Source organism: Pelodiscus sinensis, chromosome 18 (assembly GCF_052426305.1).
Source record: "Pelodiscus sinensis isolate ZL-2025 chromosome 18, ASM5242630v1, whole genome shotgun sequence".
NCBI lineage: Eukaryota > Metazoa > Chordata > Testudines > Trionychidae > Pelodiscus > Pelodiscus sinensis.
Window position 1 is genome coordinate 35,527,442 of NC_143069.1, and position 120,059 is coordinate 35,647,500.

The following is a 120,059-nucleotide window of genomic DNA, read 5'->3' on the forward strand; positions in this document are numbered from 1 at the left end:
GCGGGGGGGGGCCAAGGTCCCAGACTGGGGGGGGGTGCCGGGGTCCCAGGCGGGGGGGGGGGTGCCCAGGGTCCCAGACTCGGGGGGGGCTGCTCAGGGTCCCAGGCGGGGGGGGGGGTGCCCAGGGTCCCAGGCGGGAGTCAATGCCAGACACTAGGGGTCGCTATTTTGCAACCCTTCCCCCTTCAGCATCCTTCCTGCCCCCCCCCCCCGCGCCGGTGCCTGGGGGGGGCCCTGCCCTCGCTGTCCGGGGGGGGCCTCGGGGCGGAGCGAGGGGGAAGCCTCCGCCGGCTCCTTTCGCCGCTGCCGCTGTCACCTGCTCCGCCCCCCCGGGCCGGCCCGCCCCATCGATGCAGCGTGTGAAGCCAGGCGGGCACCGGAGCCTGCAGCCCCCCCGCCCCGCGCTGCAGCATGGCCTGGTGAGGAGCCGCCTCTCGGGGTCGGCGGGGGGGCTCCGGGCGCCCCCCCCGCGGGATGGGGCTGCGGGGACGGGCCGAGATGCGGGGCGGGGGGATGGGCTGGTCACTGCGGAGCCGCCCGGGAGGGGGAGACGCTGCAGGAGAGCGCGGGGGGGGGGGGGGGGCACAAATCCCTTGCTGCCCGGATCGGCAGGTCGCATCGAAACCCCCCCCCCGCGATCCCCAGCTCCCAAGCCGGCCCCCCCCCCGCCCCCTCCCCCCCCCCCCCCGCGATTCCCAGCTCCCCAAGCCGGCCCCCCCCCCGCGATTCCCAGCTCCCAAGCCGCCCCCCCCGCGATTCCCAGCCCCCAAGCCGGCCCCCCCCGCGATTCCCAGCTCCCAAGCCGCCCCCCCCCCGCGATTCCCAGCTCCCCAAGCCGGCCCCCCCCCCGCGATCCCCAGCTCCCCAAGCCGGCCCCCCCCGCGATCCCCAGCTCCCAAGCCGCCCCTCCCCCGCGATCCCCAGCTCCCCAAGCCGGCCCCCCCCCCCCGCGATTCCCAGCTCCCCAAGCCGGCCCCCCCCCCCGCGATTCCCAGCTCCCCAAGCCGGCCCCCCCCGCGATTCCCAGCTCCCCAAGCCGGCCCCCCCCCCGCGATTCCCAGCTCCCCAAGCCGGCCCCCCCCCCGCGATTCCCAGCTCCCCAAGCCGGCCCCCCCCCCGCGATTCCCAGCTCCCCAAGCCGGCCCCCCCCCCGCGATTCCCAGCTCCCCAAGCCGGCCCCCCCCATGATTCCCAGCCCCCCAAGCCGGCCCCCCCCCCGCGATCCCCAGCTCCCAAGCCGGCCCCCCCGGCGAGGTCCTTCACGCACCCTCCCGCAGCGCCCAGAACTGCGAACCAGCCCTCGGCGTGTCAGGGGCCAAAGATCCGGGGGGGTGCAGAGAAAGGGGGGAGCAGTCCCGCTCGCTGCAGCACAAAAGCCCCTGCAGTGTGGGGGGCTGGATTCAGGCTGACACCCCAGGGCAAGCGGAGAGCGGGCAGAGGGCAGGAGTCCTGCCGGGAAAGACCCAGGAGGCGCAGAGCAAGGAAGGCAGCGAGGGGGGCCTGGGGGACGTGGGGCACATGAATGGCTGGAGAGGGTGGGTGGATGGAGATACAGGGCGATTCCATGGGTGGGTGGGAGCGCAGGCGGGGGAGCGATGGAGGTGACGGGTGGGCCGATGGGGGGATCAGGGTATATGGGGCAGATGGAGGGCTGGAGATATAGGGGCGATTCCATGGGTGGGTGGGAGCGCAGGCGGGGGAGCGATGGAGGTGACGGGTGGGCCGATGGGGGGATCAGGGTATATGGGGCAGATGGAGGGCTGGAGATATAGGGGCGATTCCATGGGCGGATGGGAGCGCAGGCGGGGGAGCGATGGAGGTGACGGGTGGGCCGATGGGGGGATCAGGGTATATGGGCAGATGGAGGGCTGGAGATATAGGGGCGATTCCATGGGTGGGTGGGAGCGCAGGCGGGGGAGCGATGGAGGTGACGGGTGGGCGGATGGACGGATCAGGGTATATGGGGCAGATGGAGGGCTGGAGATATAGGGGCGATTCCATGGGCGGATGGGAGCGCAGGCGGGGGAGCGATGGAGGTGACGGGTGGGCGGATGGAGGGATCAGGGTATATGGGGCAGATGGAGGGCTGGAGATATAGGGGCGATTCCATGGGCGGATGGGAGCGCAGGCGGGGGAGCGATGGAGGTGACGGGTGGGCGGATGGAGGGATCAGGGTATATGGGGCAGATGGAGGGCTGGAGATATAGGGGCGATTCCATGGGCGGATGGGAGCGCAGGCGGGGGAGCGATGGAGGTGACGGGTGGGCCGATGGGGGGATCAGGGTATATGGGGCAGATGGAGGGCTGGAGATATAGGGGCGATTCCATGGGCGGATGGGAGCGCAGGCGGGGGAGCGATGGAGGTGACGGGTGGGCGGATGGAGGGATCAGGGTATATGGGGCAGATGGAGGGCTGGAGATATAGGGGCGATTCCATGGGCGGATGGGAGCGCAGGCGGGGGAGCGATGGAGGTGACGGGTGGGCGGATGGAGGGATCAGGGTATATGGGGCAGATGGAGGGCTGGAGATATAGGGGCGATTCCATGGGCGGATGGGAGCGCAGGCGGGGGAGCGATGGAGGTGACGGGTGGGCCGATGGGGGGACAGATGGATGTTTGGAGGTGTACACTAGTGCAGGGGCTGTATGATTGGACAGATGGATAGTGTGTGGGGTTGCTGGGGAGAATGGATGGATGGGTGTATGGATGGAAGTATGGTCGTGCACGGGTGGATGGCTGGAGAGTGGATATTTGAATGGATGGAGCTACGAGGGGTCGATGGGTGGACGGATGGAAGTAAAAGGGGTGGATGGGTGAAGGTACAAGGGTGGATGGGTGAAGGTATGGGGGGTGGATGGGTGAAGGTACAAGGGTGGATGGTTGGATGGATGGAGGTACAGGGGTATGTGTGGGTGGAGGTACAGGGGGTGGCTGTGTGGATGGATGGAGGTACAGGGGTGTGTGTGGGTGGAGGTACAGGGGGTGGCTGTGTGGATGGATGGAGGTACAGGGGGTGGATGGGTGAAGGTATGGGGGGGTGGATGGGTGAAGGTACAAGGGTGGATGGTTGGATGGATGGAGGTAGAGGGGTGTGTGTGGGTGGAGGTACAGGGGGTGGCTGTGTGGATGGATGGAGGTACAGGGGGTGGATGGGTGAAGGTACAAGGGTGGATGGTTGGATGGATAGAGGTACAGGGGTGTGTGTGGGTGCAGGTACAGGGGGTGGCTGTGTGGATGGATGGAGGTACAGGGGTGTGTGTGGGTGGAGGTACAGGGGGTGGCTGTGTGGATGGATGGAGGTACAGGTGGTGGATGGATTGATGGATGGATGGATGCACGGAGGAAAGGGTGTGGATGGGGTGGATGGGTGGAGGTACAGCGGTGGGTGGGTGATGGATGGAGGTCTAGGGGGGTGCATGGTTGGATGGATGGAGGTACAGGGGGTGGATGGGTGAAGATATGGGGGTGGATGGATGGAGGTATAGCGGGTGGATTGGGGTTGGATGGAGATACAAGGGGTGGATGGGTGGATGGACAGAGGCACAGTGGGTGGCTGTGTGGATGGATGGAGGTACAGGGGGCGGATCTGTGGAAGTACGGGTGTGGATGGGTGGATGGATGGTGATGTAGGGGGTGGATGGTTGATGGGTGGAGGTTTGGGGGGTGAGTGGGTGGTTGGATAGAGGTACAGGGGGTGGATGGAGGTACGGGGTGGATGGGTGATGGATGGAGGTACGGGGGTGGATGGGTGGATGGATGGAGGTACGGGGTGGATGGGTGATGGATGTGGGTACGGGGTTAGATGGGTGGATGGATGCAGGTACGGGGGTGGATGGGTGATGGATGTGGGTACGGGGGGTAGATGGGTGGATGGATGGGGGTACAGGGGGTAGATGGGTGGATGGATGGAGGTACGGGGGTGGATGGGTGATGGATGGAGGTACGGGGTGGATGGGTGATGGATGCGGGTACAGGGGGTAGATGGGTGGATGGATGGAGGTACGGGGGTGGATGGGTGGATGGATGGAGGTACGGGGTGGATGGGTGATGGATGGGGGTACGGGGGTGGATGGGTGGATGGATGGAGGTAGGGGGTGGATGGGTGATGGATGTGGGTACGGGGGGTAGATGGGTGGATGGATGGAGGTACGGGGTGGATGGGTGATGGATGGGGGTACGGGGGGTAGATGGGTGGATGGATGGAGGTACGGGGGTGGATGGGTGGATGGATGGAGGTACGGGGTGGATGGGTGATGGATGGAGGTACGGGGGTGGATGGGTGGATGGATGGAGGTACGGGGGTGGATGGGTGATGGATGGAGGTACGGGGTGGATGGGTGATGGATGGGGGTACGGGGGTGGATGGGTGGATGGATGGAGGTACGTGATGGATGGGGGTACGGGGGGTAGATGGGTGGATGGATGGAGGTACGGGGGTGGATGGGTGATGGATGTATGTATGGGTGTTGATGTGTCGATGGGTGGAGGTACGGGGGTGGATGGGTGATGGATGGGGGCATGGGGGTAGATGGGTGGATGGATGGAGGTACTGGGATGAATGGCTGGAGGAATGGAGGGTGGATGGATGGCGGTATGGGGGTTCAATGGGTGATGGGTGGAGGTACCGGGGGTGGATGGATGAAGGCACGGGGGATGGATGGAGGTATGGGTGGATCGGTGGATGGATTAGGGTATGGAGGGATGGATGTAGGTCGTTGGGTGGATGGGCGGTGGTGGTGGGGTTGGGTGGGTGGGTGGATGGATGGAGGTACGGGGGTTGGAAGGATGGATGGATGCAGGTATGAGTGTGGATGGGTGATGGATGGAGGTACAGGGGGTGGATGAATGGAGGTAGATGGGTAGATGTATGGAGGTATGGGGTGAATGGGTGGATGGATGGAGGTACGGGAGTGGATGGATGGAGGTACGGGGGTTCAGCGGGTAATGGGTGGAGGTACTGCTGGGTGGTTGTGTGGATGGATGGAGGTACAGGGGGTGGATGGGTGGATGTATGGAGGTATGGGGTGAATGGATGGAGGAACGGGGGAGGATGGAAGTACGGGGGTGAATGAGTGGATGGATGGAGGTACGGGAGTGGATGGATGGAGGTACGGGGGTGGATGGATGGAGTTACGGGAGTGGATGGATGGAGGTACGGGAGTGGATGGATGGAGGTATGGGAGTGGATGGATGGAGGTACGGGAGTGGATGGATGGAGGTATGGGAGTGGATGGATGGAGGTATGGGAGTGGATGGATGGAGGTACGGGAGTGGATGGATGGAGGTACGGGAGTGGATGGATGGAGTTACGGGAGTGGATGGATGGAGGAACGGGGGAGGATGGAGGTACGGGGGTGAATGAGTGGATGGATGGAGTTACGGGGGTGGATGGATGGAGGTATGGGAGTGGATGGATGGAGGTACGGGAGTGGATGGATGGAGGTATGGGAGTGGATGGATGGAGTTACGGGAGTGGATGGATGGAGGTATGGGGTGAATGGATGGAGGAACGGGGGAGGATGGAGGTACGGGGGTGAATGAGTGGATGGATGGAGTTACGGGAGTGGATGGATGGAGGTATGGGAGTGGATGGATGGAGGTACGGGAGTGGATGGATGGAGGTATGGGAGTGGATGGATGGAGGTACGGGGGTAGATGGGTGGATGCATGGATGCACGGAGGGAATGAGGTGGATGGATGGGTGGAGGTACGGGGGTGGATGGGTGGATGCATGGATGCACGGAGGGAATGGGGTGGATGGATGGGTGGAGGTACGGGGGTGGATGGGTGGACTGGTGGAGGTATGGCTATGAATGGGTGTTGGGTAGAAGTATGGGGCTAGATGGGTCAATGGGTGGAGGCACAGGGGGTGGATGGATGAAGGCACGGGGGGACGGACAGGGAGGTGGATGGATGGTAGTGTAGGGTTTGGATCAGTGCATGGATGGAGGTACGGGGGGATGGATAGATGGATGGATGCATGGAGGAAAGGGCGTTGATGGATGGAGGTTCGGGGTGGATGGGTGAATGGGGGTACAGGGGTTGGATGGGTGGATGGGTGGAGGTACAGGGAGTGGGTGGATGGATGGATTCCAGTATGGGTGTGAATGGGTTAATGGATGGAGGTGTGGGGGTGGATAGGTGCATGAAGATAGAAGGGGTGGATGGATAAAGGTTCGGAGGGTGGATGGGTGGGTCGACGGATCGAGGTACGGGGGTGGATGGATGGACGGATGGGGTACTTGGGTAGATGGGTGCATGGATGGGGATAGGGGGGTGGATGGACGGATGGAGGTACGGGCGGAGGGAAGGATGGGCGGAGGGATGGACGGATCGACAGAGGGACGGACGGAAGGATGGAGGGACAAGTGGAGGGACAGTTGGACGGAGGGAGAGAGGAATGGAGGGAGGGACGGATGGATGGAGGGAGGGATGTACGGATGGACTGAGGGACAGGCGGAGTGACGGACAGACGGGCGGAGGGACGGAGGGAGGGATGGACAAACGGGTGGAGGAACGGGGCAGAGGGATGGACAGATGGGCAGAGGGACGGGAGGAGGGACGGGCGGAGGGACGGGAAGACGGGCAGACGGGCGGGAGGACGGGCAGACGGCCAGGGGGATGGGCAGACGGGTGGAGGGATGGGCGGAGGGACGGGAAGACGGGCAGACGGGCGGAGGGACGGGAAGACGGGCAGACGGGCGGAGGGACGGGAAGACGGGCAGACGGGCGGAGGGACGGGCAGACGGGCGGAGAGACGGGCAGACGGGCGGAGGGATGGGCGGAGGGACGGGCAGATGGGTGGGGGGACGGGCAGACGGGCGGAGGGATGGGCGGAGGGATGGGCAGACGGGCGGAGGGATGGGCGGAGGGACGGGCAGATGGGTGGAGGGACGGGCAGACGGGCGGAGGGATGGGCGGAGGGATGGGCAGACGGGCGGAGGGATGGACGGAGGGACGGGCAGATGGGCGGAGGGATGGGCAGACGGGCGGAGGGATGGGCGGAGGGACGGGAAGACGGGCAGGGGACGGGAAGACGGGCGGAGGGATGGGGGGAGGGACGGGAAGACGGGCGGAGGGATGGGCAGACGGGCGGAGGGATGGGCGGAGGGACGGGAAGACGGGCGGAGGGACGGGCGGAGGGACGGGAAGACGGCGAGGGGACGGGAAGACGGGCAGACGGGCGGAGGGATGGGGGGAGGGACGGGAAGACGAGCGGGGGGACGGGCAGACGGGCGGAGGGACGGGCGGAGGGACGGGCGGAGGGACGGGCAGACGGGCGGAGGGATGGGCGGAGGGACGGGAAGACGGGCGGAGGGACGGGCAGACGGGCGGAGGGATGGGGGGAGGGACGGGAAGACGGGCGGAGGGATGGGCAGACGGGCGGAGGGATGGGGGGAGGGACGGGAAGACGGGCGGAGGGATGGGCGGAGGGACGGGAAGACGGGCGGAGGGACGGGCGGAGGGACGGGGAGACAGGTGGAGGGACGGGCGGAGGGAAGGGAAGACGGGCGGAGGGACGGGCGGAGGGACGGGAAGACGGGCGGGCGGAGGGACGGGCGGAGGGACGGGAAGACGGGCGGAGGGATGGGCGGAGGGACGGGAAGACGGGCGGAGGGACGGGAAGACGGGCGGAGGGACGGGCGGAGGGACGGGCAGACGGGCGGAGGGACGGGCGGAGGGACGGGAAGAAGGGCGGAGGGACGGGCGGAGGGACAGGAAGACGGGCGGAGGGACGGGCGGAGGGACGGGAAGATGGGTGGGGGGATGCCGGAGGCACAAGTGAACTGTCAGTGGAGTGTTTTGTGGTCGATTCAGGCGCAGGGGGGGCAGTGGGGCGCAGGGTGGGTGGGTGTCAGGTGCCGGGGGGGCAAAGGGGGCAGGGAAGGGGGGAGTCGGGCGCTGGGGGGGGGACAATGGCGGGCGCAGACGGATACGGGAAGGGAGTGTCGGGAGAGTGAGTGCGTAGGGCCACAGGGAAGGGGGGAGTCGGGCGCTGGGGGGCAGAGGGGGCAGGGAAGGGGGGTGTCGGGCGCTGGGGGGGCAGAGGGGGCAGGGAAGGGGGGAGTCGGGCGCTGGGGGGCAGAGGGGGCAGGGAAGGGGGGTGTCGGGCGCTGGGGGGCAGAGGGGGCAGGGAAGGGGGGAGTCGGGCGCTGGGGGGCAGAGGGGGCAGGGAAGGGGGGAGTCGGGCGCTGGGGGGCAGAGGGGGCAGGGAAGGGGGGTGTCGGGCGCTGGGGGGCAGAGGGGGCAGGGAAGGGGGGAGTCGGGCGCTGGGGGGCAGAGGGGGCAGGGAAGGGGGGTGTCGGGCACTGCGGAAGCAGAGGGGGCAGGGAAGGGGGGAGTCGGGCGCTGGGGGGGCAGAGGGGGCAGGGAAGGGGGGAGTCGGGCGCTGGGGGGGCAGAGGGGGCAGGGAAGGGGGGAGTCGGGCGCTGGGAGGCAGAGGGGGCAGGGAAGGGGGGAGTCGGGCGCTGGGGGGCAGAGGGGGCAGGGAAGGGGGGAGTCGGGCGCTGGGAGGCAGAGGGGGCAGGGAAGGGGGGAGTCGGGCGCTGGGGGGGCAGAGGGGGCAGGGAAGGGGGGAGTCGGGCGCTGGGGGGCAGAGGGGGCAGGGAAGTGGGTGTCGGGCGCTGGGGGGGCAGAGGGGGCAGGGAAGGGGGGAGTCGGGTGCTGGGAGGCAGAGGGGGCAGGGAAGGGGGGAGTCGGGCGCTGGGGGGCAGAGGGGGCAGGGAAGGGGGGAGTCGGGCGCTGGGGGGGACGAAGGGGGGCGCAGACGGATACGGGAAGGGAGTGTCAGGGGAGTGAGTGCGTAGGGCCGCAGGGAAGGGGGGTGTCAGGCGCTGGGGGGCAGAGAGAGCAGGGAAGGGGGGAGTCGGGCGCTGGGGGGCAGAGAGAGCAGGGAAGGGGGGAGTCGGGCGCTGGGGGGGGACGAAGGGGGGCGCAGACGGACACGGGAATGGAGTGTCGGAGGAGTGAGTGCGTAGGGCCGCAAGGAAAGGGGGTTGTCGGGCGCTGGGGAGCAGAGGGGGCAGGGAAGGGGGGAGTCGGGCGCTGGGGGGCAGAGGGGGCAGAGAAGGGGGAGTCGGGCGCTGGGGGGCAGAGGGGGCAGGGAAGGGGGGTGTCGGGCACTGCGGAAGCAGAGGGGGCAGGGAAGGGGGGAGTCGGGCGCTGGGGGGGCAGAGGGGGCAGGGAAGGGGGAGTCGGGCGCTGGGGGGGCAGAGGGGGCAGGGAAGGGGGAGTCGGGCGCTGGGAGGCAGAGGGGGCAGGGAAGGGGGGAGTCGGGCGCTGGGGGGCAGAGGGGGCAGGGAAGGGGGGAGTCGGGCGCTGGGAGGCAGAGGGGGCAGGGAAGGGGGGAGTCGGGCGCTGGGGGGGCAGAGGGGGCAGGGAAGGGGGGAGTCGGGCGCTGGGGGGCAGCGGGGGCAGGGAAGGGGGGTGTCGGGCACTGGGGGGGCAGAGGGGGGCAGGGAAGGGGGGAGTTGGGCGCTGGGGGGGCAGAGGGGGCAGGGAAGGGGAAGTCGGGCGCTGGGGGGCAGAGGGGGCAGGGAAGTGGGTGTCGGGCGCTGGGGGGGCAGAGGGGGGCAGGGAAGGGGGGAGTCGGGCGCTGGGGGGCAGAGGGGGCAGGGAAGTGGGTGTCGGGCGCTGGGGGGGCAGAGGGGGCAGGGAAGGGGGGAGTCGGGTGCTGGGAGGCAGAGGGGGCAGGGAAGCGGGGAGTCGGGCGCTGGGGGGCAGAGGGGGCAGGGAAGGGGGGAGTCGGGCGCTGGGGGGACGAAGGGGGGCGCAGACGGATACGGGAAGGGAGTGTCAGGGGAGTGAGTGCGTAGGGCCGCAGGGAAGGGGGGTGTCAGGCGCTGGGGGGCAGAGAGAGCAGGGAAGGGGGGAGTCGGGCGCTGGGGGGCAGAGAGAGCAGGGAAGGGGGGAGTCGGGCGCTGGGGGGGGACGAAGGGGGGCGCAGACGGACACGGGAATGGAGTGTCGGAGGAGTGAGTGCGTAGGGCCGCAAGGAAAGGGGGTTGTCGGGCGCTGGGGAGCAGAGGGGGCAGGGAAGGGGGGAGTCGGGCGCTGGGGGGCAGAGGGGGCAGAGAAGGGGGGAGTCGGGCGCTGTGGGGGGAGGAAGGCGGGCGCAGACGGATACGGGAAGGGAGTGTCAGGGGAGTGAGTGCGTAGGGCCGCAGGGAAGGGGGGTATCGGGCGCTGGGGGGCAGAGGGGGCAGGGAAGGGGGGAGTCGGGCACTGGGGGGCAGAGGGAGCAGAGAAGGGGGTTGTCGGGCACTGGGGGGCAGAGGGGGCAGGGAAGGGGGGAGTCGGGCGCTGGGGGGCAGAGGGGGCAGAGAAGGGGGGTGTCGGGCGCTGGGGGGGGACGAAGGCGGGCGCAGAGGGATAAGGTAAGGGAGTGTCGGGGGAGTGAGTGCGTAGGGCCGCAGGGAAGGGGGGTGTCGGGCGCTGGGGTGCAGAGGGGGCAGGGAAGGGGGTGTCGGGCGCTGGGGGGGCAGAGGGGGCAGGGAAGGGGGGAGTCGGGCGCTGGGGGGGCAGCAGGGCACAGGAAAGGGGGGTGTCGGGCGCTGGGGGGGCAGAGGGGGCAGGGAAGGGGGGAGTCGGGCGCTGGGGGGCAGCGGGGCACAGGAAAGGGGGGTGTCGGGTGCTGGGGGGCAGAGGAGGCAGGGAAGGGGGAGTCGGGCGCTGGGGGGGCAGAGGGGGCAGGGAAGGGGGGTGTCGGGCGCTGGGGGGCAGAGGGGGCAGGGAAGGGTGGAGTCGGGCGCTGGGGGGCAGAGGGGGCAGGGAAGGGGGTGTCGGGCGCTGGGGGGGCAGAGGGGGCAGGGAAGGGGGGAGTCGGGCGCTGGGGGGCAGAGGGGGCAGGGAAGGGGGTGTCGGGCGCTGGGGGGCAGAGGGGGCAGGGAAGGGGGAGTCGGGCGCTGGGGGGCAGAGGGGGCAGGGAAGGGGGGAGTCGGGCGCTGGGGGGCAGAGGGGGCAGGGAAGGGGGGAGTCGGGCGCTGGGGGGCAGAGGGGGCAGGGAAGGGGGGTGTCGGGCGCTGGGGGGGCAGAGGGGGCAGGGAAGGGGGGAGTCGGGCGCTGGGGGGCAGAGGGGGCAGGGAAGGGGGGAGTCGGGCGCTGGGGGGCAGAGGGGGCAGGGAAGGGGGGAGTCGGGCGCTGGGGGGCAGAGGGGGCAGGGAAGGGGGGTGTCGGGCACTGCGGAAGCAGAGGGGGCAGGGAAGGGGGGAGTCGGGCGCTGGGGGGCAGAGGGGGCAGGGAAGGGGGAGTCGGGCGCTGGGGGGCAGAGGGGGCAGGGAAGGGGGGAGTCGGGCGCTGGGAGGCAGAGGGGGCAGGGAAGGGGGAGTCGGGCGCTGGGGGGCAGAGGGGGCAGGGAAGGGGGGAGTCGGGCGCTGGGGGGCAGAGGGGGCAGGGAAGGGGGGAGTTGGGCGCTGGGGGGGCAGAGGGGGCAGGGAAGGGGGGAGTCGGGCGCTGGGGGGGCAGAGGGGGCAGGGAAGGGGGGAGTCGGGCGCTGGGGGGCAGCGGGGGCAGGGAAGGGGGGTGTCGGGCACTGGGGGGGCAGAGGGGGGCAGGGAAGGGGGGAGTTGGGCGCTGGGGGGGCAGAGGGGGCAGGGAAGGGGAAGTCGGGCGCTGGGGGGCAGAGGGGGCAGGGAAGTGGGTGTCGGGCGCTGGGGGGGCAGAGGGGGGCAGGGAAGGGGGAGTCGGGCGCTGGGGGGCAGAGGGGGCAGGGAAGTGGGTGTCGGGCGCTGGGGGGGCAGAGGGGGCAGGGAGGGGGGAGTCGGGTGCTGGGAGGCAGAGGGGGCAGGGAAGGGGGAGTCGGGCGCTGGGGGGCAGAGGGGGCAGGGAAGGGGGGAGTCGGGCGCTGGGGGGACGAAGGGGGGCGCAGACGGATACGGGAAGGGAGTGTCAGGGGAGTGAGTGCGTAGGGCCGCAGGGAAGGGGGGTGTCAGGCGCTGGGGGGCAGAGAGAGCAGGGAAGGGGGGAGTCGGGCGCTGGGGGGCAGAGAGAGCAGGGAAGGGGGAGTCGGGCGCTGGGGGGGGACGAAGGGGGGCGCAGACGGACACGGGAATGGAGTGTCGGAGGAGTGAGTGCGTAGGGCCGCAAGGAAGGGGGGTGTCGGGCACTGGGGGGGCGAGGGGGGCAGGAAGGGGGGAGTTGGGCGCTGGGGGGGCAGAGGGGGCAGGGAAGGGGAAGTCGGGCGCTGGGGGGCAGAGGGGGCAGGGGAAGTGGGTGTCGGCGCTGGGGGGGCAGAGGGGGGCAGGGAAGGGGGGAGTCGGGCGCTGGGGGGCAGAGGGGGCAGGGAAGTGGGTGTCGGGCGCTGGGGGGCAGAGGGGGCAGGGAAGGGGGGAGTCGGGTGCTGGGAGGCAGAGGGGGCAGGGAAGGGGGGAGTCGGGCGCTGGGGGGCAGAGGGGGCAGGGAAGGGGGAGTCGGGCGCTGGGGGGACGAAGGGGGGCGCAGACGGATACGGGAAGGGAGTGTCAGGGGAGTGAGTGCGTAGGGCCGCAGGGAAGGGGGGTGTCAGGCGCTGGGGGGCAGAGAGAGCAGGGAAGGGGGGAGTCGGGCGCTGGGGGGCAGAGAGAGCAGGGAAGGGGGGAGTCGGGCGCTGGGGGGGGACGAAGGGGGGCGCAGACGGACACGGGAATGGAGTGTCGGAGGAGTGAGTGCGTAGGGCCGCAAGGAAAGGGGGTTGTCGGGCGCTGGGGAGCAGAGGGGGCAGGGAAGGGGGAGTCGGGCGCTGGGGGGCAGAGGGGGCAGAGAAGGGGGGAGTCGGGCGCTGTGGGGGGAGGAAGGCGGGCGCAGACGGATACGGGAAGGGAGTGTCAGGGGAGTGAGTGCGTAGGGCCGCAGGGAAGGGGGGTATCGGGCGCTGGGGGGCAGAGGGGGCAGGGAAGGGGGGAGTCGGGCACTGGGGGGCAGAGGGAGCAGAGAAGGGGGTTGTCGGGCACTGGGGGGCAGAGGGGGCAGGGAAGGGGGGAGTCGGGCGCTGGGGGGCAGAGGGGGCAGAGAAGGGGGGTGTCGGGCGCTGGGGGGGACGAAGGCGGGCGCAGAGGATAAGGTAAGGGAGTGTCGGGGGAGTGAGTGCGTAGGGCCGCAGGGAAGGGGGTGTCGGGCGCTGGGGTGCAGAGGGGGCAGGGAAGGGGGGAGTCGGGCGCTGGGGGGCAGAGGGGGCAGGGAAGGGGGGAGTCGGGCGCTGGGGGGGACGAAGGGGGGCGCAGACTGATACGGGAAGGGAGTGTCGGGGGAGTGAGTGCGTAGGGGTGCAGGGAAGGGGGGTGTCGAGCGCTGGGGGGCAGAGGGGGCAGGGAAGGGGGAGTCGGGCGCTGGGGGGGGAGGAAGGCGGGCGCAGACGGATACGGGAAGGGAGTGTCGGGGGAGTGAGTGCGTAGGGCCGCAGGGAAGGGGGGTGTCGGGCGCTGGGGGGCAGAGGGGGCAGGGAAGGGGGGAGTCAGGCACTGGGGGGGGGAGGAAGGCGGGCGCAGACGGATACGGGAAGGGAGTGTCGGGGGAGTGAGTGCGTAGGGCCGCAGGGAAGGGGGGTGTCGGGCGCTGGGGGGCAGAGGGGGCAGGGAAGGGGGGAGTCGGGCGCTGGGGGGCAGAGGGGGCAGGGAAGGAGGGAGTCGGGCACTGGGGGGGGACGAAGGGGGCGCAGACGGATACGGGAAGGGAGTGTCGGGGGAGTGAGTGCCTAGGGCCGCAGGGAAGGGGGAGTCGGGCACTGGGGGGCAGAGGGGGCAGGGAAGGGGGGAGTCGGGCGCTGGGGGGGGACGAAGGCGGGCGCAGACGGATACGGGAAGGGAGTGTCGGGGGAGTGAGTGCGTAGGGCCGCAGGGAAGGGGGGTGTCGGGCGCTGGGGGGCAGAGGGGGCAGGGAAGCGGGGAGTCGGGCGCTGGGGGGCAGAGGGGGCAGGGAAGGAGGGAGTCGGGCACTGGGGGGGACGAAGGCGGGCGCAGATGGATACGGGAAGGGAGTGTTGGGGGAGTGAGTGCGTAGGGCCGCAGGGAAGGGGGGTGTCGGGCGCTGGGGGGCAGAGGGGGCAGGGAAGGGGGGAGTCGGGCGCTGGGGGGCAGAGGGGGCAGGGAAGTGGGGAGTCAGCGCTGGGGGGGGACGAAGGCGGGCGCAGACGGATACGGGAAGGGAGTGTCGGGGGAGTGAGTGCGTAGGGACGCAGGGAAGGGGGGTGTCAGGCGCTGGGGGGCAGAGGGGGCAGGGAAGGGGGGAGTCGGGCGCTGGGGGGCAGAGGGGGCAGGGAAGGGGGGAGTCGGGGCGCTGGGGGGGGACGAAGGCGGGCGCAGACGGATACGGGAAGGGAGTGTCGGGGGAGTGAGTGCGTAGGGCCGCAGGGAAGGGGGGTGTCGGGCGCTGGGGGGCAGAGGGGGCAGGGAAGGGGGGAGTCGGGCGCTGTGGGGCAGAGGGGGCAGGGAAGGGGGGAGTCGGGCGCTGGGGGGGACGAAGGCGGGCGCAGACAGATACGGGAAGGGAGTGTCGGGGGAGTGAGTGCGTAGGGCCGCAGGGAAGGGGGTTGTCGGGCGCTGGGGGGCAGAGGGGGCAGGGAAGGGGGGAGTCGGGCGCTGGGGGGCAGAGGGGGCAGGGAAGGGGTTGTCGAGCGCTGGAGGGTAGCGGGGGCAGGGAAGGGGGAGTCGGGCGCTGGGGGTGGGGGAAGGCGGGCGCAGATGGATACGGGAAGGGAGTGTCGGGGGAGTGAGTGCGTAGGGCCGCAGGGAAGGGGGTGTCGGGCGCTGGGGGGCAGAGGGGGCAGGGAAGGGGGAGTCGGGCGCTGGGGGTGGGGGAAGGCGGGCGCAGATGGATACGGAAAGGGAGTGTCGGGGGAGTGAGTGCGTAGGGCCGCAGGGAAGGGGGGGTGTCGGGCGCTGGGGGGCAGAGGGGGCAGGGAAGGGGGAGTCGGGCGCTGGGGGTGGGGGAAGGCGGGCGCAGATGGATACGGGAAGGGAGTGTCGGGGGAGTGAGTGCGTAGGGCCGCAGGGAAGGGGGTGTCGGGCGCTGGGGGGCAGAGAGAGCAGGGAAGGGGGGAGTCGGGCGCTGGGGGGGGACGAAGGGGGGCGCAGACGGATACGGGAATGGAGTGTCGGGGGAGTGAGTGCGTAGGGCTGCAGGGAAGGGGGGTGTCGGGGGCTGGGGGGCAGAGGGGGCAGGGAAGGGGGGAGTCGGGCGCTGGGGTGCAGAGAGAGCAGGGAAGGGGGCGTCGGGCGCTGGGGGGGGAGGAAGGCGGGCGCAGACGGATACGGGAAGGGAGTGTCAGGGGAGTGAGTGCGTAGGGCCGCAGGGAAGGGGGGTGTCGGGCGCTGGGGGACAGAGGGGGCAGGGAAGGGGGGAGTCGGGCGCTGGGGGGCAGAGGGGGCAGGGAAGGGGGAGTCGGGCGCTGGGGGTGGGGGAAGGCGGGCGCAGATGGATACGGGAAGGGAGTGTCGGGGGAGTGAGTGCGTAGGGCCGCAGGGAAGGGGGTTGTCGGGCGCTGGGGGGCAGAGGGGGCAGGGAAGGGGGAGTCGGGCGCTGGGGGTGGGGGAAGGCGGGCGCAGATGGATACGGGAAGGGAGTGTCGGGGGAGTGAGTGCGTAGGGCCGCAGGGAAGGGGGGTGTCGGGCGCTGGGGGGCAGAGGGGGCAGGGAAGGGGGGAGTCGGGCGCTGGGGGGCAGAGGGGGCAGGGAAGGGGGTTGTCGGGCGCTGGGGCGTAGCGGGGGCAGGGAAGGGGGAGTCGGGCGCTGGGGGTGGGGGAAGGCGGGCGCAGATGGATATGGGAAGGGAGTGTCGGGGGAGTGAGTGCGTAGGGCCGCAGGGAAGGGGGGTGTCGGGCGCTGGGGGGCAGAGGGGGCAGGGAAGGGGGGAGTCGGGCGCTGGGGGGCAGAGGGGGCAGGGAAGGGGGTTGTCGGGCGCTGGGGGGTAGCGGGGGCAGGGAAGGGGTGTGTCGGGCGCTGGGGGTGGGGGAAGGCGGGCTCAGATGGATATGGGAAGGGAGTGTCGGGGGAGTGAGTGCGTAGGGCCGCAGGGAAGGGGGTTGTCGGGCGCTGGGCGGCAGAGGGGGCAGGGAAGGGGGAGTCGGGCGCTGGGGGTGGGGGAAGGCGGGCGCAGATGGATACGGGAAGGGAGTGTCGGGGGAGTGAGTGCGTAGGGCCGCAGGGAAGGGGGGTGTCGGGCGCTGGGGGGCAGAGGGGGCAGGGAAGGGGGTTGTCGGGCGCTGGGGGGTAGCGGGGGGAGGGAAGGGGGAGTTGGGCGCTGGGGGTGGGGGAAGGCGGGCGCAGATGGATACGGGAAGGGAGTGTCGGGGGAGTGAGTGCGTAGGGCCGCAGGGAAGGGGGTTGTCGGGCGCTGGGGGGCAGAGGGGGCAGGGAAGGGGGAGTCGGGCGCTGGGGGTGGGGGAAGGCGGGCGCAGATGGATACGGGAAGGGAGTGTCGGGGGAGTGAGTGCGTAGGGCCGCAGGGAAGGGGGGTGTCGGGCGCTGGGGGGCAGAGGGGGCAGGGAAGGGGGAGTCGGGCGCTGGGGGTGGGGGAAGGCGGGCGCAGACGGATACGGGAAGGGAGTGTCGGGGGAGTGAGTGCGTAGGGCCGCAGGGAAGGGGGGTGTCGGGCGCTGGGGGGCAGAGGGGGCAGGGAAGGGGGTTGTCGGGCGCTGGGGGGTAGCGGGGGCAGGGAAGGGGGAGTCGGGCGCTGGGGGTGGGGGAAGGCGGGCTCAGATGGATATGGGAAGGGAGTGTCGGGGGAGTGAGTGCGTAGGGCCGCAGGGAAGGGGGTTGTCGGGCGCTGGGGGGCAGAGGGGGCAGGGAAGGGGGAGTCGGGCGCTGGGGGTGGGGGAAGGCGGGCGCAGATGGATACGGGAAGGGAGTGTCGGGGGAGTGAGTGCGTAGGGCCGCAGGGAAGGGGGGTGTCGGGCGCTGGGGGGCAGAGGGGGCAGGGAAGGGGGTTGTCGGGCGCTGGGGGGTAGCGGGGGCAGGGAAGGGGGAGTTGGGCGCTGGGGGTGGGGGAAGGCGGGCGCAGATGGATACGGGAAGGGAGTGTCGGGGGAGTGAGTGCGTAGGGCCGCAGGGAAGGGGGTTGTCGGGCGCTGGGGGGCAGAGGGGGCAGGGAAGGGGGAGTCGGGCGCTGGGGGTGGGGGAAGGCGGGCGCAGATGGATACGGGAAGGGAGTGTCGGGGGAGTGAGTGCGTAGGGCCGCAGGGAAGGGGGGTGTCGGGCGCTGGGGGGCAGAGGGGGCAGGGAAGGGGGAGTCGGGCGCTGGGGGTGGGGGAAGGCGGGCGCAGACGGATACGGGAAGGGAGTGTCGGGGGAGTGAGTGCGTAGGGCCGCAGGGAAGGGGGGTGTCGGGCGCTGGGGGGCAGAGGGGGCAGGGAAGGGGGTTGTCGGGCGCTGGGGGGTAGCGGGGGCAGGGAAGGGGGAGTCGGGCGCTGGGGGTGGGGGAAGGCGGGCGCAGATGGATACGGGAAGGGAGTGTCGGGGGAGTGAGTGCGTAGGGCCTCAGGGAAGGGGGTTGTCGGGCGCTGGGGGGCAGAGGGGGCAGGGAAGGGGGAGTCGGGCGCTGGGGGTGGGGGAAGGCGGGCGCAGATGGATACGGGAAGGGAGTGTCGGGGGAGTGAGTGCGTAGGGCCGCAGGGAAGGGGGGTGTCGGGCGCTGGGGGGCAGAGGGGGCAGGGAAGGGGGAGTCGGGCGCTGGGGGTGGGGGAAGGCGGGCGCAGACGGATACGGGAAGGGAGTGTCGGGGGAGTGAGTGCGTAGGGCCGCAGGGAAGGGGGGTGTCGGGCGCTGGGGGGCAGAGGGGGCAGGGAAGGGGGTTGTCGGGCGCTGGGGGGTAGCGGGGGCAGGGAAGGGGGAGTCGGGCGCTGGGGGTGGGGGAAGGCGGGCGCAGATGGATACGGGAAGGGAGTGTCGGGGGAGTGAGTGCGTAGGGCCGCAGGGAAGGGGGTTGTCGGGCGCTGGGGGGCAGAGGGGGCAGGGAAGGGGGAGTCGGGCGCTGGGGGTGGGGGAAGGCGGGCGCAGATGGATACGGGAAGGGAGTGTCGGGGGAGTGAGTGCGTAGGGCCGCAGGGAAGGGGGGTGTCGGGCGCTGGGGGGCAGAGGGGGCAGGGAAGGGGGAGTCGGGCGCTGGGGGTGGGGGAAGGCGGGCGCAGACGGATACGGGAAGGGAGTGTCGGGGGAGTGAGTGCGTAGGGCCGCAGGGAAGGGGGGTGTCGGGCGCTGGGGGGCAGAGGGCGCAGGGAAGGGGGAGTCGGGCGCTGGGGGGCAGAGGGGGCAGGGAAGGGGGTTGTCGTGCTCTGGGGCGTAGCGGGGGCAGGGAAGGGGGAGTCGGGTGCTGGGGGTGGGGGAAGGCGGGCGCAGACGGATACGGGAAGGGAGTGTCGGGGGAGTGAGTGCGTAGGGCCGCAGGGAAGGGGGTGTCGGGCGCTGGGGGGCAGAGGGGGCAGGGAAGGGGGAGTCGGGCGCTGGGGGTGGGGGAAGGCGGGCGCAGACGGATACGGGAAGGGAGTGTCGGGCGCGCGGGGCGTTCCGGGGGGGTCTCTAGGTGGGGGTCCTGGGAGCTGGCAGATGGCGGGTGCGACGCGGCCCGTGGTCTGGCAGTGACTCCCGTTCTGCCTGGCCCCCTTAGGTGCCCCCGGAGTGGCGGGGTTCCCGGCTGTGCCCAGCTGTGACCAGGGTCCCCCCAACACCGAGCAGCCCAGCCCGGTCCATGGATTGGCCCCTTGCCCACGCGGTGCCCGCCGGCCGCGGCTGCTAGGGGGGACCCGGCTCTGGAGGATGGAGACCCCGGCCCAGGGCAGGTGCTGAGCAGGTGAGTGAGGGGTGCGGGGTGTCGGCTGGGGGGAGCCCCCCCCGAGCACCATCCCAGACACCCTGCGGAGCCCCTGCGCCCCCAAGCCCTGGTCTGAGTGCCAAGCCCCCTCCCCCATCCCGCTGTTGGGGTGCCCCAGGACTCTCCCCTGCCCTCGCTCCCCTGCAGGTCCCCCCCCCGCTGCCATGGGTGAGCTGGTGAACAGCGCCGTGGACTTCTACCCCACGGGCCAGCGGCCGGGGCCCAGCCATGCGGGCGGCCTGGGCTGCACCCTGCCCGAGCTGCGGGCCCTCATGGAGCTGCGGGGGGCCGAGGCCCTGCAGAAGATCCGGGACAGCTACTCCGACGTCAGCGGGCTCTGCCGCCGCCTCAAGACCTCCCCGACCCAAGGTACCGGCCCCAGCCCCGGCTCTAACCACTGGCCCCCACTGCCCTCCCCGAGCCAGGGGGGAGCCCAGGCCCCAGCCCCCGCTCTAACCACTGGCCCCCACTGCCCTCCCTGAGCCAGGGGGGAGCCCAGGCCCCAGCCCCGGCTCTAACCACTGGCCCCCACTGCCCTCCCCGAGCCAGGGGGGAGCCCAGGCCCCAGCCCCCGCTCTAACCACTGGCCCCCACTGCCCTCCCTGAGCCAGGGGGGAGCCCAGGCCCCAGCCCCCCGCTCTAACCACTGGCCCCCACTGCCCTCCCCGAGCCAGGGGGGAGCCCAGGCCCCAGCCCCCCGCTCTAACCACTGGCCCCCACTGCCCTCCCCGAGCCAGGGGGGAGCCCAGGCCCCAGCCCCCGCTCTAACCACTGGCCCCCACTGCCCTCCCCGAGCCAGGGAGGAGCCCAGGCCCCAGCCCCCCCCGCTCTAACCACTGGCCCCCACTGCCCTCCCTGAGCCAGGGGGGAGCCCAGGCCCCAGCCCCCCGCTCTAACCACTGGCCCCCACTGCCCTCCCTGAGCCAGGGGGGAGCCCAGGCCCCAGCCCCCCGCTCTAACCACTGGCCCCCACTGCCCTCCCCGAGCCAGGGGGGAGCCCAGGCCCCAGCCCCCGCTCTAACCACTGGCCCCCACTGCCCTCCCTGAGCCAGGGGGGAGCCCAGGCCCCAGCCCCCGCTCTAACCACTGGCCCCCACTGCCCTCCCTGAGCCAGGGGGGAGCCCAGGCCCCAGCCCCCCGCTCTAACCACTGGCCCCCACTGCCCTCCCCGAGCCAGGGGGGAGCCCAGGCCCCAGCCCCCCGCTCTAACCACTGGCCCCCACTGCCCTCCCCGAGCCAGGGGGGAGCCCAGGCCCCAGCCCCCCGCTCTAACCACTGGCCCCCACTGCCCTCCCCGAGCCAGGGGGGAGCCCAGGCCCCAGCCCCCCGCTCTAACCACTGGCCCCCACTGCCCTCCCTGAGCCAGGGGGGAGCCCAGGCCCCAGCCCCCCGCTCTAACCACTGGCCCCCACTGCCCTCCCTGAGCCAGGGGGGAGCCCAGGCCCCAGCCCCCCGCTCTAACCACTGGCCCCCACTGCCCTCCCCGAGCCAGGGGGGAGCCCAGGCCCCAGCCCCCCCGCTCTAACCACTGGCCCCCACTGCCCTCCCCGAGCCAGGGGGGAGCCCAGGCCCCAGCCCCCCGCTCTAACCACTGGCCCCCACTGCCCTCCCCGAGCCAGGGGGGAGCCCAGGCCCCAGCCCCCCGCTCTAACCACTGGCCCCCACTGCCCTCCCCGAGCCAGGGGGGAGCCCAGGCCCCAGCCCCCCGCTCTAACCACTGGCCCCCACTGCCCTCCCTGAGCCAGGGGGGAGCCCAGGCCCCAGCCCCCCGCTCTAACCACTGGCCCCCACTGCCCTCCCTGAGCCAGGGGGGAGCCCAGGCCCCAGCCCCCCCGCTCTAACCACTGGCCCCCACTGCCCTCCCCGAGCCAGGGGGGAGCCCAGGCCCCAGCCCCCCGCTCTAACCACTGGCCCCCACTGCCCTCCCCAAGCCAGGGGAGAGCCCAGGCCCCAGCCCCGGCTCTAACCACTGGCCCCCACTGCCCTCCCCGAGCCAGGGAGGAGCCCAGGCCCCAGCCCCCCCGCTCTAACCACTGGCCCCCACTGCCCTCCCCAAGCCAGGGGAGAGCCCAGGCCCCAGCCCCCCCGCTCTAACCACTGGCCCCCACTGCCCTCCCCGAGCCAGGGAAGAGCCCAGGCCCCAGCCCCCCCGCTCTAACCACTGGCCCCCACTGCCCTCCCCGAGCCAGGGGGGAGCCCAGGCCCCAGCCCCCCCGCTCTAACCACTGGCCCCCACTGCCCTCCGGGAGCCAGGTGGCCAGGCCTTGTCCTCTCCCCAGGAGGTGCCTTGTGGTCCAGCCCCTCCATCCAGTGTCCTGGCTTCCCCCCCTGCCCTGGGAGGGGGGTGGGGGGGGGGCTGGGCTCTCACCCCACTAAGGAGGCTCCTTCAAGGCTCTGCCGGGGGGCTGCGCCGGCTTCCCCTTCACTTGCCCTTGAGGCTGCGGCCGGAGCCTCTGCTGGCGGGGCAGGGACCCCCGGACCGTCCCGGACAGAGCCCAGGGCCCTCGCCTGTGTCCCAGCACAGCCCCACAGCACAGCCCCACAGCACAGCCCCACAGCATGGCTCCAGAGCAGAGCCCCAGAGCACCCCACAGCACAGCCCCACAGCACCCCACAGCACAGCCCCACAGCACAGCCCCAGAGCACCCCACAGCACAGCCCCACAGCACAGCCCCACAGCATGGCTCCAGAGCAGAGCCCCACAGCACCCCACAGCACAGCCCCACAGCACAGCCCCAGAGCACCCCACAGCACAGCCCCACAGCACAGCCCCAGAGCACCCCACAGCACAGCCCCACAGCACGGCCCCACAGCACCCCACAGCACAGCCCCACAGCACAGCCCCAGAGCACCCCACAGCACAGCCCCACAGCACGGCCCCACAGCACAGCCCCACAGCACAGCCCCACAGCACCCCACAGCACAGCCCCACAGCACAGCCCCAGAGCACCCCACAGCACGGCCCCACAGCACAGCCCCAGAGCACCCCACAGCACAGCAGCACAGCCCCACAGCACCCCACAGCACAGCCCCACAGCACAGCCCCAGAGCACCCCACAGCACAGCCCCACAGCACAGCCCCACAGCATGGCTCCAGAGCAGAGCCCCAGAGCACCCCACAGCACAGCCCCACAGCACAGCCCCAGAGCACCCCACAGCACAGCCCCACAGCACAGCCCCACAGCACAGCCCCACAGCACAGCCCCACAGCACCCCACAGCACAGCCCCACAGCACGGCCCCACAGCACAGCCCCAGAGCACCCCACAGCACAGCCCCACAGCACAGCCCCAGAGCACCCCACAGCACAGCCCCACAGCACGGCCCCACAGCACAGCCCCACAGCACAGCCCCAGAGCACCCCACAGCACAGCCCCACAGCACCCCACAGCACAGCCCCACAGCACAGCCCCAGAGCACCCCACAGCACAGCCCCACAGCACAGCCCCACAGCATGGCTCCAGAGCAGAGCCCCAGAGCACCCCACAGCACAGCCCCACAGCACAGCCCCAGAGCACCCCACAGCACGGCCCCACAGCACAGCCCCAGAGCACCCCACAGCACGGCCCCACAGCACAGCCCCAGAGCACCCCACAGCACAGCCCCACAGCACAGCCCCAGAGCACAGCCCCCACAGCACAGCCCCACAGCACAGCCCCACAGCACAGCCCCACAGCACGGCCCCAGATCACAGCCCCCACAGCACAGCCCCACAGCACAGCCCCCACAGCACAGCCCCACAGCACCCCACAGCACGGCCCCAGAGCACAGCCCCTGCCCATGGCTCCCCGCCCGGACTGCCCCTGCACCGGGACATTCCCCAAGAGACCCAGGGGGCTCCCTCCCCGGCTCAGGGGCCAGGGCTGCCGGGAGCACTGGGGGCTGGGGGCTGGGGGTTGGTGGAGGCCAGGGGTTCTGGGGGCCGGGGGCTGCTGGGGGCTGGTCTGAATATTGGGGGCTGGGGGCTGCCGGAGGCTGCTGGGGGTGGGGGCTACCGGGGGCTGGGGGCTGCCAGGGGCTGGGGGTGGGGGTTGCCGGGGACTGGGGGCTGTCGGGGGCCGGGAGCTGGGGGTGGGGGCTGCCGGGGACTGGGGGCTGCCTGGGGCTGGGGGTGGGGGTTGCTGGGTGCTGCCTGGGGCTGGGGCTGGGGGCTGCCTGGGGCTGGAGGCTGCCTGGGGCTGGGGGTGGGGGCTGCCGGGGGCTGGGGGTGGGGGTTGCCGGGGGTACCAGGGGCTGGGGGCTGCCGGGGGCCGGGGGTGGGGGCTGCCGGGGGCTGGGGGCTGCCTGGGGCTGGGGCTGGGGGCTGCCGGGGGCTGGGGGTGGGGGTTGCCGCGGGCTGGGGGCTGCCTGGGGCTGGGGGCTGCCGGGGGCTGGGGCTGGGGGCTGCCTGGGGCTGGGGGTGGGGGTTGCCGGGGGCTGGGGGTGGGGGCTGCCGGGGGCCGGGGGCTGCTTGGGGCTGGGGGCTGCCTGGGGCTGGGGGTGGGGGCTGCCGGGGGCTGGGGGCTGCCGGGGGCCAGGGGCTGCCTGGGGCTGGGGGTGGGGGCTGCCGGGGGCTGGGGGCTGCCTGGGGCTGGGGGTGGGGGCTGCCGGGGGCTGGGGGCTGCCGGGGGCTGCCTGGGGCTGGGGGCTGCCGGGGGCTGGGGGCAGCTGGGGGCTGCCGGGGGCTGGGGGCTGCCTGGGGCTGCCGGGGGCCAGGGGCTGCCTGGGGCTGGGGGTGGGGGCTGCCTGGGGCCGGGGGCTGCCTGGGGCTGGGGGTGGGGGCTGCCGGGGGCTGGGGGCTGCCGGGGGCTGGGGGCTGCCGGGGGCTGGGGCTGGGGGCTGCCGGGGGCCGGGGGCTGCCTGGGGCCGGGGGCTGCCTGGGGCTGGGGCTGGGGGCTGCCGGGGGCTGGGGGCTGCCTGGGGCTGGGGGTGGGGGCTGCCGGGGGCTGGGGGCTGCCTGGGGCTGGGGGCTGCCGGGGGCTGGGGGCTGCTGGGGGCTGGGGCTGGGGGCTGCCTGGGGCTGGGGGTGGGGGCTGCCTGGGGCCGGGGGCTGCCTGGGGCTGGGGGTGGGGGCTGCCTGGGGCCGGGGGCTGCCTGGGGCTGGGGGTGGGGGCTGCCTGGGGCCGGGGGCTGCCTGGGGCTGGGGTGGGGGCTGCCGGGGGCTGGGGGCTGCCTGGGGCCGGGGGCTGCCTGGGGCCGGGGGCTGCCGGGGGCCGGGGGCTGCCTGGGGCCGGGGGCTGCCTGGGGCTGGGGGTGGGGGCTGCCGGGGGCTGGGGGCTGCCTGGGGCTGGGGGCTGCCTGGGGCCGGGGGCTGCCTGGGGCTGGGGGTGGGGGCTGCCGGGGGCTGGGGGCTGCCTGGGGCTGGGGGCTGCCTGGGGCCGGGGGCTGCCTGGGGCTGGGGGTGGGGGCTGCCGGGGGCCGGGGGCTGCCTGGGGCTGGGGGCTGCCTGGGGCCGGGGGCTGCCTGGGGCTGGGGGTGGGGGCTGCCTGGGGCCGGGGGCTGCCTGGGGCTGGGGGTGGGGGCTGCCGGGGGCTGGGGGCTGCCTGGGGCTGGGGGCTGCCTGGGGCTGGGGGTGGGGGCTGCCGGGGGCTGGGGGCTGCCTGGGGCTGGGGTGGGGGCTGCCGGGGGCTGGGGGCTGCCTGGGGCTGGGGTGGGGGCTGCCTGGGGCCGGGGGCTGCCTGGGGCTGGGGGTGGGGGCTGCCGGGGGCTGGGGGCTGCCTGGGGCTGGGGGCTGCCAGGGGCTGGGGGCTGCCTGGGGCTGGGGGTGGGGGCTGCCGGGGGCTGGGGGCTGCCTGGGGCCGGGGGCTGCCTGGGGCCGGGGGCTGCCTGGGGCTGGGGGTGGGGGCTGCCGGGGGCTGGGGGCTGCCTGGGGCTGGGTGTGGGGGCTGCCGGGGGCTGGGGGCTGCCTGGGGCTGGGGTGGGGGCTGCCGGGGGCCAGGGGCTGCCGGGGGCTGGGGGCTGCCTGGGGCCGGGGGCTGCCTGGGGCTGGGGTGGGGGCTGCCGGGGGCCGGGGGCTGCCGGGGGCTGGGGGCTGCCTGGGGCTGGGTGTGGGGGCTGCCGGGGGCTGGGGGCTGCCTGGGGCTGGGGTGGGGGCTGCCGGGGGCCAGGGGCCGCCGGGGGCTGGCTCGGGCCGTGATGCCGGTGCCCTGCCCTGCAGGGGGCCCGCGGTGCCCAGCACCACTCGTGCGTTTCCCTGCCTGGTGCCCGGCGGCCGGCGCCGGATCCGACCCCCTGGGCCATCCAAGGCCCCGGGCAGCCCTGGCCCCGCTTCCCAGCTCTCACCTGCCAGCTGGTGAAATATTAACACGTCGAAGTGCGGGGGGGGGGGGGGGGGGGAAGCAGCGGCCCAGGGACGGTGGCAAATTCTCCGCTCAGCTGGCCCAGCCCTGGGGCCTCTTGTGGGAAGCCATTCGCCCAGGCCCTGCTCTGACCACTAGGCCCCGCTCCCCTTCCCAAACTGGGGCGCGAGCTGTGACGTCGTGGGGGGGGCAGTCGCTGGTTGCTGTGACCCCCACTGCCCTATGCTGGTCGACAGAGACTCGGGGGGCTGAGGGACCCAGTGAGGGGCGGCCCAGTCCCCTGACACCTGGGCTAGGGGTGGGGCTGCCTGGGGCCTGGTTCCTGGGGGCTGCTCTTGGGGGCAGCGCGTAGGGAGCAGACCAAATCCAGACGGGGGTTCGGGGGCCTGGGAGCCCCCCCAGGGGACTAAGGCTCCGCCCTGGCCCCTGGCCCCTGCTCTGGGAGCCAACAGCCCTTCCGGCTGCGGGGGGAATCCCTCCCCCCCACCCCGAGGCTCCTCCTCCAGCTGCCCCAAAACGAACTCCTGCCCCAGCCCCAGGCAGCCCCCAGGCCTCCCGCCCCCACGTTGTCCTGCTCTCTGGGCCCCCGAACTGAGACTGAACCTGCATCCCCCACGAGTCGTGCCTGGCCCCCCCCACGCAGCGAGCGCGGCAGGGCCCGGGGAAACTGAGGCAGAGTCTGGAACAGCAGAATCATATAAAGCACAACAAAGAAAACAGAGTGAATACGGTCCCTGCCACATCACGCCAGACACCTAGCCCCTGCTCCAACCACTAGCCCCCGCTCCCCTCCCCGAGCCGGGGGAACCCGGCTCCTGGGCTCCCAGCCCCTGCTCCAACCACTAGCCCCCGCTCCCCTCCCCGAGCCGGGGGAACCCGGCTCCCGGGCTCCCAGCCCCTGCTCCAACCACTAGGCCCCGCTCCCCTCCCCGAGCCGGGGGAACCCGGCTCCCGGGCTCCCAGCCCCTGCTCCAACCACTAGGCCCCGCTCCCCTCCCCGAGCCGGGGGAACCCGGCTCCCGGGCTCCCAGCCCCTGCTCCAACCACTAGCCCCCGCTCCCCTCCCCGAGCCGGGGGAACCCGGCTCCTGGGCTCCCAGCCCCTGCTCCAACCACTAGCCCCCGCTCCCCTCCCCGAGCCGGGGGAACCCGGCTCCTGGGCTCCCAGCCCCTGCTCCAACCACTAGGCCCCGCTCCCCTCCCCGAGCCGGGGGAACCCGGCTCCCGGGCTCCCAGCCCCTGCTCCAACCACTAGCCCCCGCTCCCCTCCCCGAGCCGGGGGAACCCGGCTCCCGGGCTCCCAGCCCCTGCTCCAACCACTAGCCCCCGCTCCCCTCCCCGAGCCGGGGGAACCCGGCTCCTGGGCTCCCAGCCCCTGCTCCAACCACTAGCCCCCGCTCCCCTCCCCGAGCCGGGGGAACCCGGCTCCTGGGCTCCCAGCCCCTGCTCCAACCACTAGCCCCCGCTCCCCTCCCCGAGCCGGGGGAACCCGGCTCCTGGGCTCCCAGCCCCTGCTCCAACCACTAGCCCCCGCTCCCCTCCCCGAGCCGGGGGAACCCGGCTCCTGGGCTCCCAGCCCCTGCTCCAACCACTAGGCCCCGCTCCCCTCCCCGAACCGGGGGAACCCGGCTCCTGGGCTCCCAGCCCCTGCTCCAACCACTAGGCCCCGCTCCCCTCCCCGAGCCGGGGGAACCCGGCTCCTGGGCTCCCAGCCCCTGCTCCAACCACTAGCCCCTGCTCCCCTCCCCGAGCCGGGGGAACCCGGCTCCTGGGCTCCCAGCCCCTGCTCCAACCACTAGCCCCCGCTCCCCTCCCCGAGCCGGGGGAACCCGGCTCCTGGGCTCCCAGCCCCTGCTCCAACCACTAGCCCCCGCTCCCCTCCCTGAACCGGGGGAACCCGGCTCCTGGGCTCCCAGCCCCTGCTCCAACCACTAGCCCCCGCTCCCCTCCCCGAGCCGGGGAACCCGGCTCCTGGGCTCCCAGCCCCTGCTCCAACCACTAGCCCCCGCTCCCCTCCCCGAGCCGGGGGAACCCGGCTCCTGGGCTCCCAGCCCCTGCTCCAACCACTAGCCCCCGCTCCCCTCCCCAAGCCGGGGGAACCCGGCTCCTGGGCTCCCAGCCCCTGCTCCAACCACTAGCCCCCGCTCCCCTCCCTGAACCGGGGGAACCCGGCTCCTGGGCTCCCAGCCCCTGCTCCAACCACTAGGCCCCGCTCCCCTCCCCGAGCCGGGGGAACCCGGCGCCCGGGCTGTGCCGTCACCGTCCCCTGTCCCGCCCAGGCCTGGCCGAGCACCCTGGCGACCTGGAGAAGCGGCGGCAGATCTACGGGCAGAATCTCATCCCGCCCAAGCGGCCCAAGACCTTCCTGCAGCTGGTGTGGGAGGCCCTGCAGGACGTGACCCTCCTCATCCTGGAGCTCGCGGCCGTCGTGTCCCTGGGGCTGTCGTTCTACGCCCCCCCCGGCGAGCAGAGCGCAGGTCAGCGCCGGCCGGCTGGGGGCGCCCCTCCCTGCGTCCGTCCGTCTGCTGGCCCCTCCCTCCCTCCGTCCGTCCGTCCGTCTGCTGGCCCCTCCCTCCCTCCGTCCGTCCGTCCGTCTGCTGGCCCCTCCCTCCCTCCGTCCGTCCGTCCGTCTGCTGGCCCCTCCCTCCCTCCCTCCGTCCGTCTGCTGGCCCCTCCCTCCGTCCGTCCGTCTGCTGGCCCCTCCCTCCCTCCCTCCGTCCGTCTGCTGGCCCCTCCCTCCCTCCGTCCGTCCGTCCGTCTGCTGGCCCCTCCCTCCCTCCCTGCGTCCGTCCGTCCGTCTGCTGGCCCCTCCCTCCCTCCCTCCCTCCCCCCGTCCGTCTGCTGGCCCCTCCCTCCCTCCGTCCCTCCCCCCGTCCGTCTGCTGGCCCCTCCCTCCCTCCCTGCGTCCGTCCGTCTGCTGGCCCCTCCCTCCCTCCCTCCCTCCCCCCGTCCGTCTGCTGGCCCCTCCCTCCCTCCCTGCGTCCGTCCGTCTGCTGGCCCCTCCCTCCCTCCGTCCGTCCGTCCGTCTGCTGGCCCCTCCCTCCCTCCCTCCGTCCCTCCGTCCGTCTGCTGGCCCCTCCCTCCCTCCCTCCGTCCCTCCGTCTGCTGGCCCCTCCCTCCCTCCGTCCCTCCCCCCGTCCGTCTGCTGGCCCCTCCCTCCCTCCCTCCCTGCGTCCGTCCGTCTGCTGGCCCCTCCCTCCCTCCCTCCGTCCCTGCGTCCGTCTGCTGGCCCCTCCCTCCCTCCGTCCGTCCGTCCGTCTGCTGGCCCCTCCCTCCCTCCCTCCCTCCGTCCGTCCGTCTGCTGGCCCCTCCCTCCCTCCGTCCGTCCGTCCGTCTGCTGGCCCCTCCCTCCCTCCCTCCGTCCCTCCGTCCGTCTGCTGGCCCCTCCCTCCCTCCCTCCGTCCCTCCGTCCGTCTGCTGGCCCCTCCCTCCCTCCCTCCGTCCCTCCGTCCATCTGCTGGCCCCTCCCTCCCTCCGTCCGTCCGTCCGTCTGCTGGCCCCTCCCTCCGTCCGTCCGTCCGTCCGTCTGCTGGCCCCTCCCTCCCTCCCTCCCTCCGTCCGTCTGCTGGCCCCTCCCTCCGTCCGTCCGTCCCTCTGCTGGCCCCTCCCTCCCTCCGTCCGTCCGTCTGCTGGCCCCTCCCTCCCTCCGTCCGTCCGTCCGTCTGCTGGCCCCTCCCTCCCTCCCTCCGTCCGTCTGCTGGCCCCTCCCTCCCTCCGTCCGTCCGTCTGCTGGCCCCTCCCTCCCTCCCTCCCTGCGTCCGTCCGTCTGCTGGCCCCTCCCTCCCTCCCTCCGTCCGTCCGTCTGCTGGCCCCTCCCTCCCTCCCTCCCTCCGTCTGCTGGCCCCTCCCTCCCTCCGTCCGTCCCTCCGTCTGCTGGCCCCTCCCTCCGTCCATCCGTCCGTCCGTCTGCTGGCCCCTCCCTCCCTCCCTCCCTCCGTCCGTCCGTCTGCTGGCCCCTCCCTCCCTCCCTCCCTGCGTCCGTCCGTCTGCTGGCCCCTCCCTCCCTCCCTGCGTCCGTCCGTCTGCTGGCCCCTCCCTCCCTCCCTCCCTCCGTCTGCTGGCCCCTCCCTCCCTCCGTCCGTCCCTCCGTCTGCTGGCCCCTCCCTCCGTCCATCCGTCCGTCCGTCTGCTGGCCCCTCCCTCCCTCCCTGCGTCCGTCCGTCTGCTGGCCCCTCCCTCCCTCCCTCCCTCCGTCTGCTGGCCCCTCCCTCCCTCCGTCCGTCCCTCCGTCTGCTGGCCCCTCCCTCCGTCCATCCGTCCGTCCGTCTGCTGGCCCCTCCCTCCCTCCGTCCGTCCGTCTGCTGGCCCCTCCCTCCCTCCCTCCCTCTCCCCGTCCGTCTGCTGGCCCCTCCCTCCCTCCGTCCGTCCGTCCGTCCGTCTGCTGGCCCCTCCCTCCCTCCCTCCCTCCCCCCGTCCGTCTGCTGGCCCCTCCCTCCCTCCCTCCGTCCATCCGTCCGTCTGCTGGCCCCTCCCTCCCTCCGTCCGTCCGTCCGTCTGCTGGCCCCTCCCTCCCTCCCTCCGTCCATCCGTCCGTCTGCTGGCCCCTCCCTCCCTCCGTCCGTCCGTCCGTCTGCTGGCCCCTCCCTCCCTCCCTCCCTGCGTCCGTCCGTCTGCTGGCCCCTCCCTCCCTCCCTCCGTCCCTGCGTCCGTCTGCTGGCCCCTCCCTCCCTCCGTCCGTCCGTCCGTCCGTCTGCTGGCCCCTCCCTCCCTCCCTCCCTCCGTCCGTCCGTCTGCTGGCCCCTCCCTCCCTCCGTCCGTCCGTCCGTCTGCTGGCCCCTCCCTCCCTCCCTCCGTCCCTCCGTCCGTCTGCTGGCCCCTCCCTCCCTCCCTCCGTCCCTCCGTCCGTCTGCTGGCCCCTCCCTCCCTCCCTCCGTCCCTCCGTCCATCTGCTGGCCCCTCCCTCCCTCCGTCCGTCCGTCCGTCTGCTGGCCCCTCCCTCCGTCCGTCCGTCCGTCCGTCTGCTGGCCCCTCCCTCCCTCCCTCCCTCCGTCCGTCTGCTGGCCCCTCCCTCCGTCCGTCCGTCCCTCTGCTGGCCCCTCCCTCCCTCCGTCCGTCCGTCTGCTGGCCCCTCCCTCCCTCCGTCCGTCCGTCCGTCTGCTGGCCCCTCCCTCCCTCCCTCCGTCCGTCTGCTGGCCCCTCCCTCCCTCCGTCCGTCCGTCTGCTGGCCCCTCCCTCCCTCCGTCCGTCCGTCTGCTGGCCCCTCCCTCCCTCCCTCCCTGCGTCCGTCCGTCTGCTGGCCCCTCCCTCCCTCCCTCCGTCCGTCCGTCTGCTGGCCCCTCCCTCCCTCCCTCCCTCCGTCTGCTGGCCCCTCCCTCCCTCCGTCCGTCCCTCCGTCTGCTGGCCCCTCCCTCCGTCCATCCGTCCGTCCGTCTGCTGGCCCCTCCCTCCCTCCCTCCCTCCGTCCGTCCGTCTGCTGGCCCCTCCCTCCCTCCCTCCCTGCGTCCGTCCGTCTGCTGGCCCCTCCCTCCCTCCCTGCGTCCGTCCGTCTGCTGGCCCCTCCCTCCCTCCCTCCCTCCGTCTGCTGGCCCCTCCCTCCCTCCGTCCGTCCCTCCGTCTGCTGGCCCCTCCCTCCGTCCATCCGTCCGTCCGTCTGCTGGCCCCTCCCTCCCTCCGTCCGTCCGTCTGCTGGCCCCTCCCTCCCTCCCTCCCTCTCCCCGTCCGTCTGCTGGCCCCTCCCTCCCTCCCTCCGTCCATCCGTCCGTCTGCTGGCCCCTCCCTCCCTCCGTCCGTCCGTCCGTCTGCTGGCCCCTCCCTCCCTCCCTCCGTCCATCCGTCCGTCTGCTGGCCCCTCCCTCCCTCCGTCCGTCCGTCCGTCTGCTGGCCCCTCCCTCCCTCCCTCCGTCCGTCCGTCTGCTGGCCCCTCCCTCCCTCCGTCCGTCCGTCTGCTGGCCCCTCCCTCCTTCCCTCCCTCCGTCCGTCCGTCTGCTGGCCCCTCCCTCCCTCCGTCCGTCCGTCTGCTGGCCCCTCCCTCCCTCCGTCCGTCCGTCTGCTGGCCCCTCCCTCCCTCCCTCCGTCCCTCCGTCCGTCTGCTGGCCCCTCCCTCCCTCCCTCCGTCCCTCCGTCCGTCTGCTGGCCCCTCCCTCCTTCCCTCCCTCCGTCCGTCCCTCCCTCCGTCCCTCCCTCCGTCCGTCCGTCTGCTGTACCCTCCCTCCCTCCGTCCCTCCGTCCGTCTGCTGGCCCCTCCCTCCCTCCGTCCGTCCGTCTGCTGGCCCCTCCCTCCCTCCCTCCATCCCTCCGTCCGTCTGCTGGCCCCTCCCTCCCTCCCTCCGTCCCTCCGTCCGTCTGCTGGCCCCTCCCTCCTTCCCTCCCTCCGTCCATCCGTCCGTCTGCTGGCCCCTCCCTCCTTCCCTCCCTCCGTCCATCCCTCCGTCCGTCCCTCCCTCCGTCCGTCCGTCCCTCCGTCCGTCCCTCCCTCCGTCCATCCGTCTGCTGGCCCCTCCCTCCCTCCGTCCGTCCCTCCGTCTGCTGGCCCCTCCCTCCCTCCCTCCCTCCGTCCGTCCGTCTGCTGGCCCCTCCCTCCCTCCCTCCGTCCGTCCGTCTGCTGGCCCCTCCCTCCCTCCCTCCCTCCGTCCGTCTGCTGGCCCCTCCCTCCCTCCCTCCGTCCGTCCGTCTGCTGGCCCCTCCCTCCCTCCGTCCGTCAGTCTGCTGGCCCCTCCCTCCCTCTGTCCGTCCGTCTGCTGGCCCCTCCCTGCCCCTCCCTCCCTCCCTCCATCCGTCTGCTGGCCCCTCCCTCCCTCCGTCCGTCCGTCCGTCTGCTGGCCCCTCCCTCCCTCCGTCCGTCCGTCTGCTGGCCCCTCCCTCCGTCCGTCCGTCCGTCTGCTGGCCCCTCCCTCCGTCCGTCCGTCCGTCTGCTGGCCCCTCCCTCCGTCCGTCCGTCCCTGCCCCTCCCTCCCTCCGTCCCTCCCTGTCCCTCCCTCCCTCCGTCCGTCCGTCCGCTGGCCTCTTTGTCCGTTTGTCCATCTGCTGGCCCTACCGTCCGTCCATCCGTCCACTGTTCTCTCCATCTGTCTGTCCATCGACTGGCCCACCCATCCTCTGACCCACCTGTCCACCCTTGGACTCGTCCGTCCATCCATCCATCTGGCCGCTGATCTGTCTGTCCCAGCGCTCGCCCGTCTGCCCGCCCCGGGGAGGACACCTGGAGCCGGCATCCTGCCCCCTGCCGGGCGAGCCCGCTGGCAGCAGGAGGGGAGCGGGACCATCTGTAGCTGTGGGGGGCCCCCGCTGTGACGGGTCCCTCTCCTGCCCCCCCAGCCTGCGGGAACCTGGTGGCGGGGGCGGAGGACGAGGGCGAGTCGGAGGCCGGCTGGATCGAGGGGGCGGCCATCCTGCTGTCCGTCGTCTGCGTGGTGCTGGTCACGGCCTTCAACGACTGGAGCAAGGAGAAGCAGTTCCGAGGCCTGCAGAGCCGCATCGAGCAGGAGCAGAAATTCACCGTCATCCGCAGTGGGCAGCAAGTCCAGATCCCTGTGTCCGAGCTGGTGGTGGGAGACATCGCACAGATCAAATATGGTGAGACCAGCCCCGATGCCGGGGCAGAGGGGCTCTCAGGGGGTCAGATAATCCGGGGCAGCCCTAACGCCGGGGTAGAGGGGCTCGCAGGGGGTCAGATAATCCGGGGCAGCCCTGACGCCGGGGCAGAGGGGCTCTCAGGGGGTCAGATAATCCGGGGCAGCCCCGACGCCAGGGCAGAGGGGCTCGCAGGGAGTCAGATAATCTGGGGCAGCCCTGACGCCAGGGCAGAGGGGCTCGCAGGGGGTCAGATAATCCGGGGCAGCCCTGACGCCAGGGTAGAGGGGCTCGCAGAGGGTCAGATAATCTGAGGCAGCCCTGACGCCAGGGCAGAGGGGCTCGCAGAGGGTCAGATAATCTGAGGCAGCCCTGACGCCAGGGCAGAGGGGCTCGCAGAGGGTCAGATAATCTGAGGCAGCCCTGACGCCAGGGCAGAGGGGCTCACAGAGGGTCAGATAATCCGGGGCAGCCCTGACGCGAGGGTAGACGGGCTCGCAGACGGTCAGATAATCCGGGGCAGCCCTGACGCCAGGGTAGACGGGCTCACAGATGGTCAGATAATCCAGGGCAGCCCTGACGCCAGGACAGAGGGTCTTGCAGAGGGTCAGATAATCCGGGACAGCTCTGATGCCAGGACAGAGGGTCTTGCAGAGGGTCAGATAATCCGGGACAGCTCTGATGCCAGGGTAGAGGGGCTCGCAGATGGTCAGATAATCTGGGGCAGCTCTGACACCGGGGCAGAGGGGCTCGCAGAGGGTCAGATAATCTGGGACAGCCCTGACGCCAGGGCAGAGGGGCTTGCAGAGGGTCAGATAATCCGGGGCAGCCCTGACGCCAGGACAGAGGGGCTCGCAGAGGGTCAGATAATCCGGGACAGCACTGATGCCGGGGTAGAGGGGCTCGCAGAGGGTCAGAGAATCTGGGGCAGCCCTGATGCCAGGGTAGAGGGGCTCATGGTAGGGGGAGGGTGATCCAGGGCAGTCCCAATGCTGGGGCAGAGGGGTTCTTGGGACTGATCTGGGCTGTGGTAGGTGGACAGGTGGGTCTCGTCCCAGGTGCCCTGATGCCGGGGCGGATGGGCATGTTGAAGTGATCTGAGGCACTAGGGATATGCAGGTCTAATAAGCGGTGGGAGCCTGATGCTGGGGCTGTGAGGGGGAGAGGGAGATCCAGGGAGGCCTGATACCAGGGTAGAGGGGCACACGGGTCTCATGTGAGCCACTTAATCCCCCCGTCAGGTGACCTGCTCCCTGCTGATGGGGTTCTGATCCAGGGGAACGACCTGAAGATTGATGAGAGCTCCCTGACCGGGGAGTCGGACCACGTGCGGAAGTCGGTGGAGAAAGACCCCATGCTGCTCTCAGGTGGGGGGCGCTGCCCTGGGGAGCAGAGCTGGGGACAGGGCCCAGCGGGGCTGGTCTCGCCTGGCAGGCCCTGCCAGCTGCTGGTGGGTGTGGTGGGGGCTCCCCAAGGACCTGCAGCGCCGGGAAGGGAGCCCGTGACCAGGCCCCCGGAGCCTCCCCCTGACGCTCTCTCTGCTCCCCCAGGCACCCACGTCATGGAGGGCTCGGGGAGGATGGTCGTCACGGCCGTGGGCGTGAACTCCCAGACCGGGATTATCTTCACCTTGCTGGGGGCCGGCGGGGAGGAAGAGGAGAAGGAGAAGAAGGGTGAGGGGCCTTGCCCTCGGCGCCCCCGGCCCTGCCCCCAGCCGGCAGAGCAGGGGGTCCATTGGCTCCCAGAGGTGGGGTGATCCCAGGGTTCGGGGCAGGGTGGTTTCAGGTCCATCGCCTCAGCCCCAGCAGCCTCAGTCTGTCTCCCTCGTGGGTCCAGCCCCAGGCTGCCCCCCCCACTCGTCTGCCGGTTCTCCCTGACTTAGGCAGCCCCCCGCTGGGCAGAGGCCAGTAGGGGTCACCCACAGCGACCAGCAAGGGGCTGGGCACCGGGTACAGAGCAGACAGCCCCCCCCCACGCCATGCTCCCCCCTTCCCGCTCGCCTCCTGACACACTGGGGGCTCGGTGCCAGGGTCTCCCCCGCCCCACGCCGGCCCAGTGCGTTCAGTGCTGGCTCCCGGGCAGACCCCCTCCCCGGCGGGACCCTGGCCCCCAGCTCCGTGGCACGACTCCTCATCCCTCCCAGGTGCCACGTCCAGCCACAGACCCCCCACGAGTCACCCAACAGTCCTCTGCTCAGAAAGGCCCCGCGGTGCCCTGCTCCTGGCGTTTGTTCTCCAACGGTGCAGCCCCAGCGTGGTGGCTCATTCCCTGTCCCACGCCACGTGGGACAGACCCATTCTCCATGTGGACAGGCATGGACCACGGACTCTCCGGAGCCAGGAGGCACCTCCCGAGCCGGCGTCTCCTGCGACTTCCCTGCAGGGCGCCGATGCGCCGCGGGCTGGGACACAGGAGAATGGCCCCGCCTCCATGGCCCCAGCCAGCTCAGGAGCCTAGGCCGCCGCCGGGCGGCGCCTCGCTGCCGTGGCCTCCCTGTCTCAGGGCTCCAGGGGCCACGACCGTGCCAAGTGACGCGCTGCCAGCTGGCCCTGGCGTCCCTGGGGCACCGCTCAGCTCCCGTGGCCACGCGCCCCTGTCCTAGGGGTCCCGTCAGTCTCTCTCCCCACGTGGGGGACCCCCGGGCATCTCCCCCTTCCATAGTGCGCGGCGCCGGGACCAGGGGTGCAAGGCTGGAGCTGCAGAGAGCAGGAGCCACGGATATCGCATGTCACAAGCAGAGATGGACGGACGCACGGACGCACGGATAACATAAGAACATAAGAACATAAGAACGGCCGTGCTGGGTCAGACCAAAGGTCCATCTAGCCCAGTATCCTGTCTACCGACAGTGGCCAGCACCAGGTGCCCCAGAGAGGGTGGACCGAAGACAATGATCAAGCGATTTGTCTCCTGCCATCCCTCTCCAGCCTCTGACAAACAGAGGCCAGGGACACCATTTTATCCCCTGGCTAATAGCCTTTTATGGACCTAACCTCCATGAAATTATCTAGCTTCTCTTCAAACTCTATTATAGTCCTAGCCTTCACAGCCTCCTCCGGCAAGGAGTTCCACAGGTTGACTACACGCTGTGTGAAGAAGAACTTCCTTTTATTCGTTTTAAACCTGCTCCCCATTAATTTCATTTGGTGTCCTCTAGTTCTTCTATTATGGGAACTAATAAATAACTTTTCTTTATCAGCCCTCTCCACACCACTCAGGATTTTATAGACCTCGATGCACAGGGCACAACCCCTCACTTTTCTGCAGTGCTGGAGGGACCCCGCCCTGTGGCCAGAGGGGAACCCCCAACGCCGGGTCCCCACGGGTGGGCTGCCGGCTCCGGTGTCTGTCCGGGCTCAAAGGTCCCATCTCTGTCGTCCCTTCTGTTGTAGGGAAGCCACAGGACGGGGCGATGGAGAATATTCAGAACAAAGGTAACGGGCCGGGGGGGAAGGCGGCTGGGGAGGGGCAGGACTTGAACGGTGATGTGTTTGGAGTCTAGTGGTTAGAGAAGAGCGGGCGTGGGGGGCAGGGCGTCCGGGCTCTCCCCGGCTCGGGGGGGCAGCAGGGCCTGGTTGTCGGAGCCGGGGCTGGCGCCCGGGCGCTGGGCTCTCCCCGGCTCGGGGAGGGCAGCGGGGCCTGGTGGTTGGAGCCGGGGCTGGCGCCCGGGCGCTGGGCTCTCCCCGGCTCGGGGAGGGCAGCGGGGCCTGGTGGTCGGAGCCGGGGCTGGCGCTCGGGCGCTGGGCTCTCCTCGGCTTGGGAAGGGCAGCGGGGCCTGGTGGTCGGAGCTGGCGCTGGCGCCCGGGCGCTGGGCTCCCCCCGGCTCGGGGAGGGCAGCGAGGCCTGGTGGTCGGAGCCGGCGCTGGCGCCCGGGCGCTGGGCTCCCCCCGGCTCGGGGAGGGCAGCGAGGCCTGGTGGTCGGAGCAGGGGCTGGCGCCCGGGCGCTGGGCTCTCCTCGGCTAGGGGGGGCAGCGGGGCCTGGTGGTCGGAGCCGGGGCTGGCGCCCGGGCGCTGGGCTCCCCCCGGCTCGGGGAGGGCAGCGAGGCCTGGTGGTCAGAGCCGGCGCTGGCGCCCGGGCGCTGGGCTCCCCCCGGCTCGGGGAGGGCAGCGGGGCCTGGTGGTCGGAGCAGGGGCTGGCGCCCGGGCGCTGGGCTCTCCTCGGCTAGGGGGGGCAGCGGGGCCTGGTGGTCGGAGCAGGGGCTGGCGCCCGGGCGCTGGGCTCTCCTCGGCTCGGGGGGGCAGCGGGGCCTGGTGGTCGGAGCCGGGGCTGGCGCCCGGGCGCTGGGCTCCCCCCGGCTCGGGAAGGGCAGCGGGGCCTGGTGGTCGGAGCCGGGGCTGGCGCCCGGGCGCTGGGCTCCCCCCGGCTCGGGGAGGGCAGCGAGGCCTGGTGGTCGGAGCAGGGGCTGGCGCCCGGGCGCTGGGCTCTCCTCGGCTAGGGGGGGCAGCGGGGCCTGGTGGTCGGAGCCGGGGCTGGCGCCCGGGCGCTGGGCTCTCCTCGGCTCGGGGGGGCAGCGGGGCCTGGTGGTCGGAGCCGGGGCTGGCGCCCGGGCGCTGGGCTCCCCCCGGCTCGGGAAGGGCAGCGGGGCCTGGTGGTCGGAGCCGGCGCTGGCGCCCGGGCGCTGGGCTCCCCCCGGCTCGGGAAGGGCAGCGGGGCCTGGTGGTCGGAGCCGGGGCTGGCGCCCGGGCGCTGGGCTCCCCCCGGCTCGGGAAGGGGGTGTCTTGTGGCTAGAGCGAGACCTGGCTGATCGCCCTCCTGTCCCGCTGTGGGTCGTTGACCTGCTGCCTCCCCTCTCCGTGCAGCCAAGAAGCAGGCCGGGGCGGCGGCCATGGAGATGCAGCCGCTGAAGAGCGCGGAGGGCGGGGAGCCGGAGGAGCGGGACCGGAAGAGAGCCAGCGCGCCCAAGAAGGAGAAGTCTGTGCTGCAGGGGAAGCTCACCAAGCTGGCCGTGCAGATCGGGAAAGCAGGTCTCGACGCCTCCCTGGGCGCTCCAGGGGCGCCAGCTCCCGGCTGTGCCCAGGCCCGGGGCTGGCCGGACCGTCCCCCACTAACCTCTCCCCCGCAGGCCTGGTGATGTCGGCCATCACCGTGATCATCCTGGTGCTCTACTTCGTCATCCAGACCTTCGTGCTGGACGGGCGGGCCTGGCGGGCCGAGTGCGCCCCCGTCTACGTGCAGTACTTCGTCAAGTTCTTCATCATCGGCGTCACCGTGCTGGTGGTGGCCGTGCCCGAGGGGCTGCCGCTGGCTGTCACCATCTCCCTGGCCTACTCCGTCAAGGTGAGGGGCCGCGGGGGAGGGGAGCCCTCGCCCGACGAGGGGGGCCCGGGGCGGAGCCGCCCTCTGGGAGCAGCGCCCACGGGAGGGGCCACGCTCAGCAGAGAGCTGCTCGGAGCCGGCCACGCAGCAGGCGGGGGGCGCGTTTCAATGGGGCAGCAGGCGGCAGAGACCCCTGCTGCGCCCCCACCTCCGAGCAGTCTCTGGGCCTGGGCACGGGCGAGACGTGACTGGAGGGGCTGGTGCGGAGACCGCGACCACGGAGCCGTTCGTGGCGGGCTCCATGCCACGGGGGCGCCAAGGGAGGAACGGCTCCACCCAGCGCGCAGAGCAAGCGGGGGCCACGGCGCTGAGCCAGGCTGAGCAGGCGGGGTCCCTGGCTCCGTGCTCCAGCAGCTGGGACCGCTGGCTGCGGGCCGGCAGAGCTCCTGCGCTCTGGGGGGGGGCTGCAGGGGGTCGCCCTGGGCCTGCCCCGAGCCCCTGTGGGCAGCCCGGAAGGCGGGGAGAGCACCCCCTAGTGGGCAGGGCGCGCAGCACCCCGAGGCTCCGGCCAGGGCAGTCGACAGAGCCTGACGGGGTCCCTCCCCGGCGCCCAGAAAATGATGAAGGACAATAACCTGGTGCGGCACCTGGACGCCTGCGAGACGATGGGCAACGCCACGGCCATCTGCTCCGACAAGACCGGCACCCTCACCACCAACCGCATGACGGTCGTGCAGGCCTACGTGGGCGACGCCCACTACCGCGAGCCGCCCGCGCCCGCCCGCCTGGCGCCCCGCACCCTGGACCTGCTGGTGCAGGCCATCGCGCTGAACAGCGCCTACACCACCAAGCTGCTAGTGAGCGGGGGGCGGGACCCCCGTCGGGCGGGACCCCCGGGAGGGACCCCCGGGACTGATCCCCGCCCCCCGGGAGGGATCCCCGGGACTGATCCCCGCCCCCCGGGAGGGACCCCCGGGACTGATCCCCCCCCCCCGGGAGGGACCCCTGGGACTGACCCCTGCGCCGGCCCCGCCCCCGGGACTGACCCCCCGCGCCGGCCCTCGCCCCGCCGGGACTGACCCCCTGCGCCGGATTACCGTCAGTATCTGACCCCCCACGCCAGGACCCCCGCCCCGCTTGTGTGTGACGCCCTGCGCCTAGACCCCTGCACCCACCCCTGCCTGTGTCTGAACCCCTGTGACGGGCCGGGCCGGGTCTGGCACCGCTGAGGGCGTCCGCCCAGGGCGAATTGCTCAAACTCGCGCTCCTTCCGGCCCCTGACTGGAGGCCCTTCCCAAATGGGCCACACGCCAGTCACGCCGAGCGCTTCAGCTGCTGACACTCCGGCTCTATCCGAGCCCCAGTCAGACCCGGGCCCAGCACACGGGTGAGGGGTTCTAGACCCCAATCTCGCCTACCCGAACAGGTTCCTCCGGTCCATGTTCATAACGCCACATACAGACGTCCTGCCGTTACATGAGTAGCACACACAGAGGCCATGTTCATAACGCCACATACGGACGTCCTGCCGTTACATGGGTAGCACACACAGAGGCCATGTTCATAACGCCACATACAAATGTCCTGCCGTTACATGAGTAGCACACACAGAGGCCATGTTCATAACGCCACATACAGACGTCCTGCCGTTACATGGGTAGCACACACAGAGGCCATGTTCATGACGCCACATACAGACGTCCTGCCATTACATGGGTAGCACACACAGAGGCCATGTTCATAACGCCACATACAGACGTCCTGCCGTTACATGGGTAGCACACACAGAGCCCATGTTCATGACGCCACATACAGACGTCCTGCCGTTACATGGGTAGCACACACAGAGGCCATGTTCATAACGCCACATACAGACGTCCTGCCGTTACATGGGTAGCACACACAGAGGCCATGTTCATAACGCCACATACGGACGTCCTGCCGTTACATGAGTAGCACACACAGAGGCCATGTTCATAACGCCACATACGGACGTCCTGCCGTTACATGAGTAGCACACACAGAGGCCATGTTCATAACGCCACATACAGACGTCCTGCCGTTACATGGGTAGCACACACAGAGCCCATGTTCATAACGCCACATACAGACGTCCTGCCGTTACATGGGTAGCACACACAGAGGCCATGTTCATAACGCCACATACAGACGTCCTGCCGTTACATGGGTAGCACACACAGAGGCCATGTTCATAACGCCACATACAGACGTCCTGCCGTTACATGGGTAGCACACACAGAGGCCATGTTCATAACGCCACATACGGACGTCCTGCCGTTACATGAGTAGCACACACAGAGGCCATGTTCATAACGCCACATACGGACGTCCTGCCGTTACATGGGTAGCACACACAGAGGCCATGTTCATAACGCCACATACGGACGTCCTGCAGTTACATGGGTAGCGCACACAGAGGCCATGTTCATAACGCCACATACGGACGTCCTGCCGTTACATGGGTAGCACACACAGAGGCCATGTTCATAACGCCACATACAGACGTCCTGCCGTTACATGGGTAGCACACACAGAGCCCATGTTCATAACGCCACATACGGACGTCCTGCCGTTACATGAGTAGCACACACAGAGGCCATGTTCATAACGCCACATATGGACGTCCTGCCGTTACATGAGTAGCACACACAGAGGCCATGTTCATAACGCCACATACGGACGTCCTGCCGTTACATGGGTAGCGCACACAGAGGCCATGTTCATAACGCCACATACGGACGTCCTGCCGTTACATGGGTAGCACACACAGAGGCCATGTTCATAACGCCACATACAGACGTCCTGCCGTTACATGAGTAGCACACACAGAGGCCATGTTCATAACGCCACATACAGACGTCCTGCCGTTACATGGGTAGCACACACAGAGGCCATGTTCATAACGCCACATACAGACGTCCTGCCGTTACATGAGTAGCACCCACACAGAGGCCATGTTCATAACACCACATACAGACGTCCTGCCGTTACATGAGTAGCACGCACAGAGGTCATGTTCATAACGCCACATACAGACGTCCTGCCGTTACATGGGTAGCGCACACAGAGGCCATGTTCATAACGCCACATACAGACGTCCTGCCGTTACATGAGTAGCACACACAGAGGCCATTTTCATAACGCCACATACAGACGTCCTGCCATTACATGGGTAGCACACACAGAGGCCATGTTCATAACGCCACATACAGACGTCCTGCCTTTACATGGGTAGCACACACAGAGTCCATGTTCATAACGCCACATACAGACGTCCTGCCGTTACATGGGTAGCACACACAGAGTCCATGTTCATAACGCCACATACAGACGTCCTGCCGTTACATGAGTAGCACACACAGAGTCCATGTTCATAACGCCACATACAGACGTCCTGCCGTTACATGAGTAGCACACACAGAGGCCATGTTCATAACGCTACATACAGACGTCCTGCCTTTACATGGGTAGCACACACAGAGTCCATGTTCATAACGCTACATACAGACGTCCTGCCGTTACATGGGTAGCACACACAGAGTCCATGTTCATAACGCTACATACAGACGTCCTGCCTTTACATGGGTAGCACACACGGAGGCCATGTTCATAACGCTACATACAGACGTCCTGCCGTTACATGGGTAGCACACACGGAGGCCATGTTCATAACGCCACATACAGACGTCCTGCCGTTACATGGGTAGCACACACGGAGGCCATGTTCATAACGCCACATACAGACGTCCTGCCGTTACATGGGTAGCACACACAGAGGCCATGTTCATAACGCCACATACAGACGTTGGTGGGGTCTGGGTGGGGGGCAGAGGGGGCCTGGGGCGAGGCCCAAGGGGGTAGAGGCGGCCTGGGCAGGGCCTGGCTGGGGGGCCAGGCGGGGCTGGGGGGCCAGGCGGGGCTGGCTGCGCTGACGCAGGTTTCCTGCAGCCTCCGGAGAAGGAAGGGGGCTTCCCACGGCAGGTGGGTAACAAGACGGAGTGTGCCCTGCTGGGCTTCGTGCGGGCCCTGCAGCGCGACTACCAGGCCGTGCGGGACCGGCTGCCCGAGGACCAGCTGCACAAGGTCTACACCTTCAACTCGGTGCGCAAGTCCATGAGCACCGTCACCCGCCTGCCCCAGGGCGGCTTCCGCCTCTTCAGCAAGGGCGCCTCCGAGATCCTGCTCAGACAGTGAGTCCCGCTGGGACAGCCCCTCGGGACCCCGGCCCGGCCCCCCGAGTCCCCGGCCCGGCCCCCCGAGACCCCGGACCGGCCCCCAGAGTCCCCGGCCCCCAGAGTCCCCGGCCCGGCCCCCCGAGACCCCAGCCCGGCTCCCAGAGTCCCCGGCCCCCAGAGTCCCCGGCCTGGCCCCCAGAGTCCCCGGCCCCCCGAGACCCCGTCCCGTCCCCCCGAGACCCCGGCCTGGCCCCCCAAGACCCCGGCCCCCCGAGTGCCCAGCCCGGCCCCCCGAGTCCCCCGAGTCCCCGGCCCCCGAGTCCCCCAAGTCCCCGGCCCCCCGAGTCCCCGGCCCAGCCCCCCGAATCGCCGGCCCCCGGCCCAGCCCCCTGAGACCCTAGCCCCCGGCCCAGCCCCCCGAGTCCCCGGACCCCGGCCCGGCCCCCCGAGTCCCCGGCCCCCCGAGTCCCCGGCCCCCAGCCCGCTCAGAGCTCTGGCCACCCTCCCGAGTCCACGGTCCCAACCCGGCCCACCCAGAACCCTCAACCCCCGGCCTGGCCCCCCCGAGTCCCCAGCCCCCCGAGTCCCCAGCCCCCCGAGTCCCTGTCCTGCTGGGCGTGGTACCGGCGGCAGCCACTGGGGTACCACAGCCCCATAGAGAGCAGCCCGGTCCCCCCACTGCGTCACAGCAGGCCTCTCCCGTTCCAGTTGCTCCGACATCCTGGGCAGCAGCGGGGAGCCGCGCAGCTTCCGCCCGCGGGACCGGGACGAGATGGTGCGCAAGGTGATCGAGCCCATGGCGTGCGAGGGGCTGCGCACCATCTGCCTGGCCTTCCGGGACTTCGCAGCCGGCCCGGAGCCCGACTGGGACGACGAGGCCGCCGTGGTGAGGGACCTGACCTGCATCGCCGTGGTCGGCATCGAGGACCCTGTCCGGCCCGAGGTACGGCAGGCCGGCCTCTCCCGGCGCGGGGGGGCGCGAGGGCGTCAGGACTCCTGGGTCCCATCCCTGCCCCCCCGCAGGTGCCAGAGGCGATCCGCAAATGCCAGCGGGCCGGGATCACCGTCCGCATGGTGACAGGCGACAATATCAACACGGCCCGCGCCATCGCCACCAAGTGCGGCATCCTGCAGCCCGGCGAGGACTTCCTGTGCCTGGAGGGGAAGGAGTTCAACCGGCGCATCCGCAACGAGAAGGGCGAGGTAGGTACCCTGCCGCCGGCCCCGGGGAGCGCCCCTGCCTCCGCCGGCCCTGGGGAGCGACCCTGCCTCCGCCGGCCCCGGGGAGCGACCCTGCCTCCTCCGCCGGCCCCGGGGAGCGACCCTGCCTCCGCCGGCCCCGGGGAACGACCCTGCCTCCGCCGCCAGCCCCGGGGAACGACCCTGCCTCCGCCGCCGGCCCCGGGGAACGACCCTACCTCCACCGCCAGCCCCGGGGAGCGACCCTACCTCCACCGCCAGCCCCGGGGAGCGACCCTACCTCCACCGCCAGCCCCGGGGAACGACCCTGCCTCCACCGCCAGCCCCGGGGAACGACCCTGCCTCCGCCGGCCCCGGGGAACGACCCTGCCTCCACCGCCAGCCCCGGGGAACGACCCTGCCTCCACCGCCGGCCCCGGGGAACGACCCTGCCTCCACCGCCGGCCCCGGGGAACGACCCTGCCTCCGCCGCCGGCCCCGGGGAGCGACCCTACCTCCACCGCCGGCCCCAGGGAACGACCCTACCTCCACCGCCGGCCCCGGGGAACGACCCTGCCTCCACCGCCGGCCCCGGGGAGCGACCCTACCTCCACCGCCGGCCCCGGGGAACGACCCTGCCTCCACCCCCGGCCCCGGGGAACGACCCTGCCTCCACCGCCAGCCCCGGGGAACGACCCTGCCTCCACCGCCGGCCCCGGGGAACGACCCTGCCTCCGCCGCCGGCCCCGGGGAGCGACCCTACCTCCACCGCCGGCCCCGGGGAACGACCCTACCTCCACCGCCAGCCCCGGGGAACGACCCTGCCTCCACCGCCGGCCCCGGGGAGCGACCCTGCCTCCACCGCCGGCCCCGGGAGCGACCCTGCCTCCACCGCCGGCCCCGGGGAACGACCCTGCCTCCACCGCCAGCCCCGGGGAGCGACCCTACCTCCACCGCCAGCCCCGGGGAACGACCCTGCCTCCACCGCCAGCCCCGGGGAACGACCCTGCCTCCGCCGGCCCCGGGGAACGACCCTGCCTCCACCGCCAGCCCCGGGGAACGACCCTGCCTCCACCGCCGGCCCCGGGGAACGACCCTGCCTCCACCGCCGGCCCCGGGGAACGACCCTGCCTCCGCCGCCGGCCCCGGGGAGCGACCCTACCTCCACCGCCGGCCCCAGGGAACGACCCTACCTCCACCGCCGGCCCCGGGGAAACGACCCTGCCTCCACCGCCGGCCCCGGGGAGCGACCCTACCTCCACCGCCGGCCCCGGGGAACGACCCTGCCTCCACCCCCGGCCCCGGGGAACGACCCTGCCTCCACCGCCAGCCCCGGGGAACGACCCTGCCTCCACCGCCGGCCCCGGGGAACGACCCTGCCTCCGCCGCCGGCCCCGGGGAGCGACCCTACCTCCACCGCCGGCCCCGGGGAACGACCCTACCTCCACCGCCAGCCCCGGGGAACGACCCTGCCTCCACCGCCGGCCCCGGGGAGCGACCCTGCCTCCACCGCCGGCCCCGGGGAGCGACCCTGCCTCCACCGCCGGCCCCGGGGAACGACCCTGCCTCCACCGCCGGCCCCGGGGAACGACCCTGCCTCCACCGCCGGCCCCGGGGAGCGACCCTGCCTCCACCGCCAGCCCCGGGGAGCGACCCTACCTCCACCGCCGGCCCCGGGGAGCGACCCTACCTCCACCGCCGGCCCCGGGAACGACCCTGCCTCCACCGCCGGCCCCGGGGAACGACCCTGCCTCCTCCGCCGGCCCCGGGGAACGACCCTGCCTCCTCCGCCGGCCCCGGGGAACGACCCTGCCTCCGCCGCCGGCCCCGGGGAACGACCCTGCCTCCTCCGCCGGCCCCGGGGAGCGACCCTGCCTCCGCCGGCCCCGGGGAGCGACCCTGCCTCCGCCGGCCCCGGGGAACGACCCTGCCTCCGCCGGCCCCGGGGAGCGACCCTGCCTCCGCCGCCAGCCCCGGGGAACGACCCTGCCTCCGCCGCCAGCCCCGGGGAACGACCCTGCCTCCGCCGCCGGCCCCGGGGAACGACCCTGCCTCCGCCGCCAGCCCCGGGGAACGACCCTGCCTCCGCCGCCGGCCCCGGGGAACGACCCTACCTCCACCGCCAGCCCCGGGGAGCGACCCTACCTCCACCGCCAGCCCCGGGGAGCGACCCTACCTCCACCGCCAGCCCCGGGGAACGACCCTGCCTCCGCCGGCCCCGGGGAACGACCCTGCCTCCACCGCCAGCCCCGGGGAACGACCCTGCCTCCACCGCCGGCCCCGGGGAACGACCCTGCCTCCGCCGCCGGCCCCGGGGAACGACCCTGCCTCCGCCGCCGGCCCCGGGGAGCGACCCTACCTCCACCGCCGGCCCCGGGGAACGACCCTACCTCCACCGCCAGCCCCGGGAACGACCCTGCCTCCACCGCCGGCCCCGGGGAGCGACCCTACCTCCACCGCCGGCCCCGGGGAACGACCCTGCCTCCACCGCCGGCCCCGGGAAACGACCCTGCCTCCACCGCCGGCCCCGGGGAACGACCCTGCCTCCACCGCCGGCCCCGGGAACGACCCTGCCTCCGCCGCCGGCCCCGGGGAGCGACCCTACCTCCGCCGCCGGCCCCGGGGAACGACCCTACCTCCGCCGCCGGCCCCGGGGAACGACCCTGCCTCCACCGCCGGCCCCGGGGAGCGACCCTGCCTCCACCGCCGGCCCCGGAGAACGACCCTACCTCCGCCGCCGGCCCCGGAGAACGACCCTACCTCCGCCGCCGGCCCCGGGGAACGACCCTGCCTCCACCGCCGGCCCCGGGGAACGACCCTGCCTCCACCGCCGGCCCCGGGGAGCGACCCTGCCTCCACCGCCGGCCCCGGGGAGCGACCCTGCCTCCACCGCCGGCCCCGGGGAACGACCCTGCCTCCACCGCCGGCCCCGGGGAACGACCCTGCCTCCACCGCCGGCCCCGGAGAACGACCCTCCCTCCACCGCCAGCCCTGGAGAACGACCCTGCCTCCACCCCCGGCCCCGGGGAACGACCCTGCCTCCACCGCCGGCCCCGGGGAACGACCCTGCCTCCACCGCCGGCCCCGGGGAACGACCCTACCTCCACCGCCGGCCCCGGGAAACGACCCTGCCTCCACCGCCGGCCCCGGGGAACGACCCTGCCTCCACCGCCAGCCCCGGGGAACGACCCTGCCTCCACCGCCGGCCCCGGGGAACGACCCTGCCTCCACCGCCGGCCCCGGGGAACGACCCTGCCTCCACCGCCGGCCCCGGGGAACGACCCTGCCTCCGCCGCCGGCCCCGGGGAGCGACCCTACCTCCGCCGCCGGCCCCGGGGAACGACCCTACCTCCGCCGCCGGCCCCGGGGAACGACCCTGCCTCCGCCGCCGGCCCCGGGGAGCGACCCTGCCTCCACCGCCGGCCCCGGGGAGCGACCCTACCTCCACCGCCGGCCCCGGGGAACGACCCTGCCTCCACCGCCGGCCCCGGGGAACGACCCTGCCTCCACCGCCGGCCCCGGGGAGCGACCCTGCCTCCACCGCCGCCCCCGGGGAGCGACCCTCCCTCCACCGCCGGCCCCGGGGAACGACCCTGCCTCCACCGCCGGCCCCGGGGAACGACCCTGCCTCCACCGCCGGCCCCGGGGAACGACCCTGCCTCCACCGCCGGCCCCGGGGAGCGACCCTGCCTCCACCGCCGGCCCCGGGGAACGACCCTGCCTCCACCGCCGGCCCCGGGGAACGACCCTGCCTCCACCCCCGGCCCCGGGGAGCGACCCTGCCTCCACCCCCGGCCCCGGGGAGCGACCCTGCCTCCACCGCCGGCCCCGGGGAACGACCCTGCCTCCACCGCCGGCCCCGGGGAACGACCCTGCCTCCACCGCCGGCCCCGGGGAACGACCCTGCCTCCACCGCCGGCCCCGGGGAACGACCCTACCTCCACCGGCCCCGGGGAACGACCCTACCTCCACCGCCGGCCCCGGGGAACGACCCTACCTCCACCGCCAGCCCTGGAGAACGACCCTACCTCCACCGCCGGCCCCGGGGAACGACCCTGCCTCCATCCCCGGCCCCGGGGAACGACCCTGCCTCCACCGGCCCCGGGGAACGACCCTACCTCCGCCGCCGGCCCCGGGGAACGACCCTGCCACCGCCGCCGGCCCGGGGAGCGACCCTACCTCCACCGCCGGTCCCGGGGAACGACCCTACCTCCACCCCCGGCCCCGGGGAGCGACCCTGCCTCCACCGCCGGCCCCGGGGAACGACCTTCCCTCCACCGCCGGCCCCGGGGAACGACCCTGCCTCCGCCGGCCCCGGGGAACGACCCTGCCTCCACCGCCGGCCCCGGGGAGCGACCCTGCCTCCACCGCCGGCCCCGGGGAACGACCCTACCTCCACCGGCCCCGGGGAACGACCCTACCTCCACCGCCGGCCCCGGGGAACGACCCTACCTCCACCGCCAGCCCTGGAGAACGACCCTACCTCCACCGCCGGCCCCGGGGAACGACCCTGCCTCCATCCCCGGCCCCGGGGAACGACCCTGCCTCCACCGGCCCCGGGGAACGACCCTACCTCCGCCGCCGGCCCCGGGGAACGACCCTGCCTCCGCCGCCGGCCCCGGGGAACGACCCTACCTCCGCCGCCGGCCCCGGGGAGCGACCCTGCCTCCACCGCCGGCCCCGGGGAACGACCTTCCCTCCACCGCCGGCCCCGGGGGAACGACCCTGCCTCCACCGCCGGCCCCGGGGAACGACCCTGCCTCCACCGCCGGCCCCGGGGAGCGACCCTACCTCCACCGCCGGTCCCGGGGAACGACCCTGCCTCCACCGCCGGCCCCGGGGAACGACCCTGCCTCCACCGCCGGCCCCGGGGAACGACCCTGCCTCCACCGCCGGCCCCGGGGAACGACCCTACCTCCACCGCCGGCCCCGGGGAGCGACCCTGCCTCCACCGCCGGCCCCGGGGAACGACCCTCCCTCCACCGCCGGCCCCGGGGAACGACCCTGCCTCCACCGCCGGCCCCGGGGAACGACCCTGCCTCCACCGGCCCCGGGGAACGACCCTACCTCCACCGGCCCCGGAGAACGACCCTGCCTCCACCCCCGGCCCCGGAGAACGACCCTGCCTCCACCCCCGGCCCCGGGGAACGACCCTGCCTCCACCGCCGGCCCCGGGGAACGACCCTGCCTCCACCGGCCCCGGGGAACGACCCTACCTCCACCGGCCCCGGAGAACGACCCTGCCTCCACCGGCCCCGGAGAACGACCCTGCCTCCACCCCTGGCCCCGGGGAACGAACCTCCCTCCACCGCCGGCCCCGGGGAACGACCCTGCCTCCACCGGCCCCGGGGAGCGACCCTGCCTCCACCGCCGGCCCCGGGGAACTGCCCTGCCTCCACCGCCGGCCCCGGGGAACGACCCTACCTCCACCCCCGGCCCCGGGGAACGACCCTACCTCCACCCCCGGCCCCGGGGAGCGGCCCTACCTCCACCGCCGGCCCCGGGGAACGACCCTACCTCCTCCACCGGCCCCGGGAACGACCCTGCCTCCACCGCCAGCCCCGGGGAACGACCCTGCCTGCACCGCCGGCCCCGGGGAACGACCCTACCTCCTCCACCGGCCCCGGGGAACGACCCTGCCTCCACCGCCAGCCCCGGGGAACGACCCTACCTCCTCCACCGGCCCCGGGGAACGACCCTGCCTCCACCGCCAGCCCCGGGGAACGACCCTACCTCCTCCACCGGCCCCGGGGAACGACCCTGCCTCCACCGCCAGCCCCGGGGAACGACCCTGCCTCCACCGCCGGCCCCGGGGAGCGACCCTGCCTCCACCGGCCCCGGGGAACGACCCTACCTCCGCCGCCGGCCCCGGGGAACGACCCTGCCTCCGCCGCCGGCCCCGGGGAACGACCCTGCCTCCACCACCGGCCCCGGGGAGCGACCCTGCCTCCACCGGCCCCGGGGAACGGCCCTGCCTCCACCGGCCCCGGGGAACGACCCTGCCTCCACCGGCCCCGGGGAACGGCCCTGCCTCCACTGGTGGTCTAGTGCCGGCGGGGGCGGGGCCCTGCTGTGGGATGACCCTGTGGGGGTCCCCACCCCAAGCCGCTGTGTCCCGCTGTGGCCCCCGCAGGTGGAGCAGGAGCGTCTGGACAAGATCTGGCCCAAGCTGCGGGTCCTCGCTCGCTCGTCCCCCACCGACAAACACACCCTGGTGAAAGGTAGGGGCGGGCTCAGCGCTGTGGGGCGGGCGGGGCAGGGTTGTGGGGGCCCCACCCCCCAGCTCAGCTCCCGTCTCCGGCAGGCATCATCGACAGCACCGTCGGGGAGCAGCGGCAGGTCGTGGCCGTGACGGGGGACGGAACCAACGACGGGCCGGCGCTCAAGAAGGCCGACGTTGGCTTTGCGATGGTGAGAGGCCTCCTGCCCCCCACCCCGGCCGCCCCGCCCCCGGCCCCCACCCCAGCCGCCCCGCCCCCTGGCCCCCCGCCCCCCGGCCCCTCGCTCCCCGGCCGCCCCGCCCCCTGGCCCCCACCCCCGGCCGCCCCGCCCCCTGGCCCCCCGCCCCCTGGCCCCCCGGCCGCCCCCGGCCCCTCGCCCCCCGGCCCCCACCCCTGGCCCCCCGGCCCCTCGCCCCCCGGCCGCCCCGCCCCCTGGCCCCCACCCCTGGCCCCCCCGCCCCCCGGCCCCTCGCCCCCTGGTCCCCCGCCCCCCGGCCCTCACCCCCCGCCCCCCGGCTGCCCCGCCCCCCTGGCCCCCACCCCTGGCCGCCCCGCCCCCTGGCCCCCCAGTCGCCCCGCCCCCTGCGCCCCTTGCCCCCGGTTGCCCCGCCCCCTGGCCCCCCGCCCCCGGTCTCCCTGCGCCCCTCACCCCCGCCCCCTGGCCCCCGGCCGCCCCCGCCCCCTGGCCCCTCGCCCCCCAGCCTCCCCGCCCCCCGGCCCCTCACCCCCTGGCCCCCTGGCCCCCCGGCCCCTCGCCCCCCGGCCGCCCCGCCCCCTGGCCCCCACCCCTGGCCCCCCGCCCCCCGGCCCCTCGCCCCCTGGTCCCCCGCCCCCCGGCCCTCACCCCCAGCTGCCCCCGCCCCCGGCCGCCCCGCCCCCTGGCCCCCACCCCTGGCCGCCCCGCCCCCCCCTGGCCCCCCAGTCGCCCCGCCCCCTGCGCCCCTTGCCCCCGGTTGCCCCGCCCCCTGGCCCCCCGCCCCCGGTCTCCCTGCGCCCCTCACCCCCGCCCCCTGGCCCCCCGGCCGCCCCGCCCCCCTGGCCCCCTCGCCCCCCGGCCCGCCCCGCCCCCCGGCCCCTCACCCCCTGGCCCCCCTGGCCCCCCGGCCCCCTCGCCCCCCGCCGCCCCGCCCCCTGGCCCCCGCCCCCCGCCTCCCCGCCCCCTGGCCCCCCGCCCCCCGCCCCCCCCCGGCCGCCCCACCCCTGGCCCCCCCGCCCCCGGCCCCCACCCCGGCCGCCCCCCCGCCCCCCCCGCCCCCCGGCCCCTCACCCCCCGCCCCGCCCCTGGCCCCCCGCCCCCTGGCCCCCCGCCCCCCCGCTCCCCCCCGCCCCCACCCCTCTGCCCCCGCCCCCCGCCCCCCTCCCCCACCCCCCCCCGCCCCCCGGCCCCTGCCCCCTGCCACCCCCGCCCCCGCCCCCCGGCCGCCCCGCCCCTGGCCCCACCCCTCCGCCCGCCCTGGCCCCCCAGCCCCCGGCTGCCCCGCCCCGCCCCCTGGCCCCCCCGCCCCTCTCCCTGCCCCCTGCCCCTGGCCCCCCACCCCCCCCCTGGCCCCCCGCCCCCGCCCCCCGGCCGCCCCGCCCTGGCCCCCGCCCCCGGCCTCCCCGCCCCCTCCCGCCCCCTCGCCCCCCGGCCCCGCCCCCCCCCTCACCCCCGGCCACCCCGCCCCCTCCCCTCGCCCTGGCCCCCCACCCCCGGCCGCCCCGCCCCCTCCCCCCGCCCCCTGGGCCCCCACCCTGCCCCCTGCCCCCCGGCCCCTCACCCCCGGTTGCCCCGCCCCCTGGCCCTCCCTGCCCCGCCCCCTCTCCCCCGGTCGCCCTGGCCCCCCAGTCGCCCCGCCCCCGGCCCCCCGCCCCCTGGCCCCCCGGTCGCCCCTCTGCCCCGGTTGCCCCGCCCCCTGAGCCCCTCTGCCCTGGTTGCCCCACCCTCTGGCCCCCCAGTCGCCCTGTGCCCCTCGGCCCCGGTTGCCCCGCCCCCTGGCCCCCCAGTCGCCCTGCGCCCCTGGCCCCCCGGTCGCCCCGCCCCCTGGCCCCTCTGCCCCCTGGATCTCCTCAGCCTGCCCCACCAAGCTCCCTTGACTGGACCTCCCGCCCTTGCAGCCTCCGGCCTGGTTCCCACCGCCAGCGCCCCCAGGCTACTGCCCCCCAGGACCCAGCCAGTCGTACCCCTCTGGGCCTGCCGCACCAGACCCCCTGGGTTCCCCTGGGTTGCAAGCCCCCTGCCCCCCTTTCACCTCTGGGCTGTGTCTCCAGTCCTGGGGCTCCAGGTCGGCCCCAAGACTCCACCTGCCCCAGAGAGGGGGTTTCCCAGCATGCCTTGCTGCCCCCACCCCGTTCTCAGACAGCCGGCCGTCAGCAGAGGGGACTGGACCCCCACGGCCCCCGTGACCCCCCGCCCCTCCCCCCAGGGCATCGCGGGCACCGACGTGGCCAAAGAGGCCTCGGACATCATCCTGACGGACGACAACTTCTCCAGCATCGTCAAGGCGGTGATGTGGGGCCGTAACGTCTACGACAGCATCTCCAAGTTCCTGCAGTTCCAGCTCACCGTCAACGTGGTGGCCGTGGTGGTGGCCTTCACCGGCGCCTGCATCACCCAGGTGGGGCCCGTGGGCTGGGGGGCCAGAGCCCCGCCCCTCCTGCCGTGACCCTGCTGCACTGTGAGCTGGCTCCGCCCCCACCATGCTCTAGCCCCGCCCCTCGTGTGCTGACCCCGCCCCTGCGTCCCCCAGGACTCCCCGCTCAAGGCCGTGCAGATGCTCTGGGTCAATCTCATCATGGACACGTTCGCCTCCCTGGCGCTGGCCACCGAGCCGCCCACCGAGGCGCTGCTGCTGCGCCGGCCCTACGGGCGCAACAAGCCCCTCATCTCCCGCACCATGATGAAGAACATCCTGGGCCACGCCGTGTACCAGCTCAGCATCATCTTCACCCTGCTCTTCGCTGGTAGGGCCCGCCGGGCGCGGCGGCGCGGGGAGCTAGAGCCTGGGGAGATGGGCCCCTGGCGGAGGCAGGAGGCCGGGCCGATGGGCCCCTGGCGGAGGCAGGAGGCCGGGCCGATGGGCCCCTGGCGGAGGCAGGAGGCCGGGCCGATGGGCCCCTGGCGGAGGCAGGAGGCCGGGCCGATGGGCCCCTGGCGGAGGCAGGAGGCCGGGCCGATGGGCCCCTCGCGGAGGCAGGAGGCCGGGCCGATGGGCCCCTGGCGGAGGCAGGAGGCCGGGCCGATGGGCCCCTGGCGGAGGCAGGAGGCCGGGCCGATGGGCCCCTGGCGGAGGCAGGGCTGGGGGTCTGTGTGTCGGCGCCTGACTCCCGTCCCCATGGCAGGGGAGATTTTCTTCGACATCGACTGCGGGCGGAACGCGCCCCTGCACGCTCCGCCGTCCGAGCACTACACCGTCATCTTCAACACCTTCGTCATGATGCAGCTCTTCAACGAGGTCAACGCCCGCAAGATCCACGGCGAGCGCAACGTCTTCGAGGGCGTCTTCGGGAACCCCATCTTCTGCACCATCGTGCTGGGCACCTTCGGCATCCAGGTGCCCTGGGCTGGGCGGAGGCCCGGGGCGGGATCGGGCCCCTCGGGCGGGATCGGGCCCTGGCGCCCAGCGCTGCAGGTACCTGCCCCGGCTCAGCCCTCGGCTCTGCTCCCGCAGATCGTCATCGTGCAGTTCGGGGGGAAGCCGTTCAGCTGCTCGCCCCTCAGCGCCCAGCAATGGCTCTGGTGCCTCTTCGTGGGGCTCGGGGAACTCGTGTGGGGACAGGTGAGAGCCCGGCCCCCTTCCCGGCTGCCCTGTGCTTGCCAGCCCCCCAGGCGCCCGGCTCCCAGCCCCCCCCCCCCGCCCGGCCAAGAGAGCCCAGGCGCCCGGCTCCCAGCCCCCCGCCCCGCCCGGCCAAGAGAGCCCAGGCGCCCGGCTCCCAGCCCCCCGCCCCGCCCGGCCAAGAGAGCCCAGACGCCCGGCTCCCAGCCCCGCCTGGCTCCCAGCCCCCCGCCCCGCCCGGCCAAGAGAGCCCAGACGCCCGGCTCCCAGCCTCCCAGACGCCCGGCTCCCAGCCCCCCGCCCCGCCCGGCCAAGAGAGCCCAGACGCCCGGCTCCCAGCCTCCCAGACGCCCGGCTCCCAGCCCCCCGCCCCGCCCGGCCAAGAGAGCCCAGACGCCCGGCTCCCAGCCCCGCCCGGCTCCCAGCCCCCCGCCCCGCCCGGCCAAGAGAGCCCAGACGCCGGGCTCCCAGCCTCCCAGACGCCCAGCTCCCAGCCCCCCGCCCCGCCCGGCCAAGAGAGCCCAGACGCCCGGCTCCCAGCCCCCCAGGCGCCCGGCTCCCAGCCCCCCGCCCCGCCCGGCCAAGAGAGCCCAGACGCCCGGCTCCCAGCCTCCCAGACGCCCGGCTCCCAGCCCCCCAGACGCCCGGCTCCCAGCCCCCCGCCCCGCCCGGCCAAGAGAGCCCAGACGCCCGGCTCCCAGCCCCGCCCGGCTCCCAGCCCCCCGCCCCGCCCGGCCAAGAGAGCCCAGACGCCGGGCTCCCAGCCTCCCAGACGCCCGGCTCCCAGCCCCCCGCCCCGCCCGGCCAAGAGAGCCCAGACGCCCGGCTCCCAGCCCCCCAGGCGCCCGGCTCCCAGCCCCCCGCCCCGCCCGGCCAAGAGAGCCCAGACGCCCGGCTCCCAGCCTCCCAGACGCCCGGCTCCCAGCCCCCCAGGCGCCCGGCTCCCAGCCCCCCGCCCCGCCCGGCCAAGAGAGCCCAGACGCCCGGCTCCCAGCCTCCCAGACGCCCGGCTCCCAGCCCCCCAGACGCCCGGCTCCCAGCCCCCCGCCCCGCCCGGCCAAGAGAGCCCAGACGCCCGGCTCCCAGCCTCCCAGACGCCCGGCTCCCAGCCCCCCAGGCGCCCGGCTCCCAGCCCCCTGCCCCGCCCGGCCAAGAGAGCCCAGACGCCCGGCTCCCAGCCTCCCAGACGCCCGGCTCCCAGCCCCCCGCCCCGCCCGGCCAAGAGAGCCCAGACGCCCGGCTCCCAGCCCCCCAGGCGCCCGGCTCCCAGCCCCCCGCCCCGCCCGGCCAAGAGAGCCCAGACGCCCGGCTCCCAGCCCCCCGCCCCGCCCGGCCAAGAGAGCCCAGACGCCCGGCTCCCAGCCCCCCAGGCGCCCGGCTCCCAGCCCCCCGCCCCGCCCGGCCAAGAGAGCCCAGACGCCCGGCTCCCAGCCCCCCGCCCCGCCCGGCCTAGAGAGCCCAGACGCCCGGCTCCCAGCCTCCCAGACGCCCGGCTCCCAGCCCCCCGCCCCGCCCGGCCAAGAGAGCCCAGACGCCCGGCTCCCAGCCCCCCGCCCCGCCCGGCCTAGAGAGCCCAGACGCCCGGCTCCCAGCCTCCCAGACGCCCGGCTCCCAGCCCCCCGCCCCGCCCGGCCAAGAGAGCCCAGACGCCCGGCTCCCAGCCCCCCAGGCGCCCGGCTCCCAGCCCCCCGCCCCGCCCAGCCAAGAGAGCCCAGACGCCCGGCTCCCAGCCTCCCAGACGCCCGGCTCCCAGCCCCCCGCCCCGCCCGGCCAAGAGAGCCCAGACGCCCGGCTCCCAGCCTCCCAGACGCCCAGCTCCCAGCCCCGCCTGGCTCCCAGCCCCCCGCCCCGCCCGGCCAAGAGAGCCCAGACGCCCGGCTCCCAGCCTCCCAGACGCCCGGCTCCCAGCCCCCCAGACGCCCGGCTCCCAGCCCCCCGCCCCGCCCGGCCAAGAGAGCCCAGACGCCCGGCTCCCAGCCCCCCAGACGCCCGGCTCCCAGCCCCCCGCCCCGCCCGGCCAAGAGAGCCCAGACGCCCGGCTCCCAGCCTCCCAGATGCCCGGCTCCCAGCCCCCCGCCCCGCCCGGCCAAGAGAGCCCAGACGCCCGGCTCCCAGCCTCCCAGACGCCCAGCTCCCAGCCCCCCGCCCCGCCCGGCCAAGAGAGCCCAGGCGCCCGGCTCCCAGCCCCCCGCCCTGCCCGGCCAAGAGAGCCCAGACGCCCGGCTCCCAGCCTCCCAGACGCCCGGCTCCCAGCCCCGCCTGGCTCCCAGCCCCCCGCCCCGCCCGGCCAAGAGAGCCCAGACGCCCGGCTCCCAGCCTCCCAGACGCCCAGCTCCCAGCCCCGCCTGGCTCCCAGCCCCCCGCCCCGCCCGGCCAAGAGAGCCCAGACGCCCGGCTCCCAGCCTCCCAGACGCCCAGCTCCCAGCCCCGCCTGGCTCCCAGCCCCCCAGATGCCCGGCTCCCAGCCCCCCAGACGCCCGACCAAGAGAGCCCAGACGCCGGGCTCCCAGCCTCCCAGACGCCCGGCTCCCAGCCCCGCCTGGCTCCCAGCCCCCCGCCCCGCCCGGCCAAGAGAGCCCAGACGCCGGGCTCCCAGCCTCCCAGACGCCCAGCTCCCAGCCCCGCCTGGCTCCCAGCCCCCCGCCCCGCCCGGCCAAGAGAGCCCAGACGCCGGGCTCCCAGCCCCCCAGACGCCTGGCTCCCAGCCCCGCCTGGCTCCCAGCCCCCCGCCCCGCCCGGCCAAGAGAGCCCAGACGCCGGGCTCCCAGCCTCCCAGACGCCCGGCTCCCAGCCCCGCCTGGCTCCCAGCCCCCCGCCCCGCCCGGCCAAGAGAGCCCAGATGCCTGGCTCCCAGCCTCCCAGACGCCCGGCTCCCAGCCCCGCCTGGCTCCCAGCCCCCCCCCCGCCCGGCCAAGAGAGCCCAGATGCCTGGCTCCCAGCCCCCCAGATGCCCAGCTCCCAGCCCCCCAGACGCCCGACCAAGAGAGCCCAGACGCCCGGCTCCCAGCCCCCCGCCCCGCTCAGGCAAGAGAGCCCAGACGCCCGGCTCCCAGCCCCCCAGACGCCCGGCTCCCAGCCCCGCCTGGCTTCCAGCCCCCCAGACGCCCAGCCAAGAGAGCCCAGACGCCCGGCTCCCAGCCCCCCGCCCGCCCGGCCAAGAGAGCCCAGACGCCGGGCTCCCAGCCTCCCAGACGCCCGGCTCCCAGCCCCCCAGACGCCCGACCAAGAGAGCCCAGACGCCTGGCTCCCAGCCCCCCGCCCCGCTCAGGCAAGAGAGCCCAGACGCCCGGCTCCCAGCCCCCCAGACGCCCGGCTCCCAGCCCCGCCTGGCTTCCAGCCCCCCAGACGCCCAGCCAAGAGAGCCCAGACACCCGGTTCCCAGCCGGCCCTGGGGTCGGCAGGGGACACGGGGGAGCACTGAGCTCCCGACAGTCCACGCAGAACCGGATAGTTCCGTCCCTCTTGGGGGCAGCACCGGGGGGGGCCAGCTGCCTCCTGCTGCCACGGTGCCCCCCTGGCGGTGGGGCCGGCCGCCTCCTGCTGCCACGGTGCCCCCACTGGGGGTGGGGCCGGCCGCCTCCTGCTGCCACGGTGCCCCCACTGGGGGTGGGGCCGGCCGCCTCCTGCTGCCACGGTGCCCCCACTGGGGGTGGGGCCGGCCGCCTCCTGCTGCCACGGTGCCCCCACTGGGGGTGGGGCCGGCCGCCTCCTGCTGCCACGGTGCCCCCACTGGGGGTGGGGCCGGCCGCCTCCTGCTGCCACGGTGCCCCGCTGGGGGTGGGGCCGGCCGCCTCCTGCTGCCACGGTGCCCCCACTGGGGGTGGGGCCGGCCGCCTCCTGCTGCCACGGTGCCCCCACTGGGGGTGGGGCCGGCCGCCTCCTGCTGCCACGGTGCCCCCACTGGGGGTGGGGCCGGCCGCCTCCTGCTGCCACGGTGCCCCCACTGGGGGTGGGGCCGGCCGCCTCCTGCTGCCACGGTGCCCCCACTGGGGGTGGGGCCGGCCGCCTCCTGCTGCCACGGTGCCCCCACTGGGGGTGGGGCCGGCCGCCTCCTGCTGCCACGGTGCCCCCACTGGGGGTGGGGCCGGCCGCCTCCTGCTGCCACGGTGCCCCCACTGGGGGTGGGGCCGGCCGCCTCCTGCTGCCACGGTGCCCCGCTGGGGGTGGGGCCGGCTGCCTCCTGCTGCCACGGTGCCCCCACTGGGGGTGGGGCCAGCCGCCTCCTGCTGCCACGGTGCCCCGCTGGGGGTGGGGCCAGCCGCCTCCTGCTGCCACGGTGCCCCCACTGGGGGTGGGGCCGGCCGCCTCCTGCTGCCACGGTGCCCCGCTGGGGGTGGGGCCAGCCGCCTCCTGCTGCCACGGTGCCCCCACTGGGGGTGGGGCCGGCCACCTCCTGCTGCCACGGTGCCCCCGCTGGGGGTGGGGCCGGCCGCCTCCTGCTGCCACGGTGCCCGGCTGGGGGTGGGGCCGGCCGCCTCCTGCTGCCACGGTGCCCCCACTGGGGGTGGGGCCAGCCGCCTCCTGCTGCCACGGTGCCCCGCTGGGGGTGGGGCCGGCCGCCTCCTGCTGCCACGGTGCCCCGCTGGGGGTGGGGCCAGCCGCCTCCTGCTGCCACGGTGCCCCCACTGGGGGTGGGGCCGGCCACCTCCTGCTGCCACGGTGCCCCCACTGGGGGTGGGGCCGGCCACCTCCTGCTGCCACGGTGCCCCCGCTGGGGGTGGGGCCGGCCGCCTCCTGCTGCCACGGTGCCCGGCTGGGGGTGGGGCCGGCCGCCTCCTGCTGCCACGGTGCCCCCACTGGGGGTGGGGCCGGCCGCCTCCTGCTGCCACGGTGCCCCGCTGGGGGTGGGGCCAGCCGCCTCCTGCTGCCACGGTGCCCCGCTGGGGGTGGGGCCGGCCGCCTCCTGCTGCCACGGTGCCCCGCTGGGGGTGGGGCCGGCCGCCTCCTGCTGCCACGGTGCCCGGCTGGGCAGCTCCACTCCAGAGCTCCCCCGTTCCCTGTCTGACGCCCGCAGCTTGTTCTTCCCCCCGGCATGAGGAGCCCCTGGGCCCCGGTGGCGTAGGAGGGGCCGTGCCGGGCGGTCGGACCAGGCCTTCTGCCTCCTCTGGGGGGCTGGGCTCTCCCAGCCAGGCCGTGAGCTCAGCGAGCCCTTCCCGGAAGGTCGGCACGTCCGCCACTGACTCGTCTGGAGAGGCCCCCCCCTCCCTCCTCAGGCCCAGGGCCCCCCACCCTGCTCCCCACAGCAACGAGCCGGGGAGAACCCCTGGGGCACAGACAGCAGGGGGGAGTCCGTGTCCCGGGCCTGGGGTGCTGGGCCACCACGGTTTCCAGCATTCGTCTGAGCGGCCCATGAAATCTCTCCAGCACCCTCGGGCTGGGGGCGCTACGCTGGGCCCAGGTGAGCCGGGCCCCGTGCGTCCCCCACAAGCGCCGGAGCGGGGCGACGGGCCGTGGGACCCCTGCTCCGTGAGGACTCCCGGGGGACCCCTGCTGAAAATGGCCAGCAGCAGCGTCTGCCCCCGTGCCCGCCTCGCTGGGGCAGCGCCACGGCCTGGGCTGGCGGGTAGCGAAATCCCCCCCCGACGTATTTCTGCCCTGCCCAGCACCCCCCGGATCCATCGCCCCTTCGGGAGGGCTCCTCTCCGGGCCTCCGACCCGCTTTGCACGTGTGCTGGGCTCCCCCGGCAGGAGTCACAGGCCTGCAATCCCGGTGAAAGCCTCAGACCCCGGCCAGGAAACGTTCTGCAGCCGCCTGGCCTGGGGCCGTTCGCCTTGGTGCCCGCAAAGGGGACATGGGCCAGGAACAGCAGCCGGCGGCGGGACCCCTGGGCACCCCCCGCTGCCGCCTCCTCTCCCAGGATTCACTGCTCCATCCCGGTCCAGGAATCCCTTCTCCCCCAGGAATCTCTCCCTGCGGCCTCCCCAGGCACCAGGACCCGGCTCAGCCCCTCCGAGGAGGGATCCTCACGCAGCCCCGTCTGGCTGGTGGTCATGGCCCCGGAGGGTTGTGCCTCAGTTTCCCCACCCTGGGCTGCCCCTGTCCGGCCCTACCCCCGTTGCTCCCCTTCCCCTCTCTGGGGGGTCCTGCGCCCCCGACTGGCTCTGGCTCCGGCGAGGCCCAGGGCATTCTGCCTGCTCTCCGGCCAGTCCTGCAGCTCGTCTCCATGGGCCGCTGACCCTGAGCGCCCCTTCGGCCCCCGTTTCAGTGTATCCTCGCCACAGGCACTTGGAGCAGGGGCCGGACACGCCCCTCAGGGTCTGGCTGGGTCGGGCCCCCTCGGGCCGCGCCAGTATCACCCACGGGGCAGACGTGAGGCTGGTCCCCGGGGCTTGTCCCCCACCCACCCGGCCGCGGGGGGCCTGGCGCTTCGCCCTCAGCCGGCCGGTCCCCTCCCCCGGCGCAGCCCAGGTACCTGCCTCCCCCTGGGCCGGCCGGGTGCGCTTCCAGCTCCTGGGGCCCTGCCTGGCTCCATCTCCTTCCCCTCTGGCACGGCGCCACCGTGGGCCCTTTCTGGCCGCAGAAGTTGCATCTCAGGTCCCTCGAGTCCCATGGGGGGTTGTCCTGGCCTGGACTCTGCCCCCCGGGCTGGGCTCCCTGGAGTCCCACTTTCGAGGGGTCTCCGGGTGACTCCCCTTCAGGGCCCTGCTGTGGGTCTCCCCGTCCCCGATCCGCTGGCCACAAACTCGTCCGCCAGCGTCCCCGCCCTGCGCGGTCTCTGGGCTGCCGGTCGGCCAACCGCCCCTTGAGGTCTGGGGGGCAAATGTCCCGCAGCTGCTCCGCCCCCCAGGTTGTGCACGGCCTCGGAGGTGGTGGCCCCGGCCCCCTTCCCCCACTTGTGGGGCTATTCCCCAGCACGCTGGCACCAGGGGACTTGCGCAGGCCCCGGAACCGCGGCAGCTCCCCCCTCAGCAGCCCGGCCTGTGTGAACAGCCCCTAGTCCCCGACTCCGTCCGCCCCGGCCAGTGTGGCTCTGGCCTTGGGCCCAGCAGGGGGTCGGGCTGCGCAGCGTCTGCCGGGTCCGTCCGGGGCAGACCACAAGCCTCTCGCAGGCCCCCACGTCATCCCCTCCAAACGGGGGAAGCGCTCGGAGTCCAGCTTCCCCCAGAGCCCCCTCGGGGCGCCGCCCCACTGACCCTGGGCCGGCCCCCTGGCCCGTCTCTCCTCCCACTGCAGCTCCCGGATCGGGGTCCCCTGCGCTGGCTGGGGGTCAGCTCCAGACTCCAGGCTGCTGCCCAGCTCTCCGGGCGCCCCGCTGGGACCCGGCGCCTGTAGCTCCGGCTGCGCCTCAGGATCCCCGCTCAGCCCCGGCCCGGCCCGGGGGGCCAGGTTGCTCCTAAGAGCTGGGCATAGGCCGTGTCCCCGCTGGCGCCGTGTGCGCCGCCTCGGTCTCTGGCATCGCTCTGCACGGCGCCCCCAGCCGGCCTCTGCTACCGCGTGGCCCGGCTCACAGGCGGTGCCCACGCTCGGCCCCTGGGCACCCCCCCTCTCCAGGGCGGCAGCCCCTTCTCGGGGGCCCTCCCCTCCAGGGACAGAGGGACACCCCCTTCTCGGGGGCCTCCCCTCCAGGGACAGAGGGACACCCCCTTCTCGGGGGCCTCCCCTCCAGGGACAGAGGGGCACCCCCTTCTCGGGGCCCTCCCCTCCAGGGACAGAGGGGCAGCCCCTTCTCGGGGGGCCCTCCCCTCCAGGGGCAGAGGGACACCCCCTTCTCAGGGCCCTCCCCTCCAGGGGTAGAGGGGCAGCCCCTTCTCGGGGGCCCTCCCCTCCAGGGGTAGAGGGGCAGCCCCTTCTCGGGGGCCCTCCCCTCCAGGGACAGAGGGGCAGCCCCTTCTCGGGGGCCCTCCCCTCCAGGGGCAGAGGGACACCCCCTTCTCGGGGGCCCTCCCCTCCAGGGGCAGAGGGGCAGCCCCTTCTCGGGGCCCTCCCCTCCAGGGACAGAGGGACAGCCCCTTCTCGGGGGGCCCCCCTCCAGGGACAGAGGGACACCCCCTTCTCGGGGGCCCCCCCTCCAGGGGCAGAGGGACAGCCCCTTCTCGGGAGGCCCCCCTCCAGGGGTAGAGGGGCAGCCCCTTCTCGGGGGGCCCCCCTCCAGGGGCAGAGGGACACCCCCTTCTCAGGGCCCTCCCCTCCACGGGTAGAGGGACACCCCCTTCTCGGGGGCCCCCCCTCCAGGGACAGAGGGACAGCCCCTTCTCGGGGGGCCACTCCAGTGCGGCGACCCTCTCCTGGGGGGCCCCTCACCTGGGGGGTCGCCCCTCCGCCTCCGGGACGGCGCCTCTCAGGGCGTCCAGCTGCCTCCTCCGCCGTGAGCCCCTCAGGGGTCCCCTCTCAGCGGGGACAGCGGCCCCCTGCTCCCCAGTCCAGAGCGACTCCCGGCCAGCACCCAACAGGGCTATGGGGCTGTGACCCCTCCGGCCAGTCGGCCTGGGCCCCGCCCACACGTCTCCCCTGCAGCCGGTGAGTCCTGCCTGCTCCGCCCTCAGCCCCCAAAACAGCCCCCGTCTCCCAGCGGAGCCTCCAACAGCCCCGCATCAGCCCCTCCCCCCCGGTGCCCCTCCCCCGGTAACAGGGTCGCCTGGGCCCCTCCCGACCGCCCCGGGGTCCCCCCTCCAGTACACCCGCAACAGCCCCTCCCCCCCCAGTGCCCCTCCCCCGGTAACAGGGTCGCCTGGGCCCCTCCCGACCGCCCCGGGGTCCCCCCTCCAGTACACCCGCATCAGCCCCTCCCCCCCAGTGCCCCTCCCCCGGTAACAGGGTCGCCTGGGGTCCTCCTGTCCGCCCCGGGGTCCCCCCTCCAGTACACCCGCATCAGCCCCTCCCCCCCAGTGCCCCTCCCCCGGTAACAGGGTCGCCTGGGGTCCTCCTGTCCGCCCCGGGGTCCCCCCTCCAGTACACCCGCATCAGCCCCTCCCCCCCCGGTGCCCCTCCCCCGGTAACAGGGTCGCCTGGGCCCCTCCTCTCCGCCCCGGGGTCCCCCCTCCAGTACACCCGCATCAGCCCCTCCCCCCCAGTGCCCCTCCCCCGGTAACAGGGTCGCCTGGGCCCCTCCTGTCCGCCCCGGGGTCCCCCCTCCAGTACACCCGCATCAGCCCCTCCCCCCCAGCGCCCCTCCCCCGGTAACAGGGTCGCCTGGGGCCCTCCTGTCCGCCCCGGGGTCCCCCCTCCAGTACACCCGCATCAGCCCCTCCCCCCCAGTGCCCCTCCCCCGGTAACAGGGTCGCCTGGGGTCCTCCTGTCCGCCCCGGGGTCCCCCCTCCAGTACACCCGCATCAGCCCCTCCCCCCCAGTGCCCCTCCCCCGGTAACAGGGTCGCCTGGGCCCCTCCTGACCGCCCCGGGGTCCCCCCTGCAGTACACCCGCATCAGCCCCTCCCCCCCCGGTGCCCCTCCCCCGGTAACAGGGTCGCCTGGGCCCCTCCTGTCCGCCCCGGGGTCCCCCCTCCAGTACACCCGCATCAGCCCCTCCCCCCCAGTGCCCCTCCCCCGGTAACAGGGTCGCCTGGGCCCATCCTCTCCGCCCCGGGGTCCCCCCTCCAGTACACCCGCATCAGCCCCTCCCCCCCAGTGCCCCTCCCCCGGTAACAGGGTCGCCTGGGCCCCTCCTGTCCGCCCCGGGGTCCCCCCTCCAGTACACCCGCATCAGCCCCTCCCCCCCCAGTGCCCCTCCCCCGGTAACAGGGTCGCCTGGGCCCCTCCTGTCCACCCCGGGGTCCCCCCTCCAGTACACCCGCATCAGCCCCTCCCCCCCAGTGCCCCTCCCCCGGTAACAGGGTCGCCTGGGCCCCTCCTGTCCGCCCCGGGGTCCCCCCTCCAGTACACCCGCATCAGCCCCTCCCCCCCAGTGCCCCTCCCCCGATAACAGGGTCGCCTGGGCCCCTCCTGTCCGCCCCGGGGTCCCCCCTCCAGTACACCCGCATCAGCCCCTCCCCCCCAGTGCCCCTCCCCCGATAACAGGGTCGCCTGGGCCCCTCCTGTCCGCCCCGGGGTCCCCCCTCCAGTACACCCGCATCAGCCCCTCCCCCCCAGTGCCCCTCCCCCGATAACAGGGTCGCCTGGGCCCCTCCTCTCCGCCCCGGGGTCCCCCCTCCAGTACACCCGCATCAGCCCCTCCCCCCCAGTGCCCCTCCCCCGGTAACAGGGTCGCCTGGGCCCCTCCTGTCCGCCCCGGGGTCCCCCCTCCAGTACACCCGCATCAGCCCCTCCCCCCCAGTGCCCCTCCCCCGGTAACAGGGTCGCCTGGGCCCCTCCTCTCCGCCCCGGGGTCCCCCCTCCAGTACACCCGCATCAGCCCCTCCCCCCCAGTGCCCCTCCCCCGGTAACAGGGTCGCCTGGGCCCCTCCTGTCCGCCCCGGGGTCCCCCCTCCAGTACACCCGCATCAGCCCCTCCCCCCCCAGTGCCCCTCCCCCGGTAACAGGGTCGCCTGGGCCCCTCCTCTCCGCCCCCCCGTCCAATGTTCCCCCCTCGCTGGGCCAGTTGCCGGGGTCTCCTCTGCTGCCTCTTGTCTGGCCAGAGCCCGATGGAGCAGGGCCGGGGGCGCTCTGGGCTGGTCCCTGAAACAACAACCCCCCCCTTGTGACATTGAACCAGTCACATCCGGCACTGAGCCCCCCGTGTGCACCCCCCGAACCCCCAAACTCCCCCTTGTGACATTGAACCAGTCACATCCGGCACTGAGCCCCCCCGTGTGCACCCCCCGAACCCCCAAACTCCCCCTTGTGACATTGAACCAGTCACATCCGGCACTGAGCCCCCCGTGTGCACCCCCCGAACCCCCAAACTCCCCCCTTGTCACATTGAACCAGTCACATCCGGCACTGAGCCCCCCCGTGTGCACCCCCCGAACCCCCAAACTCCCCCTTGTCACATTGAACCAGTCACATCCGGCACTGAGCCCCCCCGTGTGCACCCCCCGAACCCCCAAACTCCCCCTTGTGACATTGAACCAGTCACATCCGGCACTGAGCCCCCCGTGTGCACCCCCCGAACCCCCAAACTCCCCCTTGTCACACTGAACCAGTCACATCCGGCACTGAGCCCCCCGTGTGCACCCCCCGAACCCCCAAACTCCCCCTTGTGACATTGAACCAGTCACATCCGGCACTGAGCCCCCCCGTGTGCACCCCCCGAACCCCCAAACTCCCCCTTGTGACATTGAACCAGTCACATCCGGCACTGAGCCCCCCCGTGTGCACCCCCCGAACCCCCAAACTCCCCCCTTGTCACATTGAACCAGTCACATCCGGCACTGAGCCCCCCCGTGTGCACCCCCCCTTTGAACCCCCAAACTCCCCCTTGTCACATTGAACCAGTCACATCCGGCACTGAGCCCCCCCGTGTGCACCCCCCGAACCCCCAAACTCCCCCTTGTGACATTGAACCAGTCACATCCGGCACTGAGCCCCCCGTGTGCACCCCCCGAACCTCCAAACTCCCCCTTGTCACATTGAACCAGTCACATCCGGCACTGAGCCCCCCCGTGTGCACCCCCCTGAACCCCCAAACTCCCCCCTTGTGACATTGAACCAGTCACATCCGGCACTGAGCCCCCCCGTGTGCACCCCCCTTTGAACCCCCAAACTCCCCCTTGTCACATTGAACCAGTCACATCCGGCACTGAGCCCCCCGTGTGCACCCCCCTTTGAACCCCCAAACTCCCCCTTGTCACATTGAACCAGTCACATCCGGCACTGAGCCCCCCCGTGTGCACCCCCCTTTGAACCCCCAAACTCCCCCCTTGTCACATTGAACCAGTCACATCCGGCACTGAGCCCCCCCGTGTGCACCCCCCGAACCCCCAAACTCCCCCTTGTCACTTTGAACCAGTCACATCCGGCACTGAGCCCCCCCGTGTGCACCCCCCTGAACCCCCAAACTCCCCCCTTGTGACATTGAACCAGTCACATCCGGCACTGAGCCCCCCGTGTGCACCCCCCTTTGAACCCCCAAACTCCCCCTTGTGACATTGAACCAGTCACATCCGGCACTGAGCCCCCCCGTGTGCACCCCCCGAACCCCCAAACTCCCCCCTTGTCACATTGAACCAGTCACATCCGGCACTGAGCCCCCCCGTGTGCACCCCCCTTTGAACCCCCAAACTCCCCCTTGTCACATTGAACCAGTCACATCCGGCACTGAGCCCCCCCCGTGTGCACCCCCCTTTGAACCCCCAAACTCCCCCCTTGTCACACTGAACCAGTCACATCCGGCACTGAGCCCCCCCGTGTGCACCCCCCGAACCCCCAAACTCCCCCCTTGTCACATTGAACCAGTCACATCCGGCACTGAGCCCCCCCGTGTGCACCCCCCTTTGAACCCCCAAACTCCCCCTTGTCACATTGAACCAGTCACATCCGGCACTGAGCCCCCCGTGTGCACCCCCCGAACCCCCAAACTCCCCCTTGTCACATTGAACCAGTCACATCCGGCACTGAGCCCCCCGTGTGCACCCCCCGAACCCCCAAACTCCCCCTTGTCACATTGAACCAGTCACATCCGGCACTGAGCCCCCCCGTGTGCACCCCCCTTTGAACCCCCAAACTCCCCCTTGTCACATTGAACCAGTCACATCCGGCACTGAGCCCCCCCCGTGTGCACCCCCCTTTGAACCCCCAAACTCCCCCCTTGTCACACTGAACCAGTCACATCCGGCACTGAGCCCCCCCCCGTGTGCACCCCCCTTTGAACCTCCAAACTCCCCCCTTGTGACATTGAACCAGTCACATCCGGCACTGAGCCCCCCCCGTGTGCACCCCCCTTTGAACCCCCAAACTCCCCCTTGTCACACTGAACCAGTCACATCCGGCACTGAGCCCCCCCGTGTGCACCCCCCCGAACCCCCAAACTCCCCCTTGTCACACTGAACCAGTCACATCCGGCACTGAGCCCCCCCCGTGTGCACCCCCTTTGAACTCCCAAACTCCCCCTTGTCACACTGAACCAGTCACATCCGGCACTGAGCCCCCCCGTGTGCACCCCCCCGAACCCCCAAACTCCCCCCTTGTCACATTGAACCAGTCACATCCGGCACTGAGCCCCCCCGTGTGCACCCCCCCGAACCCCCAAACTCCCCCTTGTCACATTGAACCAGTCACATCCGGCACTGATCCCCCAGTGTGCACCCCCCTTTGAACCCCCAAACTCCCCCTTGTCACATTGAACCAGTCACATCCGGCACTGAGCCCCCCCGTGTGCACCCCCCTGAACCCCCAAACTCCCCCTTGTCACATTGAACCAGTCACATCCAGCACTGAGCCCCCCCGTGTGCACCCCCCCTTTGAACCCCCAAACTCCCCCTTGTCACATTGAACCAGTCACATCCGGCACTGAGCCCCCCCGTGTGCACCCCCCGAACCCCCAAACTCCCCCTTGTCACACTGAACCAGTCACATCCGGCACTGAGCCCCCCCGTGTGCACCCCCCGAACCCCCAAACTCCCCCTTGTGACATTGAACCAGTCACATCCGGCACTGAGCCCCCCCCTTGTGCACCCCCCTTTGAGCCCCCAAACTCCCCCTTGTCACATTGAACCAGTCACATCCGGCACTGAGCCCCCTTGTGCACCCCCCGAACCCCCAAACTCCCCCTTGTCACATTGAACCAGTCACATCCGGCACTGAGCCCCCCCGTGTGCACCCCCCTTTGAACCCCCAAACTCCCCCTTGTCACATTGAACCAGTCACATCCGGCACTGAGCCCCCCCGTGTGCACCCCCCTTTGAACCCCCAAACTCCCCCTTGTGACATTGAACCAGTCACATCCGGCACTGAGCCCCCCCCCCGTGTGCACCCCCCTTTGAACCCTCAAACTCCCCCTTGTCACATTGAACCAGTCACATCCGGCACTGAGCCCCCCCGTGTGCACCCCCCTTTGAACCCCCAAACTCCCCCTTGTCACATTGAACCAGTCACATCCGGCACTGAGCCCCCCCCCGTGGGCACCCCCCTTTGAACCCCCAAACTCCCCCTTGTCACATTGAACCAGTCACATCCGGCACTGAGCCCCCCCCGTGTGCACCCCCCTTTGAACCCCCAAACTCCCCCTTGTCACATTGAACCAGTCACATCCGGCACTGAGCCCCCCCGTGTGCACCCCCCTTTGAACCCCCAAACTCCCCCCTTGTCACATTGAACCAGTCACATCCGGCACTGAGCCCCCCCGTGTGCACCCCCCTTTGAACCCCCAAACTCCCCCCTTGTCACATTGAACCAGTCACATCCGGCACTGAGCCCCCCCCGTGTGCACCCCCCTTTGAACCCCCAAACGCCCCCTTGTCACATTGAACCAGTCACATCCGGCACTGAGCCCCCCCCGTGTGCACCCCCCTTTGAACCTCCAAACGCCCCCTTGTCACATTGAACCAGTCACATCCGGCACTGAGCCCCCCCGTGTGCACCCCCCGAACCCCCAAACTCCCCCTTGTCACATTGAGCCAGCAACATCCGGCACTGAGCCCCCCCGTGTGCACCCCCCTCTGAACTCCCAAACTCCCCCTTGTCACATTGAACCAGTCACATCCGGCACTGAGCCCCCCCGTGTGCACCCCCCTTTGAACCCCCAAACGCCCCCTTGTCACATTGAACCAGTCACATCCGGCACTGAGCCCCCCCGTGTGCACCCCCCTTTGAACCCCCAAACTCCCCCTTGTGACATTGAACCAGTCACATCCGGCACTGAGCCCCCCCGTGTGCACCCCCGAACCACCAAACTCCCCCTTGTCACATTGAACCAGTCACATCCGGCACTGAGCCCCCCCCGTGTGCACCCCCCTTTGAACCCCCAAACTCCCCCTTGTCACATTGAACCAGTCACATCCGGCACTGAGCCCCCCCGTGTGCACCCCCCGAACCCCCAAACTCCCCCTTGTCACATTGAACCAGTCACATCCGGCACTGAGCCCCCCGTGTGCACCCCCCGAACCCCCAAACTCCCCCTTGTCACATTGAACCAGTCACATCCGGCACTGAGCCCCCCCGTGTGCACCCCCCTTTGAACCCCCAAACGCCCCCTTGTCACATTGAACCAGTCACATCCGGCACTGAGCCCCCCCCGTGTGCACCCCCCTTTGAACCCCCAAACGCCCCCTTGTCACATTGAACCAGTCACATCCGGGCACTGAGCCCCCCCGTGTGCACCCCCCTTTGAACCCCCAAACGCCCCCTTGTCACATTGAACCAGTCACATCCAGCACTGAGCCCCCCGTGTGCACCCCCCTCTGAACTCCCAAACGCCCCCTTGTCACATTGAACCAGTCACATCCGGCACTGAGCCCCCCCGTGTGCACCCCCCTTTGAACCCCCAAACGCCCCCTTGTCACATTGAACCAGTCACATCCGGCACTGAGCCCCCCGTGTGCACCCCCCTTTGAACCCCCAAACTCCCCCCTTGTCACATTGAACCAGTCACATCCGGCACTGAGCCCCCCCGTGTGCACCCCCCGAACCCCCAAACTCCCCCTTGTCACATTGAACCAGTCACATCCGGCACTGAGCCCCCCGTGTGCACCCCCCCGAACCCCCAAACTCCCCCTTGTCACATTGAACCAGTCACATCCGGCACTGAGCCCCCCGTGTGCACCCCCCTTTGAACCCCCAAACGCCCCCTTGTCACACTGAACCAGTCACATCCGGCACTGAGCCCCCCGTGTGCACCCCCCTTTGAACCCCCAAACGCCCCCTTGTCACACTGAACCAGTCACATCCGGCACTGAGCCCCCCGTGTGCACCCCCCGAACCCCCAAACTCCCCCTTGTCACATTGAACCAGTCACATCCGGCACTGAGCCCCCCGTGTGCACCCCCCTCTGAACTCCCAAACGCCCCCTTGTCACATTGAACCAGTCACATCCGGCACTGAGCCCCCCCGTGTGCACCCCCCTTTGAACCCCCAAACTCCCCCTTGTCACATTGAACCAGTCACATCCGGCACTGAGCCCCCCCGTGTGCACCCCCCTTTGAACCCCCAAACTCCCCCTTGTCACACTGAACCAGTCACATCCGGCACTGAGCCCCCCCGTGTGCACCCCCCTTTGAACCCCCAAACTCCCCCTTGTCACACTGAACCAGTCACATCCGGCACTGAGCCCCCCCGTGTGCACCCCCCTCTGAACTCCCAAACGCCCCCTTGTCACATTGAACCAGTCACATCCGGCACTGAGCCCCCCGTGTGCACCCCCCTTTGAACTCCCAAACGCCCCCTTGTCACATTGAACCAGTCACATCCGGCACTGAGCCCCCCCGTGTGCACCCCCCTCTGAACCCCCAAACTCCCCCTTGTCACATTGAACCAGTCACATCCGGCACTGAGCCCCCCGTGTGCACCCCCCTCTGAACCCCCAAACTCCCCCTTGTCACATTGAACCAGTCACATCCGGCACTGAGCCCCCCGTGTGCACCCCCCCGAACCCCCAAACTCCCCCTTGTCACATTGAACCAGTCACATCCGGCACTGAGCCCCCCGTGTGCACCCCCCTCTGAACCCCCAAACTCCCCCTTGTGACATTGAACCAGTCACATCCGGCACTGAGCCCCCCGTGTGCACCCCCCCGAACCCCCAAACTCCCCCTTGTCACACTGAACCAGTCACATCCGGCACTGAGCCCCCCCGTGTGCACCCCCCTTTGAACCCCCAAACGCCCCCTTGTCACACTGAACCAGTCACATCCAGCACTGAGCCCCCCCCCGTGTGCACCCCCCTCTGAACTCCCAAACGCCCCCCTTCCGCACACCCCCAAGGCACGGAGCCAGTGAGCCCGGCCCCCTGGCCCCCCCCCCCCAGCCAGGCTTGGGCACGGTGGCGCAGGGCCGCAGCAGTGACGTGTGCTCAGCTCCCACCCGGGGGCTTCCTCCTCCGCCCTGGGGGAGGGGGGCTTAGGCCCGCGTGAGCCCCGGGGGCGTCTCACCCCTTCTCTGACACCCCCCAGCTGATCGCCACCATCCCCACAAGCCACCTGAAATGCCTGAGGGAGGCGGGGCATGGCCCGGGCAAGGCCGAGATGACGGACGAGGAGATGGCCGAGGACGAGGAGGAGATTGACCACGCTGAGCGGGAGCTGCGCCGTGGCCAGATCCTCTGGTTCCGTGGCCTCAACCGCATCCAGACCCAGGTAGGGCCCAGGCTGTCCCATCCTCACCCAACGCATTCCCCTCCCCCTTCACACTCGTGCCTGGACCGGAGACTGTGCATCCCACCGCCCCCACCAACGTGCCAACAAGCTCCCCCCCACCCGCCCCTCACCCGACTGCCCTCTTTGCTTTTGTGCCTCAAGAGGATGAGAGAAGAGAGATGGCCAAGGATCCCCTACTCCGGAGCTTCCCGCTGTCCCGTTCCTGCTCAAAGCAACAGGCGCCCCCGACGTCCTGAGTCGGGTCTGGGAAGCCAGCCATGTGGGGTGGGAGGGGATCTCCGCTTGGGGTGTGCCCTTTGGAACGGGCCCGTCTGGCTGGCTGTGAGCATGGACATGGGGCACTGGCATTCATACCCGCGTGAGATGCATGGGGCCCGGCTCTTTGCAGACTCAGGCATAGCTGCGGAGGAGCCACGAGCCTGGGGCTTTTGCTGTCCTTTGACTCTCCCTCTGGCCAGAGAGCTGGCGTCCAACCATCACGTACCTGTGTTCCCCTCGGGGCCTGCACACACCTGCCCTGGGGTGGATTTCAGCTAGGGAGGTCTCCCCCTTCACTTTGCCCCCTTGTACGGCCAATGAACTTCTGCTCCCAAGGAGGTGGGGGGCAGGCTTCAGGATGGGGACTGGGCAGAGTTAAGGTTATTTTGGGAACCAGCCCTCACAAGCTGCGGGAGAGGGAGCTGGATTGACTGGCTGGCTAGAAGGGGTGCGCTTTGCCAGGTGATGGGAGAGCAGGGAGCCAAGGCATAGGAGCAGTGAGGCCGGGGAGACCTTTTCCCCCAAAAGCAGGCGCTGGGGGCACATGTAGGGTTCAGCTGGAACAGAATCGTTTTGACTGCAGAGTCTGATTCTGGCTCACAAACATGGGTGTTTGGACAGGCAACTTGGGGATGAACCGACCTGGTTTTCGGCCCCCAAAGGCAGGGTTTGGACAAAGCCGTTTGGGGCCATTTCTGGCCAGTTTCAGACACTGTCAACCGGAAACGTTCTCTCTTTGGTGACGGGATGAAAAGAATTGTTTTCAGCCAGACGTAGAGTTACTGGCCAACAATGCACCATTTCCAGGCGTCACCTGGGGCTGGAAAAGGCCGTTTTTCTGCCCAACTCTAGTTTTGGAAGGAGAAGTTGGTGTGTCCTGATGCAAATGGCGTGGGGAACGCCAGGGGCAGGTTCCGGCCGAGTGCGAAGTCCCCCTTCTGCTTTGCTCGGAGGGTCTAAAGACCAGCTGCGTGCTGGGTCTGAGCCCCCTCGGAGGGCCACAAGCTCCCACAGAGGCAGGACGCCGTGCTAGATGGGCCTCCCTTCTGAGGGCCATGGTGACTAACCTGCTTTCTGATTGCAGCCGGCAGCTCTCGAGGCGCCCTGCAGGGACGTGGCGAATTGTAACCTGATTCCTTCCCTTTCTTCACGTGTGGGCTCAGGCTGGCACTGGCTTGGACAGAGAGCGGCTCGTCTCTGGGTCCTGCTCCCCCTTTCCCAGAGCTAGGGAGTTCCTGCCCCCGGCCCCTCCAGTGACATTCCCACGATGCCTGGCTCCTTTGCAAGAGGCACCCTGCCCCGCTCAGGGCCGGGCTGACGCGGACGTGGTTGCAATCCGTGTGGACACTCGTGATCGGGATTAGCTGAGGTCGATTTAAAGAATCGGTCGGGGTCTTGGTTTGAAACTGGCGCGCCCTCGCAGGGCGGAATGCACCGGTTCCCAAACCCCTTGGAGTCCTGGGAAGTTGGGTCTGTGCCCAGGACTTGGAGGCGGGGCCAGAGATGGGGACGGAGGGGCCTTTCCCACTGGACACGGCCCCACGGCTCTCCCGGGCCAGAGGAAGGGGGGGCGGCTCTGAGTGGCGCCGGCGAGCAAGCCGCAGAGGCAGCCAGGGCCCCACTGGGAGGGCGCAGGGAGAAATCTAGGTGCCCTACACACCTCTCCCTGCCAACTGGGAGCATTTTCTGCTCCTGCCCCCCAACCACAGAGCCAGCTGGAGATGTTCAGGCGGGGAGGAAGGAGCCAGGGGAATTAGGCACCTGGGACGTGTTGGCAGATGCTCCTTCGTGGGGGTCGTCCCGCTCCCAAGCCAGCTCTGGTTTGGCTGGGAAGTGACCGAGCGCTGCCCCGGGACCGTCAGTGGAGCGAGGCCGATTCCCGCCTGGCCCCCCCCAGCTTCGGAACCCTCCAAACGCATAAGTGGAGCTGCTGCTTCTGCAGCCTCGTCCCAAGCCCGGGGGGCTCCCTGTTCCCACGTTTCTCCCTCCCCAGGAGCTGTTACCACCAGCCAAGACTTCCCCACCCCTGCCATGAGCAACCCCCCCCACCAGAGCCCCCAGGTTTCTGCAGCTGCCCCCCGCACCCCAATGCTGAGTGCCAACGCGGACGTCTCTGTGTATCTCATTTTCTCTCTCGTAGATGGAAGTAGTTAGCACCTTCAAGAGAAGCGGCTCCTTTCAGGGGGCCGTGCGGCGCCGCTCCTCCGTGCTCAGCCAGCTGCACGAAGTAACCAATCTTTCTACCCCTACTCACGTAATTCTAGCCGCTGGCAATCCCACCGCTGCCACCATCGGGAGTGAGTCACGGTTTTGCTCTTACTGCTTGGGTGCTTTTGAACAGCCACAAAAAAGAGACAGATTTAATGTCTCCCTCCCTGCCCCAGCCCCCCAAGCTCAGTGTGGGTCTCCTGTTTCTTTCCGTTCTCTCTCTGCTCTCTGTCCAATCTCAGGTGAGCCGAATTTCCATTTCCTAAAGCCATACGGTCACTTTCTCTCTTTCACTGGTTGATTCAACCCTCCCCCTTCTAATCCCTTTGTTGGCTTCCTCTTCTGTCTTTCTGGGGCGGCTTCCTAGGCGAAATGGAGCAGGTGACACCAGTCCAGCAAGGGGGCTGGCCCCATTGGCAGCCAGGAGTTGGGTGTGTTTCAGTGAGCCCGCCCATTTGGAAGCGGGGTTCAGATCCTGCTATGGTGGGAGGTCAGAGACCTCCACGCTGCCCTGGCCCCGTGCGGATCCCTGTGCAGCCCACATTCCACCTGTCCACACATTCCCCACTGAACAGAGGAATCGATTCTGCTCCGGTGTGACTCTGGAGTGACTCCCTTTGTGTGAGCCAAGCGTATCGAAGGGCTGGAGAAACCAGCTCTGGAATGCCTGGTCCCCAGGGGTGTACGCCGACCTCTGGGGGTGTGGAGAGAGAGACGGCCTTGGGGGTGCTTCCTATTCTTTTCCTGCGAGGCCGGGACAGGCGGGATGCTGGGTTAGATGGGCCTGCCTGGGCCACTCAGCCTCCCTCCACTCTCCTGTCTCCTCCTGTGAGCAGTGCCTGGTGACACGCCCAGGCTGGCGAGGTAGGCGGTGGTCCGGGGGCTGTGGGGTTGGCTCCAGCCGGGGAGGGCTGGCTGCTTGGGGCCTTCTCCTGGCGGGTCTCCGGCGTCCCTTCCCTGCCGGGCAAGCCGCCCGCTTCCTACTGGGGCCCCCGTTGGTCCTGCTGCTTTCTCTCTCCACACAGCTCTGTCTCCCGCTGGCCTGGGCTCTCCTCCTGCCTCGCGCCCCCCTCAACAAGACGCTTTCTTTTAGGAGCCGAGCAGCGCCGGCCCGGAGCGACGGGGACCCGGCCCGGAGCCCGGCCCCTGCGGGACGGGGAGCAGGGTGGGAATGGGGGAAGAGCCGCACCCACCCGTCTGGCCCAGAGCCACAGTGGGCCAGGGCTCTCCCGGGCGCATGTGCAGCACCGAGCGCAACGGGGTCCCTGCACCCGCTCGTGTGACCAGGATCGGGGTCTGAGCCCAGCTCCACGTCCCCAGGCGGCCCCCAGGCGCGTGACTTGGGGCGGGGCCGAGAGGGGGCAAAGTGCAGATGGGAACGGGGTGTCCCCTGGCCCCGCTTGGCACGGAGCCTCCCCTTCCCCCGGGTGCCCCCCAAGCCCCGCCATTGCCAGCCACAGCCTCAAATGGCCCCCGGGCTTTGCCCTTTTCAGCTGCTGCCAGGAGTCGGAGCAGAGCCGCTGGTCCAGCCACCAGGAGCCGGATGCCTTTCGAGTGTGTGGGGGGGAGGGGTATCCATCCATCACGCCCCTTCCTCATCCCCGTCCCGCTGCTGCTGAACCCCAGCCCATCATCCTCGCTGCCAGGGCAGGGATTCCCCACCAGACCTGGGCTGCTGGGGCCCTCTGGCCCTAGCGGGGGGGCTGCCCCTAGTCCCATGCTTGGGGGGCAGCTGCACCGACCCCTGGCTGAGGGGACGCTGTCACACGGGCGCAGTGTGGCCCAGCCGGGGGCCCCGTCCAACCGAGAGAGCCAGTTCCTGTCCCGCGGCGCGCACGGCGCAGCGACCGAGGAGGAAACTGAGGCAGCAGTTGGGCCCAAGGCCCTGTGCCAAGCACCCGAACCAAGGCCGGGCAGGCGGGGCCAGGATCGTCCGTGCCCTCTGCTCTGACCACTACATCCCACTTCCCTCCCGGCTGGACCGCGGCTCCCAGGCTGAGGGGCCTCGCTTGCTGCCCTCCCCTGCCTGGCTCCCATTCGCCGCGGGTGGCCAGTGAAACGCTGCCTCCCCCCCCGCTCTGCTTGGCCTGTGCCTCCCATGCTCCTTTGCAGGCAGTGGGCCCACGGCTCCCCCCACCCCGCTGTGAGGGTGCTTGCCTGCCGCACGCTGGCTGCCTGGGGGTTCCCTCTTGAGCATGCGCTGTGCCCCCATGCACTGCCAGGCATGAGCCAGGGGGCACAAAGCCACCTTCCCCCTGCCTTGCGCCCTGCCTCACAGCCTCCCGGCCAGGGACCCCCAGGCTGTGCAGCCCCCGGCCCCGCGAGAAGAGCGACGCAGCAGGGGGGCCAGGCCCAGCAAAGGGCGGGATCCTGACTCGGCCTCTCTTCCCTGCTCTCTTTGTGCTTTGCTCCCTTGCTGCTCATCCTGCCCCCCGCCCCATGGGCACAGGCCCTGGGGGGCAGGCTAGGGACAGAGGGGGCTAGATGGCTGTGGGTCTGGGGACGGACAGCAGGGTCCATGCAGTGGGGGGCAGGGCCGGGCTGGGCTACACAGATACCCACAGGGGTGCTTAAGGGGCCAGATGGCTAGAGGGTGGCCTGGACGGGGGGAGGTTAGTGACACACGGGGGGGGGTCCACGCGATGGGATGGGCATGGGAGAGAAACGTGCAGCCCCAGGGTTGGAGCCCAGGGGCTGGGTGCTCCCCTGGCCCTAGGGGGGCAGTGGGGCTGGCGGTTACAGCGGGGGGCTGGGTTCTCCCCAGGCTCTAGGGGGGCAGTGGGGCTGGCGGTTACAGCGGGGAGGCCGTGGGGCTGGCGGGTACAGCGGGGGGCTGGGTTCTCCCCTGGCTCTAGGGGGCCAGTGGGGCTGGCGGTTACAGCGGGGAGGCCGTGGGGCTGGCGGTCACAGCGGGGTACCGTGGGGCTGGCAGTTCGAGCGGGGAGGCCGTGGGGCTGGCGGGTACAGCGGGGGGCAGTGGGGCTGGCGGTTCGAGCGGGAGGCAGTGGGGCTGGCGGTCACAGCGGGGAGCTGTGGGGCTGGCGGGTACAGCGGGGAGCCGGGTTCTCCTTGGCCCTACGGGGGCAATGGGGCTGGCAGTTCGAGCGGGGAGGCCATGGGGCTGGTTGGTACAGCGGGGGGCTGGGTTCTCCCCGGCCCTAGGGGGGCAGTGGGGCTGGCGGTCACAGCGGGGGACCGTGGGGCTGGCAGTCACAGTGGGGAGGCCGTGGGGCTGGCGGTCACAGCGGGGGGCCGTGGGGCTGGCGGGTACAGCGGGGAGGCCGTGGGGCTGGCGGGTACAGCGGGGGGCCGTGGGGCTGGCGGGTACAGCGGGGGGCCGTGGGGCCGGCGGTCACAGCGGGGAGGCCGTGGGGCCGGCGGGCACAGCGGGGGGCCGTGGGGCCGGCGGTCACAGGGGGGGGCCGTGGGGCTGGCAATTCGAGCGGGGAGGCCGTGGGGCTGGCGGTCACAGCGGGGGGCCGTGGGGTTGGCGATTCGAGCGGGGAGGCCGTGGGGCTGGCGGTCACAGCGGGGAGGCCGTGGGGCTGGCGGGCACAGCGGGGGGCCGGGCTCTCCCCCAGTGGTCACAGCGGGGGGCCGTGGGGCTGGTGATTCGAGCGGGGAGGCCGTGGGGCTGGCGATTCAAGCGGGGAGGCCGTGGGGCTGGCGGTCACAGTGGGGGGCCGTGGGGCTGGCGGTCACAGCGGGGGGCCGTGGGGCTGGCGGTCACAGCGGGGGGCCGTGGGGCTGGCGGGCACAGTGGGGGGCCGGGCTCTCCCCCGGCGGTCACAGCGGGGGGCCGTGGGGCTGGCGATTCGAGCGGGGAGGCCGTGGGGCTGGCGGTCACAGCGGGGAGGCCGTGGGGCTGGCGGTCACAGCGGGGGGCCGTGGGACTGGCGATTCGAGCGGGGAGGCCGTGGGGCTGGCTGTCACAGCCGGGAGGCCGTGGGGCTGGCGGTCACAGCGGTGGGCCGGGCTCTCCCCCGGCGGTTACAGCGGGGGGCCGTGGGGCTGGAGGTCACAGCGGGGGGCCGTGGGGCTGGCGGGCATAGCGGGGGGCCGTGGGGCTGGCGGTCACAGCGGGGGGCCGTGGGGCTGGCGGGCACAGCAGGGGGCCGTGGGGCTGGCGGGCACAGTGGGGGGCTGGGCTCTCCCCCGGCAGTCACAGCGGGGGGCCGTGGGGCTGGCGGGCACAGTGGGGGGCCGGGCTCTCCCCCGGCGGTCACAGCAGGGGGCTGTGGGGCCGGCGGTCACAGCGGGGGGCCGTGGGGCTGGCGGGCACAGCGGGGGGCCGGGCTCTCCCCCGGCGGTCACAGCGGGGGTCCGTGGGGCCGGCGGTCACAGCGGGGGGCCGTGGGGCTGGCGGGCACAGTGGAGGGCTGGGCTCTCCCCCGGCGGTCACAGCGGGGGGCCGTGGGGCCGGCGGGCACAGCGGGGGGCCGTGGGGCTGGCGGGCACAGCGGGGGGCCGGGCTCTCCCCCGGCGGTCACAGCGGGGGGCCGTGGGGCCGGCGGTCACAGCGGGGGGCCGTGGGGCTGGCGGGCACAGCGAGGGGCCGGGCTCTCCCCCGGCGGTCACAGCGGGGGGCCGTGGGGCTGGCGGGCACATTGGGGGGCCGGGCTCTCCCCCGGCGGTCACAGCGGGGGGCTGTGGGGCCGGCGGTCACAGCGGGGGGCCGTGGGGCCGGCGGGCACAGCGGGGGGCCGGACGCCCGGGTTCTCTCTCGGATGAGCCGTAGCCACGTTGCCGCAGGCTGCCCTGGGCCCGTCGCCCGGCCCGGCCCGGCCCTCACCCCCCTCTCCCTCCCTCCCGCGCCGGGGTAGATCCGAGTGGTGAGGGCGTTCCGTAGCTCGCTCTACGACGGGCTGGAGAAGCCGGACTCCAGGACCTCGATCCACAACTTCATGGCCACCCCGGGGTTCCTGCTCAACGACCGCACCCACAACATCCCGCTGATCGACGAGACCGACGCGGAGGACAGCGAGGCGGCCCGCCGGCCCCCCCCCAACCAGAACAACAACGCCAGCGCCCGCGGCCTGCGCCCGGCCTCGGCCAGCCTGCTGCACAGCATGGAGACCTCCCTCTAGCCCCAGCCAGGCTTCGTGGGGCCGGAGCCGGCTGCGACGGCCTCGCCGTGGGCAGGGCGAGGGCCCACTGAGCGATCTGAACCCTCGACTGACTGGCCCCGGACGACCGGCGCATGCCGCTCCCGGCCCCCGGGCACCGGGCCTTTCGGCTGGGCTTCCTCTCGCAGCCCGGGCGCCGGAGCTGGGCTTTAACCAGGGCTTGGCTGTGAACTCGGCTGGGGAACGGGAGGGGAGGCCGTCGCTGCCCAGCTACGCTCCGTCTGGATGGCCAGCCAGGAGCAGGGTGCCCAGGGGCCACCTGACACAGCCCCCACCCAGACAGCGGCCCTGCGGAGCCGGGTACCGCTCCGACCCCAGGCAGACCCGGAGGGGGCCCTGTCCCGCTCCGACCCCTGGCAGACCCGGAGGAGGGCCCTGTCCCGCTCAGACCCCTGGCAGACCCGGAGGGGGCCCTGTCCCGCTCAGACCCCTGGCAGACCCGGAGGGGGCCCTGTCCCGCTCAGACCCCTGGCAGACCCGGAGGGGGGCCCTGTCCCGCTCCGACCCCAGGCAGACCCGGAGGGGGCCCTGTCCCGCTCCGACCCCTGGCAGACCCGGAGGAGGGCCCTGTCCCGCTCAGACCCCTGGCAGACCCGGAGGGGGGCCCTGTCCCGCTCCGACCCCTGGCAGACCCGGAGGGGGCCCTGTCCCGCTCAGACCCCTGGCAGACCCGGAGGGGGGCCCTGTCCCGCTCCGACCCCTGGCAGACCCGGAGGGGGGCCCTGTCCCGCTCCGACCCCTGGCAGACCCGGAGGGGGCCCTGTCCCGCTCCGACCCCTGGCAGACCCGGAGGAGGGCCCTGTCCCGCTCAGACCCCTGGCAGACCCGGAGGAGGGCCCTGTCCCGCTCAGACCCCTGGCAGACCCGGAGGGGGGCCCTGTCCCGCTCAGACCCCTGGCAGACCCGGAGGGGGCCCTGTCCCGCTCCGACCCCTGGCAGACCCGGAGGGGGCCCTGTCCCGCTCCGACCCCTGGCAGACCCGGAGGAGGGCCCTGTCCCGCTCAGACCCCTGGCAGACCCGGAGGGGGGCCCTGTCCCGCTCCGACCCCTGGCAGGCCCGGAGGGGGCCCTGTCCCGCTCAGACCCCTGGCAGACCCGGAGGGGGGCCCTGTCCCGCTCCGACCCCTGGCAGACCCGGAGGGGGGCCCTGTCCCGCTCCGACCCCTGGCAGACCCGGAGGGGGCCCTGTCCCGCTCCAACCCCAGGCAGACCCGGAGGAGGGCCCTGTCCCGCTCAGACCCCTGGCAGACCCGGAGGAGGGCCCTGTCCCGCTCAGACCCCTGGCAGACCCGGAGGAGGGCCCTGTCCTGCTCAGACCCCTGGCAGACCCGGAGGGGGGCCCTGTCCCGCTCCGACCCCAGGCAGACCCGGAGGAGGGCCCTGTCCCGCTCAGACCCCAGGCAGACCCGGAGGGGGGCCCTGTCCCGCTCCGACCCCTGGCAGACCCGGAGGGGGGCCCTGTCCCGCTCCGAACCCAGGCAGACCCGGAGGGGGGCCCTGTCCCGCTCCGAACCCAGGCAGACCCGGAGGGGGGCCCTGTCCCGCTCCGACCCCTGGCAGACCCGGAGGGGGGCCCTGTCCCGCTCCGACCCCTGGCAGACCCGGAGGGGGGCCCTGTCCCGCTCCGACCCCTGGCAGACCCGGAGGGGGCCCTGACCCACTCAGACCCCTGGCAGACCCGGAGGGGGCCCTGTCCCGCTCCGACCCCTGGCAGACCCGGAGGGGGGCCCTGTCCCGCTCCGACCCCTGGCAGACCCGGAGGGGGGCCCTGTCCCACTCAGACCCCTGGCAGACCCGGAGGGGGCCCTGTCCCGCTCAGACCCCTGGCAGACCCGGAGGGGGCCCTGTCCCGCTCAGACCCCTGGCAGACCCGGAGGGGGGCCCTGTCCCACTCAGACCCCTGGCAGACCCGGAGGGGGCCCTGTCCCGCTCAGACCCCTGGCAGACCCGGAGGGGGGCCCTGTCCCGCTCAGACCCCTGGCAGACCCGGAGGGGGGCCCTGTCCCGCTCCGACCCCAGGCAGACCCGGAGGGGGGCCCTGTCCCGCTCAGACCCCTGGCAGACCCGGAGGGGGGCCCTGTCCCGCTCAGACCCCTGGCAGACCCGGAGGGGGGCCCTGTCCCGCTCCGACCCCAGGCAGACCCGGAGGGGGGCCCTGTCCCGCTCAGACCCCTGGCAGACCCGGAGGGGGGCCCTGTCCCGCTCAGACCCCTGGCAGACCCGGAGGGGGGCCCTGTCCCACTCAGACCCAGACCCCTGGCAGACCCGGAGGGGGCCCTGTCCCGCTCAGACCCCTGGCAGACCCGGAGGGGGCCCTGTCCCGCTTAGACCCCTGGCAGACCCAGAGGGGGGCCTGTCCCGCTGGATGCCACATGCACACTGCAGCCCTCCCCCCATGCTGTCCATCTCTCAGTGTTACCCCCCCCAGGACTGCTGGGGGAGATGCACAAGGGGGGACCTGCCACAAGGGTGGGATCAAGTCACCCCAGGGCCCTGCGAGGCGGGTCCCCCAGTGCAGCACGCAGGGCCTGCTCCTAATTCCCCTCTGAGAGACTTCCCCTTCCCCAGCGAGAGCTTGTCCCCTTCCCTCCAGCTAGCCACAGACAGGATGCCTGGCTTCTCTCCCGCCTCTGCAAGGGGAGTGGGGTCTAGTGGTTAGAGGGGGAGCAGCTGGGACACGGGTTCTCACCCTGTCCTGGGAACACAAGTCCCCTGAGCGCCTTGGCTGCCTCAGTTTCCCTGCCTGGCATACCCCTCCAAAGCCAGTGAGCAAAGGGGGATGGGTCCCATATTACCTGCGAGCCGCCTTCCCATCTCCACACTGACCCCCACGTCCAGCCTCCAGCACCAGCGCTCTCCAAAGCCATAGGGCAAGGGCGCCCGGCCCCTGGAACCCTCCGCGGCCCTCCACCCAGCCAGCTTGTTCTCCTTCCATAGTGCAGCCCCATGGCTAGCGGGGGCAGGCAAGGGGAGCAGAAAGCCCGTCAAAGCCCCATTGCTCTGGGGTTTTTAAGGAACACACACACCACCAGGCTTGCAGGGCCCCCTCCCCGGGGCGGGTTTGGGCTGAAATTGTCACCCCGCCCGTATAACTGAATGCTCGATCTAATCTCTTCATATTATTAAAAATGAAGAAAACCTTGGGCGCTGCGTGTCTTCTGCGGGGCGACACAGGCCGAGGCAGTGGCACACAAAGGCCACACCAGACCCAGCGCAAACAGCCGATCGGGGCGAAACACCAAAGAACAACCCGTTGGCACCAGTCCACACCCGGCTTTACTGGCCGCTCCAGGGGGCCACGGCCACCCGGCTGGGATGGGAGTTGCTAGCAGCCGCCAGGCACGGACCGCGGTGCTGCGGAGCCAGGCAGCTCAGAGCAGGCACAGACCTAGGGGTGCAGGGCAGGGGGAACGGCTGTGCGAGGCCCCCCGAGTGCACCAAACAGCCTGGTTTCCCAGAGGGGCAAGGGCACATCCCTGCTAGGGGGCACCAGCGAGGCCTGGCTGGAAACGAGGCGGGGGTGTCGGTCCCATCCGAGCCCAGAGTCCATGGCTGGCGGGGGGTTATGGAGTGTGGGGCACTGGCTCCATCCGGCCCCACGGCAGGGCCTGGCTGGCGCTGGGTGCTCTGAGCCCCTCAGGAGACCTCGGCGTCCAAGGTGTAAATGTGGAGCAAGTCCAGGGTGATCTGGTCGATCTGCGCCTTGCCGAGGTCCTCGCTGAACACCTGGGGGAGGAGGAAAGCAGTGGGAACAGGGACTGCCTGGCTTTGCCAGAGAGCTTTGGAGGGAGGGGGCTGCCTTCTGCGCCTCGCTTTCTCCAGCCGAAGGGCCCTGGCGCGCTCACCTGCCACCAGGGCGTCTGGGCATGGGCGTGGGCAGGGAGCTCCACCCCGTAGCATTGCAGGGCCAGGGCCAGCACGGCCACAGCCACGTGCTGGGGGGGGTAGCGCACACACAGGCCCCCGTGGTAGCTGTCCCGTAGCAGCGCCCAGGCCGCTGCTGCCACTGGGCTCCGCTCCCAGCTGTGCCGGTTCATCCACTGCCGCACGGCGAGCAAGTAATGGAGCAGGTACTGCGGGGGAGGGGGAGACAGTGTGAGGAGGGACCCAGGCCCCCCGGCCCACCCCAACACAGCCAAGCAGCTCAGGGAGCTCCAGAGCGCTGCCCTCCACCAGGGCTTGCCCGTGGCCAGAAACGGGATGCTGGGAGGCAGGAAAACCAGCGTGAGCGGCTCGCGCTTTGCATGGCCACAACCCAGCCCAGCGAGACAGCCCCAGCGCAGAGAACAGCCCCGGGCGGGTGGGCAGGGGGCGGGAAACGCCCAGCCCTAGAACTGGGCCCCCACCACCTCGTCCCGGGGCGAGGGAGCTGTGAATCCAGCAGGCCAGCCTGGGCGGGCAGGGGGCTGAGTGCACCTGGGGGGGCCTACGGTTTCAGAGCCTGCCAGCCGGGTGAGGAGGGGCTGGGCTGTTGGGGGGGGGGTTCAGAGCCTGCCAGCCGGGTGAGGAGGGGCTGGGCTGTTGGGGGGGGGGGGCCTACGGTTTCAGAGCCTGCCAGCCGGGTGAGGAGGGGCTGGGTTGTTGGGGGGGGGGTTCAGAGCCTGCCAGCCGGGTGAGGAGGGGCTGGGCTGTTGGGGGGGGGGTTCAGAGCCTGCCAGCCGGGTGAGGAGGGGCTGGGCTGTATGGGGGGGGCCTACGGTTTCAGAGCCTGCCAGCCGGGTGAGGAGGGGCTGGGCTGTTTGGGGGGGGGTTTCCAGAGCCTGCCAGCCGGGTGAGGAGGGGCTGGGCTGTTGGGGGGGGGGGTTCCAGAGCCTGCCAGCCGGGTGAGGAGGGGCTGGGCTGTTTGGGGGGGGGGGTTTCCAGAGCCTGCCAGCCGGGTGAGGAGGGGCTGGGCTGTTTGGGGGGGGGGTTTCAGAGCCTGCCAGCCGGGTGAGGAGGGGCTGGGCTGTTTGGGGGGGGGGGTTTCAGAGCCTGCCAGCCAGGTGAGGAGGGGCTGGGCTGTTTGGGGGGGGGGGGGTTTCAGAGCCTGCCAGCCTGAAGAGGGGCTGGGCTGTTTGAGGGGGGGGGTTTCAGAGCCTGCCAGCCGGGTGAGGAGGGGCTGGGCTGTTGGGGGGGGGGGGTTCAGAGCCTGCCAGCCGGGTGAGGAGGGGCTGGGCTGTTTGGGGGGGGGCCGTTTCAGAGCCTGCCAGCCGGGTGAGGAGGGGCTGGGCTGTTGGGGGGGGGGGGGTTCAGAGCCTGCCAGCCGGGTGAGGAGGGGCTGGGCTGTTTGAGGGGGGGGTTCAGAGCCTGCCAGCTGGGTGAGGAGGGGCTGGGCTGTTTGGGGGGGGGGGGGCCGTTTCAGAGCCTGCCAGCCGGGTGAGGAGGGGCTGGGCTGTTTGGGGGGCGGGGCCGTTTCAGAGCCTGCCAGCCGGGTGAGGAGGGGCTGGGCTGTTTGGGGGGCGGGGCCGTTTCAGAGCCTGCCAGCCGGGTGAGGAGGGGCTGGGCTGTTTGGGGGGGGGGGTTTCAGAGCCTGCCAGCCGGGTGAGGAGGGGCTGGGCTGTTGGGGGGGGGTTTCAGAGCCTGCCAGCCGGGTGAGGAGGGGCTGGGCTGTTTGGGGGGGGGGGCCGTTTCAGAGCCTGCCAGCTGGGTGAGGAGGGGCTGGGCTGTTTGAGGGGGGGGGTTTCAGAGCCTGCCAGCCGGGTGAGGAGGGGCTGGGCTGTTTGGGGGGGGGGGGGCGTTTCAGAGCCTGCCAGCCGGGTGAGGAGGGGCTGGGCTGTTTGGGGGGGGGGTTTCAGAGCCTGCCAGCCGGGTGAGGAGGGGCTGGGCTGTTTGAGGGGGGGGGTTTCAGAGCCTGCCAGCCGGGTGAGGAGGGGCTGGGCTGTTTGGGGGGGGGTTTCAGAGCCTGCCAGCTGGGTGAGGAGGGGCTGGGCTGTTTGGGGGGGGGGGGGTTTCCAGGGCCGGCCAGCCGGGTGAGGAGGGGCTGGGCTGTTTGGGGGGGGGGGGGTTTCAGAGCCTGCCAGCCGGGTGAGGAGGGGCTGGGCTGTTTGGGGGGGGGTTTCAGAGCCTGCCAGCCGGGTGAGGAGGGGCTGGGCTGTTGGGGGGGGGGGTTTCAGAGCCTGCCAGCCGGGTGAGGAGGGCTGGGCTGTTGGGGGGGGGGGGTTTCAGAGCCTGCCAGCCGGGTGAGGAGGGGCTGGGCTGTTTGGGGGGGGGGGTTTCAGAGCCTGCCAGCTGGGTGAGGAGGGGCTGGGCTGTTTGGGGGGGGGGGGGGCCGTTTCAGAGCCTGCCAGCCGGGTGAGGAGGGGCTGGGCTGTTTGGGGGGGGGGGCCGTTTCAGAGCCTGCCAGCCGGGTGAGGAGGGGCTGGGCTGTTTGGGGGGGGGGGGGCCGTTCAGAGCCTGCCAGCCGGGTGAGGAGGGGCTGGGCTGTTTGGGGGGGGGGGCCGTTTCAGAGCCTGCCAGCCGGGTGAGGAGGGGCTGGGCTGTTTGGGGGGGGGGGTTTCAGAGCCTGCCAGCCGGGTGAGGAGGGGCTGGGCTGTTTGGGGGGGGGGGGTTTCAGAGCCTGCCAGCCGGGTGAGGAGGGGCTGGGCTGTTTGGGGGGGGGGGGGTTCAGAGCCTGCCAGCCGGGTGAGGAGGGGCTGGGCTGTTTGGGGGGGGGGGCGTTTCAGAGCCTGCCAGCCGGGTGAGGAGGGGCTGGGCTGTTTGGGGGGGGGTTTCAGAGCCTGCCAGCCGGGTGAGGAGGGGCTGGGCTGTTTGGGGGGGGGGGGTTTCAGAGCCTGCCAGCCAGGTGAGGAGGGGCTGGGCTGTTTGGGGGGGGGGGCGTTTCAGAGCCTGCCAGCCGGGTGAGGAGGGGCTGGGCTGTTTGGGGGGGGGGCCGTTTCAGAGCCTGCCAGCCGGGTGAGGAGGGGCTGGGCTGTTTGGGGGGGGGGCGTTTCAGAGCCTGCCAGCCGGGTGAGGAGGGGCTGGGCTTTTGGGGGGGGGGGGGGTTTCAGAGCCTGCCAGCTGGGTGAGGAGGGGCTGGGCTGTTGGGGGGGGGGGTTTCAGAGCCTGCCAGCCGGGTGAGGAGGGGCTGGGCTGTTTGGGGGGGGGGGTTCAGAGCCTGCCAGCTGGTGAGGAGGGGCTGGGCTGTTTGGGGGGGGGGTTTCAGAGCCTGCCAGCCGGGTGAGGAGGGGCTGGGCTGTTGGGGGGGGGCCGTTTCAGAGCCTGCCAGCCGGGTGAGGAGGGGCTGGGCTGTTTGGGGGGGGGCCGTTTCAGAGCCTGCCAGCCGGGTGAGGAGGGGCTGGGCTGTTTGGGGGGGGCCGTTTCAGAGCCTGCCAGCCGGGTGAGGAGGGGCTGGGCTGTTGGGGGGGGGGCCGTTTCAGAGCCTGCCAGCCGGGTGAGGAGGGGCTGGGCTGTTGGGGGGGGGGGGTTTCAGAGCCTGCCAGCCGGGTGAGGAGGGGCTGGGCTGTTGGGGGGGGGGGGGGGGTTTCAGAGCCTGCCAGCCGGGTGAGGAGGGGCTGCAGTGTTGGGGTTGCGTGAACAACTTCTCACGGGACCCCCAGGCTTGGGCTGTGGGTAGCCCTGCCACAGCAGTTGGCCCTGACTTGCCCATCTCCACGGTGCAGGCGGCAGGACCCCCAGAAGCAGCCGCTGCCGCTGTGATGAAGAACCCCCCAATGTCACTTCGGGGGGCGGCGGCGGAGAGCAGTCGCGAGGGAGTCAGCAGTGACCTCCGGGGCTCGGCAAAGGAGCCAGCGAGGCGGCCAACCCGGGCGGGTGGGCAGGGGCCGGGAAAGGCCCAGCCCTAGAACTGGGCCCCCACCCTCTCGTTCCAGGGGCCAGGGAGCTGTGAATCCAACAGGCCAGTGCACCCAGGTCGCTACCCACACGGGCTGGCGGACGCTGCAGAGGACACACCCAGCCAGCCACGGGGGCAGGGAGGAAGGAAGCAGCTGGCGTTTGCCACGGGAAGCGGCCGGAACTCCAAGGGCCCTGAGCCATGGGGCGACGGGGGGCGGAGACGCACGCCGTGCCTGGTCGACCGGGAACGCGGCCCACGGGGAGAGTGGTGCCTGAGGACACCACGGGTGTCCACGCCCGACACTGGGACGTGGCGGCGGCTGCCTGGAACCAGCCTGGGAACTGGGCAGGAGGAGAAGGGCTGTTCCAGATGCACTGTGCTGTACGACAAGGGAAACCGAGGCAGAGGCCATGCTGCTTTTGTGGCTCAATGCCAAGCGTGCCACGGCCTGGAGAACAATGGCTCTGGGTGCAGGCGAGGTGCTCGCTGGATTCCAGGCGCGTGCCAGGGCTTGTGCGGGTTGATGAGCTGTTTTCTGTAGCTCCGGGCAAGCTCCCGAGACCTAGGAAGCACCTGGCAGGAGCAGCTCCAACCCCTGGTGGGCTGCCCGAGGATCCCCAAACTTGGAGAAGGGGCAATAACACTGCTGCTTCCAGAATGACCCTTACCCTGAAGGGCCCTGGTTTAGACACGCTGGACCCCGGCCTAAGGACCCACCTTGTGGGGCTGCTGGAAGGAAACCCCAGGCCCTGTTCCTACCCAACAGCCCCCCCCCAAACCCAGGCGTCCTGGCCCCCAGCCCCTGTTCCTGCCCAACAGCCCCCCCCAAACCCAGGCGTCCTGGCCCCCAGCCCCTGTTCCTGCCCAACAGCCCCCCCCAAACCCAGGCGTCCTGGCCCCCAGCCCCTGTTCCTGCCCAACAGACCCCCCCCAAACCCAGGCGTCCTGGCCCCCAGCCCCTGTTCCTGCCCAACAGCCCCCCCCCAAACCCAGGCGTCCTGGCCCCCAGCCCCTGTTCCTGCCCAACAGACCCCCCCCAAACCCAGGCGTCCTGGCCCCCAGCCCCTGTTCCTGCCCAACAGCCCCCCCCCAAACCCAGGCGTCCTGGCCCCCAGCCCCTGTTCCTGCCCAACAGACCCCCAAACCCAGGCGTCCTGGCCCCCAGCCCCTGTTCCTGCTCAACAGGCACCCCCCAAACCCAGGTGTCCTGGCCCCCAGCCCCTGTTCCTGCCCAACAGGCACCCCCCATAGTGCCTGGGCATCCGGGCGCTGGCGCCTTCTCGGGTAGAGCAGCAGGGTGAAGATGAGCCCCCCACCCTCCATGCTGGACCCAGCCAAAGGACCCACCTTGTGGGGGTGCTGGAAGGAAACCCGGAAGCCAAGCACCCGCAGCATGAGCAGCTCACACTGCACAAGGCTGTCCCGCAGCTCCCAGAACGGGGAGTCCAGGTCCAGGGGCTCACTCTGGGGGTGTAAGTACCTGGGCAGAGAGGAAATGGCATCTGTCCCCTTCCTACCTACCCCCGAGCCGGGGAGAGCCCGGGGCCCAGCTCCCAGCCCAGGTGGGCAGGGTTACCTGTAGCTGACGTTGATGATGTCTCGAGTTCGCAGATGCTGCTCCTCCACCTTGCCAGCCAGGTACAGGGCAGCCATGGCCACCAGGTAGGGGTCGTAGGGCGCCGGGGCCCGCGTGGCGGCAAAGAAGCTGTGGTAGATGGTGCAGGCCGTGGCCACGGGGATGGAGCGCAGGCCCAGCTTCACCCCTGGGGGGGCAAGGAAGGTCATGGGGGAGGGCATGACTCCCAATCCCCTCCCCCACTGCCACAGCCACCCTTCCCCAGCCTGGTGGCTTGGCTCCCCCCACAGCCTCCACAGGCTGCCTGCTCCTCCTCTTTGCCCACAGTCACTGGCCTCTGGGGCTCAGCCCCTCAGCGCACTGGCACAGCCCCCACCCAGCAGCATGGGCCGTCCCGCGCCCCGGCCGGAAACCCTGCTCCGAGCCACGGACCTGCCTCCATGAGGAATCGCGTCACCTTGAAGTGCAGCTTCCTCTCCGCGGACCCCGGCCCTGCCGGCTCCCGGCTGTCCCGTCAGGCTCCATGGCGCCGAGCTGCCGGGCGCGGCCTGGCCAGGAAGAGCGGCTGGTCAGCCCCGCCAGCTCCCCCACGCCGCCGCCGGCAAATCCCCCCCGCCGGCTCCCCCGCGCCGCCCCCGGCTAAACCCCCCGGCCGGCTCCCCCGCGCCGCCCCCGGCTAAACCCCCCGGCCGGCTCCCCCGCGCCGCCCCCGCTCCCCCCCCGCGCCGCCCCCGGCTAATCCCCCCCGGCCGGCTCCCCCGCGCCGCCGCCGGCTAATCCCCCCCGCCGGCTCCCCCGCCGCCGCCGGCAAATCCCCCCCGCCGGCCCTCCCCGCGCCGGCCCCGGCAAATCCCCCCCGCCGGCCCTCCCCGCGCCGGCCCCGGCAAATCCCCCCCCCGCCGGCCCTCCCCGCGCGCCCCCGGCAAATCCCCCCCCCCGCCGGCTCTCCCCGCGCCGCCCCCGGCAAATCCCCCCCCCCCTCCGGCTCCCCCCCGCGCCCCCCCGGCCAATCCCCCCCCCCCGGCTCCCCCGCGCCGCCCCCGGCAAATCCCCCCCCCGCCGGCTCCCCCGCGCCGCCCCCGGCAAATCCCCCCCCCCGCCGGCTCCCCCCGCCCGCCCCCGGCAAATCCCCCCCCCCGCCGGCCTCCCCGCGCCGGCCCGGCAAATCCCCCCCGCCGGCCCTCCCCGCGCCGGCCCCGGCAAATCCCCCCCCCGCCGGCCTCCCCGCGCCGGCCCCGGCAAATCCCCCCCCCGCCGGCCCTCCCCGCGCCGGCCCCGGCAAATCCCCCCCCGCCGGCCCTCCCCGCGCCGGCCCCGGCAAATCCCCCCCCCGCCGCCCCCCCCCCGCCCCGCCGGCCCTCCCCGCGCCGGCCCCGGCAAATCCCCCCCCCGCCGCCCTCCCCCCGCCGCCCTCCCCGCCCGGCCCCGGCAAATCCCCCCCCGCGCCGGCCCCGGCAAATCCCCCCCCCCCCGCCGGCTCCCCCCGCGCCGCCCCCGGCAAATCCCCCCCCGCCGGCCCCCCCCGCGCCGGCCCCGGCAAATCCCCCCCCCCCCCGGCAAATCCCCCCCCCGCCGGCCCTCCCGCGCCGCCCCCGGCAAATCCCCGCGCCGCCCCCGGACCCCCCCCCGCCGGCCCCCCCCGCGCCGCCCCCGGCTAATCCCCCCCGCCGGCTCCCCCGCGCCGCCCCCGGCAAATCCCCCCCCCCGCCGGCTCCCCCGCGCCGCCCCCGGCAAATCCCCCCCCCCCGCCGGCCCTCCCCGCGCCGCCCCCGGCAAATCCCCCCCCCGCCGGCCCCCCCGCGCCGCCCCCGGCTAATCCCCCCCCCGCCGGCCCCCCGCGCCGCCCCCGGCTAATCCCCCCCCCCAGTTACACTTTGACCTCACCCGGCCTAACTCCACCCCAGCGCTGCAGATGACGTCACAACGCTGTCCCCTGTGACGTCGGGTGGCGTCATCACGCACCGGCCTCTCCTCCTGTGACATCACTGACGGGCGATGCCATCGCAGGGCCCAATGTCACGTGACGCGGCAAGTGCCCTCCCGGCGCCAGGTGATGACGTAACTGTCCGCCCAGTGACGACATCCTCTGACCGCGCTTTGGCGATAGCTGCCCTGTTAGCACGTGACCTCCGCCCCTCACCGCCGGATCGCGCCCCCTACGCAGCCGCGCGGGGCTGAAGCCGCCGTGGCCGGTGCCCGGATGTTACCTGCGCGGACACTTCCGGGTTGCGGGGTCCTTACAGCCGAGGTAGCTGTCTACCTCCTTTGCCTCATTGAACACCCCCTCCCCGCGCTGCCGGGCCGGCGCTGGAAGCGGGGGGACCGGTCTCCCGTCTCTGCGCAGTGCGGCCGGATGACGGCTTCCCCTTCCGGCCGCGCTCACGTCGCGACAGGCACCCGCCGGACAGCCCTGCCTGGGGCCCTCCAGCCGCGCTGTGGATTGGCTAGCGGCGTAGGCAGGCTGGCCAATGGCCGGACGCGGAAGATAGCCGCCCTTGGCCCCACCCCTCCCTTGTTCCCGCCCAGCTCTGAGTGGTTTTTGGAGGTGGCCAATCACACTTTGCCGCTCGCGGCCTGATGGAAGAGAGAGCTAGCCAATCAGGAATAAGGGCGGGATCAGCAGGCGGGTCACCACAGGACTTTGACCAATTACACCGGGAGGATCTGAGCGGGAGGGAGGAGCAAAGGGGAAGCCTTGGGGGCGGGGGGAGGGAGAGGGGCTGGAGACCACGGACTGAGAAGGGGGAGGAGTCTGGAGAGGGGCGGGGTCTCGAAAGCAGGCGGCGGGGCTAGGAGAGGAGGGGCGGGGCCTGGGGCAGTACACGTGGGGCGGGAGCTGGTGTAGGGCGGAGCTACAAGGCTCCTGGCCCAGGGAGGAGCAGGAAGATCAGCCCCTAGTGGGGGCACCGGCAGGGCGGGGCTGTGGGGCAGGAGTGAGGGGCACCGGCAGGGCGGGGCTGCGGGTCGGAGTGAGGGGCACCGGCGGGGCGGGGCTGTGGGGCAGGAGTGAGGGGCACCGGCGGGGCTGTGGGGCAGGAATGAGGGGCACCGGCGGGGCGGGGCTGTGGGGCAGGAGTGAGGGGCACCGGCAGGGCGGGGCTGCGGGTCGGAGTGAGGGGCACCGGCAGGGCGGGGCTGTGGGGCAGGAGTGAGGGGCACCGGCGGGGCTGTGGGGCAGGAATGAGGGGCACCGGCGGGGCGGGGCTGTGGGGCAGGAGTGAGGGGCACCGGCAGGGTGGGGGGCAGGGGCTGTGGGCCGGAGTGAGGGGCGGTGGCAGGGTTGGGGGGCAGGGGCTGTGGGCCGGAGTGAGGGGCGGTGGCAGGGTTGGGGGGCAGGGGCTGTGGGCCGGAGTGAGGGGCGCTGGCAGGGTTGGGGGGCAGGGGCTGTGGGCCGGAGTGAGGGGCGGTGGCAGGGTTGGGGGGCAGGGGCTGTGGGTCGGAGTGAGGGGCGGTGGCAGGACAGGGGCTGTGGGTCGGAGTGAGGGGCGGTGGCAGGGCAGGGGCTGTGGGTCGGGCTGAGGGGCAGTGGAAGGGTTGGGGGGCAGAGGCTGTGGGTCGGAGTGAGGGGCGGTGGCAGGGTTGGGGGGCAGGGCTGTGGGTCGGAGTGAGGGGCGGTGGCAGGGCTGGGGGGCAGGGCTGCGGGTCGGAGTGAGGGGCGGTGGCAGGGCTGGGGGCAGGGCTGTGGGTCGGAGTGAGGGGCGGTGGCAGGGTTGGGGGCAGGGGCTGTGGGTCGGAGTGAGGGGCGGTGGCAGGGCAGGGGCTGCGGGTCGGAGTGAGGGGCGGTGGCAGGGCTGGGGGGCAGGGCTGTGGGTCGGAGTGAGGGGCGGTGGCAGGGCAGGGGCTGTGGGTCGGAGTGAGGGGCGGTGGCAGGGCAGGGGCTGCGGGTCGGAGTGAGGGGCGGTGGCAGGGCTGGGGGCAGGGCTGTGGGTCGGAGTGAGGGGCGGTGGCAGGGCAGGGGCTGTGGGTCGGGCTGAGGGGCAGTGGCAGGGTTGGGGGGCAGAGGCTGTGGGTCGGAGTGAGGGGCGGTGGCAGGGCAGGGGCTGCGGGTCGGAGTGAGGGGTGGTGGCAGGGTTGGGGGGCAGAGGCTGTGGGTCGGGCTGAGGGGCGGTGGCAGGGCTGGGGCTGCGGGTCGGAGTGAGGGGCGGTGGCAGGGCTGGGGGGCAGGGCTGTGGGTCGGGCTGAGGGGCAGTGGCAGGGTTGGGGGGCAGAGGCTGTGGGTCGGAGTGAGGGGCGGTGGCAGGGCTGGGGGGCAGGGCTGTGGGTCGAGCTGAGGGGCGGTGGCAGGGCTGGGGGGCAGGGCTGTGGGTCGGAGTGAGGGGCGGTGGCAGGGTTGGGGGGCAGGGCTGTGGGTCGGAGTGAGGGGCGGTGGCAGGGTTGGGGGGCAGGGGCTGTGGGCCGGAGTGAGGGGCGGTGGCAGGGTTGGGGGGCAGGGGCTGTGGGCCAGAGTGAGGGGCGGTGGCAGGGTTGGGGGGCAGGGGCTGTGGGCCGGAGTGAGGGGCGCTGGCAGGGTTGGGGGGCAGGGGCTGTGGGCCGGAGTGAGGGGCGGTGGCAGGGTTGGGGGGCAGGGGCTGTGGGTCGGAGTGAGGGGCGGTGGCAGGACAGGGGCTGTGGGTCGGAGTGAGGGGCGGTGGCAGGGCAGGGGCTGTGGGTCGGGCTGAGGGGCAGTGGAAGGGTTGGGGGGCAGAGGCTGTGGGCCGGAGTGAGGGGCGGTGGCAGGGGCGGGGGGCAGGGCTGTGGGTCGGAGTGAGGGGCGGTGGCAGGGTTGGGGGGCAGGGCGGTGGGTCGGGCTGAGGGGCGGTGGCAGGGTTGGGGGGCAGGGCTGTGGGTCGGAGTGAGGGGCGGTGGCAGGGTTGGGGGGCAGGGCGGTGGGTCGGAGTGAGGGGCGGTGGCAGGGCTGGGGGCAGGGCTGTGGGTCGGAGTGAGGGGCGGTGGCAGGGGCGGGGGGCAGGGCTGTGGGTCGGAGTGAGGGGCGGTGGCAGGGCTGGGGGGCAGGGCTGTGGGTCGGAGTGAGGGGCGGTGGCAGGGCTGGGGGGCAGGGCTGTGGGTCGGAGTGAGGGGCGGTGGCAGGGGCGGGGCTGCGGGTCGGAGTGAGGGGCGGTGGCAGGGCTGGGGCTGCGGGTCGGAGTGAGGGGCGGTGGCAGGGCTGGGGGGCAGGGCTGTGGGTCGGAGTGAGGGGCGGTGGCAGGGTTGGGGGGCAGGGCTGTGGGTCGGAGTGAGGGGCGGTGGCAGGGCTGGGGGGCAGGGCTGTGGGCCGGAGTGAGGGGCGGTGGCAGGGCTGGGGCTGCGGGTCGGAGTGAGGGGCGGTGGCAGGGCTGGGGGCAGGGCTGTGGGTCGGAGTGAGGGGCGGTGGCAGGGCTGGGGGGCAGGGCTGTGGGTCGGAGTGAGGGGCGGTGGCAGGGCTGGGGGGCAGGGCTGTGGGTCGGAGTGAGGGGCGGTGGCAGGGCTGGGGGGCAGGGCTGTGGGTCGGAGTGAGGGGCGGTGGCAGGGGCGGGGGGCAGGGCTGTGGGTCGGAGTGAGGGGCGGTGGCAGGACAGGGGCTGTGGGTCGGAGTGAGGGGCGGTGGCAGGGCAGGGGCTGTGGGTCGGGCTGAGGGGCAGTGGAAGGGTTGGGGGGCAGAGGCTGTGGGTCGGAGTGAGGGGCGGTGGCAGGGTTGGGGGGCAGGGCTGTGGGTCGGAGTGAGGGGCGGTGGCAGGGGCGGGGGGCAGGGCTGTGGGTCGGAGTGAGGGGCGGTGGCAGGGCTGGGGGGCAGGGCTGTGGGTCGGAGTGAGGGGCGGTGGCAGGGTTGGGGGGCAGGGCTGTGGGTCGGAGTGAGGGGCGGTGGCAGGGCTGGGGGGCAGGGCTGTGGGTCGGAGTGAGGGGCGGTGGCAGGGGCGGGGGGCAGGGCTGTGGGTCGGGCTGAGGGGCGGTGGCAGGGTTGGGGGGCAGGGCTGTGGGTCGGAGTGAGGGGCGGTGGCAGGGCTGGGGGGCAGGGCTGTGGGTCGGAGTGAGGGGCGGTGGCAGGGGCGGGGCTTACTTTCATCGCGTGCGCTCAGCCAGGCCTCTTTCAGAACCCACATTCAGCTGGGTAATTAGCCAAAGCCAGCGTGCCTCAGTTTCCCCGTTGTAGCTTCTGTCGGCCAAATCGCGGTTACAGTTTGCGCAGGGCCCCAACACCCGTCAGGGTCCGGGTGCGTCTGGCGCGGGGGCCCCGCTATCGGCCTGCGCGGGTACGAGGGTCCGGTGACGGGGCCAGGCTCTTTGGAAGAAGGCGGAGGGCCGGGCCCGGACCGTGCGGCCTGGGCATCGATTGGTCTATTTAGAATGGACTCCTGCGACGGCTGGTCCAGCAGCCCGGCAAGGGCAGCGTCCGCCTGCCAGCGGGCCCCCTCTGTAACCGCGCCACGCGGACCCGCCGAGATCAGCCCCCCCCCCCCCCCCCGGTCGGGCACCAGGCGGACCGGCCGAGATCAGCCCCCCCCCCCCGGTCGGGCACCAGGCGGACCGGCCGAGATCAGCCCCCCCCCCCCCCCCGGTCGGGCACCAGGCGGACCGGCCGAGATCAGCCCCCCCCCCCCCCCCCCCCGGTCGGGCACCAGGCGGACCGGCCGAGATCAGCCCCCCCCCCCCGGTCGGGCACCAGGCGGACCGGCCGAGATCAGCCCCCCCCCCCCCCGGTCGGGCACCAGGCGGACCGGCCGAGATCAGCCCCCCCCCCCCCCCCCCGGTCGGGCACCAGGCGGACCGGCCGAGATCAGCCCCCCCCCCCCCCCCCCCGGTCGGGCACCAGGCGGACCGGCCGAGATCAGCCGCCCCCCCCCCCCCGGGGTCGGCACCACGCGGACCCGCCGAGATCCCCCCCCCCCCCGGGGTCGGGCACCAGGCGGACCCGCCGAGATCCCCCCCCCGCGCAGAGCGGCCGAGGCTGGCCCCCAGCTGAGCGTTCTCAAGCCCCCAGTGACCCCCTTGGCGCCTGCACCTGCTGGGGCCCGGGGCCCGGGGCCCCTTTGCTCTCGCTGGACATTTAGAGCAGCGAAAGGAGCAGCCACGGAGGGACTGAGGCCAGGCCGGCTGCCCACAGGGGCTCTCCCCGGGCGGCCCGCCCCCCACAGGGCTCTGGGCCCAGAGGCAACAGCCCGGTCGAAAGGGGGACAAGTCCGTGGAGGGGGCAGGTGGGGGTGGGGCCATGCCCCCTCCCGCCATGGCTTAAGGAGCCGGGGCTAGGGCGCGCTGCAGGCTGCCTGGGTTTGCCAGGAGTCGCTGAGGACGCGGCCTGGACCCGCCAGTGCAGGGCTGGGGACCAGGACTGAGCCCCTCAGCTGCAGCAGGGCTAAGCCTGCGCCTGTTCCCTGCCGGAGGGAAACATGTCTGCAGGCCCGTGACTCAGTTTCCCCAACTGTTACCTGCCCCCTGGCTGGGATTAATTAACGTGGTAATTAGGGATTAGCACCCCGGCAAGCAATCTCTCCACCCCCACCCCCGGCTTTTCCAGGCCCCCCCCCACTCAGCCCTCACTGGCGCGGAAGGGTTCGTGTTGCCAGGGTGATGGGAGCTGCCTTGTGGGAGGGCGAGATTGTTCGCTTCGCCTATTCTGGGATCCTGCGTCTCCCAGAGCCCGCTCCCCTGCGCTCTGACTCATGGCGCACGGGATCGGGGGTCTGGGGAAACTGAGTCACGCAGAGCCTCCCAAGGCACTGAGCGTTAAAGAACCCAGGAGTCCTGCCGCTTCCTCCTTGTTCTCGCTTCCCAAATCCCGCAGCCAGAAAAGAAACCCCCCCTAACCCCCCCCCGGGCCAGGCAGGGACCCCAGGCCTCCGGCCCCCCGCCCTAACCCCCCCCCGGGCCAGGCAGGGACCCCAGGCCTCCGGCCCCCCGCCCTAACGTCCTGGCCCCTGGCGGCCCCGCCCACACGGCTGCGAGGCCCCGCCCACTGGCGCCTTGTCCGCCAATGGGGCGGGCTGGGCGTGGCCTCGGCTGTACACAGCCGCACGTGGAGCTGGGGCGGGCGCTGCCTGCGGGGCCTGAGCCCTGGGCGGGGCTCGGCGGACCGGGGCGGCGGGCAGGGTGAGCGCAGCGGGGCCGGCCGGGGATGCGGGCGCGGGGCGGGATGGGGCCTTTTCGGTGGGTTTGGCAGGACTCCGGGGATCCCCCCCGGCGTGCGCGTGTGTGCGGGGGGAGCCCGGGGTCCTGGGAGCCTTCCGGGGGGGGGGCGCGGGGAGCCCGGGGTCCTGGGAGCCTTCCGGGGGGGGGGCGCGGGGAGCCCGGGGTCCTGGGAGCCTTCCGGGGGGGGGCGCGGGGAGCCCGGGGTCCTGGGAGCCTTCCGGGGGGGGGGGGTGCGGGGAGCCCGGGGTCCTGGGAGCCTTCCGGGGGGGGGGGTGCGGGGAGCCCGGGGTCCTGGGAGCCTTCCGGGGGGGGGGGGCGCGGCGGCGGGGGGAGCCCGGGGTCCTGGGAGCCTTCCGGGGGGGGGGCGCGGCGGCGGGGAGCCCGGGGTCCTGGGAGCCTTCCGGGGGGGGGGCGCGGGGAGCCCGGGGTCCTGGGAGCCTTCCGGGGGGGGGGCGCGGGGAGCCCGGGGTCCTGGGAGCCTTCCGGGGGGGGGCGCGGGGAGCCCGGGGTCCTGGGAGCCTTCCGGGGGGGGGGGGGGCGGGGAGCCCGGGGTCCTGGGCCCAGACCGCTCTCTAGGAGCCTGGGTTCTCTGCTGACTCGGGGCAGGGCTCTGGCCAGGTGGGCAGGGCCCTTTCCGGCTCTGGGCTTCGCACGTCCTGCGGAGCAGTGGCAAAGCCGGAGCAGAAGGTGGGGTCCCCAGTCCCATGCGCTTCCTGCCAGGGCATGCCCGGAACTGCAGGGGTCTGGCATGTCCTGGGGAAACTGAGGCGCCTCGGGGGAGCACTGTCTCGAGGGTCACGGCAACATGGGGCAGGGCTGGGAGAGAACCCAGGAGTCCCCGCGCTTTAACCCCCAGGCCCCTGCCACGCAGCCTGGCCCCCGCCCGGGGGTCCCGGGGGATGCTCTGGTGGCGTCTGTGGTTCCTGTCCGTATCCATTATTCATACTGGTGCAGAATTAACGCTGAGCTCAGTGCTTGGCAGCCTGCCAGGTCCTCAGCCAGGCCCTTCGCCCGGCCTGGCCCCTGCATGCCAGCCGCGCTGCTCCCCTCCCCTGCCCCGCGCCCTCCACAGCCTCTGCAGGGAGCCAATTATAGCTGGGGGGGGCTGGGCTGGCAGGGGTTGCGGGGTGGGCGTGAGGGGCACTGGGGGGCTGGCCTGACAGGCTGTGGGTCGGGAGTGGGGGACTCGGGGGGGCTGGGCTGACAGGCTGGGGGTCGGAAGTGAGGGGCGCTGGGGACCTAGGCTGGCAGGCTGTGGGTCGGGAGTGAGGGGGGCTGGGCCGAGGGGCGCTGGGGGGGCTGGGCTGACAGGCTGTGGGTCGGGAGTGAGGGGCGCTGGGGGGGCTGGGCCGACAGGCTGCAGGTCGGGAGTGAGGGGCGCTGGGGGGGCTGGGCCGACAGGCTGCGGGTCGGGAGTGAGGGGCGCTGGGGGGCCGACAGGCTGGGGGTCGGGAGTGAGGGGCGCTGGGGGGGCTGGGCCGACAGGCTGGGGGTCGGGAGTGGGGGGCGCTGGGGGGCCGACAGGCTGGGGGTCGGGAGTGGGGGGCGCTGGGGGCTGACCGGCTGTGGGGTCGGGAGTGGGGGGCGCTGGGCTGGCAGGCTGGGGGTCGGGAGTGAGGGGCGCTGGGGGGCCGACAGGCTGGGGGTCGGGAGTGGGGGGCGCTGGGCTGGCAGGCATTGCAGATGAAGAGGGAGGGGCAGGAGCAGTCATGCTGGCTGCCCCATGGCTCGCCCTCATGGGATGTCTTGCAGCTCCAGGGCAGGATGTGTGGGGCTGTCATGGTGCTTGGAGGGGCTGGGTTCTCCCAATGTTCCACCCTCCTCACTGATTCCCATCCACTGTCCTAGGCAGGTCTGCGTGGAGCTCCAAGGGGCGGCCGGACCCCGCCTCCCTGCCCCTCTCTGCATCCAGCCAGGTCCTCCCGGCTCTGTCCTGGCCTCAGGCCCTTCTTCGCCCCCCAGCTGGGCAGCACGCGGTGGAGAGGAAGCCCCTGCTTAGCTGGGGGGTGGGGGGCACCTCCCAGCTGGGCAGCACGCGGTGGAGAGGAAGCCCCTGCTTAGCTGGGGGGTGGGGGGCACCTCCTTGCAAAGCTGCTGGGGGCTGGAGCCGTGGCCTGCGCTGCCTTCGCTCCGCAGGCATCACTGGATCTGTCCGGAGGGGTCTCCTTCCACCCCCTTCTGCACACGAAGGCCAGCGGCGGACAGAGGGGGCATCTGTGTCGTGCCCCGGTGGATGGGGGGCCAAAGCCCTGAGCCTAGCCACACGGGATCAGCTGTGTGCCACGTGTGCAGTGCCACGGATGCCCCCGGCCGCCCCATGGAAGCCCTGGGGAAGTCCGCCCTGTGGCTCCGTGGGGAGCTGGCCTCACCCGCCCCCCGGCTGCACATCCTGGACTGCCGCAGCCGAGAGCGCTACGACTCGTGCCACGTGGCCCGGGCACTGAGCGTGGCCCTGCCAGGCCTGCTGCTGCGGCGCATGCGCAAGGGGAGCCTCTCGGTGCGAGCGCTGCTCCCAGGCCCCCTGCCCGCGCCAGGAGGGGGGGGACCCCCCGTGCTGCTGTACGACGAGGCCACGGCCGAGCTGCCGCGCCCCGGCCAGGGTGACGAGGAGTCGGTGTTGGCCATGCTGCTGCGCAGGCTACGGGAGGAAGGCTGCCCGGCGTACTACCTCCAAGGTGGGTGCCCTGGGGAGAGGCTGGGTGCTGCAGGAGTCCCCGTGGGCCTTGGCAAGCCCCGGGCGGGGAGGGGGGGCCGGAGCAGTGCTGGGCGGGCCGTGCGTCATACTAAGGCTCCTGCTTCGCCCGCAGGCGGCTTCTCCAAGTTCCAGTCCGAGTGGCCAGCTCAGTGTGAGACCAGCTTGGATGTGCCCAGCACCAGCAGCTGCCCTGCCCCTGCGGGGAGCCCGGTCGTGGGGCTGGGGGGGCTGAGCCTGGGTTCGGACGGGGATTCAGGGCCCCTGAGCAGTGGGGGGCTGGACTCAGAGGGAGCCAGCCCCCCGTCCTACCCGGTGCAGATCCTGCCCCACCTCTACCTGGGCGGCGCCCGAGACTCGGCCAACATGGAAACGCTGGCGCGGCTGGGCATCCGCTACGTCCTCAACGTCACGCCCAACCTGCCCAACCTGTTCGAAGAGCAGCACGGCTTCCGCTACAAACAGATCCCCATCTCCGACCACTGGAGCCAGAACCTGGCCCGCTTCTTCCCCGAGGCCATCGCCTTCATCGGTGAGTGCCCGCTGCCCTGCCCGCCGGTCCCTGCCCCTGCCGCCTGGCCTAGGGACACAGGAGAGGAGTGCCCGTTGCCCTGCCCGCCGGTCCCTGCCCCTGCCGCCTGGCCTAGGGACACAGGAGAGGAGTGCCCGCTGCCCTGCCCGCCTGCCCCTGCCCCTGCCGCCTGGCCTAGGTACACAGGAGAGGAGTGCCCGCTGCCCTGCCCGCCTGCCCCTGCCCCTGCCACCTGGCCTAGGTACACAGGAGAGGAGTGCCCGTTGCCCTGCCCGCCGGTCCCTGCCCCTGCCGCCTGGCCTAGGGACACAGGAGAGGAGTGCCCGCTGCCCTGCCCGCCGGTCCCTGCCCCTGCCGCCTGGCCTAGGGACACAGGAGAGGAGTGCCCGCTGCTCTGCCCGCCGGTCCCTGCCCCTGCCGCCTGGCCTAGGGACACAGGAGAGGAGTGCCCGCCGCCCTGCCCGCCGGTCCCTGCCCCTGCCGCCTGGCCTAGGGACACAGGAGAGGAGTGCCCGTTGCCCTGCCCGCCGGTCCCTGCCCCTGCCGCCTGGCCTAGGGACACAGGAGAGGAGTGCCCGCCGCCCTGCCCGCCGGTCCCTGCCCCTGCCGCCTGGCCTAGGGACACAGGAGAGGAGTGCCCGTTGCCCTGCCCGCCGGTCCCTGCCCCTGCCGCCTGGCCTAGGGACACAGGAGAGGAGTGCCCGCTGCTCTGCCAGCCGGTCCCTGCCCCTGCCGCCTGGCCTAGGGACACAGGAGAGGAGTGCCCGCTGCTCTGCCAGCCGGTCCCTGCCCCTGCCGCCTGGCCTAGGGACACAGGAGAGGAGTGCCCGCTGCCCTGCCCGCCTGCCCCTGCCCCTGCCGCCTGGCCTAGGGACACAGGAGAGGAGTGCCCGCTGCCCTGCCCGCCTGTCCCTGCCCCTGCCACCTGGCCTAGGGACACAGGAGAGGAGTGCCCGCTGCTCTGCCAGCCGGTCCCTGCCCCTGCCGCCTGGCCTAGGGACACAGGAGAGGAGTGCCCGCTGCCCTGCCCGCCGGTCCCTGCCCCTTCCACCTGGCCTAGGGACACAGGAGAGGAGTGGCGTCGCCTGCTCGCTGCCCCTGCCCCTGCCGCCTGGCCTAGGGACACAGGAGAGGAGTGCTGGCCGCCCTGCCCGCCGGTCCCTGCCCCTACCGCCTGGCCTAGGGACACAGGAGAGGAGTGCCCGCTGCCCTGCCCGCCGGTCCCTGCCCCTGCCGCCTGGCCTAGGGACACAGGAGAGGAGTGCCCGCTGCTCTGCCAGCCGGTCCCTGCCCCTGCCACCTGGCCTAGGGACACAGGAGAGGAGTGCCCGCTGCCCTGCCCGCCGGTCCCTGCCCCTGCCGCCTGGCCTAGGGACACAGGAGAGGAGTGCCCGCTGCCCTGCCCGCCGGTCCCTGCCCCTGCCACCTGGCCTAGGGACACAGGAGAGGAGTGCCCGCTGCCCTGCCCGCCGGTCCCTGCCCCTGCCACCTGGCCTAGGGACACAGGAGAGGAGTGCCCGCTGCCCTGCCCGCCGGTCCCTGCCCCTGCCACCTGGCCTAGGGACACAGGAGAGGAGTGCCCGCTGCCCTGCCCGCCGGTCCCTGCCCCTGCCGCCTGGCCTAGGGACACAGGAGAGGAGTGCCCGCCGCCCTGCCCGCCGGTCCCTGCCCCTGCCGCCTGGCCTAGGGACACAGGAGAGGAGTGCCCGCTGCTCTGCCCGCCGGTCCCTGCCCCTGCCGCCTGGCCTAGGGACACAGGAGAGGAGTGCCCGCTGCCCTGCCCGCCGGTCCCTGCCCCTACCGCCTGGCCTAGGGACACAGGAGAGGAGTGCCCGCCGCCCTGCCCGCCGGTCCCTGCCCCTACCGCCTGGCCTAGGGACACAGGAGAGGAGTGCCCGCTGCTCTGCCAGCCGGTCCCTGCCCCTGCCACCTGGCCTAGGGACACAGGAGAGGAGTGCCCGCTGCCCTGCCCGCCGGTCCCTGCCCCTACCGCCTGGCCTAGGGACACAGGAGAGGAGTGCCCGCTGCCCTGCCCGCCGGTCCCTGCCCCTGCCGCCTGGCCTAGGGACACAGGAGAGGAGTGCCCGCTGCCCTGCCCGCCGGTCCCTGCCCCTGCCGCCTGGCCTAGGGACACAGGAGAGGAGTGCCCGCTGCCCTGCCCGCCGGTCCCTGCCCCTGCCGCCTGGCCTAGGGACACAGGAGAGGAGTGCCCGCTGCCCTGCCCGCCGGTCCCTGCCCCTGCCGCCTGGCCTAGGGACACAGGAGAGGAGTGCCCGCCGCCCTGCCCGCCGGTCCCTGCCCCTGCCGCCAGGCCTAGGGACACAGGAGAGGAGTGCCCGCCGCCCTGCCCGCCGGTCCCTGCCCCTGCCGCCTGGCCTAGGGACACAGGAGAGGAGTGCCCGCCGCCCTGCCCGCCGGTCCCTGCCCCTGCCGCCTGGCCTAGGGACACAGGAGAGGAGTGCCCGCCGCCCTGCCCGCCGGTCCCTGCCCCTGCCGCCTGGCCTAGGGACACAGGAGAGGAGTGCCCGTTGCCCTGCCCGCCGGTCCCTGCCCCTGCCGCCTGGCCTAGGGACACAGGAGAGGAGTGCCCGTTGCCCTGCCCGCCGGTCCCTGCCCCTGCCGCCTGGCCTAGGGACACAGGAGAGGAGTGCCCGCTGCCCTGCCCGCCGGTCCCTGCCCCTGCCGCCTGGCCTAGGGACACAGGAGAGGAGTGCCCGCCGCCCTGCCCGCCGGTCCCTGCCCCTACCGCCTGGCCTAGGGACACAGGAGAGGAGTGCCCGCTGCCCTGCCCGCCGGTCCCTGCCCCTGCCGCCTGGCCTAGGGACACAGGAGAGGAGTGCCCGCTGCTCTGCCAGCCGGTCCCTGCCCCTGCCGCCTGGCCTAGGGACACAGGAGAGGAGTGCCCGCTGCTCTGCCAGCCGGTCCCTGCCCCTGCCGCCTGGCCTAGGGACACAGGAGAGGAGTGCCCGCTGCCCTGCCCGCCTGTCCCTGCCCCTGCCGCCTGGCCTAGGGACACAGGAGAGGAGTGCCCGCTGCCCTGCCCGCCGGTCCCTGCCCCTGCCGCCTGGCCTAGGGACACAGGAGAGGAGTGCCCGCTGCCCTGCCCGCCGGTCCCTGCCCCTGCCGCCTGGCCTAGGGACACAGGAGAGGAGTGCCCGCTGCCCTGCCCGCCGGTCCCTGCCCCTGCCACCTGGCCTAGGGACACAGGAGAGGAGTGCCCGCTGCTCTGCCAGCCGGTCCCTGCCCCTGCCGCCTGGCCAAGGGACACAGGAGAGGAGTGCCCGCTGCCCTGCCCGCCTGCCCCTGCCACCTGGCCTAGGGACACAGGAGAGGAGTGCCCGCTGCCCTGCCCGCCTGTCCCTGCCCCTGCCACCTGGCCTAGGGACACAGGAGAGGAGTGCCCGCTGCCCTGCCCGCCTGCCCCTGCCCCTGCCACCTGGCCTAGGGACACAGGAGAGGAGTGCCGGCCGCCCTGCCCGCCGGTCCCTGCCCCTGCCCCTGCCGCCTGGCCTAGGGACACAGGAGAGGAGTGCCCGCCGCCCTGCCCGCCGGTCCCTGCCCCTGCCGCCTGGCCTAGGGACACAGGAGAGGAGTGCCCGCTGCCCTGCCCGCCGGTCCCTGCCCCTGCCGCCTGGCCTAGGGACACAGGAGAGGAGTGCCCGCTGCCCTGCCCGCCTGCCCCTGCCCCTGCCACCTGGCCTAGGGACACAGGAGAGGAGTGCCTGCCGCCCTGCCCGCCGGTCCCTGCCCCTGCCGCCTGGCCTAGGGACACAGGAGAGGAGTGCCTGCCGCCCTGCCCGCCGGTCCCTGCCCCTGCCGCCTGGCCTAGGGACACAGGAGAGGAGTGCCCGCTGCCCTGCCCCTGCCCCTGCCCCTGGCCTAGGGACACAGGAGAGGAGTGCCCGCTGCCCTGCCCGCCGGTCCCTGCCCCTGCCCCTGCCGCCTGGCCTAGGGACACAGGAGAGGAGTGCCGGCTGCCCTGCCCGCCGGTCCCTGCCCCTGCCGCCTGGCCTAGGGACACAGGAGAGGAGTGCCTGCCGCCCTGCCCGCCGGTCCCTGCCCCTGCCGCCTGGCCTAGGGACACAGGAGAGGAGTGCCCGCCGCTCTGCCAGCCGGTCCCTGCCCCTGCCCCTGCCGCCTGGCCTAGGGACACAGGAGAGGAGTGCCCGCTGCTCTGCCCGCCGGTCCCTGCCCCTGCCGCCTGGCCTAGGGACACAGGAGAGGAGTGCCCGCCGCCCTGCCCGCCGGTCCCTGCCCCTGCCGCCTGGCCTAGGGACACAGGAGAGGAGTGCCCGCTGCCCTGCCCGCCGGTCCCTGCCCCTGCCGCCTGGCCTAGGGACACAGGAGAGGAGTGCCCACTGCCCTGCCCGCCTGCCCCTGCCCCTGCCGCCTGGCCTAGGGACACAGGAGAGGAGTGCCCGCTGCCCTGCCCGCCGGTCCCTGCCCCTGCCGCCTGGCCTAGGGACACAGGAGAGGAGTGCCCGCTGCCCTGCCCGCCGGTCCCTGCCCCTGCCGCCTGGCCTAGGGACACAGGAGAGGAGTGCCCGCCGCCCTGCCCGCCGGACCCTGCCCCTGCCGCCTGGCCTAGGGACACAGGAGAGGAGTGCCCACTGCCCTGCCCGCCTGCCCCTGCCCCTGCCACCTGGCCTAGGGACACAGGAGAGGAGTGCCCGCCGGTCCCTGCCCCTGCCCCCTGGCCTAGGGACACAGGAGAGGAGTGCCCACTGCCCTGCCCGCCTGCCCCTGCCCCTGCCACCTGGCCTAGGGACACAGGAGAGGAGTGCCCGCTGCTCTGCCAGCCGGTCCCTGCCCCTGCCGCCTGGCCTAGGGACACAGGAGAGGAGTGCCCGCTGCTCTGCCAGCCGGTCCCTGCCCCTGCCGCCTGGCCTAGGGACACAGGAGAGGAGTGCCCGCTGCCCTGCCCGCCTGCCCCTGCCCCTGCCACCTGGCCTAGGGACACAGGAGAGGAGTGCCCGCTGCCCTGCCCGCCTGTCCCTGCCCCTGCCGCCTGGCCTAGGGACACAGGAGAGGAGTGCCCGTTGCCCTGCCCGCCTGTCCCTGCCCCTGCCGCCTGGCCTAGGGACACAGGAGAGGAGTGCCCGCCGCCCTGCCCGCCTGTCCCTGCCCCTGCCGCCAGGCCTAGGGACACAGGAGAGGAGTGCCCGCCGCCCTGCCCGCCGGTCCCTGCCCCTGCCGCCTGGCCTAGGGACACAGGAGAGGAGTGCCCGCCGCTCTGCCAGCCGGTCCCTGCCCCTGCCGCCTGGCCTAGGGACACAGGAGAGGAGTGCCCGCTGCTCTGCCAGCCGGTCCCTGCCCCTGCCGCCTGGCCTAGGGACACAGGAGAGGAGTGCCCGCTGCCCTGCCCGCCGGTCCCTGCCCCTGCCGCCTGGCCTAGGGACACAGGAGAGGAGTGCCCGCTGCTCTGCCAGCCGGTCCCTGCCCCTGCCGCCTGGCCTAGGGACACAGGAGAGGAGTGCCCGCTGCCCTGCCCGCCGGTCCCTGCCCCTGCCGCCTGGCCTAGGGACACAGGAGAGGAGTGCCCGTTGCCCTGCCCGCCGGTCCCTGCCCCTGCCGCCTGGCCTAGGGACACAGGAGAGGAGTGCCCGCTGCCCTGCCCGCCGGTCCCTGCCCCTGCCGCCTGGCCTAGGGACACAGGAGAGGAGTGCCCGCTGCCCTGCCCGCCGGTCCCTGCCCCTGCCGCCTGGCCTAGGGACACAGGAGAGGAGTGCCCACTGCCCTGCCCGCCTGCCCCTGCCGCCTGGCCTAGGGACACAGGAGAGGAGTGCCCGCTGCTCTACCAGCCGGTCCCTGCCCCTGCCGCCAGGCCTAGGGACACAGGAGAGGAGTGCCCGCTGCCCTGCCCGCCGGTCCCTGCCCCTGCCGCCTGGCCTAGGGACACAGGAGAGGAGTGCCCGCTGCCCTACCCGCCGGTCCCTGCCCCTGCCGCCTGGCCTAGGGACACAGGAGAGGAGTGCCCGCTGCTCTGCCAGCCGGTCCCTGCCCCTGCCGCCAGGCCTAGGGACACAGGAGAGGAGTGCCCGCTGCCCTGCCCGCCGGTCCCTGCCCCTGCCGCCAGGCCTAGGGACACAGGAGAGGAGTGCCCGCTGCCCTGCCCGCCGGTCCCTGCCCCTGCCGCCTGGCCTAGGGACACAGGAGAGGAGTGCCCGCTGCCCTGCCCGCCGGTCCCTGCCCCTGCCGCCTGGCCTAGGGACACAGGAGAGGAGTGCCCGCTGCCCTGCCCGCCGGTCCCTGCCCCTGCCGCCTGGCCTAGGGACACAGGAGAGGAGTGCCCGCTGCCCTGCCCGCCGGTCCCTGCCCCTGCCGCCTGGCCTAGGGACACAGGAGAGGAGTGCCCGCCGCCCTGCCCGCCGGTCCCTGCCCCTGCCGCCTGGCCTAGGGACACAGGAGAGGAGTGCCCGTTGCCCTGCCCGCCGGTCCCTGCCCCTGCCGCCTGGCCTAGGGACACAGGAGAGGAGTGCCCGCTGCTCTGCCAGCCGGTCCCTGCCCCTGCCGCCTGGCCTAGGGACACAGGAGAGGAGTGCCCGCTGCCCTGCCCGCCGGTCCCTGCCCCTGCCGCCTGGCCTAGGGACACAGGAGAGGAGTGCCCGCTGCCCTGCCCGCCTGCCCCTGCCCCTGCCGCCTGGCCTAGGGACACAGGAGAGGAGTGCCCGCTGCCCTGCCCGCCTGTCCCTGCCCCTGCCGCCTGGCCTAGGGACACAGGAGAGGAGTGCCCGCTGCCCTGCCCGCCTGCCCCTGCCCCTGCCGCCTGGCCTAGGGACACAGGAGAGGAGTGCCCGCTGCCCTGCCCGCCTGTCCCTGCCCCTGCCACCTGGCCTAGGGACACAGGAGAGGAGTGCCCGCTGCTCTGCCAGCCGGTCCCTGCCCCTGCCGCCTGGCCTAGGGACACAGGAGAGGAGTGCCCGCTGCCCTGCCCGCCGGTCCCTGCCCCTTCCACCTGGCCTAGGGACACAGGAGAGGAGTGGCGTCGCCTGCTCGCTGCCCCTGCCCCTGCCGCCTGGCCTAGGGACACAGGAGAGGAGTGCCCGCTGCCCTGCCCGCCGGTCCCTGCCCCTGCCGCCTGGCCTAGGGACACAGGAGAGGAGTGCCCGCTGCCCTGCCCGCCGGTCCCTACCCCTGCCGCCTGGCCTAGGGACACAGGAGAGGAGTGCCCGCCGCCCTGCCCGCCGGTCCCTGCCCCTGCCGCCTGGCCTAGGGACACAGGAGAGGAGTGCCCGTTGCCCTGCCCGCCGGTCCCTGCCCCTGCCGCCTGGCCTAGGGACACAGGAGAGGAGTGCCCGCCGCCCTGCCCGCCGGTCCCTGCCCCTGCCGCCTGGCCTAGGGACACAGGAGAGGAGTGCCCGTTGCCCTGCCCGCCGGTCCCTGCCCCTGCCGCCTGGCCTAGGGACACAGGAGAGGAGTGCCCGCTGCTCTGCCAGCCGGTCCCTGCCCCTGCCGCCTGGCCTAGGGACACAGGAGAGGAGTGCCCGCTGCTCTGCCAGCCGGTCCCTGCCCCTGCCGCCTGGCCTAGGGACACAGGAGAGGAGTGCCCGCTGCCCTGCCCGCCTGCCCCTGCCCCTGCCGCCTGGCCTAGGGACACAGGAGAGGAGTGCCCGCTGCCCTGCCCGCCTGTCCCTGCCCCTGCCACCTGGCCTAGGGACACAGGAGAGGAGTGCCCGCTGCTCTGCCAGCCGGTCCCTGCCCCTGCCGCCTGGCCTAGGGACACAGGAGAGGAGTGCCCGCTGCCCTGCCCGCCGGTCCCTGCCCCTTCCACCTGGCCTAGGGACACAGGAGAGGAGTGGCGTCGCCTGCTCGCTGCCCCTGCCCCTGCCGCCTGGCCTAGGGACACAGGAGAGGAGTGCTGGCCGCCCTGCCCGCCGGTCCCTGCCCCTACCGCCTGGCCTAGGGACACAGGAGAGGAGTGCCCGCTGCCCTGCCCGCCGGTCCCTGCCCCTGCCGCCTGGCCTAGGGACACAGGAGAGGAGTGCCCGCTGCTCTGCCAGCCGGTCCCTGCCCCTGCCACCTGGCCTAGGGACACAGGAGAGGAGTGCCGGCCGCCCTGCCCGCCGGTCCCTGCCCCTGCCACCTGGCCTAGGGACACAGGAGAGGAGTGCCCGCTGCCCTGCCCGCCGGTCCCTGCCCCTGCCACCTGGCCTAGGGACACAGGAGAGGAGTGCCCGCTGCCCTGCCCGCCGGTCCCTGCCCCTGCCACCTGGCCTAGGGACACAGGAGAGGAGTGCCCGCTGCCCTGCCCGCCGGTCCCTGCCCCTGCCGCCTGGCCTAGGGACACAGGAGAGGAGTGCCCGCCGCCCTGCCCGCCGGTCCCTGCCCCTGCCGCCTGGCCTAGGGACACAGGAGAGGAGTGCCCGCTGCTCTGCCCGCCGGTCCCTGCCCCTGCCGCCTGGCCTAGGGACACAGGAGAGGAGTGCCCGCTGCCCTGCCCGCCGGTCCCTGCCCCTACCGCCTGGCCTAGGGACACAGGAGAGGAGTGCCCGCCGCCCTGCCCGCCGGTCCCTGCCCCTACCGCCTGGCCTAGGGACACAGGAGAGGAGTGCCCGCTGCTCTGCCAGCCGGTCCCTGCCCCTGCCACCTGGCCTAGGGACACAGGAGAGGAGTGCCCGCTGCCCTGCCCGCCGGTCCCTGCCCCTACCGCCTGGCCTAGGGACACAGGAGAGGAGTGCCCGCTGCCCTGCCCGCCGGTCCCTGCCCCTGCCGCCTGGCCTAGGGACACAGGAGAGGAGTGCCCGCTGCCCTGCCCGCCGGTCCCTGCCCCTGCCGCCTGGCCTAGGGACACAGGAGAGGAGTGCCCGCTGCCCTGCCCGCCGGTCCCTGCCCCTGCCGCCTGGCCTAGGGACACAGGAGAGGAGTGCCCGCTGCCCTGCCCGCCGGTCCCTGCCCCTGCCGCCTGGCCTAGGGACACAGGAGAGGAGTGCCCGCTGCCCTGCCCGCCGGTCCCTGCCCCTGCCGCCAGGCCTAGGGACACAGGAGAGGAGTGCCCGCTGCCCTGCCCGCCGGTCCCTGCCCCTGCCGCCTGGCCTAGGGACACAGGAGAGGAGTGCCCGCCGCCCTGCCCGCCGGTCCCTGCCCCTGCCGCCTGGCCTAGGGACACAGGAGAGGAGTGCCCGCCGCCCTGCCCGCCGGTCCCTGCCCCTGCCGCCTGGCCTAGGGACACAGGAGAGGAGTGCCCGTTGCCCTGCCCGCCGGTCCCTGCCCCTGCCGCCTGGCCTAGGGACACAGGAGAGGAGTGCCCGCTGCCCTGCCCGCCGGTCCCTGCCCCTGCCGCCTGGCCTAGGGACACAGGAGAGGAGTGCCCGCTGCCCTACCAGCCGGTCCCTGCCCCTGCCGCCAGGCCTAGGGACACAGGAGAGGAGTGCCCGCTGCCCTGCCCGCCGGTCCCTGCCCCTGCCGCCTGGCCTAGGGACACAGGAGAGGAGTGCCCGCTGCCCTGCCCGCCGGTCCCTGCCCCTGCCGCCTGGCCTAGGGACACAGGAGAGGAGTGCCCGCTGCTCTGCCCGCCGGTCCCTGCCCCTACCGCCTGGCCTAGGGACACAGGAGAGGAGTGCCCGCTGCCCTGCCCGCCGGTCCCTGCCCCTGCCGCCTGGCCTAGGGACACAGGAGAGGAGTGCCCGCTGCTCTGCCAGCCGGTCCCTGCCCCTGCCGCCAGGCCTAGGGACACAGGAGAGGAGTGCCCGCTGCCCTGCCCGCCGGTCCCTGCCCCTGCCGCCAGGCCTAGGGACACAGGAGAGGAGTGCCCGCTGCCCTGCCCGCCGGTCCCTGCCCCTGCCGCCTGGCCTAGGGACACAGGAGAGGAGTGCCCGCTGCCCTGCCCGCCGGTCCCTGCCCCTGCCGCCAGGCCTAGGGACACAGGAGAGGAGTGCCCGCTGCCCTGCCCGCCTGTCCCTGCCCCTGCCGCCTGGCCTAGGGACACAGGAGAGGAGTGCCCGCTGCCCTGCCCGCCGGTCCCTGCCCCTGCCGCCTGGCCTAGGGACACAGGAGAGGAGTGCCCGCTGCTCTGCCCGCCGGTCCCTGCCCCTGCCGCCTGGCCTAGGGACACAGGAGAGGAGTGCCCGCTGCCCTGCCCGCCGGTCCCTGCCCCTGCCGCCAGGCCTAGGGACACAGGAGAGGAGTGCCCGCTGCCCTGCCCGCCGGTCCCTGCCCCTGCCGCCTGGCCTAGGGACACAGGAGAGGAGTGCCCGCTGCTCTGCCAGCCGGTCCCTGCCCCTGCCGCCTGGCCTAGGGACACAGGAGAGGAGTGCCCGCTGCCCTGCCCGCCTGCCCCTGCCCCTGCCACCTGGCCTAGGGACACAGGAGAGGAGTGCCCGCTGCCCTGCCCGCCGGTCCCTGCCCCTGCCGCCTGGCCTAGGGACACAGGAGAGGAGTGCCCGCTGCCCTGCCCGCCTGCCCCTGCCCCTGCCGCCTGGCCTAGGGACACAGGAGAGGAGTGCCCGCTGCTCTGCCAGCCGGTCCCTGCCCCTGCCGCCTGGCCTAGGGACACAGGAGAGGAGTGCCCGCCGCCCTGCCCGCCGGTCCCTGCCCCTGCCGCCTGGCCTAGGGACACAGGAGAGGAGTGCCCGCCGCCCTGCCCGCCGGTCCCTGCCCCTGCCGCCTGGCCTAGGGACACAGGAGAGGAGTGCCCGCTGCTCTGCCCGCCGGTCCCTGCCCCTGCCACCTGGCCTAGGGACACAGGAGAGGAGTGCCCGCTGCTCTGCCAGCCGGTCCCTGCCCCTGCCGCCTGGCCAAGGGACACAGGAGAGGAGTGCCCGCTGCTCTGCCCGCCGGTCCCTGCCCCTGCCACCTGGCCTAGGGACACAGGAGAGGAGTGCCCGCTGCCCTGCCCGCCGGTCCCTGCCCCTGCCGCCTGGCCTAGGGACACAGGAGAGGAGTGCCCGCTGCCCTGCCCACCGGTCCCTGCCCCTTCCACCTGGCCTAGGGACACAGGAGAGGAGTGCTGGCCGCCCTGCCCGCCGGTCCCTGCCCCTACCGCCTGGCCTAGGGACACAGGAGAGGAGTGCCCGCTGCCCTGCCCGCCGGTCCCTGCCCCTGCCGCCTGGCCTAGGGACACAGGAGAGGAGTGCCCGCTGCCCTGCCCGCCGGTCCCTGCCCCTGCCGCCTGGCCTAGGGACACAGGAGAGGAGTGCCCGCTGCTCTGCCAGCCGGTCCCTGCCCCTGCCACCTGGCCTAGGGACACAGGAGAGGAGTGCCCGCTGCCCTGCCCGCCGGTCCCTGCCCCTGCCACCTGGCCTAGGGACACAGGAGAGGAGTGCCCGCTGCCCTGCCCGCCGGTCCCTGCCCCTGCCACCTGGCCTAGGGACACAGGAGGGGAGTGCCCGCCGCCCTGCCCGCCTGCCCCTGCCACCTGGCCTAGGGACACAGGAGAGGAGTGCCCGCTGCTCTGCCAGCCGGTCCCTGCCCCTGCCACCTGGCCTAGGGACACAGGAGAGGAGTGCCGGCCGCCCTGCCCGCCGGTCCCTGCCCCTGCCACCTGGCCTAGGGACACAGGAGAGGAGTGCCCGCCGCCCTGCCCGCCTGCCCCTGCCACCTGGCCTAGGGACACAGGAGAGGAGTGCCCGCTGCCCTGCCCGCCGGTCCCTGCCCCTGCCACCTGGCCTAGGGTCACAGGAGAGGAGTGCCCGCCGCCCTGCCCGCCGGTCCCTGCCCCTGCCACCTGGCCTAGGGACACAGGAGAGGAGTGCCCGCTGCTCTGCCAGCCGGTCCCTGCCCCTGCCACCTGGCCTAGGGACACAGGAGAGGAGTGCCGGCCGCCCTGCCCGCCGGTCCCTGCCCCTGCCACCTGGCCTAGGGACACAGGAGAGGAGTGCCCGCTGCCCTGCCCGCCGGTCCCTGCCCCTGCCACCTGCCCTAGGGACACAGGAGAGGAGTGCCCGCCGCCCTGCCCGCCGGTCCCTGCCCCTGCCGCCTGGCCTAGGGACACAGGAGAGGAGTGCCAGCCGCCCTGCCCGCCGGTCCCTGCCCCTGCCACCTGGCCTAGGGACACAGGAGAGGAGTGCCGGCCGCCCTGCCCGCCGGTCCCTGCCCCTGCCACCTGGCCTAGGGACACAGGAGAGGAGTGCCCGCTGCCCTGCCCGCCGGTCCCTGCCCCTGCCACCTGCCCTAGGGACACAGGAGAGGAGTGCCCGCTGCCCTGCCCGCCGGTCCCTGCCCCTGCCGCCTGGCCTAGGGACACAGGAGAGGAGTGCCAGCCGCCCTGCCCGCCGGTCCCTGCCCCTGCCACCTGGCCTAGGGACACAGGAGAGGAGTGCCCGCCGCCCTGCCCGCCTGCCCCTGCCACCTGGCCTAGGGACACAGGAGAGGAGTGCCCGCTGCCCTGCCCGCCGGTCCCTGCCCCTGCCACCTGGCCTAGGGACACAGGAGAGGAGTGCCGGCCGCCCTGCCCGCCTGTCCCTGCCCCTGCCGCCTGGCCTAGGGACACAGGAGAGGAGTGCCCGCTGCCCTGCCCGCCGGTCCCTGCCCCTGCCACCTGGCCTAGGGACACAGGAGAGGAGTGCCCGCTGCCCTGCCCGCCGGTCCCTGCCCCTGCCACCTGGCCTAGGGACACAGGAGAGGAGTGCCCGTTGCCCTGCCCGCCGGTCCCTGCCCCTGCCGCCTGGCCTAGGGACACAGGAGAGGAGTGCCCGCTGCCCTGCCCGCCGGTCCCTGCCCCTGCCGCCTGGCCTAGGGACACAGGAGAGGAGTGCCTGCCGCCCTGCCCGCCGGTCCCTGCCCCTGCCGCCTGGCCTAGGGACACAGGAGAGGAGTGCCCGCCGCCCTGCCCGCCGGTCCCTGCCCCTGCCGCCTGGCCTAGGGACACAGGAGAGGAGTGCCCGCCGCCCTGCCCGCCGGTCCCTGCCCCTGCCGCCTGGCCTAGGGACACAGGAGAGGAGTGCCCGCTGCCCTGCCCGCCGGTTCCTGCCCCTGCCGCCAGGCCTAGGGACACAGGAGAGGAGTGCCTGCCGCCCTGCCCGCCTGCCCCTGCCCCTGCCGCCTGGCCTAGGGACACAGGAGAGGAGTGCCTGCTGCCCTGCCCGCCGGTCCCTGCCCCTGCCGCCTGGCCTAGGGACACAGGAGAGGAGTGCCCGCTGCCCTGCCCGCCGGTCCCTGCCCCTTCCACCTGGCCTAGGGACACAGGAGAGGAGTGCCCGCTGCCCTGCCCGCCGGTCCCTGCCCCTGCCGCCTGGCCTAGGGACACAGGAGAGGAGTGCCCGCCGCCCTGCCCGCCGGTCCCTGCCCCTACCGCCTGGCCTAGGGACACAGGAGAGGAGTGCCCGCCGCCCTGCCCGCCTGCCCCTGCCCCTGCCGCCTGGCCTAGGGACACAGGAGAGGAGTGCCCGCCGCCCTGCCCGCCGGTCCCTGCCCCTGCCGCCTGGCCTAGGGACACAGGAGAGGAGTGCCCGCTGCCCTGCCCGCCGGTCCCTGCCCCTGCCGCCTGGCCTAGGGACACAGGAGAGGAGTGCCCGCCGCCCTGCCCGCCGGTCCCTGCCCCTGCCGCCTGGCCTAGGGACACAGGAGAGGAGTGCCCGCTGCCCTGCCCGCCGGTCCCTGCCCCTGCCGCCTGGCCTAGGGACACAGGAGAGGAGTGCCCGCTGCTCTGCCAGCCGGTCCCTGCCCCTGCCGCCTGGCCTAGGGACACAGGAGAGGAGTGCCGGCCGCCCTGCCCGCCGGTCCCTGCCCCTGCCACCTGGCCTAGGGACACAGGAGAGGAGTGCCCGTTGCCCTGCCCGCCGGTCCCTGCCCCTGCCGCCTGGCCTAGGGACACAGGAGAGGAGTGCCCGCCGCCCTGCCCGCCTGCCCCTGCCACCTGGCCTAGGGACACAGGAGAGGAGTGCCCGTTGCCCTGCCCGCCGGTCCCTGCCCCTGCCGCCTGGCCTAGGGACACAGGAGAGGAGTGCCCGCCGCCCTGCCCGCCTGCCCCTGCCACCTGGCCTAGGGACACAGGAGAGGAGTGCCCGCTGCCCTGCCCGCCGGGCCCTGCCCCTGCCACCTGGCCTAGGGACACAGGAGAGGAGTGCCCGCTGCCCTGCCCGCCGGTCCCTGCCCCTGCCACCTGGCCTAGGGACACAGGAGAGGAGTGCCTGCTGCCCTGCCCGCCGGTCCCTGCCCCTGCCACCTGGCCTAGGGACACAGGAGAGGAGTGCCCGCTGCTCTGCCAGCCGGTCCCTGCCCCTGCCGCCTGGCCTAGGGACACAGGAGAGGAGTGCCCGCTGCCCTGCCCGCCGGTCCCTGCCCCTGCCACCTGGCCTAGGGACACAGGAGAGGAGTGCCCGTTGCCCTGCCCGCCGGTCCCTGCCCCTGCCGCCTGGCCTAGGGACACAGGAGAGGAGTGCCCGCCGCCCTGCCCGCCGGTCCCTGCCCCTGCCGCCTGGCCTAGGGACACAGGAGAGGAGTGCCTGCCGCCCTGCCCGCCTGCCCCTGCCCCTGCCGCCTGGCCTAGGGACACAGGAGAGGAGTGCCCGCCGCCCTGCCCGCCGGTCCCTGCCCCTGCCGCCTGGCCTAGGGACACAGGAGAGGAGTGCCCGCCGCCCTGCCCGCCGGTCCCTGCCCCTGCCACCTGGCCTAGGGACACAGGAGAGGAGTGCCCGCCGCCCTGCCCGCCGGTCCCTGCCCCTGCCACCTGGCCTAGGGACACAGGAGAGGAGTGCCCGCCGCCCTGCCCGCCTGCCCCTGCCGCCTGGCCTAGGGACACAGGAGAGGAGTGCCCGCCGCCCTGCCCGCCTGCCCCTGCCACCTGGCCTAGGGACACAGGAGAGGAGTGCCCGCTGCTCTGCCAGCCGGTCCCTGCCCCTGCCGCCAGGCCTAGGGACACAGGAGAGGAGTGCCCGCTGCCCTGCCCGCCGGTCCCTGCCCCTGCCACCTGGCCTAGGGACACAGGAGAGGAGTGCCCGCCGCCCTGCCCGCCTGCCCCTGCCACCTGGCCTAGGGACACAGGAGAGGAGTGCCCGCTGCTCTGCCAGCCGGTCCCTGCCCCTGCCGCCAGGCCTAGGGACACAGGAGAGGAGTGCCCGCTGCTCTGCCCGCCGGTCCCTGCCCCTGCCGCCTGGCCTAGGGACACAGGAGAGGAGTGGCGTCGCCTGCTCACTGCCCCTGCCCCTGCCACCTGGCCTAGGGACACAGGAGAGGAGTGCCCGCTGCCCTGCCCGCCGGTCCCTGCCCCTGCCGCCTGGCCTAGGGACACAGGAGAGGAGTGCCCGCTGCCCTGCCCGCCGGTCCCTGCCCCTGCCGCCTGGCCTAGGGACACAGGAGAGGAGTGCCCGCTGCCCTGCCCGCCGGTCCCTGCCCCTGCCGCCTGGCCTAGGGACACAGGAGAGGAGTGCCCGCTGCCCTGCCCGCCGGTCCCTGCCCCTGCCACCTGGCCTAGGGACACAGGAGAGGAGTGCCCGCTGCCCTGCCCGCCGGTCCCTGCCCCTGCCACCTGGCCTAGGGACACAGGAGAGGAGTGCCCGCTGCCCTGCCCGCCGGTCCCTGCCCCTGCCACCTGGCCTAGGGACACAGGAGAGGAGTGCCTGCTGCCCTGCCCGCCGGTCCCTGCCCCTGCCACCTGGCCTAGGGACACAGGAGAGGAGTGCCCGCTGCTCTGCCAGCCGGTCCCTGCCCCTGCCGCCTGGCCTAGGGACACAGGAGAGGAGTGCCCGCTGCCCTGCCCGCCGGTCCCTGCCCCTGCCACCTGGCCTAGGGACACAGGAGAGGAGTGCCCGCCGCCCTGCCCGCCGGTCCCTGCCCCTGCCGCCTGGCCTAGGGACACAGGAGAGGAGTGCCTGCCGCCCTGCCCGCCTGCCCCTGCCCCTGCCGCCTGGCCTAGGGACACAGGAGAGGAGTGCCCGCCGCCCTGCCCGCCGGTCCCTGCCCCTGCCGCCTGGCCTAGGGACACAGGAGAGGAGTGCCCGCCGCCCTGCCCGCCGGTCCCTGCCCCTGCCGCCTGGCCTAGGGACACAGGAGAGGAGTGCCCGCCGCCCTGCCCGCCGGTCCCTGCCCCTGCCACCTGGCCTAGGGACACAGGAGAGGAGTGCCCGCCGCCCTGCCCGCCGGTCCCTGCCCCTGCCACCTGGCCTAGGGACACAGGAGAGGAGTGCCCGCCGCCCTGCCCGCCTGCCCCTGCCGCCTGGCCTAGGGACACAGGAGAGGAGTGCCCGCCGCCCTGCCCGCCTGCCCCTGCCACCTGGCCTAGGGACACAGGAGAGGAGTGCCCGCTGCTCTGCCAGCCGGTCCCTGCCCCTGCCGCCAGGCCTAGGGACACAGGAGAGGAGTGCCCGCTGCTCTGCCCGCCGGTCCCTGCCCCTGCCACCTGGCCTAGGGACACAGGAGAGGAGTGGCGTCGCCTGCTCACTGCCCCTGCCCCTGCCACCTGGCCTAGGGACACAGGAGAGGAGTGCCCGCTGCTCTGCCCGCCGGTCCCTGCCCCTGCCGCCTGGCCTAGGGACACAGGAGAGGAGTGCCCGCTGCCCTGCCCCTGCCGCCTGGCCTAGGGACACAGGAGAGGAGTGCCCGCTGCTCTGCCCGCCGGTCCCTGCCCCTGCCACCTGGCCTAGGGACACAGGAGAGGAGTGCCCGCCGCCCTGCCCGCCGGTCCCTGCCCCTGCCACCTGGCCTAGGGACACAGGAGAGGAGTGCCTGCCGCCCTGCCCGCCGGTCCCTGCCCCTGCCGCCTGGCCTAGGGACACAGGAGAGGAGTGCCCGCTGCTCTGCCAGCCGGTCCCTGCCCCTGCCGCCTGGCCTAGGGACACAGGAGAGGAGTGCCCGCTGCCCTGCCCGCCGGTCCCTGCCCCTGCCACCTGGCCTAGGGACACAGGAGAGGAGTGCCGGCCGCCCTGCCCGCCGGTCCCTGCCCCTGCCGCCTGGCCTAGGGACACAGGAGAGGAGTGCCCGCTGCCCTGCCCGCCGGTCCCTGCCCCTGCCGCCTGGCCTAGGGACACAGGAGAGGAGTGCCCGCTGCCCTGCCCGCCGGTCCCTGCCCCTGCCGCCTGGCCTAGGGACACAGGAGAGGAGTGCCCGCTGCCCTGCCCGCCGGTCCCTGCCCCTGCCGCCTGGCCTAGGGACACAGGAGAGGAGTGCCCGCCGCCCTGCCCGCCGGTCCCTGCCCCTGCCGCCTGGCCTAGGGACACAGGAGAGGAGTGCCCGCTGCCCTGCCCGCCGGTCCCTGCCCCTGCCGCCTGGCCTAGGGACACAGGAGAGGAGTGCCCGCTGCCCTGCCCGCCGGTCCCTGCCCCTGCCCCTGCCGCCTGGCCTAGGGACACAGGAGAGGAGTGGCGTCGCCTGCTCGCTGCCCCTGCACTGCCTTGGACACAAGGAGCAAACAGGGAGAGCAGGCTACCAGCCGGTTCCTCTCAGCCCTCTCTCTGCAGCCTGGAGCTGGAGCGAACTGGGACGGCGTAGCCCTGGGTCGCTGCCCCCACTGCGGCTGTGGGGTGAATGTGGTGAAGCCACAGCAGGGCAGTTAGCGCCCGAACGTCCATTCACTGAGTAGCTCCATTTAGCGGGGCCCACAGCACCCCCCACTGGACGAGGGACGTAAAATCTCATGTCCTTGGTTAACCCATGAAAGGGGGGTGGGGCAGGGGAACCCCCCCTTCTTCCCCCATTTAACCGAAACCGGTGGCCTGGCTGTCCCATTCTCCCCCTCCCCATGGCTGGTGGGCCGTGGCCTGGCTGTCCCATTCTCCCCCTCCCCATGGTTGGTGGGCCGTGGCCTGGCTGTCCCATTCCCCCCATGGCTGGTGGGCCGTGGCCTGGCTGTCCCATTCTCCCCCTCCCCATGGCTGGTGGGCCGTGGCCTGGCTGTCCCATTCCCCCCCATGGCTGGTGGGCCGTGGCCTCGCTGTCCCATTCTCCCCCTCCCCATGGCTGGTGGGCCGTGGCCTGGCTGTCCCATTCCCCCCCATGGCTGGTGGGCCGTGGCCTGGCTGTCCCATTCTCCCCCTCCCCATGGCTGGTGGGCCGTGGCCTGGCTGTCCCATTCTCCCCCTCCCCATGGCTGGTGGGCCGTGGCCTGGCTGTCCCATTCCCCCCCATGGCTGGTGGGCCGTGGCCTGGCTGTCCCATTTCCCCCCTCCCCATGGCTGGTGGGCCGTGGCCTGGCTGTCCCATTTCGCCCCCCCCCATGGCTGGTGGGCCGTGGCCTGGCTGTCCCATTTCCCCCCCCCCCATGGCTGGTGGGCCGTGGCCTGGCTGTCCCATTCCCCCCCCGGTGGCTGGTGGGCCGTGGCCTGGCTGTCCCATTCTCCTCTCCGCCCCCATGGCTGGTGGGCCGTGGCCTGGCTGTCCCATTCTCCTCCCCCCCCCCCCCATGGCTGGTGGGCCGTGGCCTGGCTGTCCCATTCTCCTCCCCCCCCCCGGGGCTGGTGGGCCGTGGCCTGGCTGTCCCATTCCCCCCCCCCGGGGCTGGTGGGCCGTGGCCTGGCTGTCCCATTCTTCCCCCCCCCATGGCTGGTGGGCCGTGGCCTGGCTGTCCCATTCTCCCCCCCCCCATGGCTGGTGGGCCGTGGCCTGGCTGTCCCATTCTCCCTCCCTCCCCCTATGGCTGGTGGGCCGTGCCCTGGCTGTCCCATTCTCCACCCCCCCCATGGCTGGTGGGCCGTGCCCTGGCTGTCCCATTCTCCCCCCCCCCCCCCCTTGGCTGGTGGGCCGTGCCCTGGCTGTCCCATTCTCCCCCCCCCCTTGGCTGGTGGGCCGTGGCCTGGCTGTCCCATCCCCTGGCCCTGTGGCTCAGAGACAATGGTCCCTCCACTCCCTGGCCCCCCGATCCCACTAGAACTGTGACTGGTCCATCCCATCCCCCTTCCTCCCTACTCTGCCTCAACTGGCCATGGCTCCCAGCCCTGCTCGCGACCCCCCTCGCCTCGCTGACTGCAGACGGGGGTGACCGTGGCTCAGCCCGGCTGCCTCTCCTGGCGTGAGACACCCAGAGGATGTAGGGAAACTGAAGGGCACCAGTGCAATCTGCACCTACTCCCCCGGCACCTGCCGCTGTGCTACACGGGCCCCTGCGGGACTCGTCCTTGCCCCGGCAGTTCTGTTCAGAGCGGGACGCTAACGAACGCTGCACGTGAGCCTTCCCCTCCTGCAGAGGTGCCGGCTGCGCCCTCAGGCCGCGCTGCACTGTGCTGGCCACGTGAGCCTTCCCCTCCTGCAGAGGTGCCGGCTGCGCCCTCAGGCCGCGCTGCACTGTGCTGGCCACGTGAGCCTTCCCCTCCTGGAGCGGTGCCGGCTGCGCCCTCAGGCCGCGCTGCACTGTGCTGGCCACGTGAGCCTTCCCCTCCTGCAGAGGTGCCGGCTGCGCCCTCAGGCCGCGCTGCACTGTGCTGGCCACGTGAGCCTTCCCCTCCTGCAGAGGTGCCGGCTGCGCCCTCAGGCCACGCTGCACTGTGCTGGCCACGTGAGCCTTCCCCTCCTGGAGCGGTGCCGGCTGCGCCCTCAGGCCGCGCTGCACTGTGCTGGCCACGTGAGCCTTCCCCTCCTGGAGCGGTGCCGGCTGCGCCCTCAGGCCGCGCTGCACTGTGCTGGCCACGTGAGCCTTCCCCTCCTGGAGAGGTGCCGGCTGCGCCCTCAGGCCGCGCTGCACTGTGCTGGCCACGTGAGCCTTCCCCTCCTGCAGAGGTGCCGGCTGCGCCCTCAGGCCGCGCTGCACTGTGCTGGCCACGTGAGCCTTCCCCTCCTGCAGAGGTGCCGGCTGCGCCCTCAGGCCGCGCTGCACTGTGCTGGCCACGTGAGCCTTCCCCTCCTGCAGAGGTGCCGGCTGCGCCCTCAGGCCGCGCTGCACTGTGCTGGCCACGTGAGCCTTCCCCTCCTGCAGAGGTGCCGGCTGCGCCCTCAGGCCGCGCTGCACTGTGCTGGCCACGTGAGCCTTCCCCTCCTGCAGAGGTGCCGGCTGCGCCCTCAGGCCGCGCTGCACTGTGCTGGCCACGTGAGCCTTCCCCTCCTGCAGAGGTGCCGGCTGCGCCCTCAGGCCGCGCTGCACTGTGCTGGCCACGTGAGCCTTCCCCTCCTGGAGCGGTGCCGGCTGCGCCCTCAGGCCGCGCTGCACTGTGCTGGCCACGTGAGCCTTCCCCTCCTGGAGCGGTGCCGGCTGCGCCCTCAGGCCGCGCTGCACTGTGCTGGCCACGTGAGCCTTCCCCTCCTGGAGAGGTGCCGGCTGCGCCCTCAGGCCGCGCTGCACTGTGCTGGCCACGTGAGCCTTCCCCTCCTGGAGCGGTGCCGGCTGCGCCCTCAGGCCGCGCTGCACTGTGCTGGCCACGTGAGCCTTCCCCTCCTGGAGCGGTGCCGGCTGCGCCCTCAGGCCGCGCTGCACTGTGCTGGCCACGTGAGCCTTCCCCTCCTGGAGAGGTGCCGGCTGCGCCCTCAGGCCGCGCTGCACTGTGCTGGCCACGTGAGCCTTCCCCTCCTGGAGAGATGCCGGCTGCGCCCTCAGGCCGCGCTGCACTGTGCTGGCCACGTGAGCCTTCCCCTCCTGCAGAGGTGCCGGCTGCGCCCTCAGGCCGCGCTGCACTGTGCTGGCCACGTGAGCCTTCCCCTCCTGCAGAGGTGCCGGCTGCGCCCTCAGGCCGCGCTGCACTGTGCTGGCCACGTGAGCCTTCCCCTCCTGCAGAGGTGCCGGCTGCGCCCTCAGGCCGCGCTGCACTGTGCTGGCCACGTGAGCCTTCCCCTCCTGCAGAGGTGCCGGCTGCGCCCTCAGGCCGCGCTGCACTGTGCTGGCCACGTGAGCCTTCCCCTCCTGGAGCGGTGCCGGCTGCGCCCTCAGGCCGCGCTGCACTGTGCTGGCCACGTGAGCCTTCCCCTCCTGCAGAGGTGCCGGCTGCGCCCTCAGGCCGCGCTGCACTGTGCTGGCCACGTGAGCCTTCCCCTCCTGCAGAGGTGCCGGCTGCGCCCTCAGGCCGCGCTGCACTGTGCTGGCCACGTGAGCCTTCCCCTCCTGCAGAGGTGCCGGCTGCGCCCTCAGGCCGCGCTGCACTGTGCTGGCCACGTGAGCCTTCCCCTCCTGCAGAGGTGCCGGCTGCGCCCTCAGGCCGCGCTGCACTGTGCTGGCCACGTGAGCCTTCCCCTCCTGCAGAGGTGCCGGCTGCGCCCTCAGGCCGCGCTGCACTGTGCTGGCCACGTGAGCCTTCCCCTCCTGCAGAGGTGCCGGCTGCGCCCTCAGGCCGCGCTGCACTGTGCTGGCCACGTGAGCCTTCCCCTCCTGCAGAGGTGCCGGCTGCGCCCTCAGGCCGTGCTGCACTGTGCTGGCTCTCACCCGTCCCCGTCTCCCCTCCCAGACGAGGCGGTGTCCCAGAACTGCGGGGTGCTGGTGCACTGCCTCGCCGGCGTGAGCCGCTCCGTGACGGTGACCGTGGCCTACCTCATGCAGCGCCTCAACCTGTCTCTCAACGACGCCTACGACCTGGTCAAGCGCAAGAAGGCCGACATCTCGCCCAACTTCAACTTCATGGGGCAGCTCCTGGACTTTGAGAGAGAACTGGGGCTGGCTGAGGGTTCGCCGCGCAGCCCTGGCGCCCCCACTGGGCACGGCCAGACTCCCCCCTCCTTCTTCACACCCCCATCCTCCGAATGTGAGGAAGAGAGTGGCAGCTT

The 120,059-nt window shown here is 72.9% G+C and overlaps 4 protein-coding genes and 1 long non-coding RNA gene across 7 annotated transcripts in view; 2 read left to right on the top strand and 3 right to left on the bottom strand.

The window, feature by feature from the left end:
* Window positions 1–236: 236 nt before the first annotated feature.
* ATP2B3 (ATPase plasma membrane Ca2+ transporting 3) lies at window positions 237–78,276 on the top strand. Of its 2 annotated transcripts, XM_089770263.1 has the most exons (23): window positions 239–419; window positions 18,571–18,753; window positions 18,922–19,143; window positions 27,330–27,527; window positions 32,305–32,562; window positions 33,801–33,926; window positions 34,110–34,232; window positions 35,952–35,993; window positions 37,360–37,524; window positions 37,623–37,837; window positions 38,431–38,673; window positions 41,786–42,027; window positions 42,721–42,955; window positions 43,036–43,215; window positions 49,325–49,412; window positions 49,496–49,602; window positions 51,815–52,006; window positions 52,139–52,352; window positions 52,731–52,942; window positions 53,060–53,167; window positions 70,083–70,265; window positions 72,685–72,841; window positions 77,576–77,741. In XM_089770263.1, exons 3-23 carry the CDS (start codon window positions 18,939–18,941, stop codon window positions 77,599–77,601), a joined length of 3,519 nt encoding a protein of 1,172 aa, XP_089626389.1. In that variant the 5' UTR covers window positions 239–419; window positions 18,571–18,753; window positions 18,922–18,938; the 3' UTR covers window positions 77,602–77,741. The 2 variants fall into 2 exon arrangements, with proteins under 2 accessions (XP_089626388.1, XP_089626389.1); XM_089770262.1 differs by lacking the exon at window positions 72,685–72,841 and having other exon boundaries at window positions 237–419; window positions 77,576–78,276.
* A 2,860-nt stretch (window positions 78,277–81,136) lies between these two features.
* Window positions 81,137–87,755, bottom strand: CCNQ (cyclin Q). The gene is given in 6 exon segments (XM_089770264.1): window positions 81,137–81,604; window positions 81,724–81,951; window positions 86,979–87,111; window positions 87,208–87,394; window positions 87,640–87,696; window positions 87,699–87,755. Coding segments are annotated over 6 exon segments (729 nt in total). The 5' UTR covers window positions 87,733–87,755; the 3' UTR covers window positions 81,137–81,514.
* On the bottom strand, window positions 87,640–93,226 carry LOC149523427 (uncharacterized). The gene is made up of 3 exons (XM_089770465.1): window positions 93,221–93,226; window positions 89,415–90,930; window positions 87,640–87,755 (listed from the first exon to the last, which is right to left on the bottom strand). Exons 1-2 carry the CDS (start codon window positions 93,224–93,226, stop codon window positions 89,857–89,859), a joined length of 1,080 nt encoding a protein of 359 aa, XP_089626591.1. The 3' UTR covers window positions 87,640–87,755; window positions 89,415–89,856.
* A 4,082-nt stretch (window positions 93,227–97,308) lies between these two features.
* Window positions 97,309–120,059, top strand: part of DUSP9 (dual specificity phosphatase 9) — a 23,937-nt gene continuing 1,186 nt past the window's right edge. Inside the window, exons 1-3 of one of the 2 annotated variants that reach the window (XM_089770267.1) lie at window positions 97,309–97,961; window positions 98,094–98,510; window positions 119,744–120,059. The exon at window positions 119,744–120,059 is cut by the window's right edge and continues 1,178 nt beyond it. In XM_089770267.1, the coding sequence (XP_089626393.1) occupies window positions 97,520–97,961; window positions 98,094–98,510; window positions 119,744–120,059 (1,175 nt within the window). In that variant the 5' untranslated portion in view covers window positions 97,309–97,519. Of the gene's footprint in view, window positions 98,511–119,743 lie in introns of both variants that reach the window. The other variant, XM_089770266.1, reaches the window with a different exon arrangement.
* Window positions 119,845–120,059, bottom strand: part of LOC149523429 (uncharacterized) — an 8,404-nt gene continuing 8,189 nt past the window's right edge. The window contains exon 2 of the long non-coding RNA XR_016347177.1: window positions 119,845–120,059. This exon is cut by the window's right edge and continues 243 nt beyond it. This is a non-coding gene — a long non-coding RNA (uncharacterized LOC149523429).

What these genes read in the sequence shown, in the direction of transcription:
- ATP2B3 (XM_089770262.1), top strand. Translation starts at nt 18,939, where the DNA reads ATGGGTGAGCTGGTGAACAGCGCCGTGGACTTCTACCCCACGGGCCAG. An exon ending in AGACCCCATGCTGCTCTCAG is followed by an intron (nt 33,927 to 34,109) that starts GTGGGGGGCGCT and finishes CTGCTCCCCCAG; the next exon opens with GCACCCACGTCATGGAGGGC. An exon ending in AGAGGAGAAGGAGAAGAAGG is followed by an intron (nt 34,233 to 35,951) that starts GTGAGGGGCCTT and finishes CTTCTGTTGTAG; the next exon opens with GGAAGCCACAGGACGGGGCG.